General features: G+C 38.6%; 2 protein-coding genes and 1 pseudogene across 3 annotated transcripts in view; 1 reads left to right on the top strand and 2 right to left on the bottom strand.

Moving 5' to 3' along the window:
• Positions 1-30,026, bottom strand: part of ECT2 (epithelial cell transforming 2) — a 68,162-nt gene extending 38,136 nt beyond the window's left edge. The window contains exons 1-13 of the mRNA XM_074190934.1: positions 29,959-30,026; positions 24,771-24,925; positions 23,879-23,958; positions 23,672-23,764; positions 21,505-21,687; positions 18,337-18,426; positions 17,484-17,591; positions 14,988-15,061; positions 13,050-13,180; positions 12,790-12,905; positions 9,847-9,909; positions 9,169-9,391; positions 1,402-1,538 (exon numbers count right to left, since the gene is read on the bottom strand). Coding sequence (XP_074047035.1) covers positions 1,402-1,538; positions 9,169-9,391; positions 9,847-9,909; positions 12,790-12,905; positions 13,050-13,180; positions 14,988-15,061; positions 17,484-17,591; positions 18,337-18,426; positions 21,505-21,687; positions 23,672-23,764; positions 23,879-23,958; positions 24,771-24,900 — 1,428 coding nt within the window. The 5' untranslated portion in view covers positions 24,901-24,925; positions 29,959-30,026. The remainder of the gene's footprint in view (positions 1-1,401; positions 1,539-9,168; positions 9,392-9,846; positions 9,910-12,789; positions 12,906-13,049; positions 13,181-14,987; positions 15,062-17,483; positions 17,592-18,336; positions 18,427-21,504; positions 21,688-23,671; positions 23,765-23,878; positions 23,959-24,770; positions 24,926-29,958) is intronic.
• A 23,091-nt stretch (positions 30,027-53,117) lies between these two features.
• Positions 53,118-109,239, top strand: NCEH1 (neutral cholesterol ester hydrolase 1). Of its 2 annotated transcripts, none has more exons than XM_074190933.1 (5): positions 53,118-53,480; positions 92,211-92,439; positions 97,603-97,672; positions 103,262-103,433; positions 106,137-109,239. In XM_074190933.1, exons 1-5 carry the CDS (start codon positions 53,319-53,321, stop codon positions 106,752-106,754), a joined length of 1,251 nt encoding a protein of 416 aa, XP_074047034.1. In that variant the 5' UTR covers positions 53,118-53,318; the 3' UTR covers positions 106,755-109,239. The 2 variants fall into 2 exon arrangements, with proteins under 2 accessions (XP_074047034.1, XP_074047033.1); XM_074190932.1 differs by lacking the exon at positions 53,118-53,480 and adding an exon at positions 81,491-84,603 and having other exon boundaries at positions 106,137-109,236.
• Positions 109,240-132,248: 23,009 nt separating this feature from the next.
• Positions 132,249-133,029, bottom strand: LOC141491608 (large ribosomal subunit protein uL30-like; annotated as a pseudogene).
• Positions 133,030-144,179: the final 11,150 nt, after the last annotated feature.

The raw sequence follows: 144,179 nt of genomic DNA, 5'->3' as shown, positions 1-144,179 counted from the left end.
TATGCAACTTTAAGAACTAAGAAAAACTGTGATATATGTAAAAAACCAGGAGTAAGAAGGCATAAAATGATAATCCTAACCTCCCCGGAATTAAAATAAAAAATTTTCTTTTATCTTCATGACACTTTTAAATATATCTATATGATGGGGCTGACTTCAATAATATAAGCATTAAACTTGGACTTTGTGTAGTAGACCAGTTACAATCTGTGCCCTTCCACAGTAAACTTAAACCTGGTGCCAAGCCGTGCTGACCTTGTGAAAAATAGTCTACAGAAAAAAGTTTTTTTTCTCTCACCCATAAGAAACTGCATCCCCATTATGGATAACGAACCATCAGTGCCAAAGGAGAAAACCCAGCATAACAAGGTCTTGGACAGAAGCTCGGGGATTTTCCTCCTCCCTTTCCTCTGAACTCCAGCTTTGGGAACTTCACAAGTGGAAAACTCCTGAACGTAGGGGTACCTGGCTGACATTCACAACTTCTCCTTTAATACACTTCTGTCCCCTAGCCTAAGCAGTCAGTTAGTGGATTCACCTCTTGACTGCTTATTTAAGTCTCAATAAAGGCTCCTTCTGCAAGACTCTCTCACCACCTCCAAACCAGGATCTCAGAACTCTGAGACACCTCCAGAGCCTCTTGAGATTTCCTGTGACCTATATATTTTTTATCAGATCCAATAGTACATTAGATTTTAGAAAATTCTAAATGAAGACTGAAAGGACTGCATAATTTCCTGATTCCAAGTTAGCAGCACAATCAGCAGAGTGGAATTTAATTAAGATGCTTTTTAGAACTTGGTTGCTCCCCTCACTCCCACCCCTGCATTTTATCAAGCCTAACAGAATTGGCACAAGCTATCAATCATTTACCAATAACTCTAGTTTCAGTGTGAAAAATAACAAATGAGAATGTCACAGCACCTCTATTCACCTGGGTTTAACTCAACTACCAACTCTTTGCCACCAAATACCCAGGGGTAACCTGGTCCCCACCCGCTGAGAGCAGCCTTCACCTTAACAGCTGCCTAAAGAACAATGAGTGCCGAGGACTGCCAGAGATGTGATGGCATCCAAAGTAAATTGCTAGATGGACAGATATCCAACCCTAAGGTCCTCCCCAGGTCCTCCCCTGGCAGTTTCATAGGGCTTCAGGGGCTTCCTCCCCACAACCAGGGAGGGGCTATATCCAACATGCCACACAGGACAAGCCCACTCCTCCATAACCATTATCTATGAACTATCTGTCATCATACCGGAGTCACTAATTCCAATTCTAGCCACACACATTTCAGCATCTTAATTAGAGATTCCTTCTTCACTTTTTTTTACTGATGGATATATTTTGAATTTTACATCAGAAAGATTCCAAACAAACAAACCCCACCAATTTGGACTTACCTGAATAATTGTTGCCAGTATATTTACATAATTACTTTCAGTCTGATAAAGTTCTTTTGCCACCTGCCACCTTGCTGACTGCTTTGAAGGAACAGGAGTGGAATTTTTGGAAGACTTAGTACAAGATTTTGGTGTTTCTAAAAAAAAAAAAAAAAATTTTTTTAAATGTCTAAATGCAAAATGTTTTAATAAAGCAAATGTACTCATTTAAATTAAGTTTAAAACAAGTGAGTTTTACAACTGTCCCCAAAGCACTACTTTAGATGTGAATAGTGCTTTATATTCTTAAATTGTTACTGCATTGATTCTCATGGCTTCACGAAGTAATAAGAATCTCTATTTTAGTAGGAAAATGAGAGAAAAAGTTTCAGTGGCATTTAAAAAATGCACACAAGTACCAGGGCCAGGTCTCAGATCTCAAATTCCCCCACTAGCACACAAGTACCAGGGCCAGGTCTCAGATCTCAAATTCCCCCACTAGCACACAAGTACCAGGGCCAGGTCTTAGATATCAGATTTCCCCACTATTAATCTAGTTATCCTTTCTCCCTCAGAGTCCCAACAAAAACTGGTTTCCATATCAAAACTGTCTTTATAAAAACTTGGAAATTCCATAATCTGAAAGTTTCTTTAACTATGCAATATTTACTTTCCAAGTATAGGCACATTAGTCATTGTTTCTTGCATTCACTATTAGGCAGTAAGTTTTTCTTTATTTTTTTAAAAAAAAAGCTTTTTATTTAAGGCAATGGAGTTAAGTGGCTTGCCCAAGGCCACAGAGCTAGGTGATTATGAAGAGTCTGAGGTTGTATTTGAACTCAGGTACTCCTGACTCCAGGGCCTGTGCTCTATCCACTGCGCCACCTAGCTACCCCCGCAACAAGTCTTTCAAAGATAAATTTCTTATCTGTGTTTAAAACTATATTTTCTAAGATCAAACTATTAACTCCAATTTTTAAAATGGTATCATCTAATCATTATCCAAAATTCTTTTAGAGGAAAGCAAAGTAAAATTTGCTAATTAAAAACTTTTCTTCTTAAAGATTTTTACAAAAAAGAATTTCCTATAACAGGAAAGGAAATGTATTTACTTCTTATATTTATTACTGATAACCTTTGTTTGAAAGCTAAGAGCAAGCCCTCAATAACTACTAGCTGATGACAGGAAAAAAAATGACTCCTGGAAAAAAGAAAAAAAAAGGATCTTTCCTTCTACAGGGAGTTATCCAGAAGCCTCAGTTTTAAGGTGCTGCACAGGATCCATCAAGGTTGTAGAAGGTATGGTCCCATCTTTGACATAACTTTAAAAATAAGAGCCTAAGAGGTAGGCTGCCCAAGCCTTGGCAATCAAATCCAAACACCACCTTTTATAAATGAAAAAAATAAAGTCTTGAACAACCATCATCCCAGTACTGCCCAAAATAGGAAGAGCAGGTTGTCAGAATCTGAACTTTGGGGGTGGCCACTACTTTCCTCTTTTACATTCAGTTCAAGATAAGTGATTTGCCCAAGTAAAATAGGAGATCTGGGCTCCAAATCCCTAATAACCAAAATTAGAGGCGTTCCTCCTTCACACCCTAGTACTTTTCTAAACACCAGTGGGGAGGCCAGAGGAAAGAGGAGTCACTTTGATTTTAGGCATGACAGAACATGTGGAAAAAATAACTCTTGTGTTCAAAAAACAGCAAGGAGTCTAGGCTGCAGGAGAACAAGACAGATGAGAGGGATCTGATATCAGAAAGGGTCTGAATCCTGATACAGATACAAACTGTGTGATCCTGACTCAGTCAACCTTACCTTCCTCACACTAGAATTTCTTGTCCTCACCAAGGGGAAAGAGCCTGCAAATCTTAAAGCACTAGAGGTGAGTGAAGTGCTCTTTGTGTGGGTGTGAAGGATTTTACTGAAGAGTAATGGCAGTTAAGTTTGGACAGGAGGCTGAGTCACCATTGCAAGTTTGTGTTTTTCAGGAGATGTAGGCTTATCTGTAGTAGTAATGACAATAGACATTTATATGGCAGTTTAAAGTTTATAAAGCACTTTATTTCATTTGATCATCATAAATACTCCAGGTATTCTTAGCATCCTTTTAGAGAGCAAGAAAATGAGGATCCAAAGTGCAATGATTTGCCCAGAATCACCTCAATGACTATAAGTGCAAAAGCCTAATTATTTCATGCTACCTCTCAAGAAAGATGGGAAGGTGCTCATTGAAAGGATAAGATGAAGGTAGAGAAGAGAAGGGATAAACAGAATAAAGTACCAGATGGTGTCTCCCAAATAATTAATATGAAGACCTCTTCTTAATATCTAATTTCACAAATCCCCACATTAGCAATTCGGTTCTTATTAACTTTTAAAAAATGATCTAGTTATTATGAATTCAGTAATAATTTTAAATGATTATTTTATTAAAGTACAAAAGAACTTTTAAAATTATGCTTCTCCCTAGAGGATTTGTTCAAGGTCAGTGGATTCCCAAGCAATAGATCAGAATATTCCAATTTTCTTTTGGGTATTTCTGCCAAAATACATATTACAAATTGGTGGGGAGGGGCGGCTAGGTGGCAGTGGTCCTGTAGTCAGGAGTACCTGGGTTCAAATCCGGTCTCAGACACTTAATAATTACCTAGCTGTGTGGCCTTGGATAAGCCACTTAACCCCAATTGCCTTGCAAAAAAAAAAAAACCCTAAAAAAAAAAAGAAATTGGTGGGGAAATCTATCCTCATTAAGTGCTGAATTCATCTGATTAGAAGTTAAATCTTTGAGTACAAATAATTATAATCACAAAAAATTCATAAGTGACTATTCTCAAAGCTGTAACAATATATCCTATTTCTCAACATTTAAATTATGCTAAATGTTTGAAGTTTATCAATCAAAACCAAAGCAATTCTATCATTAAGAAACAAATTTGATACTTCATGAAAGCTGAAAATAACTCCAGTCTTCAGAAAAAAAAAACAGGAAAAAAAATCAATAATATTCTCTTTATAAAAGACCAGAAAATCTGCTTTCCTTTTAGGCACAAATGAAGCATCAATAACATAAAACTATCACTACCAAATATATTATTCACATTACTATATTTTGTGAAAACTAATAAAAGATTAAAATGGCAATGCTTTCTATAGAGAGAACATGTATGTGCTGGTAATGACTTTACAACTCACTACTTCTTTCCCTACCTCAGGAAAAATTCTTAAGTTAAAAAAAAATCACAAAGCCCAGTAACGAGAGAGTCCCTCCTTCCATAAAAGAGAAGATAAATAAAATGAAAATAGAAGTATTGGGGAGATAGAATGGTTCTATTCAGATGCTTTTTAGCAACTGCATATGAGTCTGGTGATACTCTGGGTGACTGAGGATTGGCTTGCTTAAATCTGGAGAAGTTTATCACTTCTCTACCATAATTCTCAAAGCTATAGAAGATGTTATGGCCCTTATGGCTTGTAAGAATCAACAAAATTATAGCTCTTCAAGGATTTAATGAAGAAAATGAAATTACAGTGGAGGAGAGAAACATGATGAAAGTGGTGGTAATAAGTAGTATCTTCAACAATGTGCATTTATTGTGCTTTGATGTTTATAAAAAGATTTCTGTATTATCTAATAAGAGTAAAGGAAAAAGAAATTAAATTGGTTACAAAACACTTCTCATAAATAAAAGCAGATTTAAATAACTGGGCAAATATCCAGTGCTCATGGATAAGCCAAGCTAATGTAATAAAAATGACAATTCTACCTAAATTAAACTATCTAGTGTCCTACTGATCAAAATTCCAAAAAATTACTTTAATGAGTTAGGAAAAAATTATAAGTAAATTCATATGGAGAAATAAAAAGTCGAGAATTTCAATGGATTTAATGGGGAAAAAGTGAAAAATAAAGTGGCTTTAGCCCTACCAGATCTAAAAGTACATTATAAAGCATCAGTCATCAAAACTGTCTGGTGGTGTCTAAGAAATATATCAGTGGATCAGTGGAATAGACTAGGTGCAATATCAGGAAATGATTACAGTAATCTGATCTTTGATAAACCCCCAAAGAGTCCAGCTACTGGAATAAAAACTCTCTCTGACAAAAACTGTTGGGAAAATTGGAAGTTAATATAACAGAAACTTGGATTAGATCAACACCTCACACCCTATACCAAGATAAGACCAAAATGGGTACAGAATTTAGACATAGAAAACAGTATTATAAGCAAATTAGGTGATCAAGGAATAGTATACCTGTCAATTTTATGGAAAGGAAAGCAGTTTATGACCAAGGAAGAGATGGAGAACATCATTAAAAACAAATTAGATAATTTCGATTACATTAAATTAAAAAGCTTTTGCACAGACAAAACCACTGTAACCAAGATCAAAAGAAATGTACTAAATTGGGAAACATTTTTTACAACTAGTATTTCTGACAAAGGACTAAAATAAACTGAGAACTGAGTCAAATTTAAAAAAAAAAACCAAGCCATTCTCCAATCGACAAATGGTCAAAGGATAGGCAAAGGCAATTTACAGATGAGGAAATCGAAGTGATCCATAGTCATATGAAAAATTGCTCTACTTATTAGAGAAATGCAAATTAAAGGATCTCTGAAGTACCACCTCACACTTCTCAGACTGGCCAATATGACCAGAAAGGACGACGATAAATGTTGGAAGGGATGTGGGACATCTGAGACACTATTTAATACATTGCTGGTGGAGCTGTGAACTCATCCAACCTTTCTGAAGGGTAATTTGGAATTACACCCAAAGGGCAACAAAAATGTGCATACCCTTTGATGCAGTAATACCACTACTGGGTCTATACCCTGAAGAGATTATGAAAAAGGTTAAAAACATCACTTGTACAAAAATATTCATAGCAGCCCTGTTTGCGGTGGCAAAGAATTGGAAATTAAGTGAATGTCCCTCAGTTGGGGAATGGCTTAGCAAGCTGTGGTATATGTATGTCATGTCTATTAGAAACAAGGAGGGATGGGAATTCATGGAAACCTAGAGGGATTTGCATGAACTGATGCTGAGTGAGATGAGCACAACCAGAAAAACACTGTATACCCTAACAGCAACATGGGGTGATGGATCAACCTTAATGGACTTGCTCATTCCATTAGTGCAAGAATCAGGCACAATTTGGGGGCATCTGCAATGGAAAATACCATCTCTATCCAAAGAAAGAATTGTGGAGTTTGAACAAAGACCAAAGACTATTACCTTCAATTTTTAAAAAAGTTATCTTATTATATATAATTTTGCTATCTCATACTTTATTTTTCTTCCTTAAGGATAAGATTTCTCTCTCATCACATTCAACTTAGATTAAAGTATATCATGGAAACAACATCAAGACTAACAGACTGCCTTTTGTTGGGGATGAGGGGAGGGAAGCAAAGCTTAAGGGAAAAATTGTAAAATTCAAAATAAATAAATTAAAAAAAAAAGAAATTAAATTGGTAACATACTGTTAGGGAAATCGATGGGAAGCCAACAAAACACAAATTAAAAATGCACAAGGGGCAGCTAGGTGGCACAGTGGATAAAGCACCAGCCCTGGAGTCACGAGTACCTAGGTTCAAATCCGGTCCCAAACACTTAATAATTACCTAGCTGTGTTGCCTTGGGCAAGCCACTTAACCCCCATTTGCCTTACAAAAACCTAAAAAAAAAAAATGCACAAAAGCAGTGAGGTTCCATCTATTACAATGAACTTAGAACAAACACAAAAAAATTGATTTAAGAAATTTTTCAAAAAAAAAAACCAAAACTCAGATAAAGGAATGGGAGAAAAAAAGAGTTGGGGGATGGGAAAAAAGATTATTAGACATTTGAGGATTAAGAAACATCTTGAATAAAGGCAAAAGCCAGATTAGGGATCATTATCTTGTCTTTTTCTAGTTCCTCTTAGATTCAGGTACTTTATTTCTTACTTTTCTTACTTTTATTATACATCAACCTTTAATAGACCTTGTTAGCTGACACTGTGTAGGTTTCTCAATCACCCAGAGTTTTCTGGAACATATTTAAAAAGCAAGTCACTCTGTTAGATAAGAGAAATAAATTATTCAACCTTTTATTTTTAAAAATGAGACACTATTAATTTCCCTTTGGTTTTTTGAAGGGGAAAATGAGTGGTGCCTGATTTCCAAATAAAAAGTACAGTGGCCTCACTGATTTAGTACATGTTTTTCCAGGAATCTATTTTGAAAAACAAAGATTATCTAAGCTTTGTTGATTGTCTTCCTACATTTTCCTTTTATATATATAACTACTATACTTAATGATCTGATCAGATAGCCCTAGCTACCCTATCTAAATTTTTGACTGACACTTTCTTAAATTAGAAATTTTCACTTTCCCTACTTACTATTTCTTCATCTACATAATAATCCACTTATGTGCTTCATTGGCTATTTTTTCCTCTAAGGCAGGATTGGGGAACCCTTTATCTGCCAAGGGCTTTTTGGATATATTTTATATATACATCATTCATGGGGTATACTTGGTCAAACTTAATTAATTTGCCCCTAAAACGCTCCTAGATTTGTTGAATTTCAAGTCCTGCCTGCGATTGATTTTGGGGTTTTTTTTGTTTGTTTTAGGTTTTTCCCAAGGCAGTGGGGCTAAGTGGATTGCCCAAGGCCACACAACTAGGTAATTATTAAGTGTCTGAGGCCAGATTTGAGCTCAGGTACTTCTGACTCCTGGGCCAGTGAGTGCTCTATCCACTGTGCCACCTAGCTGCCCCCTGTGGTTGCTTTTAGATGCCTTTGGCCCACCCCTGTACTAAAGAATGTTTCTTGAAATTCAATCCTGGGTTATTGGCTCTTTTTACCTTATATCACATTTACTCTTTGGTTTCATCCAAGGTCTTAATGAAGCTGGTCCCCAAATCTCTAATTTTAGCAATGGTTAGGCATCCCAGTCCCATTTTTCACACAATGCAAAATACACTTAAAATTCTGCCATCATATCTAATTGTTTCTAGCTCTCTTCCTATTCAATATTTCTTCTTCCTGGTATCAACCTCTATCTCCCAAACTTTATTCATTCATGCTAATGGTGCCATTATCTTTATAGTTATCTTGGTTCAATGACTTAGTCATCATTGATGCTTTCCTATCCCTCATTCCCACCAATTCTTTTAGTACCTTCTTCTCTTCCTCCTCAGTGAGATGGCATTCCTTCTTTCCTTTCCAGGCTTACTACTTGCTCTCTTAACAATTAGTTTTAGTCTCCTTATTGTCTACTTTCTCTAATTTAGTCTATCTCAAATTAAGTCATTCTCTTTAATCAACTCCTTCCATCTGCTGAAAGCTCTCTCAGTGTTCCTCAGAGAAATTTAATGAGCACCATTGTCTGGTTTTCAAGGTCTTCCAAACTATGACTTTACCCCACCTTTCCAGTCTTTTCTTTCCAACTACTCTAAAATAGCCTTACAATTCTTCCAAAAAAAAAAATCTGACTGTCCTGGCTTATAGTGGTATATGAGACTGTTACACACTGTAGATCCTTATCTTTTTTTTTTTTTACAACTATTTTATAGATGGCATAAAGACAGGAACTATGTCTTATACTTTTTACATTCTCCAAATTCCTTCATACTCTACTTTTTACATTGTGGGTAATCACATAGTAGGCCTGTAATAAATGGTTTTAATTGATGGTAATATAAATGTGTGAGGAGACTGTCACCAATCATCATTATCTAACAAGATTTGTATTTACCATTCGTAACAAATGTATTAACTATATTTTTACCTCCATAGCTAAGACTGGATTCTGGTGTATTGGAGATGTCCAGTAGTGACCCGATAGAAAGGGAATGCTCCGCTGATGGGCGTTTGCGAGGGGGGAATGGTGATATGTCAGTCTCTCTGGCCAGCTGAGCAAGTGTCTCTTTTAAACGACGTCTCTTACGATTGCTATTTGGGGTACTCAAAGAAAGTAGTGACACTGATTTCTTGAGTTCAGGAGTATTAGCCTAAAACATATATACATGTATACATTAACCAAACTGTAATCCAATTTGTACAAAATTCAGATCTTGTACATTTATTTCAGATTAGTCTGAAGTAATTAAGTCATTGTAATTGTCAGATAATAACATTTTGATTAACTTTCTAAGTATGATTTTCAATTTTATGCTAGGAACATGGGAACTTTAAAAAATCATGGAAAGGTTCTCTATTTAAATTTTTTAATTATGAATTTATTAATATCATCACTTTATTTATGCCTAAAAGACAAATAACATTTAGTATTTTATTTAAAATTATTTTCTATGACTACTAAGGAAATTTTGCATAAAGGCTCATATAGCTCAAGACTTTTTGTCCTTGGGATAAGAATTATGAAATATTCCACAGATTAAAAGGTGTCACATTTATACCATTAGTTCATGTTCTCTCTGAATGCAATTAGAAATAATTTTTATACCTTTTCATATAAATACATAGATTCTCCAGCTCTGGCATCCATCTGAATACTGCCCCAAAACCACTGAAAAGGACCAAAAAAACTCCACTTAGAAAGTTTAAAATCTGTATTACAGAACAGAAAAATTTAAGTACATAGAAATAAAAGCATCTTAACAAAAAGTAATGCATCTAGAAATTGTATTAAACATGTGTTAAAAAAAGGAAATGAAAAACATAAATTAACCATCATACAAAAATGTATGCAAATGTCTAACAATTAGAAAAATGAATATTTTAAAATTTAAATTTAAAATTAAAAGAACTTTGAGTCTCCACCTGAAACCTAAATTGACAAAGATAATAAAATACAAACTACTAGAACAGGTGTAGTTTAAAAAAAAAAAATAAGTACAATTTTACTTTATTTATGATACGCTACCTATTTGTGGAGAAACATAAGATTATTAGGGAATATACATGTTTTGGCTAATATCAATTAATACTAGCATTCAGCTCTGAAAAATCCAAGTATTTCTACAAATTATTTCGTTTGTCCCTCACAACAACCATGGGAATACACATCCTTATTTTACAGCTGAGATAGAGAGAGGTTTAAGTGATTTGCTCTGAATCAGATAGCTTCTGAGACAGGTCCTCATAAGCACCAAATTCAACCCCACCACCCTATCTTCTATGTATTTTCTACCTCGTCAGTCACTCTAGTCCCACTGCCCAGTCTTTGTCCTAAAATCATTGACAGGGGAAGTGGCAATCAGTACAAAAAAACTGTGTGAGAAGCAGTGAACTCTGAGGATACAGAAAGTAGCGGGGTCTTCATTCCAGTAAGAACCTCATGCCTGCTCGCAAGGAGTTCCCATTCCTCAGGGAGGTTTCTGCTTCAGGCCAGGCTTGGAAGGTCTGGCAAGGGAGGGGAATGCATCTTTAGTATTGTTTCAACTAATAAAATCATGTCCTTTTATTAAAGGATTCATCTGACAGTGGTGAGGAAGTGAGAAGGTTCTTCTCTGGGTCTTGGCAGGGGCACAGACAGGAGGTTCTCTGGACTATTATCTGGGGGAGGAGAGAGGAGAGAGCTGCCATTCCAAGGGCCATTGGCCCTGTGGTGGCAGTTGGTGGTAGTTGGTAAAGGTTCTCCACAAAGGATGCACCCCTTCCCACCAGCCCCAGCAGGAGGGTAGCAGCCTGGATCATGCCAGGTCAAGTGTTGCTCTTCCCTTGGGTCTCCTTTGCCCATTGGTGGCAGTTGGTCAGCAGAAAGGTTATCCTATTGCTCTGGAGGTTGGCCTGGAATCTGGGCCCATATAATAGTAAACATATTCAAGACAAGAGGAAAAACTAAACAAGTTATAGCAGGAAAATAACAGAATGTTACTGTACCATGTAAAATGCACATGTAAAAATAGACCAAACTCAAGTTCAGGAAAATCTAGGTTCAAGTCTTTCCTAGGACACCCCACCCCACAATGGCTATGTGACCTGGGCCGAGTGAGTCACTTGACCTTGATTGTAGCTGACAAGTTGCTGCTCATAAGTGTGTGGAGGACTTGGGGGCTGTCTTTTGTCAGTGAATTCACTAGGGTACACACCTAGCATTATAATCAGAGCTTAAAGGTAAGGACAATTTAGTCACTAAGCATAATTTCAAATGCCTGTCCAAAATGATTAGGACCCTATACAGCTGTACCAACAGTTCCATTAGTGTGCCTCCAAAGTCCTTTCAATACTGATTATTCCCCCTCTTTAACTACCTTTGTCCATTTGTCTAGGTATGATATAAAACCTCAGTTATTCCAATTTACATTTCATTATTAATGATTTAGAGCATCCTTCAAATAACTTTCACTCTTTTTTGCTGTTCTAAGGAAATGGCTGGGCAGGGGGACAGTGAGGGAAAGGGAAACATAACAGGTGTAAATTATTATTGGTTGGAATTTCATATACCAGTGCAATCAAGTTTGGATGAAAAAAATAAAAATGATGCATATGGAAAAATAAAAATATAGAAAGATGAAACAAAAAAGGAATCAAAACCACTAAAGACAATAAACAATAATTTCATATTATAAATATAGAAAATAAAATAATGATTAAAAACTAGTACAGTGAGGGTACTACTAAGATAGTTCTTATCCATACCTTTTGAGGAGAGGACTTTAAAATGATCATTAACATTTCGATTTATACAATCATTTACAATCCTGTTTTTAATTTCCATTTAATTTTCTCCCACTATTTCCATGTCTAAATAATGATTGATCAATGGAAAATGAAATCATATTTTGATATGCTTCAAGGAATCCTCCATCAGTATAAAGCACAAGCTGGACACAGTTGCTTGCCTCTGCAGTCCTCCTTGCTCCACCCCCCCCATCCCACCTTTGAGTCCTCTAGAGAGTAGCTGGGTAGAGAACTGGGTGCTCTCCTCTAGAGCAGAGGTTCTTAGCCTGCAGACCATGAACTTTTTTTAAAAAAACAACTCCCCTCTAATTTCATGTATCTGAGAACAAAGTTCTGATAAGGGTAGTTAGTAGTCTTCTCCATACAGAAGAACCCCAGTTTCAGGGCTGGTTTGGGTTTATGAATATTTCTTGGAGACCAGAAAAGCCGGGGAGAAGTCTGACTGTTATTCCTCACACTTAGTATAATACAAGTTTTATCTTACTCAGAGCATACTGAGATAATATATATATATATATATATATATATATATATATATATATATATATATATATGTATATATGTATGTATTTAGTTTTTTTTGCAAGGCAAATGGGGTTAAGTGGCTTGCCCAAGGCCACACTAGGTAATTATTAAGTGTCTGAGGCCAGACTTGAACCCAGGTACTCCTGACTCCAGGCCAGTGCTCTATCCACTGCGCCACCTAGCCATCCCTCTGAGATAATATTTTTTAAAAGATTTAACAAGTAGAAGAATTACTTGCCTCTTGTTTTACAACATACAGTTTCTTGGAAGGTTCAAATGGAAGCTCTTTTACTGCATTTTCTTCAACTATAAGGTGGGTACACCGTTCATCTCCAACTGGCAAATAGCAACCTCCTAAAGTCAAATGTAAGAGCCACAAGTCACTAAAATGTTTCTTTCTAAATTCAAACATTTTAAAATTTATGGAACTAAACAAGATAAGGGGAGAAAACTAATTTCTCCTAATTCATCCTCATTTAATTATAACAATAATATCACCTTGCATTTCAGTCATTTCTTCCATATTAGCCTTCTCCTCATCTGAGAATCCCAGAAAACTCAGCATGCAATCTTGAAATGGAGGGACTTTAAATTCATTTCTAAATTCATCAGTTGCAGCATAGAAATCCCTAAACACAAAGAAAATCAATCAACCACTCCTTACACTTTTTGCCCTAGGCCAAGTCCCAAGTTGGGCACTGCTTTCAGGGGGCTTACATTCAGGGTTGGAGGAGAAGAGATCAAGAGTCTTCACATGTAAAATGGAGCTAAGCTGGGCCCTTACAGAAATTAAGAGAGCATGCAGAAGGCCCAGGCAAAAGGAATGGGTATCTATATGGAGAAACACAATGAGAGAAACATGATGAACAAGCAGAGGAACAGAATATGAGGCAGAAGGGAACCTGGGGCCAGGTGGTGAAGGGTTTTAAAAGTCAACTAGAGCTTGAGGACTTCATACTCAATTTTGGAAGTAATGGAAAGAAACTAGAGTTACTGAAGTAGGGAATATCCCTTTGGCAGCAACAATCAGGAGATGACTGTCATGGTCTAAAGCTAAAGTGATAGTCCTCACCTTACAAGTGTAGTTAAAAGAAAATCTAAGATAGAAATGTGAACATCTGTTAACTAAATGGCTATGTGACACAAAGGGGAATGGGAAGTCAAGGATGATTTGACTAGGTGGTGAATCCAGGAAACTGGAGGGATGGTGGTAGCTCTGAGAGGGAACAAAATTTGGAAGAAGAATCGGTTGGGGGGAAAGAAGAGTTATAATACTGTTTGTCCTTCATTTTCAAAGAAGACCATGACATCAGGGAGTTAATACCATGACAAAGCATGTGAACCAGATTTGAGTGAGGGGTTGGGTGGGTAGGGGTGCTGGGCTAAGTCACCAGCCTCACTTTCTCCTCCAAAGCCATCTGGGTCCAGTGGCCAGGACAACTGGAGATAACCCTGAATGCAGGGCAATTGGAGTTAAGTGACTTGCCTGAGGTCACACAGCTAGTAAGTGGCAAGTGCCTGAAGCCAGATTCAATCTCTCATCCTCCTGAATCCAAAGCCAGTGCTTTACCCACTGTGCCAAAATTCAAAAATGATAACTAGACCAAACTGATAAAACTACAAATTGCTCAGAGGCTCTGGAATCTGAATATACAATCACTGAAAAAAAGTTGATCTCATTCAAGTAGAAATTTGATATAGTTATTTATTTTGCATTAATGACATGAATTCCAAAGAAGGCTAAGATCTATAAAATTAAGATGGTGAAACCACAGGATCAAAACCTACAGAACCAAGAACCTCAGCCTTCTATTTTCCACCTATTCCCATCATCCTACTAGTAGCACTAACTGTCTAATACCGCTACTAAATCTCTACTCCTCCCTCCTTCAACTCATCGTCATAATGCTGCCCCAAAAGTATTTTTAGATATATATTTGGCCCTATCTCATCTCAAAGAAAAAAAATCTTTGCCATCTCCCTATTGCTAACAGTAAAATTTCAACTCTTTTTCCCAGAATTCAAGAAGTGCCCTAATTGGCTACCTTCTCATACCACTTACTAAGCCAATCTAGATATCAAGGGAATGAAGTAAGGGGGCAGCAGGTGAAATAAAAGAAAAAGAAGGGGATATGAGAAAGACCACCAAGAAACACGTGATAATACTCGACAAATGATTCAATGTGGAGACAAGAGCCTTTCATCCATTTTATTAAAAATTCCCAAGTTGATTGTAGAGAGAAAGCAATAATATATAATGAATCCTCAATTGTGGGGCTTTTCTATCCATGTCAATCCCATTGAACTGTGTTCCCTTAATTATTCCATGAAACCTTAAATTTCTTTATTTAGGAAGACCTACATCTAACTTAATAGACTAAATTCTAGTGAGATAGATATATGGAAGAGATGTAAATACTTAAACAAAACACCTACTGTTCATTTCTTCTTTCCCAGGCCTTAAAAATCCATTCTGGCTTCATAATAGGAGTGCCTAGACTAACTGCAACCTAAAATAAATGAAATCAGTATTAACGATAATGATGAGTCAACAATTTAAGGATATTCATCTTAAAAAAGTTCCAATTTTAAATGTTATAAAGAAATTATAAATTATAAATATAAAGCTTGTTCAAATTCATATTTTTCATGTAATTTTTGAGACAAGACATATGGAAAATATCATAAAAGAAAAATGTAAAGTGTCATACTATAAAGGTAAAAAAATTGTTGTAAAAAACTCCAAATAACTCAATTATTTTCTTGTAGTGGAATTTATTTTAGTTAACAGAAGTGTCCCCAGCAAAAACCAGAATTCATCATCACTACTTTCTCCCTAAACTATCTATTTCTAGAAAAAGTAATGGCAAAGACAGTCTCTTAGAGCTTGCCATACCCAGTACCCCTTAATGTGAGTGGCTTTTTCCATTATTCAGTCCAGGGCTCAAGACTCTACTGAAAATTCCTGCTAAATATCAAAACTTCCCAACTAGGACTTCAAAGAATTCAAGAAAAAATAAGATTCTCAGATCTCTTACACATTCTATAAAGCCAGGATAATACTTGAAAAGGAAGTAACACTGTTAAGCTCAAATATTTCTTTTTCCTTGTAAACAGAAAATATAAATTATGTCACACAAATGGATATAACCCGGTCATACACTATTTATACAACCCAATTTTTCACTTATTACCTATTACCCAAGTAGCATTTCAATTACACAAGACTAGACTCAGTTGGCTATGCTCATTCTATACCTTGGGAATGTGATTCATTCCCACAGCTTTTCCCAAGGCCTGTATTCCAAGTCTTTTTCTAAGCGTCAAAAGAAGCCAGCCAGCATATAGAGGTGTCTACCTTAGTAGCACAGTGGGCTAACATTTTGCATATATCAAAGTATGATAAATAACTGCTCCCTATAAATCCCATAGTTCTCTTCAATTCATGAAATATTTATTAAGCACCTATTTTTTTTAATCGGGGTTTTGTTGTTTTTTTTTTTGGCAAGGCAATGGGGTTAAGTAGCTTGCCCAAAGTCACACAGCTAGGTAATTCTTAAGTGTCTGAAGGCAAATTTGAACTCAGGTCCTCCTGACTCCAGGGACTCCACTGCACCACCTAGCTGCCCTCAAGCACCTATCTTAAACAATGGTTCAGCAGTGGCGACACAAAGACAAAAAAATGGCACATTCCCTCCCTCTGGAAAACTTTATAACACCTAATAGAGAGGATAGAGATGAAGTACAATACAAGGTAGGCTACAATAAGAGCAGAAGTACAGACAAATATTAAAAGAAAATCTAGGGGAAAAACAAAGCAAAATCAACATGACTTCAGGAAGCAGGGAAAACTGTATTTACTAGATACTTCCACATTTCATAAGTCTGAGATTTAATTGATATGGATTTCTACCACCAGAAACCACAATCGCACTAACACTTTTTACTGAAATTTCCCTGGAAGTGGTGGTGGCTAGCATAGTAATGAGTGTCTTCAAACTTAGCTACGCTCCTCTTAGAATGACAGAATTAGAATCGATCACTGGACCAGTAGTTGAGACTTGTCAAGGGCTCCTAGGGGGTCCCCTGAACTTTCCTTTTTTGAGTTGACACTGGACCCAGAGCAGGTAGGAGGCTCTGAAAGTCTTAAAGACAAAGCCTCACCTGGGCTGCCATAATTTGCTGTTTGTCCTCCCAAGCTGGACTCCTTGTGTGTCCTTGGAATTCAAGACAGGACCAGCCATTCTGTGCCAAGAAATTTGCTTATACAGCTATGGGAACAAGCTTATCTTCATAGTCTAGCGGTTCCCCAGGGATAAAAGAATGGGGCTTTTGCCATCACCTTGTTCCTTCCCCTTTACATTCTCTCTACCTACCATGCCACACTCCTTCCTACTATCTCCTTCTTCTTTGTCCTACAGTCATAAACTCATAAAAAAAGCAAACTTCTGCATAAACTGTAAACACTTTGGGTTCCACATGAATGTTCATTTCTCTTGCAATAAACTTGGTTTTCACATGAATCTCATGCTATTGGGATTGCCTGTTTAACAGGTTCATACATCCTGGTAGGATCTTTGAGAGCTTGGGCTCCACTGACATTGTACACAAACCATAAAAAGTCAGAAGAGGGTTTTGGTGAAGTTTTTTTATATATACATATATATTTAATGACCATAAATTAAGCATGAGATATCAATAATACTACCCTATACCTGGTTAAAAAGTTCAGTTAGGACTGTAATTTTAAAATTCCCAAATAATTCATATTTTATATTACAAGAGGCCCTCAGTGAGGTGGGTTAAAAATCTTGGTTAAGTAGAAGAAAGCTTTGGTCCCAGAAATAGCTGAGAGAATACTGCTATAACACATAATTTACAAAAAAGGTAATCTGTTATGTGAAAATTAAAGATTCACCAAACCATACATACCCTGAATTTTTCTCCTTGTGTACAATTTGCCACCAAGTGGGTAACTTTAGAGTTAAAGTCTTTTCGAATAGTTCCACCCATGTAATGGGCCAAAGTCACCAATTTGACCTCAGGAGAAAAAAAACAAGTTACACATTATCAGTGTAAACTTGTTTAAAATTAAATGATTTTTACAAGATTTTTCATGAGTACACAAATTTTTATCATATATATTAAAGACTTATTTTAAATAGCAACAATAACAGTTTAACCTTGAAGAAAATAGTGTTAGAAAGAGGTTTCAAATATTTGAACCTAAGTAAGTTAAGCAATGGTATAAATGTTCTATTTACATTCAGTACCTTTCCCACAAGGAATACCACATGCTGCATCAAATTTGAGCTTTTCCACCTTCAGCAGTCTATATTTTATCAAACTGATTTCCCCTTATCGCCCTCAAAAAAAGCAAATAAAATCAGATATTAAGTTCTTATGACTTGCAATATTCTGTGAATCAGAGAAGCAAGTCTTTGAAGTCTGTGACAGCACATTTTTTAAAGCTATCTATTCAACACCAGTTAAAAGTATAAACTGAAAACAGTCAAATAATCATTTTTTAATTAACATCAAGACATGTTAAAATTTTCAGATAATTACTGAATTTTAAAATTCTTTTCCAGGTTTGATCTATGACTTTTAATACAATTTCTTCAAAAACTGCTCTGATTAAGATTTTTAAAACCAGTTGGTCCATGCTCTTTCTTCCTTTAATCATCTCTTTAAAATGACAAAAGTACAAATAAGGTTTTCAATGCTGTTTGCAAAATTATAAAAAACCCTTTGAATGGTAGTTAGCATAATTAAAGAGACTTACAAGTTCTTCTTTCTTCCTAAATCCCGTAAAACACAGCACCAGATTCAACATGCTTGCACAGTACAGAGGGCGGCCGGAATATGGCAAAGGCTAAAAGATAATCAGATTTAGAGCTGGAAAAGGGACTGTCAAATCTAAGCCTCTGATTCTATAGATAAGGAAACTGAAACAGAGTGGTTAAGTGATTTGCCAAGCATCACAAAACTATGGTTAGTTGTTCTTTATTCTGGAAAAGAACCATGACCACAAGAAGATGACAAACAAGTAAATTGAATTTAAGTGAGGGAAAGGACTGTGCAAAGTCACCAGACTGTCTCAGGTCTACAGATGGCTCTTTAAACCCATTCAGTGATTAAGAAAGAAATGAAGCAAAAAAAATGACCTCTTTTACCTGGTCAAAAAAAAAAATCTTGTAGAAGACCCTCAGAGTTTCTGGTCAATACAAAAACAATTGTTATTTTAGAGTTTACCTGCTAGATTCTTTCTTATCACTCTGAATCTTTTGCTAATAGGTTTCCAGTCAGTTACACTTAGTCAAGGTTTAAACTCAGTAAAAAACAATTGCTTCTATTTTGGCCAGAAATCCTGAGGGTCTTCTACTCCCAGATCTTTTTTTTTTTTGACCAGGTAAAGAAATTGTTGTGGTTTTTTTTTTTTTGCTTCATTTCTTTCATAATCACTGAATAGGTTTAAAGACCCATCTCCAGATCTGAGACTGAGGCTGGTGACTTTGTACAGTGCTTTCCCTCACTTAAATTCAATTTTTTTTAACTATGAAAAAGAGGTCATTTTGTAGTTTCACTTCTTTCTCACCTAGCTTTAATCACTGAAAAGGCATTGTCTCAAACTGAGACCTGATAAAGGCAGTAGCTTAAAAAGTCCAAGGTCTCCCACCTCCTCCAGGGCCATCTCTAGCTAATTCTGATCCTTATCTGGCCTCTGGACCCAAATGGCTCCAGCAGAGTGAGATTGGTGACACTGCACAGCCCTCCCTCACTTAAATCAAAGTCACTTGCATTTCATTGTATCATGTCCCTGATATCATGGTCCTCTTCAAGAATATGGGACAAATAACTTCCTGAGTAGCAGGAACTGCCCTACTGCTGGCTAACTGGTCACAAACGTAGATAATAGTCTAAGGCTGATTTAAACTCTCAAGTCCTCCCAATTCCCAGCCTAAGGCTTTTATCCATAGCACTATCTCATATTAAATAGGTTCATGATCACTTAAAGGCATCACTAAATATTTTTCCTTAGGTTCTTTCCTACTTGACTCAATCCTAGCTGATTCTTTAATAAAAATAAATATAATTGCTCAGGTAGAAAAGCAAAAGAAAAAACTATTTTTAAAAGATTTCCAAATAAAACTCTTTTATAGCTTCAAATATTAGTCTCCCCAAACAGTTTTCTCTTTAAGAATAAAACCACTCACCAAGAATATAAATTCCTAAATCAACTTAGGATAAGTTTACACATAACATAACAACATTACACTCATAGAAAATTTCAGAGTGATTGGTATGTTTATTTCAAATTGTATACTATATTGATGAAATATTATTTATAAACAAAACTGTGGCAAACATTCCCACTGCTTGAATTCCTATTAGTTATTAAAAATGAGTCAAAGAAATTTAATAAACATTAGATAAAGATGTGTTTTGCAGTTAAAGGAGAAAAAAAGCACTTTATTAAAATATATACATTTTGAAGATGGAAAAAACAAATTGAGCAATTTATCTAATATTCAGTTAGACAGAGATGGAAAAAGAATCCAAAATTCTTGATTTCCATTATGAAGGTTTTCTCCATAAATCTATCAAAAATGAATCAGTATTAAAAAAAAAATCCATCAGTATTAATGATCTCACTACCTAAAAGTATTAAATTATCCACTAAAAAATTTACTTTGAGACCACATCAAGAACTTCTAATTAGGTGACGGACACAGCAAATATAAAACTGGATAAGAAAATTCTTTTTTGTTTGTTTTTGCAAGGCAGTGGGGTTAAGTAATTTGCCCAAGGCCACACAGCTAGGTAATTATTAAGTGTCTGAGGCCACATTTGAACTCAGGTCCTCCTGACTCCAGGGTTCGTGCTCTATCCACTGCACCACCTAGCTGCCCCTGGATAAGAAAATTCTAAAGGAACATGGAAATATAAAAACAAAACAAAAAAAAATATGATGAACTCTATTTTGACTCAAATTTTGTTTAGACCATATTTAAGAGAAACAGTAAAGGGGCCAGCCTCAGAACCAGGAAGACACCTTTGACACATACAGACTGTGTTTACTCCAGGAAAATACTTCAATGATCTACAGGTAATAACAGGAATGTGGAAGAGGCAGCTTGATGATAGGATGCTGGGACTCTGCATTACACTGGCTGGAGTTTCCTATATTAGTGAAATCTTTATTCCTATAAATTTAGTTTCATAAGATACTAGATTAATCACAATGCTTTCATTATGTAATAGGAAAACATTGATAACAATATTACAACTGCTATTACTTCTATACAAATGATTTTTCTATGGGCCTACAATTAAATCATGTTTTATCATAAGGTACAATCACCACTCTTCTAATTCATACTACAATCATACAATACCAGAAAATAAGAACTAGCATCTTAGTGGTTGGGTACTACTGAATCACAGAATGGAAAGTTAGTATGTACCTTAAGTATCCCCAAGTCTAGATCAATACCCTTATTTTACAGGTGGTCCCAAGATGTCAAAAGATTGGACCTAGATCTCATAGTTAATAATACAACAGTAACAACCCAAATTGGAGGAATTCTCAAGCAAGTGTTCTTTCTTTCTTCTCTAATCTTCTTTAGATCTGAACTGTGATTTCATTGGTATAGGATATTCCTGAGAAGAAAACTCCCACTATAGAGTCAAATGAACAACACCTATGGAATGTAGTTTTAGAGAATGAGTGGTACGGCCAGGATCCCACAGTCATCTGTCATAGGCAGAACCCAGGTCATCCTCCCTTGGAAGGCTGGCCCTGTATTGGTTATGCCACCATGACTCCTTTAACAACACTAGTACGGTATAGTAGAATACAGCAGATATATTGCAAAGTCACAAAACTTACTATATATAACACACATGCACAAACAGTTCCAATACTGAACAATTAATTTTATATTCTTACCTCCCCATTTTTTGCACAATTTAGTACAATTGGGGGTCCAAGAATTCTATAATCGGCCTTATATAAGTCACTGAAGACAGCATCCTGAAAGTCCATGACCACAAATATGTTTTCAAATTCTGGCGAATCTGAATCTTCAAATTCCTTCACTGATTCCATCGTTAGATGGGGCACTTTTATCTCCTTGATGTTTTTAATGAAATATCAGAAGTATAAATTATGCATACACAATTAGTTAATAAAGTCTAAATAAAGATTATATATTAAATATAATTTATCCATCCAAAAAATTAAACATTTTAGATGTTTATCTATATCAGTATTACATTTAAATTGAACATTGAAAATGCTTGCCTTAGTCTATATATTGCTACTACCTTATAAACTTTCAATTGATTCTAGACTGAAATTCCTGAATGGATACTGATCAAACATCAACTCAATTAACATGGACATTGATGGAAAATACAGAATGAGGAATGACAAATTTAAAAGAAGTATGTTAATTATTTCCATGAAAATAGATCAAATATTCTTCAGCAATGAGTGTTACATTACTGTACTATCATATTAAATATCATTATATTATTTCATATCATATTTTATATATTGCACCTTTTTGTTCTAATATAAAAAAGTAATATTTAATAAATGTCAATGCTATACAGATCTATAATTTTGGCAGTGAGAATACTTCTTCCACCAACATCCACCACTCTTTAACTTAATAGAGACTTTTGAGTTACTGTAAGAGAAAAATTCAACAGGTTGTATTCAAGTTGATGATAAGCATTTCTGAAATCAACTAGGCTTGTCTTAAATAGGGATTCAATCATAAAAGTAACAAAAACTTTTGTTTCACGCTTTCAAGTTTTAAAAGCATCATACATATATATCATTTGAGTCTCTCAACCACCTTGGTAGGTAACTGTTTTAGTACACTACATAGACAATTAATGTAACTGAGATCAATGATCTGATCAGATTACTAAGCTAATAAACCAGTGGTGGGGATGGAACTTAAGTGTTTCTAATACCAAGTTCACTACTTTATCCAAAAACACTGGACCTCTACTCCAATCCTTTCTAGCTTGGTAGGACTACTAGATTCTGCTTTCCATAAGCAGAGATTTTGGAGACCCAGGGAAACTATTATCCAACAATGAGGCAGCAAGGGACATGTAATATAATAAACACTATGACAAAGAATAAAATTTAAATAAAAATAATAAACATTCTAGTCAGGATTAAATATTGAGAGCAAAGAAAATGTGAAATGGATCAGTAAAGATTGCCCTTTACCTAAAATGACACCACGACGAACTACTATGACTATAGCAGCATCAAAGGAAAAGAGTTTAAAGAAATGATAGACAAAGACAACCCAAAGGAGTACAAAGGGAGTAACTAATGAGCTACTATGAGCACTTAGGATGTTGATTTTTTTCTAAAATGTATATAGTTATAAATGTAGGTTTAATTCACTTTTCATGTTTAAATTTATGCAAGATAAATTATTTTAAATGAACATGTATCAAAAATGAACAAGTAATCTAGCAAAAAATCACTTGCCTCCATATAGAATAGCAAGTTTTTCAGAGGCAAGTGAAAAAAGAAAGAAGACTTCATTTTTACTACATGTGTGTTTTAAAATGAAGCTTTCTCTTTTTTTAAAAAAGCATTTTTGGGCTAGTAAATTTGGGGGGTTAGAAGCATATTGTGTAAATAGATTGGAAAGGTATTTGAATGTCTAGTCCAGAAAATTTGAAATATTTTCATATGCTCATGTATCATACTCCCAGTTTTTGGCAAAGTTCTTTGATTCTATTTTTGTCAAGATTTCAGAACTTCAGAGTGAATTTAAAATTAATGGAAGAAGCTAGTTTAAAGGAAAATAAGAGACCTTTGCTAAAATATACTATATTCAAATTTTGCAATAGCAAAATTATTTTATAAAATAAATTTCATCAAATATACATATGTTATAGTGAGGTTTTACTGCCAGTTTCAAAATTAAGTATGAAATTAGCATCCCATATTTTCTTTTCAACTAGCTTCAGAGAAATCCACCTCCGTACCAAATTTAGGTCTGATTATCAGAGTGCAGAATAATAACCAAGTCAAAGGAAGAACAGCATGCCACATGCAATCAAGACCCCTGACGTACCATGTTAATAATACTTTTTATTAACTTTTCATCCGTTTTTCCATGGCAACTTTCCTTTATCTTTAAAACTGGGACTTCCATTATTTTAATGGTCTGTGGAAGAGAGACTTGGGTATGAGATTATCAAACTACTAAACTTTGGGCAATCATGCAAACTTAAGGAAAGGAGCCATGCGCTACGTAGGAGATTAAAGGGGTAACTCATACCTGTAAGGCCCTTACAAGCTCTTCTTGTCTTCCAGCTTCTTGAACCAGTATAACTCGAGTTTCAATCTGAGGCATTTCTTCTGTGAAGGGGTTAAAAATACATCACTACACATATCAGAGATGACTAGGGATACTGCTGTACTGACAATTCTACTAATCTTTCTTCAGTTCACTCACCTTCTAATATGCCTTGAAGATTCTATTAAATTTTAAGGTGGTGAGGGGGAGGGGAGAAAGGAATTGTCAAATATTACTTCAGGGAATAGGAAAAAAATGTTACAAGATACAATTTTCCATCTAATAATTTCACAATCCCAAAACAGATTGCATGTGTGCAGAAAAATGATGTTATAAATATAATAGAATTACTCTCAAATTAGTGTTTAGTGAATACTGAAGTCACAGAATGTCAGAATTGCTGTTCCTCAAAGATACTTCATCTCTGGACTCCAGGCTTGTTTACTGTCTCTCATGCCTGGAATTCTTTCTTCTCTAACTTTTCTGCTTTTCTTCAAGTCCCAACTCAAATTCTACCTTTTACAGTTAGACTTTCCTAATTCCTTTGTTTCTAGTATTTTCCTTCTATTGATCTTCTCTGTATCCTGTAGAGACTTTGTCTTCATGGTCAGGCTCAGCAAAGATTTACTGATAATATACTCATATTTGATGGTTCTTTATTAAAGAAGAAACACAAACTATCAAGTCCAACCCACATGGGGAAGAGAACCCCCCCAAATACATCCCAGGGTGACAAGTAGTTATCCCACTTCTGCTTGAAAACCTCCAAAGAAAGCAGCTACCACCTCAAAGATAGGTTTCATTCTATTTTTTTCATTTTTTAAATTATTCAGTTGTGAAAAACATTTAAAAACAAGAATTTTTTTATAATTACCTTCAGCAACTGAAGCAGATCCAATAAGTTCATTTTCTTGAGCAATTTCAGGAACTTTAGAATCAAAAATAGATGTATCAGCCAAGAGGCTCTTCCCAGCAACAGACACTAATAAACTATTGTCAGCCATTATTGATTCTTCTCAAGTCTTCTACCTAAAAGTTCATAAGAGATTTAAATTCAGAATAGCAAGATTATTTTAAAGTGATTTGTTTATCCAGTCCAGTTTAAGCAGTTTTAGGATTAAAATTACCTACAATTTCTTAAAAAAAATTTAATTATTTCTTAAGAATCTTCAATGTCTATCAATATACAGTGTAATCCAATGATTGAGTTACAATATTAATATTGCGATTTGTTGGATGCTTTACTAACATTCAGTATAAAATAAGAACTAAAAACACATAACTAAATTCAAAGAAAAGTCAAGAAAGCTGTTTCCTTAGTAACCCTACATGCAATATTGAAGAATATGCATAAATCCTAAGATATTCATACATTGTGTTCTCCCTTTCTCAGTGATTAGTTTTCATTCCAAATAATTTAATGTGTTGACAGAAAAAAAACACCCTGATTACTGCTCTTCCTGGTGCTAGTGTATAAACAGAGTTGGTCATAGCTTCAGGAAGGCCTAAGTTCAAGTATGCATCCTTCCTGAAACATATTAGCTGGGAGACCCTGGACAAGTCATTTAACCTCACAGTGCCACAATGCCCTCTTTGAGACTAAGAATTGCAGAGAAATGTATTGATTATGGGTGCTCCCTCAGCCAGTGCAATCACCAGATCTATGCTCTGCATCCTCAGTGTCAGGCATTATATGGAGGATGTAAAGATAAATTAGATGACTTCCATGATCACAGAAATCACCTCAAGGGTCCTACAGTCTAGGCCCCTCACATTATAGAGAAAGAAGTGAAGGAGTAAATAAGAATAACTACTCCTCAGAATCAGCCTCTCAAAAATAAGGATAAACATCCATTAACTGTAGCTGCATGCTGGTGCTATCTTGAGCCCTCTTCTCTCTATAATCTCCTTCTGGATGACCTCACTTCCCATGGATTTAACTGTCTCTATGCAGATGATACACATCTCATTTCAGATCACTAATAATATAGCAACTATCCTAAGTTCAAGTCCTCATCTCTCCCCTTTCCTCTGGACCACTGTAATTGTCTAATCCAGCAGTTCTCAAACTTTTTGGTCCATTCACCCTCTTAATCATTGAGGATCCTAAAGAGAATTATGGGGGTTAAATCTACACATATTTATCATAAAAATATTAGAAATTAAAACTGATAAATTTTAAAAATAGTTACTAATTTAAAAATGAGTCAACCTACAACATGTTAACCAAGTAATATTTTTTATGAAAGGAACTATGTTCCCAAAAATTAGTGCTAAAACTGGGACTGCTACAATAATGATTTCTGCAAATCTCTTTAATGACTGGCTTAATGGAAGACAGCTGAATTCTGCATTCAACCTATTGTGATTTTTGGTTGAGGTAAATGAAGAAAATCTGGCTTCATACAGATAGATAATTAGAAAAGGGATGTATATCTTAAAAGGAAAATAACAGCTTAGTGTCTATGAAATGTTTTGACCTTGCAGATCCCAGATCCACAATCTAGAAATCACTGGCCTCTTTTCCTACCTCAAATGTCTCTCCAATCCATTCTCCCTGGAGCTGCTAAATCAATTTCCCAAAGCCTAGATCCAACCAACAAACTCTAATAAACTCTGCTCAATAAACTCTAATGTCTCCATGTTCCTCCAGGGTCAAACACAATCTCTTTGTTAAGCACTGGCTCCTTTTCCAAACAAACTCATTGGTCTATCCAAACTGGCTTGTTCTTCAAACACAGCATTACATTAGTCTTATGTGTCCCCATGGGACACCTTTCTCCTCCACCTCTGAAATTTCTGTCCTTCAAGATTTAAATTTAAATGCTATGTTCTACATTTAGAGTTCCTGGGTTCCCCTCCTCCATTCAATTGATAGCATACTCCCTTCCAAAAGGTCTTTCCTTTCATTTTGTATGTTTTATGTGTACACACACACACACACACACACAATGTATGCATATGTTCTCTCCCTTTGGAACATGAGCTCTTTGAGGGCAAATGCCTGGTACACAAATGTTTGCTGATTGATACTACCACCCTCCACAGTCTGTGTCTACCTAGAAAGCAAAGACTTCTTTCCTATTTGCCTTTATGTTGGACAAGCTTAATAAATTCTCTTCTGACTGATATGAATCAAGATCCTTCCTGACTGAGTCACAATTGTATTTGAAAACTTCAAGATAGGATTTTCCCTGTTCAGAGGAAGCAGGGTCATTCAGCTGCTAAGAGAAACATTTAGCCATCTCCCTTGAAAGAGTCTGAAAAAAGGACAAGTCGCCCAGGTTGGGGCTTCACATCTGCAAGCTGTCTACTTCCAGGATGAAGTGAGTTGAAGGAGAACAAGAGGGAAGTCAGCCTCCCAAGTGTGCTTCAGTCAGGTTTTCTTTTCACTTAAGTGACTCATTTTGTTCAAAAATGAATGCCATGTAAAATACTGAAAATTCTCATTTGCTCCAGTTTGTATATTGTTGCCATGCTCATTCCTGCTACCTAATTTAAAGTCCTAATGACTTAGAAATAGTGTCTTAAGTTTTTCCCCAAAAGTACTTGGATAATTGTCAGTATGTCAAATGTAATAAAATACTTGTTTCCTGATGGTCTTTATTTAGTCTGAGACTTATTCAAACATATATTAAGCATCTGTGCACATAGTTTTATGCTTATTATATAAAATCATAAATTCTTATAGTAACTTTCAATCAACTGAGGATCAGGTGTATGATAAACCTCAGCAAAAAACTTAATGATGGAAGAAACTATCAAATCATTACAATCTGTGTAAGAGAGGCTCTTAAAAAAGCCCCTTGCTGAGGCTGGAACTCCTAAGATGATAATAGACAATCAACATCAACAAACTACACTATTTGCTCTCACTATAGAATTTTTAGTGGTACTCCAAGGTAAACAATGTCTCTTCAGAGGAATTTTTCCAGGGAAAAATGTTCTTAATCAACTTTTTAAAGCAACAGGAACCATACAAATCATCTTGGAAACCCTCCACATCTCTTCATCTCTCCCCCCCAGATCTGCCTTCCCTTTAATGCTGTCCTTAAATTCCAATAAAAGGGGGGGGGGAGGATTTGTTCCTGTTTTTTAAAGATTTAGACATACTCTTTTTTTGGTAAAGCAGTGGGGTTAAAGTGACTTGCCCAAGGCCACACAGCTAGGTAATTATTAAGCGTCTGAAGCAGGATTTGAACCCAGGTACTCCTGACTCCAGGGCCGGTGCTCTATCCACTGCGCCACCTAGCCACCCCGAATTAGACTTATTCTTGGTGTCTCTGTAAAACTAATAAAGAAAAATGTAAACTTAAAAGAGTATGAATGATCATATTTGTAAACTACCTCAGATTACTTGCTATCCTAGGATTAGGGGATAGGGAAAGCTGGGAAAGAAAAGATTTTACAAAAATGAATGTTGAAAATTATTTCTACATATAAGTGGAAAAGTATTTTTTTAAAAAAAGAATGATTTTTAAAACTAAGGTTTCTTCTACCCTATCAATTAGCTCTTTCAAGCTGTTCCACAGCCAATTTCTGACTCATGAATTTCCATGGAATTTCAAACAGAGAAGTGACAAAATTATGATCTACACTGAACGATCAATAAGATTCAAGAGTTCTTTGGGAAGTTAGGACTTAAACCAAAACTATCATTTCCATGAATTCATTTAATAAAGAAGTGTCTACTATGGCTGGCACAGATGAAAATGTTACAAAGAATACAGGAATTTACATTAGTGGTACACAGTGTCCTTTTGCTACTCCTCCAAACATATTTTGTAATTTTCTTACATAAAGCTCACACATTAATCCTTAGCTAGGCAAGGGTAATATACATATACATATACACATACATATACATACACACAGATATATACACACAGATACACATATCCATACAATATGTACATATATATTCATACATATATTTTATATGAAATATATGTACACAGATATACATATATGTACAATATATACACATATATTTATGCATATATTTCATATGGATATATACACAGATATACATATAGGTACAATATATACACATATATTTATACACATATTTTATATGGATATATACACAGATATACATATATGTACAATATATACATATATTATACATACATTTTATATGGATATATACACAGATATACATATATGTACAATATATACACATATAGTTATACATATATTTTATATGGATATATACACACAGATATACATATAGGTACAATATATACACATGTATTTATACATATATTTATATGAAAATATATGTACACACAGATATACATAAATGTATTTGTACATATATTTATATGAGCATATACACAGATATGCATGTATGTACAATACACATATATTTGTACACATATTTTATATGAAAATACATGTACACACATATACATATGCTTTGTATGAATATATACAGATATACAGATATGTGCAATATATACATATATTTGTACATATATTTTATATGAATATATACACAGATATACATATATGTACAATATACACACATATATTTTATATGAATATGTATTTATATATAAAAACAATAAAGATGAAAGACTGCAAAAGTCACTTTCAAGACCAAATATAATTCACGAGAAGAAAAATTCATTATGAAGCAAAAGCTCTCTTTTCAAGGGTCCCTGCCTTGAATTCGCCTCCAGGGGCCGGCCCCTCCGGGGCACGGGATGGGCACCGGATGGGCACCGGGCTCCTCCGGGGGCATCCCTTCTCCACCCCGGCGGGCAGCCCCAGGGCCGTGTGCAGCAGGCGCCTCATGCGCGCTCGGGGCGGGGCGGGGCCGGGGTCTCCTCCCTCCGGCCCCCCCCCCCCGCGGGGAGCGCGCACATTTGGCGCCTGCTGTGTGCCGGGCGCTCCCCGAGGCCTTCGGGGGGGGGGGGGTCTCTCCGGCCCCCGTGACCCCCGAGGGAGGGAGGGGGCGGCCCACGCGCGCCTCGGCGGGGCCCACAGGCCCGGGCCGGCGGGGCTTAGCTTCTCCCCGCGGGGCCTCCCCGCCCCGGGCCGGCCCCGCGGCCGCTCACCTGCTGTCCCGGCCCGCCAGGCCTCCGGCCGCATCCGCCATTCCCCGCCGGCCGCCGCCGCCGCCGATTCAAAAGTGAGCGGCGCCCCGTACGGGCCTCGCCCATTGGCCCGGCCGGCGCGCACGTGTGGCTAGTCTCCTTCCCATTGGTCCGCGGCCCCTCGGAGGGTGTGTCCGGCCTGCGATTGGCTACCTCCGCTCCACCTGCTCCCTCCCTCCCGCCTTCCTCCGGTCCGCCGCCGCAGGCGCGGCCTGATTGGCTGTGCGTGCTTTTCAAATCGGCCCAACGGCTGGAGACGTCAGAAGGTGGGGAGGAGAAATGCCCGGATGTGGCCGCCCCCCGGCCCCAAGTAGCAGGTGCGTCTGCCGCCGGGGCCTGCGGCTTCCCACATCCGGGACACCGGGCCTCGGGTGCGAGCTCTGCGCAGGCGCGGGGGCGCGCTCTGGCGCCCCTCCCTGCCCCCGGGTTCCCAGTCCTAGATTCCGAGCCAGGCTTGGGGGGGCCGGAACTGGGGACCAAGAACGGGGAGAAGGCGGGGGTCTGGGCCGTGAGACGGTGGGCATGCGGCCCAGACCCCCAGAGCAGCAGGAGTGGGGGTCTGCAGGGGCTGGAGAGCAAAGACCTGGGGGCAGAGAATGTTCTGGAAGAATTCTGGGGGGCCACCGGAGCTCCCCTTTAGCTCGGACTCTATGGCAAGTGCAGAGATTGCTGCAAAAGTCGAGGGCACAGAAGGGGGCCGATGACCCAGAACCCGGGCCTGATGGCACCGGAGGAGCCGCGACCAAGCTCTCACCTCGAGTAATTTGGGGAGAAAGGGGGCGCCAGCGTGTGGGATGAAAATCCACTTAAAAGCATAGAGACTCCTCCGAGCGAAAAACGGTTTTTCTCCAGAAATGGGCACACGCCAAGTCTCACAAAGGTAGTGAAGCTGGAGGAGCTGCCCAGAATTGACAGTCAAGCAAGATGATGGGGCCTAGGGCGGCTGGGGGCTGCGGTGGGCAGAGCCCCGGCCCTGGCGTCGGGAGGACCTGGGTTCGAATCCGGCCTCAGACACTTCATAATCACCTAGCCGGGTGGCCTTGGGCCCGCCGCTGAACCCCATTGCCTTGCAAAAATATAAACAAACAAAAAAATTTACCTCTCAAGCCAGTTGTAATAAAGTAGCTTTTCCTAACCTCTCTGCTATTATATAATTATCTTAAAAGCAGAATGTTTTATGCACGGCAATAGTCAATAATTAAGCTGTGAATCATCGCTTCATCCATATAAATCCATTTAGACCGCCTGTTAGGTTACACAAAGCTGGTATATAGGATTACTTTTCCTTGAAGTGATAGGGAGGTTCTGCATTTGTTGCATTACTGACAGTAATTCCAGATGACATTATTCCCATTTATTTAATTCACAAAATTTTCAAAGCAAAAAAGGACATTGGGGATCATGCAGGACCAACCCATTCATTTTCCAGATGAGAAAAAAAAAAGCCAATCTTGAGGAAGGGACTTCCCTGTGTCACAGTTAATTAGTGGCAGTCAGAAGGGTTCTACTTCAAATTTAGTGCTCGTTTCATAGCACTATGAACTTTGTTAATTAGATAGTTTATCAGCTAAATATAGCGATTTAATTGACGCTATTTATAAAAGGCACCAAGATTTTTTTACCCTCACTAAATGTGCCTTGGATTTAGTGAATGCTAAGTAGGGTTTTGTGAAATAACCTTAATTATGAGATGACAGTTATAATACATAAGTATATTTTATCTAAATATAGGAACACATTACTAACATTCTTATGTGTAACTGGCTCACCCTAGATTTTAAAGGATTAAAGTTTCCCCATTTCTGAAATGAGAATCAGAGATAGCTGTAAGGTAGAACCCAAAGTCTCCCTTTATCTCTCAGTGTCTTAGGCAACTGTCTGACAGCAATTGCTGATCTGCATTGAGAATGGGAATTTCCTCAACAGGCATAAGGAAATCATAGATTTCTTTTTTAAATGATTTATATCTAGGATGATTATTTGAGCATTCCAATAAGTTCCAACAGAACAAAATGATTTGAGATCTGAGATTAGCAAAGAAGTAAAGTCTAAATGTCATAGGTTCAAATACCATAAAATGTATAGCTTTAGAGCTAGAATGGAGTTTATAAATCAAGTCCAAGTTTTTCATTTTATAGATTAGGAAACTGAGGCACAATGGTTAAGTGATTCAACCAGGTCACATAGCTAATCTGTGGTGGAATTTGAACCCAAGTCTTCCTGATTCCAAGTCCAGCAACCTATCCATTACTAGACTGTGCCAGTCATCTGATCAAACATACCTTTACCAAATATTACCATTTAGATTTTCAGAACTTTAGACCAGAGCTTGAGGGAACTTCTAAAGTCATTTATGTGAAACCTCTCATTTGAAGTTGGAGAAAACTTGAGACCCAGAGATGCTAAGCAACTTGCCAATGTCACAATGAAATAAGTTGCAGAACAGGGCAACTAGGTGGCCCTGGAATCAGGAGGACCTAAATTCAGATTTAACCACAGACATTTATTAATTGTATGACCCTAAGCAAGTCACCTAACCCTGATTGCCTCCATGAAAAATGTTGGCAGAACAAGAATGCTAATCCAGATCCTCAAATTCCATATCCATTCTTGTTTCATTGAACAGTGCTGATATTGCCTGCCCTGATGGTCTTTTTTTCTCCAGAAGACTGTGGTGAGACCTACACGACTACACCCAAATCTGATTGAAACAAGCTGTTTGCTCTCTGCCTCTGGTTATGCCAAAGGAATTTGAGAATATGGTTCCCAGACCCCTGTGTGAATTGGACTATTAATTCCATGACTGTATGTTACCTTGCCAGTGATCCCTAAAGTTCATCATATCCAGTAAACTTCAAAAGAAAACTAATGTTAAAATTTTTTAAATGATTTTTTCCTCTCTAGTGCCACCAAAGCTTATATATCAAACTATTTCTATCTCTCTAAGATGTATATCTTCTCAGTAACATTCTTAGAATTGAATGGATCAAGAGAAAAAAATAGAATGTGTGAATTAAGGATGATGACAAATTTTAAGAGTCAGTATTTTAGGCAGAATGTCATTAATTGCTTCCCAGTGTCTCTGGGAAGATTGAGTCATTTGAATCAAATAAACCTAAAGACAAGACCATCAGTTTTTTTCTCAAAAATCAAGGTCTATCATCTTTCTAATCTATCATATACCTTACTATCTAATCTATGATCTGTTGTTTAATCAATAAATAGATATAATGAATACTTGTTTCAATGGATTGTAAAGTAGCCCACTAAAGTGTAAATGTATAAAAGAATAAATATACATGCATAGTTAAGAAATCTTTCACCAGGAGTCAATTTATTTAACTCAGCTTTAAAAGAAAAGTCACTCAAGTGAAAATATATATTAAATTGGCTATATGGCATCCCAAAACTAACAGGTTTATCTTCTCACTTTTCAGTTGATTAAGTTTACAATCCATCGTTCAGCCATGTCCTGCTCTTCCTGACCCTGTGGACCATATTATCCAAGGGTTTTCTTGGCAAAGAGATACTGGAGTGGTTTGCTATTTCCTTCTCCAGTGGATTAAGGCAAACTAATATTAAGTGACTTGTCCAAGGTCACATAGCTAGTGAGTATCTGTGAACTGATTTGAACTCAGTTTTTCCTGACTCCAAGCCCAGTGCTCTGATTCCCTGTTTGACTTGCCAAAGGTCACATAGCTAGTAAGTGTCCAGGCTCAAGGCTCCATCCACTGAGCATAGCAACACAGAAATAACCTTGTGTAGAATGTGAATTCTATTTTGTAAAACATTTTTTAGAACTAAAAATGATAAAATCTTTTAAATATGTCCAAAGACAATGAGGAAATAGCACCTGAACACCCAGCTAATTATTGGCAGAGCTTGGAAGGCGCCTGAAAGCCCTCCACTCCTAGACACACTTTCTAAGCTTAGCAGCCCATTGATAGGTTGGACAGCTCCCAGGAGGCAAGGCTCACATCCCCACCCTCTCTCCCTAGACCCACCACTACCTGCCTCACCTATACATCCACAAATACTTGATTGGTTGTCAAAATAATTTCTTTTATAAATATGGTATTATCATGCTGGAATTGGAGTCAGAAAAGACTGCATTCAAATCCTGTCTCTGACATTTAATTAGCTATATAACTTAATTTTTTTTCTGAATCTCAATTTCCCCCTTTGAAAATGGGAATAATAACTCATAAATCTCTAACTCAGAGAATTGTTGGAAGTTCTCATGAGATAGTAATTTATATATAAAGACCTCAACATGGACTCCACATAGTTCATCTATTATGAAGACAATTGAATCAGTTTTATTAGCTTAACACACATGGATCTCCTTTTCCCTGTTATATGGGCAAATGTGACCTAGAATCCTAAAATCATTCTGGTATTCTGTCCCTCATATTTTATTGTATTTTCACAGGATTTACAGATAGAAGGGGATCCTAGATTATTTATTCCAAAAACCTCATTTCACAAATTAGGAAACAAGATCAGAGATGGTAAGTCTCCTGCTTGGGGTCACATGGTTAATTGGTAGCAGTCACTATTTGAACCTAGGTTTGTTGACTCCAGTCAATGTTTGTCCACATCCCATTGACTCTTGGGCCTTTCCACAGTTTTTCTAAGTATTTATTTTTAACTGGTTGTCATCTGTACTGCTGCATTACATAAGTGTTCCAATTTTCTTTTATTTTGGTTTTTGGTTTTGGTTTTTGTAAGACAATGGGGTTAAGTGACTTTCCCAAGGTCACACAGCTAAGTATTGTGTCTGAGGTCACATTTGAACTCACATCTTCCTAACTCCAGAGTTGGTCCACTGCACCACCTAGCTGCTCCAGTGTTCTAATTTTCAACCTTCCTCTTCTGTTGAGAAAAATTATTGAACTCCTGACTTTATGTGAATGCAGATCCACTGAGAAATCCCAGGGAAGAGTGATTGAATCCAAAGAAGGGATCCTCAGTAGAAGAGTTCATGGTACAATGAAAACTTTAAATAGCTCTCATTTAAACCTTCATACCAGCCTCTGAAGCCAGTACTTTAAGTCCTATTATCTTCATTCCTATGAATAAAGAATATGACAGAGAGACTGCTGATGTGGTCAACATAGCCAAGCAGGATCAGAAGCAGAATAAGAACTAGGTCTTAACTTAAAGCCCAACTCTCTATCCACTACTCCAAGCTGTTGTGAACCTAGAACCAATTTAACTGCTGCAAAGAACCTAGAATCCAGAATTACAAACAGGAAAAAATAAGCCTCCCACTTTGGAAGCCCTCTTGCCAAAGGTTAGCGAGAAGCACTGAAGGACATCTAAACAATTCCTATATTTCAGCATTAGCTGTTTCGGAAGAATTAGATTTTTTCTGTAGCATGAAATACCAATGGGACAGCTTGGGCCTAATAGAAAGAGCCCGACTGCAGGAAGCCAGGGCTCATATCCTGACTTTTTCTTTCTTGCATCTGGAGTGGATTTCAGTAAGTTATTTTTCTATTGGTCACAAATTCTGTATCTTTAAACTGAAGGAATTTCTTTAGGTATAGTATAGTCGAAAGAACACGGCCTTGGGAGTCTGATGCCTACTGTGTGACCTTGTTTGGACCTTTACCTCCCTGGACCTCAGTTTCCTCAACTGCAAAATGAGGAATTTGGACATGATGATCTCTGAAGTCCCTTCTGTGATCCTAGGATCTCTATAGTTCTTAATTCTTAGATATTCCTAATATAGTTATTGCATGCTTTTATTTATAAAGTATGCTTTGTATTTCCAAAAAAAAATTAAGGAGAATAATTTTATGTTAAATTGTTTCAAAAAAGACCATGTCTCTGCTTAATATGCTATGTAAAGAGTACAAACTTGAATTTGGCAATAAAAATGAAAAGGTTTTTTAAAACCTCATTTTCTCTTTATTTTTCTTTAATATTACCACATATTGCTCTTTTATAAGCAAAAATGAAACAGTAATGCTTGACTTTTAAAAAGTGTCTGGCTTCCTGTCCCTAAGATTTTTATTGGCATTTTTATAGGATGTACAGATAGAAGAGGACCTTAGCTTACTTTATCCAGTCTTCTCATTTTATAAATTTGGAACTGGATCAGAGAGAGTAAGTAATTTGCCTAGAATTACATAGTTACTTAGAAACAGTCAGCATTTGAACCCAGGTTCACTAACTCCAGGTTTTATACTCTCAGTTTCTGGAAAATTGTTTTATAAACTTTAAAATGTAAGATTTTTGTTTCATACATTTAAAAAGCCTTCTTCCCCCCATTCTCCACTTGCCCAGTTCTCCACAATCTTCACTTTCCAAAAATGGGAAGAAAATATATGTACTCTAAGTCATATCCCTTGAGAAATTAAATGCTGATACTAAATTATACCAAGAAAGTAAGAAATTTAGTAATTCTGTAGCATAAACATTGCCTAAGTTTTTAAAAACTGGCACTTTCCTCTTTGAGGGTCATCATGATCTAATGCAGAGCTATCAAATATGTGGCCTTTAAGTCATAACCTGAATCAGATAAAAATGAAGTTCCTATCTGATTTTAATGAGCTGATGTAGTAACAAAAAAGAAATATATATAAACATTTTCTCTATTTTTTCTTTTTTTAAAAATATTTTATTTATTTAAGGCAATGGGGTTAAGTGACTTGCCCAAGGTCACACAGCCAGGCAATTATTAAGTGACTGAGGCTAGATTTTAAATCAGATTCTCCTGACTCCAGGATTGGTGCTCTATCTACTGTACTGCCTAGCTTTCCCATTTTTCTGTCTTTCTAAGTTTTCTAAGTCAAAATGTAGTCCACAGAGATCCTTACCAATGTTTAATGACCCACCCCAATATATTTGAGTTGGACATCTTTATTCTAAATGGATGGTTAAGTCAGAAAAAACCTTGAATCAAATACCATCTTTTGACCATGGGCAAGTCAATTAACCTTTTCATTGAACCTGACCATTTGATTAGACTATAAATTATAGATTAAGTTTCTGATCTGCAATGGTAGAAAAAATTTATACACTAGGAATTCCCTACACCAATAAAATCATAGGTCTGAACCCAAACTAACTAAATACTCCTTTGTAGAAAAATATCTAGGAGTCTTTTTAAAACTAAAGCACCAGTGTTGTTCTATGTTAAAGGATAAGCATGATAGTAGGCTCACTATCCCCGGTGTATCCCCAGTGCCCATGGTAAGACTTAATAAATGCTTATTGGTTCTTTAATTAGCAGGGGAATTATAGTAAACAAATACTAATAATTCTTCAACTTTCCTGAACACTAAGAAAAATGTCCCCCCAAAATTGCATATTCTTTGAGTCCCTACATTTGACAAAGGACATGTAGAAGTGTCTGAGAGGATGACTAAAACATGCAAATAAAGGTCATCAGAAGTCTGTAAACCTGTGCAAGAAAACCCTGGCTATTAGTTCAGGGAAGGACAACTTTGTTAGGCTTGATGATACTCTGATCCATTTGGAATAGAGTCAAACCTTCTTGGGTGTCAGCAGCTGCAATCTTCAGTAACTAGATAGTTCCATTGCCTACAGCAGTGGGGCAGCTATGGACATGTATGGTGGTAACCACATGATGCCATAGGAGAGACTCACAGCTGGTACAAGAAGAACTCAAAGCTGTCCTTCAGTATAAGGAGCATTATATCTGTCTTTCATTTTTGAAGATCACAACATCAGGGAGGCGACATCATAACGAGCACTTGAATTGGATTTGAGTTGATGGGGACTGTGCTGGGTCACCAGTTTCACTTTCTCTTCTAGAGCCAACTGGGTCCAGTGGCTAGATATGAATCAGGATGACAGGAGATGGCCCTGAGGCAGTAAAGGTCAAGTGACCAAGATCACCCAGCTTATAAGAATCAAGTGTCTGAGGCTAAAGTCAAACTCCTGTCCTCCTGACTCCAAGACCAGTGCTGTATCCACTATGCTACCATAAACTACTTGAGAAAGAGGACTTAAACCAGTTTCCATCTCCACTTGTGTACAACAGAGGTAAATGTAATGCAATTGTACTAGTAAAGCTTAAACTAAGATATTTGAGAAATTCTTGCCTTTGTTGCACTGAAATGGGCTTCTAAGAAAAGTTGGATAACTGCCCCAAAGATCTTAAAAATGAAATGAAAATTTCATTCTCCAAAAATGAAAGGAAATGAAAATTTCATTCTCCAAAAAAGAGATGAAAAGATATACCTCTTTCCCACCTTTGCAAAATTGGATGACTATAGGTGCCAAACTCTGTCAGGGGATGTGCTGAAGCATGTTACTGATCTGATTTTTTTCTTCCCTCTCTCTTTTATTCTTTTATTTACTCTTTTAATCATAGTTACATGGGGCTACTTCCCTGAGTTGGTCTGGAGAAAACAGAAATGTGGTAGGGGAAAGTTCATGTAAAAACAAAATATATCAATAGATTAGAAAAAAAGAATATTCATAGTGATGTATCAAGTTCTTGAGATACTCAATGATCTAGGTAACAGCTTAGCTACAGCAGTTAAAGGAGGACAAATAAAAAATGGCAAACTATCAATGTGGAAGGCACCAAGAATCCAAGTACCCTAAATAGGGGTAACTATGTCAAATATCTCCTGAGCCTTACCTTGCTGAATGTGTATGAGCATGTGTTGTGAAACCATTGCCACAATTTTATCATCACATCTTCTACCAGCCAGAATCTGAACTAGTAGTAGCAGTCATTCCAAAAGTTGGACTATGTCATGTGATCACAGATTCAAAGAAGGAAAGAACATGTGAAGTCATCCGGTCCAACCTCTTACATTGTACATTTGAAGAAGCTTGCCCAAGCTCATGTTAGACATAGGTGATATAGCCAGGGTGTGAACTGAGGACCTCCCACTCTAAAGCTAGGACTTTCCCCATCATATCATGCATTGACAAAAACAGACTTCAACCTATCTGTGCTTTGGCAGGTAATTTTTAAAATTATATTTAATTTTTCAGCCCATAAAAAATTCTATTTTCTGACACTCCCACTGTGTGTGTGCGTGCATGTGTGTGTGTGTGTGTGTGTGTGTGTGTGTGTGTGTGTGGAGAGAGAGATAGAGGGGAAGAGGGAGGAAGAATGAGAGGTCCACTCCAGGTCTTGAAGTCATTCTGACCATAAAGTTGTAAGGGGCAGGACAATGCAAATCTCTGAGAGCAGAGGGGAGATTTGTGAAATGGTTCATTTACATTAAGCAAGAAAGTTTTCTCTCTCTCTCTCTCTCTCTCTCTCTCTCTCTCTCTCTCTCTCTCTCTCCACACACACACACAGACACACAGACACACAGACACACAGACACAGACACACACACACACACACACACACACACACACACACACACACACACACACACACACACGCAGCTAGGTGGTACTATAATGCATAATGATGGGTCTGGTGTCAGAAAGACTGGGCTTGGGGCAGCTAGGTGGCGCAATGGATAGAGCACCGACCCTGGAGTCAGGAGTACCTGAGCTTAAATCTGGCCTCAGACGCATTAATTTCCTAGCTGAGTGGCCTTGGGCAAGCCACTTTGCCTTGCAAAAAAAAAAAAAAAGACTGGAGTGGACTGGAGAAAACAGAGATTTGGGTTCAATCTCTGAGTTCAAATATAACCTCAGACACTAACAGTATAACCCTCAGTCACTTAACCTTCTTAGTCTCAGTATTCTCAACTCTAAAATGAGTTGGAGAAGGAAATGGCAAACCACTCCAGTATCTTTGCTAAGAAAACATCAAATAAGATCACAGAGTCAGACACAACTGAAAAACAACAAAACTATAGATAGATGTACACATTTAAATATACACTAACATATATATAAAATGGAACTGTGTCTATGTGTAATATGGGACTGTTGAAGGTAGATTTTTATATATTTGCATATATATCTATATATTAAATACTGATATAATGAATATATATATATCTATATATGAATTTTTATATGTATGCATGTATACCCTCACTTGGCACTAAGTAGGCAATGTGATATTTCTTAAATGAAGGGAAAAGAGTTCATCTTCTGGTCAGTCTTCTCTAGGGAACCTCTTCAAACCCAGCAAGACCGGTCCTCAGATGACCAACACAGTTGCTCATACTTCCTGAACTTGAAGTCTTTTCAAACAGAGTTTGTTTTTCACCAATACAATACAATCTTCATTAGTTTTTAATGTCACTTGTAAACCATAATGAAGCATCCTATAGGACTTTGTGGAAGAGATAAACTTGTATATATGGTTAAAGACAGTAATTTAAATCAGAACTATTATGATTGTGAACTATATTTCCTTGATTTTCTATAATCAGACATTTTTAATCTTCTGAGATATAAAGCAAAGATGGACTTTATTTGCATCTCAGACTGTAATCCCAACATGTTTTAAATGTTGCCTAACCTGTGTAGTTTATCATCTTATATATCTAATATGTTTAGACTATGCTCACACTTTTGGCAACAGCTATATAAAGTAGAATGATATGTTGCAAGAGTAATCAGCAAGCTGGTAAAATGTACCCAGCAGCCCTTTGTCTCTAAACCATTAAGATAACTGGGCAATCTACTTCTTTGGCTGGTTGTTTTGTTAAGATGTTATCTGAAGGGTGGCTAGGTGGCGTAGTGGATAAAGCTCCGGCCCTGGAGTCAGGAGTACCTGGATTCAAATCCAGTCTCAGACACTTCATAATGACCTAGCCATGTGGCCTTGGGCAAGCCACTTAACCCTGTTTGCCTTGCAAAAAAAAAAACACCTAAAAAAATGTTATTTCAGTGATTGCAAAGCTAATGAAGATCTTCAATGGATCCATGAATTATCATCTGAAAAATCTGATGGAAGCACTTAGAGGTTTAACGACTAAGCCTTGGTCACACAGCCATCATGAGGCAATACTAGAAGGTGGATCTTCCTGCCTCAAAAGCCAGCCCTCTCCACAACATGGTGCTACTTCTCTTATATTCTCCTAATTTAATATTTGTTTCTAGGATTTCATCTAACCCTGGAGTATTTTTTGTGCTGCTTCATTTTCAAAGGAAAATGTGACTCCTGCTTGGTAGAGAGAATGCTGACATGATTCTACAAAACTACATTAGGGTCAATTTTGGTACCATAACTCCTTTGGGACAGACACATGTGGTTGGGTCCAGACACTTTTCAGAAGAGAAAGAAAATGACTTTGGAAAGGACAGCAAGGTGACATGGTGGGTAGGCTGCCAAGCCAATCACTGGGAAGTCTCCAAATCCAGGCACAGACACTTAATACCTAGCTGTATAACCTTGGGTAAGTCAATTTGGAAAAAAAAACTCATACATAACTGTCTTTATGAACATGTAGAGAATGCTTAGCTGTTGCAGTTCCCACATGGACTTTGGAGGATGCAAGCCCTCTCTCTGTATGTGGTTCCAGTGTGCTAAGAATATGGTGTAGTTAAAATGAAGAAATTAAAGCTATATATAATCATATGAAAAAAATGCTCCAAATCACTATTGATTAGAGAAATGCAAATTAAAACAACAATGAGGTATCATCTCACACTTATTAGATTAGCCCAGATGAGAAAAAGGGAAAATGACCAATGTTAAAGAGGTTGTGGGAGGACTGGGACATTGATACGTTGCTAGTGGAGTTATGAACATATCCAGTCTTTCTGGAGAACAATATGGAACTATGCCCAAAGAGCAAAAAAGTGTTCATACCCTTTGACTCAGCAATTTAAATTCTTCCATATATCCAGAAGAAATGGGAAAAAAATGGGAAAAGTCCTACATGTTCCAAAATATTCATAGTAGCTCTTTTGGGAGTGGCAAAGAATTGGATTGGGGAATGGCTAAACAAGTTATGGTACATAAATACTATGGAATGTTATTGTTCTATAAGAAACCATAAATGATGGGACTCTAGAGAAGCATCAAATGACCTATGGGATCTGATGCTGAGTGAAGGGAGCAGAGCCAAGAGGACAATGTACACATCATCATTATGAGATGAACAACCTTGAGGGAGCAACTCTTCTCGATAGTCCAGAGAGCTAGGACTTAGAATGGTAATAGTCTATATTATCCCCAACCAGAGGAAGAAAAACAAAACAGAACACATAGGAAAAAACCCACCCCTGCCAAATCTGATGAACGCTTTATAAAAATTATCTCTTATGTATCTCTTTCCCTTAATCCTAATTCTTCATGCCAAAAATGACTAATTTGCAAATATATTTAACAAACTATGTATGTAAAATGCTAACCTGACTGTTCCCTACTGAGGGGAGGGGGGTAGGAAGGAAGGGTGGAGGGAAATTTCATAACTTGGAAATATGCATATACAAATGGATGAAAATTGAAAAAATAAATTATAAAAAAAGAGAATATGGTGCAGAGGAGCCTCTTTAGTTGACTGCATCACCAGAAGTGAGGGGTAATCAAAAATACAAGAGGGAGTTAAATAGCGCAATGGATAAAACTGGATTCAACAGGAAAACATGAATCCAAATACAGTCTCAGACACTTAATAGCTTTGATACACAAGTTACTTAACTTCTAGCTGCTTCAGTTTCCTCAACTGTAAAATGGAGGGGATTGCCCCTATTTCTCAGGATTGTCGTGAAGCTCAAGAAGATAATACCGATAGCATGCTTAGTGCACAAGTCCCTCTTCCCTTGTCAACAAGAAGCTATCTCTTCTCTTTGACAGACTTGTGTCAGTATTCCAGTAAGAGGGAGAAAAGAGGCAGTGATAGACGTGTTATTCTGGACAACTCATTATTTCTATAACCCTCAGTTTCCTGATCTGTAAAGTCGGGGGAAAAATGATATCCATCTCTTGGAATCATTGTATCAAAAGAGATAGTACTTGTAAAGTTAAATTAAATTAAATCTTGTCTTAGATATGCCAGTAACTGTAATTGTCTTTTTCCAAGTGAAATTTCAGTAAAGCTAGATACAAAATAACTTACCATTTGCAAAAAAATAAATCTATATTTTAAAACAGTAACAGCTTAAAAAGTAATCAAGGGGCAGCTAGGTGGTGCAGTGGATAGAGCACTGGCCCTGGAGTCAGTAGTACCTGGGTTCAAATCCGGGCTCAGACACTTAATTACCTAGCTGTGTGGCCTTGGGCAAGCCACTTAACCCCATTGCCTTGAAAAATCTAAAAAAAAAAAAACTAATCAAACTCATGCATCAGAGTCAACACTTCTATGCTAGGTCCCCAAAGGACAGATTACTCCCCCACTTACAGCCAGGGACTATACTTATAGTTCATACGAAGTAACAAAGCATTCATTCACAAAATCATCTAGGAGCTGACAAAAGAGTTATGTCCAAAACTGTCCAAAACTCTGCAAGTCATAACTTGATCAGTAACACATCCATAATAGCAGTTGTATGTATATATAATATATATATATATATATATGAAAACCAAGACCCTTTCATTCACATACATACTAAGTAACACCTTCTTGCCTTGTTTTCCCCCCCCCAATATCTTTTTTTTTTTTGTTTTTGCAAGGCAGTGGGGTTGTGACTTACTCAAGGTCACATAAATGGGTAATTATTAAATGTCTGAGGTCAAATTTGAACTCAGATCCTTCTGACTCCAGGGTCAGTGCTCTATTCACTGGTGCACCTAGCTGCCCATTCCCTAATATTCTTAACAATTTTTCTTCTTTGTCTAGTTTGGGCAATACCTTTTTATCTTTGGCTTGTAAATATGCACAAATTGAGTTCATCTGTGAAGTTCTCCAAGACAGTTACTGAGTCTTCCTCTCCACCCCTATTTATAAGGCCCTCCATATAGAAAGATGTCTGATATTTTTTCATTACCATTTGCCCTCACTCAGTAGGAAGATTGCTTCAGTACTCATTTTCCCCTTCCTTATAATACTAGAGAGAACAGATGTTCATGGATTCATAGTATTTAATTTAATTCAACAAGTGTTTATTAAATGACTATTAAAGTAACAGTGAATGGAATTCTGGACCTAACTCAGCTTCCTGAGGTTAAATCTGGCTTCAGATACTCACTAGCTAAGTAAGTCTGGGCATACGTAGGACTCTGAGCAAATCACTTCACCCTCTTTGCCTCAGTTTCCTCATCTGTAAAATGAGCTAAAGAAGGAAATGGCAAAATATGCTAGCATCTTTACTAAGAACATTCCAAGTAAGATCCCAGAGTCTGACACAACTGAAAAATGACTAAACAACAAAATTCCAACTGTCTTAAAGTCTAAATATGGAGCTAAATAAAAAAAAAAATTTAAAACCATCCCTGCCCTTTAGGTAATTATGTGTGGGGAAGGGAGGAGAGTTTGAAAACTTTACAAGTGGTGGGGGGGAGAATAAAGTACCTTTAAACTAAGGCTTTAAACTAAGGCTTCTTGATTCTGTCTTTGTTATCTTCCAACATCTCTTACAGTTCTTTCCTTCTACCTATTCCCAATGGTCACTACACTATTTCAGTTTTTTACTTCTTGCTAAAAATGATTCTGATTTCACTCATCAATTCCTATAGGTCCTTTAGTATTTTATGTCGATTTGTGTGATACTGTAGCATTATATTACATTAGCTGACCATCATTTTTCCAGCCATTTTCCAGCTCAAGTTGTTAGACCATTTAAGCTATTTTCAGTTTTATTATTACAAATAGAGAAGCAATGAATATTTTCCATTCAGATCTTCCCTCCCTCCCCTTTTTATTAGTCTTGACAATGATTAGGTTATGATTTGTTTTGTGACTCATTGTTTTGTTTTGTTTTGTTTTGTTTTGTTTTAGGTTTTTGCAAGGCAAATGGGGTTAAGTGACTTGCCCAAGGCCACCCAGCCAGGTAATTATTGTCTGAGGTCGCATTTGAACTCAGGTCCTCCTGACTCCAGGGCTGGCATCCTATCCACTGTGCCACCTAGCCGTCCGGTGACTTGTTGTTTATTGCCACATTTCTTTTCCTAATGGAAGCTGGCTCACTCCAGTTGGAAGCACCACCAGTTATGTACTAGAATTTCCCAGGAGCCCTGCTAACATTTCACCTGACAGGCTATTGTAATGGCCTTCTAGTTTCTGCCTTATTGGCTGCCAAGATAATCATCCCAATACACAGTTCTGGGTCACTTCAAGCCCAAATTTCAGGGCCTGCATCTAGACTGAAATGCATACTCCCAAGTTTGATACTTAAAACCTTCCACAGTCTGGCTTTAGTTTACCTTTCATATTTCATATTATCCCCCCCCCACACTGTGTTTCTACCAAGGTGGTCTACTCATTAACATTTAGCATTGTAGGTATGAAGATCATTCAATCTTATATAAAGGAAGGAATTAAATCTCCAAACAGAGGTAAAATGGCTTACCTGGGGTCTATGAGACAGGATTTGAATTCAGGCATCCTTGACATCAGTCCATCCACTATGCTACGTTCTTCCAATTAGGCATTCCACCTCCACCCTTGACCTTTGCATAAGCATTACTCTATGCCTAGAAGGCATTCTCTTTTTAGCTCCCTTCAAGAATCAGATTAGGTACCAACTCATGGAAAACCTTTTCCAAACTTCAGGTGTCAGTCCTCTCTTCCCTTATATGTTTATTTATCTAGTCTTATCTGTGTGTGTAATGATATATCCCAGTGGAAATTTTGTATGCCTAAGGCCTAGCAATGCTTTGCAAAAAAAACTCTCCTAAAATATTTGTTGCATTCGATTGAATTACTCAATGCTGTTCTGAGGCCTATCTGGAATAATGGTTTCTTTATGGCTGGCAGCCCTCTCTCTCTCTCTCTCCCCCTCTCTTTTTCTGTTGAAATGAATAGGGTCAGCATCTCACCCGCTCAGGGTCAGGCCTTTTGTGTTTTTCTTAGTGCAAATTAACCATTAATTTAATCTCAGGTATTTGTAGAGAAGGATAGACAGGAAACTAACCTTCTCTGGCCATCCAGGTTCATTTTTAAACTGACATTTTAAAAAAACTATATAAATATTTGTTTTCTAATTATACACAATAGTAGTTTCTACTAATCATTTTTTGCAAGGTTTTGAATTTTACAATTTTTCTGCCTCCTCCTCCCCCAACAGAAGGCAATCTGATATAGTCTTTACATTTGTTAAACTGGCATTTGGAAGAGAAACACTGTATTTTTATTGATCAACTCAAGGGACTTTGAAATTTCAAGCTTAGTTGGAAGATTGATCAGAGCTAGGTCAGGGAGAGAGGTTTCATTCCAATAGTTGGACCATTTCTCAAATAATGCCAGAAAGATTACAGGCTTCTTCTCTAAGGCCAATTCTAAGGATGGGGGGGGGGGGGGGGGGAATTCAGAACAAATCTGCAAAAAAGAACTTTTATATATATATATATATATATATATATATATATATATATATATATATATATATATATATATATATATATATAAATATATTCTAAATAGCAATCAGGGGTCTGATCACTGGGTAAAGTCCTTGGCCTTATCACCACCTTCTGGCACATTTTTTTTCTTTAGTTTTTGAAAAGAATCATGATATCAGGAAGATGATGCCATGATACGCAAGTGAATTGAATTTAAGTGAAGAAATACAGTACAAAGTCACCAACCTCAGTTTCTCCTCGGGTCATCTGGGCCCAGTGGCAATGACCCATAACAGGACTGCATTTCTTTTGGCTGTTCACTAATTATACATCCAAAAGTCATTTAACAGAAAAACTCTGCCACTCACAGAAGCACTTTTTCAGAGATCTCTTTGAATCCTGGATCTACTAACTGTTCAAACTGAATCACAGAAACTTCAGAACTGAAGCTAGATCTAGTCCACTCAAGTTACCTTTCATATTTCACTCCAACTCATGGAAAACCTTTTCCAAACTTCAGGTGTCAGTCCTCTCTTCCCTTATATGTTTATTTATCTAGTCTTATCTGTGTGTGTAATGATATATCCCAGTGGAAATTTTGTATGCCTAAGGCCTAGCAATGCTTTGCAAAAAAAAACTCTCCTAAAATATTTGTTGCATTCGATTGAATTACTCACTCAAGGAACTATTTTATTAAGTACTTACTTTTATGTGTCAGAAACTGTGCTAGGCCCTGGGGATACACAAACAAAGCATGAACATAATCCCTATTTGCAAAAAGTTTACACTCTAATGAAGGAGACAAGTACATATAGATTGAATACAGATAAGTGAATATACAGAAATATAGAGTTGATTGTTGTTCTTTTTTTTTATTTGCTTTGGAGGCAAGCAAGGTGAAGTGACTTGCCCAGTGTCACACAGTTAGTATCTGAAGTCACATTTGAACTCAATCCTGCTGCCCTGAGAGCTGATGTTCTATCCACCTCACCACTTCACTGTTGCATCCTTCATTGCTGGAGAGGACCAAAATGATATGACTTTGTTGGAGTCAAGGTACAGTAGAGCCGACTGTAGCTGATCAGACTAATCAGAACTCAGAAGGCTCTACCACAGATTGGGCACAAATGGTGGACATGAATATTTGGGGTGGGGATGTCTCTACATTTGTGAATCTTGCCTTTCTTTGAAGCTACTGCATTTTTGCTTTGCTTATAGAACACAGGGTCTGCTTTGATGGGGGCATGCCGTGCTGAGTAGTCCTTTTCTAGTGTTTCCCACATCATGTAATCAATTCCAAAATTCTTCAGAGAGATCCCCAGAGTCTCCTTGCATCACTTCTTCTGACCTTCATATGAGTTTTCCATAAAATAGTCTTTTAGGCAAGCACACATTTGGCAAACAACATGGCCAGCCCATCCGAGTTGTTCTCTCTACAGTCAAATTTGAATACTTGATAGTTTTTAGTGGAACAAAGGACCTCATTGTCTGGTACCTTATCTTGCTAGGTGAGATTCAGAATGTTCCTTAAGAATTCAAATGAATTACCTAGCTGTGTGGCCTTGGGCAAGCCACTTAACCCCGTTTGCCTTGCAAAAATTAAAAAAAAAAAGAATTCAAATGGAAGACATTCAGTTTCCTGGCATGGCATTGACATACTATCCAGGTTTCACAGGAATACAACATTGAGGTCAGCATAATGGATTTGCTTATACTTCTCTCCCATACTCTCCTTCAAGTTCCTCCAAACACTGAACTAACTGGCAATGCCTGCATCAACCATCTCTGGAAAAAATACTGCCCAGGTTAAATGAACTTATCTATAGCATTCAATATTTTTCCATTTACGGTAATCGGTGGATTCACATATAGATAATGTGAAGTCAGTTATAAGCAGCAACAAAGAAAAATCATGCATCAATTTTCCCTCCACTTTAGTCTTGGCTTGTAGCCTTTTCAAGTTAAGTAAGTTATCTTCAGTGTTGTAGCTGATCTTGATGCAGTTTTCATCCTTATTAAAACACCATGCTAAAAACCATGGGAGCAAGCAACTCTGCTTCACTCCATTGCTGACTGGAAAAGTAGGAGATCATCCATTATCCAGAACCTGTGCAAAAATGCCATCATGAAGCTGACATACAATACTGCAGGCAAATTTTTATAAATGTGTATATATATATATTTACATATATATATATATATATATATATATATTTACATATATAATGCACACACATACACACACAATGGCTAAATACAAAAGTATGGGAAGGAAAAATTCAGGGATCAAGAACCTGATGGAACCTCATGGGGGACTGCATCTGAAAAGAAGAGAGGAACTCTGTGTGTCAGAGGGGGGAAAGTGGAGTCTATTCCAAGAATGTGGCCCTGTGAGTACAAAGGCAAAGGGAGAGAAGAGAGTGGTCTTGATGCAAAAATGAGAGGTTGGTTTTATTGTTTTTATTTTCTTTTTTTAAGGTGTAGGTGGAAGAATAATGCTCAGTGAGGTTGGAAAGATAGGTATTCTAGAGACAGTAGGAAGCCACTGGAGTAGAGAAGTCATGAGTGGTTAGATCTGAGTTTAAGGAAAATTATTTGGCAGCAGGAAGAGTATAGTGTACACTAAACTAGTAAGAAAAGTTAAGAAGACCAATTAGGAGACTGTTTTGATTCATCTAGGTCCCAATTAGTGTGAATAAGGAATCTGAGAGATGGTCCCATGTATTTGTATTAGCACTATTCTAAATTATAATCATGCAAAATATGGTCATTAGTTCCCATCTAATGAAAATATGCTGAGTGAATTCAAATAAAGGGACCATTTAGAGATTCACACTAATTGAGACCTAAATATAATTGAGAAGAGAGGCAAAGAAGACCTGAATTTAAAGTGGTAGCTATTGGAAGTGGAAAGAATGGGGCTGTTTGCAAAAGAGATATTAAAGGGAGAATTGTTAAGACGTGGTGGGATTTTTTTTAAGTAATTGTGTTATATTACATTCTCATATATCCAATTACATTAATTCTCCTATTTAGCTAAAGAGATCATTTTTCTGGTTCACTTTTTTCCATATTTAACCAACATCAACTAAAATGAATGCTTCTCTATACATCGTGGAACAAAGACAATTATATATAAAATTGCCAAACAATACAGCTTGCTTTTCCTTTGAAATAAATACAACATTGAAGATGTTGCTGTAATGATAGGAGTTCTCTGAAATCTATCACCTTACCTCACCCCTTTTAGCATCTATTACTTTTTAAGATAAAAATAGCTATATCAATCAAGGACTTTTAAGTGGAAAAATCTAATTTAGATTATCTCTGATGAATTGAAATGATATTGCACAGGAATAACATATGAGGAGATTTACCATATCCTATGGGTTTTGGATAAAATAAGCCAATTCAGAACCTAGCCGTTTTGGACTTCTGTTATCTAAGGGTCAGGATTTATACTTATGGCATTTTGCAGGATGTTATTGTATAAACCATTTTCTTATTTCTTCTCACTTCATTCTGCATCAGTTTATATATCTTACAGTAACTAGGTGGCAAAGTGGATAGAGTGCTGAGCCTGAAGTCAGGAAGATTCATCTTCCCAAGTCCAAATCTGGCAGTAGATACTGTGTGACCCTGGGCAAGTCACTTCATCCTCTTTGTCTCAGTTTCCCTATCTAAAAAATGAACTGGAGAAGAAAATGGCAAACCATTCCAGTATCTTTAAGCTCCAAATGGGCTGGAAGATCTCTTATAGCTCTAATACTGTGAGATTTCAGAAGACAACAGAAAAAAAAACTTTCCTTCATGAGAATGTCATAGTAGCATTCATTTTTTTAGTTTTTGTTTTTTACAAGGAGTAGGTTTAAGTGACTTGCCCAAGGTCACACAGCCAGACAATTATTATGTCTGAGACCCAATTTGACCTCAGGTCCTCCAGACTCCAGAGCTAGTGCTCTATCCACTGTGCCACCTAGATGCCCCATTCTTGAACTCATCTTTGCCTATTTTGTACTCTTATTTTTAACTATTCAGTTCATCTTTCATTTCTTAAATTAAAAACAGCTTCAAATCATTTTGACAGTGGGACTAGCATAAATTATAACAAGTACCCACAGCTGAAGCATCAGTTTGAGACAGCACACAAATTCAACAGACACCACCCACCCACCTTGAGGACAATCCATGGAAAGTAGAGGAAATATATTAAAGAGGTCAGAGAAACTCAATGAACCAGTAACTGCTAGCAGAGGCATTGTGACTTTCAGCAGAGGAAATGAGAAGGGCAACCATAATATAACTGAAGCTGGATTGGAAATGGAAAATGACAGGGTGTCAAGCCAGGCCTGGCTCTCTCCACAAACACTCTCCTGTTGTAAACTCAGTTGTAAGAAACCTCAGAGAATATCACAATTGTCCACTCTTCTCATTCAATTCACTGTTCAAGAGCCTTGTGATGTAACCATTGGAAGGGAAATCCTTCAGCATACCTGATCTTGGGTTCAATAAATATTTATTAAATTCCTCCTAGGTAATGGTTGCTTAATAAAAAAAAAATTAAAGTTAATCAACAAACATTTATTTTCTACCTTCTCTGACAGGCATTGCTGTAACAGAGACTGACAAGCCTGGAATCCAGAGGATCTAAGTTCAAATCCAGCCTCAGTTACTTACAAAATGAGTAATCCTAGGCAAGTCATTTCATCCTATTCCAGTTTCCTCTTCCATCAAATGAGCAGGAGAAGGAATTGGTAAATCATTCCAGTATCTTTGCCAAGAATATTTCAATTGGAGTCATGAAGAGTCAAACACAACAGACCCACAAAAAAAAGTTTTTAATTTTTAATGACATTTAAAATTATAAATTTAAACCATACTTCAAGTCAGATAATCAGTCATTTTAGAATTTAAAATCCATAATGAAGTTATATGACTTGGGAGGAAATCATTTTACTTGTCAGTGCCCAAAGCACCATTTTTAGACTATAAGTTAGATGAATTTCCCATTTGCATTAGTGAAGAGTCTATACCTCTGAAATTACTTGAAAATGGGGCGGCTAGGTGGCCTAGTGGATAAAGCACTGGCCTTGGAGTCAGGAGTGCCTGGGTTCAAATCCGGTCTCAGACACTTAATTACCTAGCTGTGTGGCCTTGGGCAAGCCATTTAACCCCGTTTGCCTTGCAAAAAAAAAAAACCTAAAAAAAAATTACTTGAAAACTCTGGCCCCTCCCCTCATTATTCCCAACTATCATTTTCTCTCTGATTTTTGTTTCTTGGTTCCTCAAGAAATTCTCCCCACCCCCCCACCCCATGCCCTGGAAACCTCATGTGGCAATACGATATTTAATATACACACAGATTTTTCCCTTGTGAAGCCAAATTTTTCCTAGTAGTCTAATCTTCCCTGTCTCTAATTTTCAACCTCATTCTCACCCTCCAATGGTAGACCTGTCCTCAAGGAATCAGTCAACTCATATTTGTTACACAAATGACAAATGCTTTAATTACAAAGAAAGAAATGAAATAGCCCTGGCCCTGGAGGAGCTTACATTCTATGGTGGAGCTAAGCTAAACTTAAAAGGATAGATGAAGAAGGCAGTGGAAAGATTACTTGGTTATGGACCTGGTTTTTTGGCTGGAGTATCTGACCACTGGATCCAGACAGCTCTGAAGGAGAAAATGAGGCTAGTGACTTAGCACAGTAGCCCCTCACCCAAATCCCATTCATGTGCTTGTGATGGCATCCCCTCCTCTGATACCATGGCCTTCTTTGAGAATGGACAAACATCAACATTATCATCATCATCGTCATCCCTGGTTATAGGGTGTGCCTCTGATGCTCTTTGCTCATCAGCAAATGGGAACTGAACTAAAGGTCTCCGAGATCCCTGTCCTCTAGAGCTTTACTACTAATAATGCAACCTCAAAAACTCACTGGTGTGGGTCTTGGAGAATTCCGTGTCCCCCTTACTGTAATTCATTGAGTCAGACAGACACCCCAGGAACAAACTCCTTACTGGATCCAGGGAAGAACTCTGGTTTATTTGATCACTAGCTGAGTCAGTTTTGGAGGCTGCCCCTGAAGTGGCTTCTTCCCCCATCTACCATAGGGGAGCATCCGAAACCCCCTCTTCCCCAGCCCTCCCCAGCAGCCCACCCCAGCCCCCCTCCCCAGCCCTCCCCATCCTTCCCCAGCCGTCCCCAGCCCTCCCCATCCTTCCCCAGCCCTCCCCAGCCCCCCTCCCCATCCTTCCCCCTCCTCCCCAGCCGTCCCCAGCCCCCCTCCCCAGCCCTCCTCCCCCCAGCCCCCTCCCCACCAGCCCTCCCCAGCCCCCCCTCCCCAGCCCTCCTCCCCATCCTTCCCCAGCCCCAAGGCCGCCCAGGTCCACCACCATCTCTTCAAAACTCTCTAACAGAACGGCCCGGGTTCGGATTCCGCGGTGCCACCGTTGGGGAACGGTAGGGAGCCGCTCTGGGGCTGCGGGCCTTTCCAGGCCGGCCCGGACAGGCCGGAGAAGCTCCGGGAACCGAAGCCGGGCCGGGGTCCCCTGGCCGCAGCGCCCCCCGGCCCCGGCGGGCTGCAGTAGCCCGCGCCGTCCTCTAGAGCCCGCTGCGCCCGCCCCAGCCCGGGCACCAGCCTCGCCAGCCCGGCGCGCCCTGACAGTTGGCAAGGACACCCCGAAGGAGGCGCGGCGGCTCGCGGACTTCCTCCGGGCGCCGCCGCTGATTGGCTCCCGGAGGGTTTAAGAAACCCGGGGAAGAACGCCGTCACCTTGCAGAAACTTGCCGCGGTCCGGCTGGAGCCCCCTCCGTGCCCTCCGGCCCGGGCCGCCCCCTCCACATCGCGGTGACCCCGCGCCGGGCCGCCCCCCCACATCGCGGTGCCCCCCGCGCCGAGCCGCCCCCTCCACGCCGCGGTGCCCCCCGCGCCGGGCTTGTCCTGTCCCCGCGGCCACCACCATGGGCCAACCGAGCTCGTCGAGGCTGTGGTGCCTCTACGGGGTGTCCGCCGCCCTGCTCGCCCTGCTCGCCTACTACGTGTACATCCCGCTGCCCGCCAACATCTCCGACCCCTGGAAGCTGATGCTGCTGGATGCCACCTTCAGGAGCGCGCAGCAGCTGGTGAGCCCCCCCCGCCGAGCCGGGGGCGCCCCGCACCGGCAGCTTTGGGGAGCCAGGGTGGGGGCCCCGGCCACATCTGCTCCCGCCGAGCCGGGGGCGCCCCGCACCGGCAGCTGGGGGGGGCGCCAGGGTGGGGGGTCCCGGCCACATCTGCTCCCGCCGAGCCGGGGGCGCCCCGCACCGGCAGCTCTGGGGAGCCAGGGTGGGGGGCCCCGGCCACATCTGCTCCCGCCGAGCCGGGGGCGCCCCGCACCGGCAGCTGGGGGGAGCCAGGGTGGGGGTCCCGGCCACATCTGCCCCCGCCGAGCCGGGGGCGCCCCGCACCGGCAGCTCGGGGGAGCCAGGGTTGGGACTCCCCCCACCCCCACCAGCACCGCAACCCAATGCGCCGCCTCCTTCGCCCTTTTCAAGTTTGCCTTGTCCTGATCACTTTCCCTTGCCAGATGCGAAATTCCCCAAATGGAGGTTCATCAGCGGCTTGGGGGGGAGGTTAGTCCCGGGGTGTCGCAGCCCCAGCAGCCTGAAACCCCAATTCCTTCCCCTTTCCTGAGCCCCCGGCCGCGGCTAGGGAGGAGGGCGCACGGAATCGCTTGTCACCCTCTGCTGGGGCTGCGGGGCCTTGTGGCCACCTTAAAACGGAACTGAAGCTTCAATGCAACTTCCTACCAGTCCCAGGGCTTTGGGGGTGGGGGGGTGACTTGGGGTGGCCAAGGTCACCCGGGCCGGCGCCGTCAGGGATGGGAGGGAAGGCCTCCCGGGGCGGAATCTGCGCATCTCCGGCTTTCTGGACTGGGCCCCTGCCTGGCCTGAGCGAGCTGGGGAGGGCAGGTAGCCCCTGTCCACCCACATCCTCGGTATGGTTTGTCCAGCCGCTTGTTGGAGCGGGAGGTAAAAGCTGCCTCCCTTGCTACACAGCGTGGATTAGCCTGGAAGGGCTTATCTCGCTACTGCATTCTGGGCGTGTTTCCTGTACCCACGGGCAGGAGATTGGAGCCTTCCGCGGTTTACCCTGAGATAAGAGAAGGTATTGGAGAAGAAATGGCGGGGAGATGAGGAGCTCGTCGACCCCTCTCCCTGCCTTCTCCTTCCCCCAATACAGGGGGGGAGAGACCCCTTTTTTCCATAGGAACCACCATCCCCCACTCCTTTTGCTTCTACCTCTCTAGACTTGCCTGTCCTCGGGTTTTGCAGGCATTAAAATAGAAGGGAAGGGGAAAAAACCACATCCCTCTTCCTTCCTTAAAATCCCAGCTTCCAAAGTCTGATTAAGAGCCCTTCTCACTCAGACTCAGATGAACCAAAGATCTGCTGAAGTACCTCCTTCTCACTTTGCCTGCATGCACCTAATTGGCCTGGATTCATCTTTGCTTCATCTCAAACTCTTGCAGTCCTTTCCATCCATGCTGATCTCTCTGGCATTAGCTTGGTAGCAAATTGCCCCATTCTAAAAGTGAGTCCTTCCTATGTCAGTAGATACAGAAGAAATTGGCAACGTTTAGCCTGGAGAAGAAAAGAGGGGAAGCAGATCATTTTCAATTTATCTGAAGGGCTGACATATTAAGGAAAAACAAATCAGATTCTTCCTGTTTTACCTCTTAGAGCACAACCAGTAACAATGGGTAGATATCACCAAAAGACAAACCTAATCTTGATAGAAGAAACTTTCCAACATGGAGACATACCCCAAAAAGAAATCAGGAGGTGGAGGGGGTGGGGTGACCCTCACTAGAAGTCTTTAAGCACAGGTCAGATGACCACTTGTCAGCTGTCTTTCGGTGGAGAACTCTCTGGATTAGGGATATGGAATGAGATAAACAGAGGCTTACATCTCCCTCTGGAAATCTTGAGAAAGCCGAGTGATTTTCAGGCTGAAAGTTTCAATTTAGGCAAAAGGATTTGAAGATGTTTCTTGTTCCCATCCTGAAGTCGAGTAAGCCTGGAATAATGAGTTCGAATCCTTCAGTAAAAAGTATTCAGTGAATGCTCAGGTCCATGTTCAATTCAGCAAATCTTAAAGTTCCTCCCTGGGGACTGCAGATGAAAATAAAAATATCTGTCCTCAAGGAGTTACAATCTATTGGGAGGTATGACTTGTGTCAACAGATAAATAAATGCAAAGTGATTTAAGGAGGGAAGACCTTCCATAGTGTCTCATTTAATGGTTAAGGAAACCGAGACCCAGAGACTCAAGTAAGTGTCAGTCTTGTGAGAAAGGTCAGAGGCAGGATTTCCTAATGTCTGGGCTTTAGGATTTCAGTAGCATTGAATATTGAATCCCCAACTCCACAAAAAAAAAAAAAAGACAATGCAGGGGTGAGGGGTGAAAGGGGAATGCAATTCAGGAAATATTATCAATAATGTTTGTTGGCAACTTCTAACTTCCTCAAAGAAACATTTTCCAATAGGAGAGTGCAAGTATTGAGAGAAGCCAAACTCTGTTCAAGTAATCCCTTATTTCCCATTTAGATTATAAACCCTCATCTTTTTATCCCATGATGAAGCCTGGTGACCTACAAGAAAACATTTGTTGATGTTGAGTGGTGAACCGATGGGTAGAACCCCAGACCTGGAGTCAGAAAAACTTATCTATCTGAATTCTAATTTGGTCTCAGTTAACTAGCTGTGTGACCCTGGGCAAGTCACTTAAACCCTATTTGCCTCAGTTTTCTCATCTGTAAAATAAGTTAGAGAAGGAAATTATCAACCACTCCAGTAGCTTGGCCAAGAAAATTCCAAATGGAGTTTTGAAGAGTCAAAACATGCCTAGAAAATGACTGAACAACAAAAGCCTAAGATCTACAAAATCTAAAGTAACTCAGGGTCATTTCCTCATCCCATGACTCAGGAAGGATTGGGGGTTCCTTCCCCCCCCCCTCCCCGCTTAAACCCCCAAGGAGAATATGTTTCTTCCACTTGTGATCAGCTGGCAGGAAGCAGAATTCTACTCTGACTAGTAATTTTCAAGAGAGGATACAAACTGAATCAGAAAGGATCTGACAGCTATTCCTCGAGGTGCACACCAATGTCAGGTAAATGACATCTGGTGAAGTTAGGAAACAGAAAAATGCAATAAGTTTGCAAGGTTTTATGTAGCAAGGCCTATGGGGCTGCTAATGGAGTGTGGGATGGAAGGTTTGTGACTCATGGAAGGTTGGCAGAAAGACGGTAATTATTATTTTTTAAATAGAGGGCAGATGGAACAACTTCAGGCAACTGCTTGGCCTACATCTTGGGAAGATGGTCAGCCTCTCATTAAATCTGCATGGATTTGCTTCCCTTCTTTTCTCTCTCCTTTTCCTCCTTTATACTTTCTCCTTCTGAGAGGGCTGTTCAAATAGATGAAAGAGGTTTCTTTTGTTCTATTTTAAATTTTGTTTTTTCTAATTTCATGCAAATATAGTTCTCAACATTCATGTTTTTGCAAGTTTTTGAGTTACATATTTTTCTATCGCCCTCTCTTCCCTTCCCCCTCCCCATGGCAGTGAAGAATGTGATATAGATTGTACATTACAATTGTGTTTAAAATTTCCATATTGCTCATGTTGTGAAAGAAGAATTAGAACTAAGGGAAGGGGGCAGCTAGGTGGCACAGTGGATAGATCCCTGGCCCTAGGGTCAGGAGGACCGAGTTCAAATGTGACCCCAGACATTTAATAATTGCTTAGCTGTATGACACTTAATCCCTTTACCTTAAATAAACTTTAAAAAAAAAGAACTAAGGGGGAGAAACCACAAGAAAAAAAGAGAAATATAAAACAAGTTTTTTAAAAAGGAACATGCTATGCTTTACTCTGCATTCAGACTTCATAGTTTTTTCCTCTTAATGTAGATGGCATTTTCCATAACAGGTCTCTCAGGATTGTCCTTGATCACTGACCTGGTGAGAGGAGCTGCATCTATCACAGTTGCTCATCTCACAATGTTGCTATTAATGTATACAATGTACTCTTGGTTTGTGCTCACTTCACTCATCATCAGTCCATGCGAGTCTTTCCAGGCTTTTCTAAAGTTTCTTTCAGAACAATAGGATTCCATCATATTTTGTTGAGTCATTTCCCAAGTGATGGGAAATTTCCCCTCAATTTCCAATTCTTTGTCACTACAAAAAAGATGCTACGAATATTTTTGTATCTCTTTGGGATAAAAAGTTAGTAATAGTATTCTGGGATCGAGGGGTACGCTCAGCTTTGTGTCCTTTTGGGTTTAATTCCAAACTGCTCTCCAGAATGTTCACAACTCCATCAACAATACATTGGTGTCAAGGGGCAGCTAGGTGTCGTAGTGGATAGAGCCCCTGCCCTGGAGTCAGCAGTACCTGGGTTCAAAAACGGGCTCAGACACTTAATAATGACCTAGCTGTGTGGCCTTGGGCAAGCCACTTAACCCCGTTTGCCTTGCAAAAACCTAAACAAAAAAAACCCCAACAATACATTGGTGTCCCAGTTTGTTCACATCTTCAACATTAATCATTTTCCCTTTTAGTCAGTCTGATAGGTTCCTCAGAGATTTTAGTTTACATTCTCTAATTACTGATTTGGAACATTTTTTTTCATAGGACTATAGAAAGTATTAATTTCTTCATCTGCAAATGGTTTCTATCCTTTGCCAATTTATCAGTTGGAAAATAACTTGTATTCTTATAAATTTGATTCTATTCTCTACGCATTTTAGAAATTTTAGTCCTTTATAAGAAATTCTGGCTGTGAAAATTGTCAGTTGTTTGCATTCCTTCTAATCTTGGTGGCATTGGTTTTATTTGTGCAATACCTTTTAAATTTAATGTAATCAAAATTATGCATTTTGCAATTTATAATGTTCTCTATCTCTTGTTTGGTCATAAACTCCTCCAGTCTCCATAGAGCTGACAGATGTCTATTCCTTATTCTCCTAATTGGCTTATGATATCACCCTTTATGTTTAAATCCTATATCCATTTTGACCTTATCTTGAAATAGAACATGAGATGTTGATCTAAGCCTAGTTTTTGCCATACTATTTTCCTGCTTTCCCACAAATTATGAGTTTTTATCCCAGAAGAGTTTGGGGCTTTGTCAAACAGTGGATTACTATAGCCATTTACTGATGTTTCCTTTGTGTCTATTCTGATCCATTGGTTCATTATTCTTTTTTTTTAATCAGTAACAGGCAGTTTTGATGACTGCTGCATTACAGTTTAGTTTTAGATCTGGTACAGCTTGGGCCACCTTCCTTTGCAGTTTTTTTCCCATTAATTCCCTTATATTCTTGACTTTTGTTGATGAATTTTGTTGCTATTTTTTCTTAGCTCTGTAAAATAATAATTTTTGATAGTTTTAGTACTTTGATACTGAATGAGTATTTAACTTGGGTAGAATTTTTATTCTGTTCATTTTTATGATATTGGCTCATTTTGCACATGAACAATTGACATTTTTTCCAATTAAAATCTAACTTAATTTGTGACAGTGATTTTCTTGAGAAGAATCTGAGATATCTCACAAATTGGGGAATAAGCTACTCCACCCTTTCACAGAGGACCTGCAGAACTGCCAGCTACTGAAATGTCTCTAAAGTTACTCAGGTTTTAATGTTGCTCCTTTGTGATTCTAGGGCTACTGATGGAAAAATTTCCTCAATCAAAATGTCAACTTGATAAATTTGATAAATTAATACATACTGATCTGGGACCAATGTTAAACTTTGGGAGTAAGGCCTCTAAATCTTTACTCCAACTCCCATTGGTAGGAGAGATGCCACAACCAATGCAAGTTGGTACTTCCCCAACTTTTAGAGATATCTAGAGCAGAGGTTATCAGACAAGATACCCACAGACCACTTGGGGGAACCACAACAATGGGCCCCAAGGGGAGTTTATCAGATTACATAGTATTTCCAAGAGGTTAGGCTAAACAAATAGCCCCTATCCAAACTGACATCTTTGAATGGCAGAAGGGAAAGATGAGACAAAGGGAGGTTCTGGGAGTAGTGGGGTGGAATTGTCCTTTGGGATGGGCAGCAGGATAATCTAGTCTCCAAAGAGAGGCAGCCCAAGACTTCAAAGGGTTGCCCCAAGGCTGAGAGACCTGCCCCAGTTCCACTTCCTTTGGGATAGCTCCTTTGGAATTGTAATTAGGTGGTTAAACAATGAAGGTGAAGAAAAATCAGATTACTTTAAAAGAACCTCATGTCACAGCTAGGAGCTGTCATGATTTATGCCTCTGTTGTGAGATGATCACGTGACTCAAAGCAAAGAACATAGGAGTCAGGAAGACCTGAATTCAAATCCTGTCTGAGACACTAATGAGCTGTGTGACCTTGGGCAAGTTACTTAACCATTGTCTGCCTCAGTTTCCTCATCTATAAAATGCAATTAATAATAATACCTACCTGTCAAGATTGTTGTGAAGATAAAATGAGGTCATATAGACACATTTACACACAGGTTTAATTCCTTGCAATGTGAGTTTAAGAGACATCAGCAATATATAATGAGCAATTTTATGAACATGTCTCCCTTTTCCAAATAGAAATTGTATGGTAGCTAGGTGACTGTTCTCTCTCATCCTATAAAAGATAAATGAGAGAATTCCAATACCTAACACATTTTTGTTGGTACTGTTCAGTCATTTTTCAGTCAGATGTGACTCTTTGTGACTTCCACCATTAGAGGTTTTCTAGGCAGAGATGCTGGAGTGGTTTACCATTTCTGTCTCCAGCTCATTTTACAGATGAGATAACTGAGGCAAACAGGGTGAAATGACTTTCCCAGAGGTCACACAGCTAGTAAGTGTCTGAGGTTGGATTTGAACTCAGATCTTCCAGATTTCAGGTCTAGGAAGGTCTATATCACCTAACTACCAAATACATATTTAATAAATGTATTTTTCATTCATTCATTTGAATTTTCAAGAAACAAAGTGTCTTGGTTCTTGTCTAAGGAAGGTTCTGCTAAACTGAACAATCATCAGTATAATAAGAGGTTCCATAGTTCTTATTTATTTTATTATGCCTTAACCTCAGAGAATCACCAATTTAGAACTGGAAAGGACCTTAGAGGTCACTCCCTCTACCAGCTGCCCTTTATATATTTTCTTTCTCTTTTTTTAAATTGAATAATTTAAGAACAATAAAAGAAAAATTTCTCTTACAAAAAACAGGAAAAGGGGATTTTATAAGACAATGCTAATTTCTATTATGAGTTTGGGGTTTTTTTTTTAAGTTAAGGTGGAAGGGTGAGTAGATATGTCTTGTGATACTATTGGTAGGAGAGATGCCACAACCAATGCAAGTTGGTAGAGAGGTATTTAAAGCAGAGGTTATCAAAAAGGATGCTCATAGACCACATGGGGGAACCACAACAATGGCCCCAAGGGGAGGCCCAACCAGATTAAAACAGAATTGAGAAATATTTAACAAAATAAAAATGACATAAAAGAATTATAAATGTGTGATTTTTTTCCAATTATGTGATATGAGAGTTTTTCAATTCATCCATTTGCATATTTATCAGTTGCACACTTTTCTTCCAACCTCCCTTCCTTCCTCTCCCCTCAGAAGTGAACATGTTTACATATTAGTCATTTTGTGTATGAGGAATTAGGATTAAAGGATAAGAAACAAAAACATGGGATATGAAGGAAAAATATAAGAGAATTTTTTAAAGAAATGAATATAGTGTTCATTCAGATTCTATGGTTTTTTTGGTCCCCACGTGCCCTTGCTTGGTAGTTCATGTTCCTTTAGACCTTCCTGCGGATCTCTTCTGAGTGTTTTATAAAGCTTTCATTAATGCTCTTCTATTTATAAAAAATTCACTTTATTAGTTGAACAACTTGTTGTTCAGGCATGTCTAACTCTATGTGGTCCTATGAATGCTGTCCATGAGGTTTTTTTGGCAAAGGTATTGGAGGGACTTCCCACTTCCTTTTTGAATGTGTTCCCATTTTACAGATGAAAAATTGAAGTAAATAGGAATTAAATGTCTTGCCCACGACCACAAGTCAGTAATCTGAGCCCGAATTTGAACTCAGATCTTCTTGATTCTAGCCTGGTGCTTTATCCACTACATCAATCCCCTCCTTATAATAAAAACTCCCCATCTGTAATAAATATATTTGGGCAAAAAATATGTACGTCTCCTTCTGAACCTATAAGATCTCTAGACTCTGCTATAAGAGGTGCCCCCCTCTTTATTTTAGTTTTTTCAGCTTTTATTTGTCCTTCATTTTTGAAAAAGATGGCAACATCAGGGAGGTGATGTCATGACAAGTGCATGATTTGAATTTGGGGGGGCGCTGAGTCAGCAGCTTCACTTTCTCCTCCACAGCCATCTGGGTCCAATGGCCAGCTATGAATCAGGATGACTGGAGATGACCCTGGATGTGAGGCAATCAGGGTGAAGTGACTTGCCCAAGATCACACCATGGCAAATGTCTGAGGCTGGATTTGAACTCCATCCTCCTGACTCCAAGGCCAGTGCCCTGTGCACATCTAGCTGCTCAGCTTAGATGACTTTCCCAAAGTTACACATTAAGTATGGGAGGCAACATTAAAAATCTGATTCAGGGGCGGCTAGGTGGTGTAGTGGATAAAGCACTGGTCTTGAGTCAGGAGTACCTGGGTTCAAATCTGGTCTCAGATACTTAATGATCACCTAGCTGTGTGGCCTTGGGCAAGCCACTTAACCCCATTTGCCTTGCAAAACAAAAAAAAAAGTAAAAAAAAATCTGATTCAGCCTTTTCTATACTTGTCCAGCTCCCTTTCATGTGTATCTCCCTCAGTTAGAAAATAAGCCCTTTGAGGGAAGACATTGTCTTTTTTTCTGTTTGCATTGGCAAATACCAAGACTTATTAAATTCTACTTGCCCTGACTTGGCCAAGAATATGCTGCTTCTGTTCTCTCTCTCTCTCTCTCTCTCTCTCAAACTATCTTGTTTACTTATCTTTGAAATATTTTTATCCTCTGATGGAATATAAGTTCCTTAAAGTCCAGAACTGTTTTTCCTTTGTCTTTTTCCTCATTAGTGTGTAGCAAATAGACAGGCTTAAGCAATTTTTACAATAGATTTGCATAAACTTTGATCAAAATTCAAAGGCCTGAAAGATATTAGGTTGGGAAAATAAAGTACATATTTTAATAACTAGGCTTTATCCCTCCCCTTCCTTGCGCTGGTCATTTCATCGGTTAGCTTGTAAGCTTTTTGAGGGTGCTTCATTTTTTGTCTTTGTATCTTTTTAACATCTATCACAGTACCTGACCCATAGTAGGCATTTTAAAAATGCATACCCTAAAAGGAAATTGTGGCATTATTAATTTTATTTTATTGTTTTTGTTGTTGTTTTGCTATTTTCAGAGCTTGGCTCTGGGAAGTCTGTAAACTTCTGGTGCTTCCAAAGTGAGGGTGATGTGGAGAAGAGGTGTAGTTGTTTGGAAGGGCATATTGGGAGAGTTTGGCTGAGTTTCTGCTTCTACCAGCATCTTCTGTCTTTCATATCATGAAATATGATAGCCAGATCTGGAGATTGTGTTCTAGCTCATTTAGGGAGTGGTACATTTATCATCTGTCTTTGTTTGGAAATTATGTATAGGTATAATGGAAAGACTATTGGACTGAGAACCAGAAGACTTGGCTTTCAGTCCTCTGTTTACCACTTAACTGATACCCTGAAAATCTTGGGTGATTCATCTAACTTTTTCTAGCCTTGGCTGGTTCATCTAAAAAAATAGAAAGAAAGACAAAAGATAATGAAACTTGTGATGTGAAAAACATGTGGTTCAGTGGATGGCATTGGAATCCTAAAGGCTGAGGTTCAAATACCTCCTGGCTATATCATCCTGGGTAAGGCAGGGTTCCTAGACAACTGTCTAAATTAGGTGCCAAAATGGTGCATTGGTAAATTTTCTAACTGGAATTCTCCATGTCATTGAAATCACAGTTCTAGTCCCAAACCCCAAAATGACAATGACAAAATCCAACACAAACATTCTAGTATTATATTGTACTTCAGAGGGATTATTAGGAGATTTAAATGAGATTATGAATTCAAGAGTATTTAAATGCTTAATAGTTGCAAAGCACTAGGTAAATGCTGAGGATTACAAACAGAAAAGATAGCTTCTACTTTCTAGAATGTCTCTCAAAGAAACTACTTGGAAGTTTTCATCTGGAAGTCAGATGGAAAGAACCCTAGTCCTTAGGATGCAGGAGGAAAGTACTAATGCCTCCTTATTATTCTGATTTTCACTGACAAGATTATAGCAGTTTCTAATGTTGAACCATCTTGACTTTGGTGGCAAGGACTTTGGTTTTTTTTTGGGGGGGGGGAGACTTGATTAGCTGTGGCTCTATCCCCTGCAAGAGTGATTGCCAGGTGGTGACTTTATGAAAAGTTTGCTTCCCAGCATGACTGGCTCCAGATACTGATCTGAGAGCACTGCTATTTCCAAGGATCTTGGGTTTGAAGGGAGATTGTGCTACAAGTGGTTGGGATGGGTTGACCTGCTCAGCACATACTGCTCTCCCTTCCCCCCCACCCTCCCTCCTCCCCTCCTTCTACTATTCTCTCTCCATCTCTCTTAGTATGTGTCTCTCAGTCTTAATGTTTCAGCTAGGTTGGCTTACTAGGGTAATTGAGGTCAAACCTTTTTAACCCTAAAATGCTATTCCATATAAACATTAGATATCGGTATTACCAGGGTGCATTCATCTTTGATGACCACATTTGCTCTTGTTCAATTATGCTAATCCATTTGTCAAGAAAAATCCCCAAAGTCCTTTTCGGCCAAAACAAGTCTTCCTGCATCTCAGGAACCTATATCCATGGGAACCTTTCTTTATTAATGCATTGAAACCTCCGTCTAAGTCAATTGGGTTTCATTTTATTTGTGTAGTATATTGAGAGCTGGAATCCAACTTCCTCTTCTGGTACTTTTTGGACGAGCAAATTGATAATTTATGAAATGAAATGGGGACAGGCACACCCTAGCCTTGGAGTATTCAATGGGTGGGGTAGCAATCACACTTTAAAAAATCACAGAGGATGTGGAGACAAGTGGTGAAAAGTGAGGAGGGATACTGGAGCAGACGTCACAGTTCAGGGACAGAGGAGTAGAATGATGAAGGGAGGCAGCAAGAGGAAGAGTTGGATTAAGGTCAGAGGCAGAGAATATTACTCAAGTAACCATGGATTAGAATTGGGAGTACTGGACAACATAGACTCAATGGAGATGAAAGAATGTTGAGGAGCTGGAGCTTGAAGCCTCATTTTTATAGTTTTTGGGGAGCGATAGACCAGTTCCTGTCTTGGACAGGATGATCTTGGACAAACCACTTCACTTCTCTAAGCCTCAGTTTCCTCATTTATAAAATAGGGAGAAATGGATATATTGGCTTTTCAAGTCCATTATAGCTGTAGATCTATGATTATATGGTTCATTTCTTAGGGTTAATTCATTAACATATTCAAAGAGATAACATATTCAAACCATCTCATAATGAACAGTAAAAAAAGTCATCATTTCAAAGATATCAGCACATTTTTGATGTTCTTCTGGTCTGGAATTGTGGGGGGCTAAATCCTGTCTGTAAATTATATACCAGGAAACTTGGCAAACTGTTCCTAGGTGGTTTTTCCTGATTTGGCATATATTTCCTGGATATGAATTTTACTTAATATATGATACAACTTGTAAATTATGTTCTTTTGGCCTTTGGGATAATTGAACATGACTTTTAGGTTCCCCTTTGCCATCTTATTTCCTGCTATTTTTCCTTGAGCAGAATGAAATACAGTTTTAGCACAATAAACATACTCATGTCATCTTCTGAGTGGTTGATCCTAAATTAAGGAACTCTTTTCCAAGAAACTTTCCTTGGTGATAGTTGTAGTCATAATGATGTTAACTGACATTTATATAGACTTACATTAATTGAGATGCTCAAAGCAAACACTGGGTTGGTAGATAATATGGAATGGAAGTATGATCTCCTTGCAAATTAGGAAACTGAGATTTGGAGAAGTTAAATGACTTATAGGATCAGAGCTGTAAATCTTGATCTTGGAGATCACTGAATCCCAACATCTTCATTTTATAGATGAGGAACATGAAGCCACGGAGTTGAAGTCATTCAATCAGGGTTAATAACTTGTTCATACATTTGGGGGGGTATTTGAACCCAGATATGCCAGGGTTGCTAGGTGGAGCCATAATGTCCAGAGTCCTGGATATAAAGTCAGGCAGACTCATCTTTCTGAGTAAAAATCTGGCCTTAGACACTTACTAGTTGTGTGATCCTGGGCAAGTCAACTTCATCTTGTTTGCCTCAGTTTCCTCATCTCTAAAATGAACTGGAGAAGGAAATGGCAAGCCTCAACTGTCTTTGCCAAGAGAAGCCCCCAATGGCCACCAAAAAAGTCTGAAGACTGAAATGATTGAACAAAAACATGCTAGTGTGCAAAGGTAGCACTTTCTCCTCTCCACCAGACCACCTTTAGCTGTTATAATTGTGGCTTCTCATAACTAAAAGCTGTGGAGCTTGGACTCTGAGCCCATTTTGTCTGAATTTTAGGTGCTTCTGTATCAATTCTGATTAATGAAGACTCTTTGGACATGCTTATCTCTGGCCTATCCTCAAACTCTCATTTCTCTACCTTATCTCCAAGGAAGTCTTGAAGACACTTTGTCCATTCCTTTGGTGAGATCAGGTTACACTTACCATGTCTGCAGCATTCTCCTAAATGGGTAACCCAGTACAAAATTTACATTCCATTTAGTAAGCATTTTAGATGCCTATTTTTATTATCCTTAAGTCACATAGGAATGTCAGGGAGGAGTGCTGAATACAGTAGAGCAGAGTGTTTGATTTGGATTCAGAAGACATAGATTTCAATCCCAATTTTATATACTGTATAATTTTGAGTGAGAAAAGCATGTCTCTGGAAGCTTCCATTCCCCCTTCCGAACAAAGAAATGAACCATATAATCATAGATCTACAAGCTATAATGGACTTGATAGGTCAATATATCCATCTCTCCCCATTTTATAAATGAGGGAACTGAGGCTTAGAGAAGTGAAGTGGTTTGTCCAAGATCACACAAGCTGTAAGCATCAGAGATGAACCTTAGTCTTCTGCTTCTGAAGTCAGCGTTTTAGATGTTGGACTAGATAATGGGTGAGATTTTTTCCACGTCCCAAATTCTACTACTTAAGAACAAACTCTTGCAACACACAGCTCCTTTGTATGGGGATTGCCTGTGGGCTTGAACACAGCAAGACCAGACCAACCCCAAGCTGTGACCGATATTATCAGAGGATGGGTACCAAGACAAGTTGTGAAATGTGAGCTCTACACTTGAGTGTAGAACAATCATGGAAGAGCAGAACATAATTTAAAAAAGATATGTGATGAAATCTGCTTTTAGCAATTGCTACTACTTGTATACGTGGTCCATTTTTGATGTATTATTCCAGTTATTCTTGTGTGAGATGTCGCATGAAAGAGAATCTGGGTTCCAATTCTGTCTCTGCTACTCTCTGCACTTGGACAAAGTGATTTAAACTAAGCCAGTGCCTGGTCCTTAGAATCTTGTGAATTGCTTGCTTTTTTTAAAATTAGTATTTCACTTTTTCCAATTGAATAGATTTCAACATTCATTTTTTAAATAAGATTTTTTAGTTCCATATTTTTCTCCCTCCTTTCCCTCTCCCCTCCCCCAAATGGTAAGCAGTTTGCTATAGGTTATTCATGTCACTACATGATTTTTGATTGAAGAAAGGAATCTGGAATCCAGCCTCAGACTCTTTCTAGCAGGATGACTGGGCAATTTACTTAACTTCCTTGGGACTCTGTCACCTCAGATGTAAAAAAAAAAAAAGAGGAGGTTGGATTTGACAGTTGAGCCTCTTCTGGTTTGAACTCTATTATTCTGTTATTTAAACATCACAGGGCCAATTTGTATAATTAAGTGGTTAGCCTCCTTGATCTCTGGAGTCTCCTCCCTACCCTAAAATTAGGATTCTACAGTTCTTATAGATTCCTCTGGGCTTCAGCTTACTCATCTTAACAAAAAAACAAAAAACAAGATGGTTCTATTTTATGACTTCTGAAGTCTCTTCCAGCTCAAAATCTATGTTAGACCCTGGGAACTTGTCTGGACCTCAGCTGACTCATTTAATGGAGTGTTACTTTGAGAGGGTGGGACTTGATCTCCAAGGTCCTTTCCAGTTCCAAATCTACAAGTCTGCAATCCTTCCACAATGCTGTGAGGCCAGTGCAATAGGCTTTATTATTCCCATTATGTAGATAAGGAACTTCCCAGGGTCACACAGCCATATTCAGGGTGACTCGTGATTTCATTGTCTCGCCCAAATGTCAAATTGCACCTTGGTAAAATAGCAAGTGAAGAGTTCCTGAATCATAGGGTCTAAAACCAGAGGATGTATTTCACAGTTTATATGAGTAGACTGGGTAGAGCCTCCATCTCAAATTATTTGGCAGAATTTATCAAATTCTTGTGGGATTCATGTCAAGCTTTAGAAAAGTTATTATTGGGTCCATCCTTTAAAAATTCCTTTTTGTTAGGTCATCCCTGTGGATGGTCAGAAATTCCAAAATCCCAGATTAAAAGCTGCAGTTTTATTCCCTAATTCATTTTGTCTAGTGGAATTTTTATCTTTACCCTGTCAGTTTTCCTCGGCTGTAGAATGATATCCATGTGATTTCCTAGTGTAAATTCGCTGCTATACTTAGTAACTTGGCATAAAGGGGTGTGTGTGTGTGTGTGTGTGCATTTTTATTTTTTAGTTTTTTTGCAAGGCAATGGGGTTAAGTGGCTTGCCCAACGCCACACAGCTAGGTAATTATTAAGTGTCTGAGGCCAGTTTTCTGTGCATTCTTTGACAAGAACGTTCTGTTCCCCAGAGTTCACATGGGCCTATAAACTTAGTGTAGGAAGTCTGGATGGCCTCTCTAGGTTAAGGGAATAGGTGGCCTCATCTTTCCTTTAGTACCTGTTGTATGATTCTGGGTCTCTACCATTGTTTACTTTAAAGAAGGAGGAAAGGCTATTTCACTTTGACTTTTGCTATCCAGAGGCACCACCACAACTTGGAAAGTGATTCTCTGACATCATCTCCTTTCCAACAAGGTCTTTGAACTTTCACCCACTTCTGGCTGGGCACCGCCAAGGTCAAATAGTTCTGCTTTCATTTCTTCCCTGTCTATTCTCCACTCCCCTCCTCTCCAAGTGTACAAAGCAAATTTTAAAGGTAATGGAATGACTTTGAGGAAGTCCCTGAAATGAGAATTTAGTTAAATCTCACATCTGGAGTTTCCTAGACGAACCAAATCCTTTCAAGTAAAAAGGTTCTCAAAGTGCATTATGAATATCAGGTATAAGGGAGAAGTCTATTTACTGTTTGTAAGCAGGAACTTGTAAAGGTTGCAAAGGAACTCAAAGACATGCATCCAAAAAAAGCAAAAAACAATAACTTATCACTCTCATATTCCTAAGCACTGGTACTTAATAAATGTTGAATGATTGATAATTGTCCAGATAACCTTTTAATAGTAATTTTTGCAATTATATATAATAATAGTTTTGAATATTCATTTTTGTAAAATGTTGAGTTACAAATTTTTCTCCTTCTCCTTTCCCTGATCTCTCTCTCCACAGTAGGCAATCATGTGAAACATATTTCCACATTAGTCATGTCATAAAAGAATCAGAACAAAAGGGGAAAACCATGAGAAAGAAAAAAAATTTTTAAATGAAAATAATACTTTGATATGCATTCAATCTCCCTTGCTTTTTTTTTTCCTGGTTGTGGATAACATTTTCCATCACAAGTCTTTTGGAATTATCTTTGGTCACTGTTTTGCTGAGAAGAGCTAAATCTATCATAGTTAAACATTTCACAGGGTTGCTGTTATTATGTACAATGTTCTTTTGGTTCTGCTCACTTCACTTAACATCACTTCATGTAAGTCTCAGGTATTTCTGAAATCTCATCATTTCTTATAGCAAAGTAGTATTCCATGACTTTCATAGACCACAACTTGTTCAACCATTCCTCAACTGATGGATATCCCCTCAATTTCCAGTTATCAAGACAACTTTTAATAATGATTGAACAGAGGGGTGGCTAGGTGGCTAGGTGGTGCAGTGGATAAAGCACCGGCCCTGGAGTGAGGAGTACCTGGGTTCAAATCCGGTCTCAGACACTTAATAATTACCTAGCTGTTGTGGCCTTGGGCAAGCCACTTAACCCCATTGCCTTGCAAAAACCTAAAAAATAAAAAAAATAATGATTGAACAGATATTTAGGCTATTTTTGTATTGACCTAGGATCCCATGTATAGCTTGGGCTTTCTTTTTGGTTATTCAAGGCAAAATCCTTCTGTTGGTAAATCTCTTGTCTGAGAATTTAGCATTTTATGGAAATCACTTCCCACTGGGCAGCTAAAATCAGACCTCAGGAACTCTAGACCTGACAATTCAGTTACTTCCAGAACTAGAAAAACTGATTTCCTAGAATTAGGAAAATCACAAAGCTGAAGGTACCAGCCAATGACCCACACTCAGCTAGTCAAACCCTTCTTTTACAGCCATGTCTATGTGGCCAACATTGACACTTGGGGAACTGGGGAGAAATCTCCCCTTCTTTACTAGAAGCATAAGGAAGTACTGGGTGAGCCCCCCAAAATGGGACACTGAGAAGAGCCCTAACCCCAGTTTTCTTTTTGTAGGACACAAAGCAGGCAGCTCTTTTTGACAACTGGGAACTTTTCCAACACCCCCCCACCATGACTAGTAAGGAACTGAGTCATCTCAACAAAATGTATAAGCTTCACTTAAGGGACCAGGCCCCAGGTCCATGAGAGGTAGCCTAGTCTAGCTGATGCTATCTATAACATAAACAATTAAAGGATGCTTGTTATGCTCCTTGGCCTTATTTGCTAGGTCTGGCACTGTGAGTAGGTAGAAGAGGCAATCATTTGCTTCATTTCTTGCATTGCTTCAGACAAACTGAGACCTTGGAAAGAACCTTAGGTTAAAAAAGCAAAGGACTTTCACTGCACCTGGGTTCATCTCTAGGTCTCCTGATCTGTCTTGTCATTGGACTCTGGAGGATGGAACCTGGTGACTGCACAGTCCTGCCTCCTGGTGAAATCCAATTCACTTGCAAGTCAAGTTGTCATCTTCCTGATGTCTTCGGTCCTCTTCGAGAATGAAGGACAATGACTCTGGGCAAGTCATGTAATCCTGTTTATCTCAGTTCTTTTTCTGTAAAATGATCTGGAGAAAGAAATGGCAAACAATTTCTCTATTTCTGCTAAGAAAACCCCAAATGGGGTCAGAGAGTCAAATACAAATGAAAAATAACAGCAATCTAGATTTCATAGATGAAGAAACTGAGGTCCAGAGAGGTGAAGGGACTTGCTGTTTGGTGTATTTTGATCAGGTACTCATTTGGGTTAGGTGAGGTGAGATCTCTTCCAAGTCTAGGATTCTGGGATTCTCTTATGGGTGTTTGGAGGTAGGAGAGAGAGAGAAGGGGGGGCGGAGATTGATTATTATTCTTGTTGGATACCTGGTTTCACTTGAGTCCCTTTACTGAAATGATCAAACTAAAATGGATTCATTAGTAATTCCAATTCTCAGCCTACTTTGTCCAGTTTCCTCCAAAAGACATGGTATTCTTGTCAAAAAGAATAGATCTGTGAAGCAAATAGTTTTTGGTAAAATCGGGGTTTTTTACTGGTACCTTCTGAAATTTGGGAGACGGGGTCTGGTCAAACATCCATAATGGATAACTTTAATAGTGGTGATAGTGCTGGCATGAGCAACTTGGATGTGAGAGCACCCATGAGCAGGATGCCCATTCAAGCCTCTCCAAGAGGGAAGTATCAGAAGACTATCAAGTGACTGTCCATCTTGTACAGGGTTTCCAGATGATTGGTTTTCTGATTTGATTTTTCTGTTGCCCTCTCTGGACTTTAGAAAATGATGTGGATCATTTTTTTTTTCAAGAATTGATGATCTTCCGGGTGGCTAGGTCATCAGTCTGTTCAAAATAAATTGTGTCACATTGCTCCTCGTTATCAAAAAGAAATAATTTAGGGGTGGCTAGGTGTCATAGTGGATAAAGCACTGACCTTGGAGTCAGGAGTACCTGGGTTCAAATCCAGTCTCAGACACTTACTAATTACCTAGCTGTGTGGCCTTGGGCAAGCCACTTAACCCCGTTTGCCTTGCAAAAACCTAAAAAAAAAAAAGAATTGATGATCTTGAACCTTGAAATATTAGAAATAGGAAGAGTAACCAAATATTCTAGTGACCTAGAAACTGGGAAATGATTGGAAATAGGAAATAAATTTAAAGTTATTGTTTGCTTAAAAAAGGAGTGAATAAAAAGGGAAAAAAAGGACTAGGTTATGTTATTTGGTATCTGTGCCTTCCAGATTTATTTTGGAAATAAGTTTTAGCTCCTCCATAAGACTGAAAGAAGATACCGTCCTTGAAAGAACTAAAAGCTTTAAACTCTGACTTATTTCTGACATGTTTTACTGGGCACTGTCTGAATGAAAGATTTCTACCCTCAATTTCTGATCTTTAATCCCAACTTTTTGGCTTTTTAGAAGAGTTGCCAAAGGAAACAAACACAGTTTGGGAGAACACTTAATATTTGTAAACTCCTCACCTTTGAAGAAAAATCATTTACTAGAGCTAGGTAACCACTTTAGCATCATCTGAGTGCTTACCAAGACCAGTTCCACCATCAGGTTCTTTAGCCACTTGTTAAAACATTTGAATTTTACCTTGATTCAAATTTTTAGTTAAACTATTCCTTCTGGTAACCAAAAATGACTAAATTATTATTTTTTTTCATTCACATTCTCCTGACCTTGTAAAATCCAGAGGGTTGAATCATTGTTTATATAATTGAACTGTGAGAAAAGTGAATTTATTCAATCATTGTGAAAATATATTTCTTCATTTTAATTTTGATCATTTAAATTAATTTTTTTGCCTCAGTTTCCTCACTGAGTAAAATGAAAGGACTGTAATAGGTAATGTTTAAGGACTCTTCTACCACTAAATCTATGATATGTGAAGGGGAAATAAGTATATTCTATATGGGTTTTGGACATTTTATTCGGGGATCAAAACCTGGTTGTGAGTATATATATGTTACATTCTAGGAAGGAATGAATCCAGGAATGTTAATATGTGCCGGTTGTCTGTGTGTGTGTGTGTGTGTGTGTGTGTGTGTGCTCAGAAGGTGGGTGGAGAGTATGCTTCTTTAAGGTCAAATTCTTTATCTATGACTCACTACAGCTCTGCAACCCCTTTCAAAGCCCTTTTTCTATCCTTTGAATAAATCTGTTCCTTTGATTTAAATCTGAAGTTTTGTTTTAAGTTTTAAAGTTAAGTTTAAAGTTTTAAAAACATTAGTCAGGTTTCATGTATGTTGTCTAGTTTGGAAATTATTATTATTTTTTTAGGTTTTTCGCAAGGCAAACGGGGTTAAGTGGCTTGCCCAAGACCACACAGCTAGGTAATTATTAAGTGTCTGAAACTGGATTTGAACCCAGGTACTCCTGACTCCAGGGCCAGTGCTTTATCCACTATGACACCTAGCCACCCCTAAATTAGTTCTTTTTGATAAGGAGGAGCAATGTGACACAATTTATTTTGAACAGACTGATGACTTCACTGTTGTAGATTGTTTCTGGTGAAAAATTTCCAGAGTTGTTGTTCAGTCATATCTGACTCTTCATGCTCCATTTGGGGTTTTCCTGGCAAAGATGCTGGAGTGGTTTGCCATTTCTTTCTCCAGTTCATTTTAAAGATGAGGAAACTGAGGCAAATAGGGTTAAGTGACTTGCCTAGGGTCACATAGCTAATCTGAAGCCAGATTTGAACTCAGGAAGAAGAGTCTTCCCGACTCCAGGCTGGACACTTTTATCAGCTGCATTAATGCAGATAGACACCTACTCCAATTTCTAATCTTGGAGAGTTGCCTGAGGCCTCGAGGGGAAGTGACTTACTTAGCATCACACAGTCAGTAGATGTGAGAGGCAGAATTTAAACCCAGGACTGGTGACCCAATATCTAGAATTTTCCAAATGGTTCTATGTCTGCTTCCCACTTACTGTCAGTCTTTAACTTGTATAATTCTGCAAGCTAAACTATCAATTCTGGCTATTTTAAGATTACTGTCTTTTTCAACATGGAAAAAAATTATGAATTCAGTTTGTTCTGAAAGGTAGAACAAACTGCAGTGTAATAAGTGATATTATGGTCTGTATGTCCCTTGATTAGGGAACAACTGATTAGGAGCAAGAGGTAAAGACACTTGGTTCTTTTCCTTATCCAATAGGTCATTTACTTGTCTTTGCTGGGAGAGGTCCTGGTAGGACCTCTTTCCTTGAACCTTTGGGCTGCTTTATAGCTCTGCCACGGTTCCCAGTTTCTACTTCTACATAAAAGCTTCACTTCCTGATCCTAGAGTTTGACTATCATGAATCTTTTCCCATAATTGGCTCTGAGTCAAAACTCAGCCTACCTAACACTACCATGTTTATTTTGTTGTAGCGGTAGTTATTACTACCATCTGTGTATGCCTCTCAACTTAAGAATCAGAGTTAGAAATGTTTAAGTGGTTTTTAGCAATTAAAGGCAAAGTAAGTTTTAAAAAAATGTTTACTGATAGCTTTTGTTTTTATGTCATCTCTATTCCCTAGGGGAAGCTAGGTGTGTATTGGATAGAGATCCAGACCTGAAATCAGGAAGATTTCTCTTCCTGAGTTCAAATCTGACCTCTGGCACTCACTACTGTTTAAGTCACATTACTGGGCAAGTCACTTAATCCTGTCTACCTCAGTTTCCTCATTTTATTTTATTTTTGCAAGGTAAATAGGGTTAAGTGGCTTGCCCAAGGCCACACAGCTAGATAATTATTAAGTGTCTGAGACCGGATTTGAACCCAGGTACTCCTGACTCCAGGGCTGGTGCTTTATCTACTGCACCACCTAGCCGCCCCAATTTCCTCATTTTAAAAGATGAACTGGAGAAAGAAATGGTTAACTACTCCAGTATCTTTGTTAAGAAAATCCCAAATGAGGTCACAGAGAGTTGGACATGACTAAAAAACATCTGAACCACAGAATATTTATTATTGTAAATCAAGAGAACCATCTTTTACCACAATGAATGAAAAAGGGGGAAAGAAAAGGTTTAGCAAAAAGAAAAAAAAACATCTTGAGTGTTCCACCACCTTAGTTCCCACCTTTACATAAAGGGGAAGAAACAGATTGTCATTTTAGTGCATTTCCTTTTGAGATCTTCTAAGAAGATGAGCTAAGCCTTATTCTAAGGGGCAAAAGCTCTGAAATCTCTAGCATAGCAAACTGGACATGAAAATGACTTTGGCTCCTCTCTTGTTGGCTTCTTCCCAGTCTTTTTCCCTTCAGTGCACTGAGAGAGATGGTCATTGAAGACAGACTAGAAGAACCCAGAGACTGCTGAGTGCAGATTTTTCTATTTTCCTATTCCCAATAACTTTATCCATATAGGACATTTGTAACCACTAATAAAGAGAATCCCATAACAATGGACTTTAATTTAGGTTTATACTCTGTTTAATCACTGTTTCTCTAGCCCAGTAATATCTCTTTACATAGCTATGGTTATAGTTTGAAGCCATTCTCCAATCAATGGGCATCTATTTTGTTTCCACTTCTTTGCTACCACAGAAAGTGGGCAGAATGAATCTTGAAGCCTTTCAGGGACAGACAAGCTCCATCCTTTAACCCCCCCTCTTATTCTTATGCAAGGATAAAAAAAAATTCTAGTTAAAGTCTTTCATTTTCAGCAAAGAAGTGTTTGGGGAGTTGATATCCAATCTGCTTTCTTCACTTTGTCCAATATAGCATTTAAAAAAATGATTTCATTTCATTTATGTTTTGCATAATTACACATGTATAATCCATATCAAATTGTTCTCTTTCTCAGTGAGAAGGTGGGGAGGGAAGATGAGAATTTGCAACTCAGGATTTTAAAAACAAATGTAAAATGGTTTTAAAATGTAATTGGAAAAAAATAAAATACTAAATGAATAATTTTTAAAAATGATTTCATTGATGTTCTTTTCTTTGGACTACTATTGTTCCCAGTGAATTTCTACCTTTGCCCCCTATTCCTTAGAATCCTCTCTAACAATAAATAGAGTCAAGCAAAACAAAAGAGTACATTACTGGCTTATACACACACACACACACAAACACAAACACAGACATCCTCTAGGAGCTAAAAAAAGTTGAAAAAAAAATCCTTCAATCCAGTTTTCATTGAAAGCAATACATTAGGGTTGGGTGAAAGGATCAAATTGTTTTCTGTAATCTAATATGTGTTCTTTTTTAACCTACCATAGATATATTCTTTGCATTATTAATTCTTTATAAATCTTAGTAACACCAGTGAATCTATGATCCCTTTTTTGACCTTTTCAAATAAATAGGTTATAGTACATCCATATCTGTTCATTCTATACAGTTTTTCTTAAATATTCTCACTATGGAAGGCTTCCCAATATGCTGGGAGCCTTTCTTTAGGTCTCAACATTGAAGTTCAGTTGTGTCCAACCCTTTGTGACCCTATTTGAGGTTTTCTTGGCAAAGCTATTGGAGAGACTTATCATTTCCTTTTCTAGCTCATTTTACAGATGAGGCAAATCTGAGGCTGCATTTGAACTCACAAAGTTGGACCTTTCCAACTCCAGATCCTGGCACTTTATCTACCCCACTCCTCAACTACCTTTACAAAGATATTAAAGTTCTCTGGCCATAGGACTTGGCTATCTTTTTTTTTCTTTTCATATGATTTCCCTACTATGTAATACCTCATTGGGGTATCTCTTGACCAAAAATAGAAGTGTGCCCACAGTTACTATGGTAACCTTGCTATGAATATATCAAGAAGGCAAAAAAACTTAAGGTTGCAAATCATGAATTGCTGTAGAAATGCCAGTTTGTTATTTGTTATTAGTTGTGCCTTTATTCATTTTCACAAGTATTTGTTAAGAATCTAGATACCAGGGATGGCTAGGTGGTACAGTGGATAGAGCACCAGCCCTGGAGTCAGGAGTAACTGAGTTCAAATCTGGCCTCAGACACTTAATCACCTAGCTCTGTGGCCTTGGGCAAGCCACTTAACCTCATTGCCTTGCAAAAACCTAAAAAAAACAAAACTAGATACCAGGCTGTGTATACAAAGACAAAGGAAAAGCAAGGCCTTGATTTGTGGGTAATTTTTGTTGTCTTTTGTTTTTGTATATCACCAACACTTCCACATGTAGCTACTCCCAGCCCCTGGCCCCTAGAGAGCCACTTAATAGGAGAAAGAAGGGAAAAAAAAGAGGCAGGGAAAGCAGTTCAGCACATTGAAAAAGTGGTGGTTCCCATTTACACAAAAAGGAGGGGATGCTTTCTCATATCTATTAATGTATGTTTATAGAATGTTCAGTTTTGATTTTTCTTTTCGGGAGTTCACTTCATTTATATCCTCACAGTTATTCTATTTATTGTTTTCCTGATTCTGTTTAATTTGTATCAGTTCCTATATAAATTATTATTTATAAATTATACAAAGTTAAGGGATAACTAAGTGGTACAGTGGATAGTGCAATGGCCCTAGAGTCAGGAAGTCTAGTTAAAATCTGACCTCAGACACTAACTGTAATACAGTTAATCCTGATCATTTCCAAAAAACAAACACATATATACATACTATTTGTATAAATATATATTTATATATTTGTATAAATATATAAATGCCTTTATGAAATATATATATACATATATTTTTGTATATAACACAAACGTAAACCAGAGAATTTAAATTGGAATGAGAAGAAAAAGGATCAACAGAAAGGATAATCAGGAAACACATGTAAGAGGTATATGAAGTGTTAAGAGAAAGGTCTAGGCATGGGAGATGACCTGTGTGAAGGAATGGAGATGCAAGATGTGAGATAGAGTGTCTAAGGAGTTGGAAAAAAACAAATAAATAATCCTGGAAAGGAAAGCTAAAAAAAGATTATATGGGGCTTTAAATGTCAGATGTGGCATGGGTGTTCAATTTTATTATAGAGGGAATATGGAGCTATGGAGACTTGCTGAGCAAGGAAATGGCATTACCAGATACCCTTCTGGGAATATCCATTGGTTAACTATTTGGAGGATGGGTTGGGGAAAGAAGTGATTGTCCTATAAAAGACCTGAGTGGGATTCAGGATGCTTTAACTCTCTGTAAATGATTCCCAGGTATTTCTATGCCCTAGTCTCTGGTCCTGACCCCAGTCCTATATCAACAATTGCCTTTGGGACATCTCAAATTGTATATCTCATAGGCATATCCAACTCAATATGTCCACGTCAGAAATGTCTGGGATCATTGTAGTGATCAGAATACTTAAGTCATTCCCATTTGATTGGAATACAGCATTTGGTGTTAATTGTGTACAGTGGCCTCCTAGTTCTGCTCACTTCACTTCTCAATTCACATAAATCTCCTCAGGTTCTTCTGAAATTCCTTTTTATGTCCCATAGCACAGTAGCATTCCATCACAATCACATACCACAACTTGTTCAGTCGTTCCCCAATTGACTGATGCCCTTGATTTCCAATTCTTTGGCAGCACAAAAAGAACTGCTAAAAATATTTTCCTTTGATCTCTTTATGTCAATGATGACATTGCTGAGCCAAAGGATATGTCCTCTTTTATAAGCCTACGGGCATTGGTCCAAATCGCTCTCCAGAATGGTTGTATCATTTTCCTACTCCACCATCAGTAGATTAGTGTTCCAGTTGTCCCACATCTCTCTTTGTCATTTTTCCTTTTCTGTCATATTAGCCAATCTGATAGGTCGGAAGTGGTGCCTCAGTGGTTTTAATTTGCAGTTCTTTCATTAATAGGGATTTAGAGCATTGTTTCACAACTCTTGATTACTTTGATTTCTTCTTCTGAGAATTGCATTTATAACCTTTGACCATTTATCAATTAGGGAAATGACTCACATTTTTATGAATTTGACCAAGTACCCTATATATTTGAAAAGCAAGCCCTTTATCAAAGAAACTTGCTTTAAAAAAATTCTCCCCAATTTTAACGCTTTCCTTCTAATCTTGACCACATTGGTTTTATTTGTGCAACCCTTTTTAATTTAATCTAATCAAAATTTTTCTCTTTTTCTTGTTTGGTCATAAATTCTTTCCTTGTCTATAGATCTGACATGCAAAATTTTCTATGTTTCCCTAAATTGTTTATGATAACACTTTTTATGTCTATCTCAGCTATTCATTTTGACTCTATCTTGATATACTATGTGATATGTTGATTTATTTTGTACTTACTTTCTGTCAAACTGCTCTTCAGTTTTTCCAACAATTTTCATCAAATAGTGAGTTCTTATTCCCAAAGTCTGGATCTTTAGGTTTATCAAGAATTAGGTTACTATGGTCATTTACTGTTGTGTCCTGTGTGTCTAATCTATTCTATTGATCCCCCACTCTGTTTCTTGTACAATACCAGATTGTTTTGATGATGACATTTGGGTTTTTTTGTTGTTGTTTTTGTGGGTGGTTTTTTTTTTTTTAGGTTTTTGCAAGGCAATGGGGTTAAGTGGCTCACCCAAGGTCACACAGCTAGGTAATCATTAAATGTCTGAGGCTAGATTTGAACTCAGGTTCTCCTGATTCCAGGGGCCCACTCTATCCAATGTCCCACCTAGCCACTCCAGATGATGATATTTGTAATGATATATGTAATACAGTTAGAAATCTGGTCAGGCTAATTAGAATCAGAATTAGAAAATGCAGATTTATTTTTCTTCTAAAAACAGAACAAAACAAATTCCCTTGCTATTTTTGACCTTTTGTTCTTACAGATGAATTTTGTTTTCTTTTTTCTTGCTCTAAAAAATAATTTTTGGTAGTTTGATTGATGTGGTACTGAAAAAGTAAATGAATTTAGGAAGAATCATCACTATTATTATATTGGTTCAGCCTGTTCATGAGCAGTAAATATTTCTCCAATTGTATAGAACCATCTGTAATGGTCTTCTAATTGCCCTGTTGATTTTTCTCTAAATTCAGGTCTGATCATACCATATTATCTCCCCTTCCTTGAATTCTAATAGCCTCCTGTTACCTCCAAGATCCAATATAAAAATCCCATTTGACTTTTAAAGTCCTTTATACTTTCCCCTCTTTCTGTCTTTCCAGGCTTTTTATATTTAATTCTTCTCCATGCACTTAATATTTCAACTACTTGGGCCTTCTACTGAAATGTCTGACCCCCACTCCCAACTGCTAATGCTCTCCCTTTCAGATTATTTTCTATCTCTACTCTGATAAAATCTGCAATTTTATCTTGGTCTTCAGTTTTAGAATACGCTCTCCTTGGGGAACAGGGTTATTTATTTATTTATTTATTTTGCCTTTCTTGATATCCTCCCTAGAGTCAAGAGGTACTGAGTTCAAATCTAGCCTCAGACATTTAATGATTACCTAGCTGTGTGACCTTGGGTGAGCCACTTAACCCCATTGCTTTGCAAAAAAAAAAAATGAGGGTGCCTTGTTACAAACTGGGAGCTAAAGAGGACACTAAGTGAGCAGCAATTAATGGATGAAGATTTTGCCTGCTTCCTTAAAATGTAGTTTAAACTTAACTCCAATGGTCCCTAGGCTCTTGAATTGACTTTGTTTTTTAAAAACTTCTTTAATTGGCTTTGTTTTTTAAAAGCTCCTTTGGGAAGCGTGAACTAACTACTTTCTAAATAGCCTTGGGGTAAAGAGAGGCTTGGGAAAGAAAGGGCTGGAATCTCTAGAATCAGATCTTTCTTCTTTTCTTTGTTATTTTACCCCCTCCTTCTGTCGGCCACATCCAAGGCTTAGGAGGCCCAAAGAAGTGGAATGTGTTGGGTTGGGGTTGGGGGGTGGAAGGCGATGAGTATGGGAGGAGCAGAAGGAGGGCAATCACTTTCCTTTGCATGGGTGGTGGGAATTGGGGCTGCTCCCTGATAGATCCCAGCTGGTGAAAGATTGCCTCTCTGAATGGCTACCCACTGGGGCACGGTTGAAGAAACCAAGGAATGAATGAGTAAACTGGGGCTAAATCTAAAAGTCTCTCTTTGCCATGAAAAATGCTGAAATCAATAAAAGAGAAAAGGAGGTACTTGAGAAGGGAACTATGCTTTTAATTTGAATGTGGTGAATTGGAAGACTCCCCAAACCAGGACTGCCTTGACAGTCAGTTGCCCTGCCTTATTAAAAGGTTATACGGGAACTATGGGAGTGGGGTAGTTTTAGAACCATCCCTTTTAGGGCTGATTTATGAGTTATAGAAGAGGATGGATCTTAAGACTATATATGATCATATTAAGGGAGGCTGTATTGTACAACAGATGGGGACTGGCTCTAGAATTCCGAGACTGGGATTTAAATCCATGTTTAATTTTGGGCCCGTCTCTTCATTTTGATTGGCTTCCGTTTCCTCATCTCTAAAATAAATGTTAGATTAAGTGGACTCTGAGACCCCCTTCTAACACTAGCTCGATGATGCTGCTGCCTTGTTCTGACATCTATCCTCTATTACCTTAACACTACAACCTCCTTTCTTCCCCCCTACATAACAGATGTCCCATCTCTTCTTTCTCCTTCTCCCCTTCCTCCTTCCTTTTAGACTTTTGGATTTGAGTTGTAGTTTCCTCTCAAGGAGGAAGCTCCCTCTACCAAAAAGAATAGCATCTTCTTTGCATCTTAGAGAGAGTTGTCTAGATCCTTGAGAAGTTACATCCAGATGTTTCCTTTCAGTGAAGGTTGGCAAAGTTGGGAAGGGGTAGTCTGAGATTGTGGATTTTTTTTTTCTAAGGAGGTTTAAGAATGGATGCTCTATGGTTATAAATGTAAAAGCTATATAAGATTGTTTTCCGTTGGGGGAAGGGGAAGAAAGGGAGGGAGAAAAATGTAAAACTCAAAATCTCAATTGGTTAAAAAACTACCCTTGCATATAGTAGGAAAAAACAAATAAATAAAATATTTAAATTAAAATAAAAAAATGGATGATGCTCTAGGTTAAAGTTCAGAATTGGGGAAGAATTAGAAAATGCAGATTTACTTTTCTTGAACTGTGACTGCAGGATAGGGTGAGACAGGAATGAGACTAGAACTCTATAGGGATGAGGGGGACAAGGAATGAATGATTAATTATAGGGAGGCTACGTGGTTCTTGGTTTAAATGACATCACTGTATGTGTATGTTTCACTGGGTTGGGGGAAAAGCAGCAGAGAAATAGTAGAATTCACTGACCTTATTTCTGTCAGAGACTTCAGACATCAAGTCCAATTCTCAAATTGTATAAGTGCTCCAGATGAGGACTGAACTCACAGCCTCTGCATCACCACAGCTGCATTGCTGTTTAAAGTACCTTATACTAACCAACTGTACCCCTGGAGTTAGATGGCCCAGTAGATAGAGTGCTGGCCCTGAAATTAGTAAGACTTGAGTTCCCAGTTGTGTGACTTTGGGCAAGTCACTTCACCCTGAATACCTCACATCCAGGGTCATCTCCAGTTGTCCTGATTCATATCTGGTCACTAGGATCAGATGGTTTCAGAGGAGAAAGTGTGGCTGGTGACCTAGCACAGCACCCCCCTCACTGAGATCCAATTCATGAGTATGTCATGGTATCACTCCCTGATGTCTAGCTCTTTTTCAAAAACAAAAGACACATGTCATCACCATCATCATCATCAACTGAGAATTACTGAAAGTCAGCTGACCTGCTTGGAGATACATAGGAAGTAAATGTAGAATATTGGAATTAAAGGATCACTTTGTTTCTGGGGAGGTCTAGCATCATGAAAGATCCTTTGCAATTACCTGAAGACAAATTCCTGGGTAAAATTCCTCATATAACAATGAGGAACTTTGAAAAAAGTATATTTGTAATAGATGTCATCAGATTGGAAGAGAAGATGAGCTAGTCATATGCCAAGAGCTGGAGAGGACAGGTGGATCCCACCAGGTACTGACTGGCATTCTTATAAAGTCAGGAGAAACTGAAGAAAGCTCTGGAGGTTTCTGAATTTCTATTAAAGTAAATCACAGATCCATTCAGAATACAAAATAAATAATAGTGTTCTGTGTTCATCATATCTTTTCTCTTTGAGGAGGTAGCTAGATGACTCAGTGGATAGAGTCCTGGGTGCTTAATTCAAATCTGACCTCATACATTTATTAGCTGTGTGACCCTAGGCAAACCACTTAACCTCTATTTGCCTAAATCCACCAGAGAAAGAAATGGGAAATCACTCCAGTATTTTTGCCAAGAAGACACCCATGGGTTTTGGAAGTTGGAAATGACCCACCAACAATAGAATTTTCTCTTTGGGTGGTGTGAAAAGGGATTAACTTGAAAGAATGTGGGGTTCTAGGCAGCCTACGAGGATGAGTGAGACCTCATCGAAACCGATGCAATGTTTTCTGGCGGAATCTGGAGGTAGAAGACCTGTTTTATCAACCTGGTTCTACCACTGACTTGCTGTATGATACTGAGTAAATCTTATCAACTCTCTGAGCTTCAGACTATAAGAATGGAAGGATTTGCACTCACAATCTGGTTTAAGATTAGATAAGGAACAACAGGTGTGATAATGAAAGAAGCAAGGAAGGGAAGAAGGGAGATAGCAAGCATTTATTGCCAGGTACTTTACAAATATCTCATTTTAAGACTCACAGCTAATGAGCTCACATGCCAAGCAGTTCCTTGAAGTTTTGAATGAATGGATTAGATTAGACTGTTTGGGTGTACAGATGCACACTAATTGAAGGCAAATACATCCTGGTAGAAAGTGATTTTTTTTCTGGCTATGTGTGCCAACCACTCCTACTATTGTGTCTTAGGTCTGTAGACCTAGGGATCTTTGTTTATGCTATTAGGAGTAAGCAGCTAATCCCCCCTTTCCTTCTCTTTGAGCATATTTCCCACACCCCTATTATTTTTCTTGCAATTAAAGGGGGTGTGGTAGCCTCAGTACCAATATGACAGGTCTTTGGAATTGCTGTAAATTTAGCAGCATAATGTAGTGGATAGAGAGCTGGCTTCAGAATTAGTGAGACTTCACTTCAAATACACCCCAGGCCCTGGTCAGCAGCTCTCATCCTTAGTTTTGTTTTCGTTGTTGTTTATTTTCTCTTCAGTTGTGTCTGATTCTTTGTGACCCCATTTGGGTTTGACGTTTCCTTTTCCAGCTCCTTTTACAGATGAGGGAACTGAGGTAAACAGGCTGAAGTGATCTGTCCTGGAACACACAGCTAGCAAATGTCTGAGGCCAGTTTTCAATTCAGGAAGAAGCATCTTCCTGACTCCAGGTCCAGAACCCCATCCATTAAGATGCCCAGTGGTCAAGTTTCTTTACCTGTAAAATAAGGCTGGTAGACACATTGACTTCTAAGGCCCCTTTCCCCTAGGATGTGGGAGTCTGGCTACCCAGTTTTAGAGGGTGATTTGGAAAGAGAATCTTTTGGGAGACATTGATGTTGTACTTTGTATTGAGAGATTAAAAGTTACTTGAGGAGGGGCGGCTAGGTGGATAAAGCACCGGCCTTGGAGTCAGGAGTACCTGGGTTCAAATCTGGTCTCAGACACTTAATAATTACCTAGCTGTGTGGCCTTGGGCAAGCCACTTAACCCCATTTGCCTTGCAAAAATCTAAAAAAAAAAAAAAAGTTACTTGAGGGCCGAGACTGTTTCACTTTTGTCTATGAACTAAGAAGGAGCCAAATAAATGTATGTTGATTGGGTAACATATATACATGTTCTCTCTTTAGACTATAAACTCCTTTGAGGGCATGATGTCTTCATTTTCGACTTTGTATTCCTAGGGTATAGAACCATGGATCAATTTGATGAAGATAAATCTGTCTTTTTGATCATGGAGGATTCAATCCAAGCCCATCAAATGATTTCCCTAAATGGTGACCTACAAGTCAAGTTGGTATCTTCATGCTTTATTTTCTCATGACTCAAAGGCATTTCTAGGAGAAATGGGGGTCTCACTGGATGGGAAGGCAGGTATGGAAGGATTGCATTCTGCATCATTGAAAGGATTATTTATATTGGGGAGGTCATGGATCTGATGGAATATTAGAATAGATATATTCCACATATATACACATATGCTCATATATATGTATGTGTGTATATATTGCTCTACCAAATAATCAGAATAAGAATAACCAACATGAATATTGATCTGATACTTTTAGGATTTTCAGACTTTACAAATTTTATCCCATTTTGTTCTCACAACAACCCTGGGAGGGGGTGTGGTTACTATTCCTATGTACTAGATGGGTCCATGTCTAGGGTCCTCTCCTACTCTGAGGTTCTGTGAGCTGATCACACCTAATAACTACCTAGACTAATATATTCTGTCCAACCTTTTGCTAACAAATCATCAAAAAGAGGTTTCCCTATGTAGGGATATACTGAATAGATCTGAGACAATTTCAGAGGGAGGGTGCAAGTAGGTTCGGACATCAGAAAAGCTGAGCCTTGAAGGAAGCTAAGGATTCTGAGAGAGGGAGAGAGAAAGGAAGACAAGTACAGGTCAGACACTGGGAACAGTCAGCGTCCATCAACAGGCAAATCTGTTTTACCATGTGGATGAAATGTTACTGTTTTAAGATGAAATAATTAGTATGAGGAATATAGAGAATTGTGAAATGAGTTACATAAACTGATGAAGAATAAGTAAATAGAGCAAGAAAATAATATGCAATATGACTACACAACAGTGTAAAAAGAAAGCTCTGCCACCTCCAAATCAAAATGTTGGGTTGCTGGGATGTTGAGAATGTTGGGAAGTTACAAAGAGCAAGCATAGCTTCAAGTATCACATCAGAAGCTTCCCTTTTCATTTTTTGTCTTTAATAATATATATAGGAAGACTTTCGGAAGGGGAGGAGCAGGGGGAAATTCTGATGAGAACCCAGCCTCCAAAAAAAGAGATATTTTTAAAAAGTTTTTTTTTTTAATATGAATGATTGGGGGTGGTTAGGTGGCGAAGTGGATAGAACACCAGCCTTGGAGTCAGGAGTACCTGAGTTTAAGTCTGGCCTCAGACATTTAATAATTACCTAGCCTTGTGGCCTTGGGCAAGCCCCTGAACCCCATTGCCTTGCAAAGTCTAAAAAAAAAATATGAATGATGGAGTGCTTTGTATGAAAGACAGCCAAAAAAAAAAAAAAAAGCCAATTTAGTTGAACCAGAGTGTTTGAAGAGGGAAGCACTACAGGGTTGGAAAGGTAGGTCAGAGTTCAAGTATTTGTTTTATGGAATGCTCCCAGGGTGGTTTTGGGCAAATTGCTTCTCCCTCCCTGGTGGAACTGTTTTTCCTCTAGGAAATGAAGGTTTTAACTTCTTGGGTGTTATCCAGCCCTAAATCAACAGTTCTGTGATTCCTACCTTGTAAAACTTTCCCAAGTTTACTGCTTCCATAGTCCTTTCTCTGAGTCTGCTGCACTCTCTAGGAGGGAGGGGAAGAAACAAAAACCGATCGAATTTCTTCACCAAAAAGAGAGGGGCCCCTGGTGTGTAGTGTTCGAGGATTTGCACTGGGAGGTCCCCAGACAACCAAGGCTTTTGTTTTTGCTCTAAGTCTTCTGTGTGACCTATTGATATTAATAGGTCTGTAAAGCAAAGGAGAGGAAACTGATATTAGGACCAGTTAGCATTAGAGGGACAATGGTAACAATGGACAATCCTCTCTGAACGAGGTTCCAGTTCCAGGGTCCTGGAACTGGACTTTTTAGAAACTGAACCTCACTAAATTGAGCTAAAAGCAACTCTGTGAAGGCCCATTGTCAAACTAAGGTGGCATATTGTCATTAAAAAAAACATCATTAGTTTGATTTTAATTTTCCTTCCATTTAAAAAATTCTAACTTCAACACCAGCTAAAATGAGTATTTTCAAATAAATGGTTCAGCAGAACAAGATGAAAGAAAATTATATATGAAACTAGGAATTCTTTTTTATATACACCATTATTTAAAAAGTACTTTTCATGAACTTTTCATGAACTTATTTTTTAGTAAGGAAAATGTCACTTTTACTTGTGAACATGTACCTAGTGTATTCTTATATCATATATTATGTGTGTGTATATGAACATATATGAACCTACATGTATAAAATACATATGAATATCCAAAAGCATATACAAATGTGGATCTAGGTATGTGTGTATGTCTATTTATATATGTATACATCAGATGACCAGATTTTACTTGAAGCTTGAAATGGGGAAGGGGTGTCAGCTGAGTATCTGACTTCCACTTGAGACACTTCCTGCTCATTTGGGATCCTCCTATGGTGCATATGACTTTCCCAGCTTTGGGTGATTTACCTCTTTCTCCTTTTGATAATATAGAGACCTATGACCAAGATCTTTTTTGCTTTAGTAGGCAAAAATCTAATGGGTTAAAGTTAAGATTGGGGCCATTCCTGGGGAAATAAAGAAGGATCAGCAGGACAGATCCTAGATTCAGGCCAAAAAGATTCTTCCTCCTCTGGGGAGTTTGGTGAGAAGCACAAACAAGGAATGACCTTGGTTTCAGGAACTGAATGGGAACATAACAGATTCCTCTTTCTCTTTCAACTCTTCTGAGGAAAAAATAAAAACTAAAAAGTAATGCTTACAACAAGGGCTCTAGGAATTCTCCTTTTGTCTCAAAAAGAACCATGTTATTCTACCTGAAATGTTACATTAGGACTAATACAGATTTTAATGAATTGGTGTTTTAGTAATAGAAATAAGCTTTTGCAGTTCGAGATCATGATGTGATATTTTGGAAAAGAATATGACATTTGAAGTCTAGGGTAGTTTACTGTCTCTTATGACCCTAGACATCTACCCTGCCTGGTCCTCATGTAGGGGGTTGGATTAGATGGTCTCTAAGGTCCCTTCCCATTCTGAAATTCTCTGATTTGGAGATTTGGATCTTCTCTAATGCATCTATAAGGCTACAGTCGGAACCTGTGATTCCATTGCAGCCAGAACTTCAAGGTGAGAAAATACCCTTTACTAATGTAGGCCTACATCTTCCCTGAATCTTTAGTCTTGAAATACAAACTGGCATATGCAAATCTATAAGCATCAGTATGTTGGGTCACTTGTCCAGGACACTGTATAATAATTCATATTATTTGTAATTATCCTTGTGTCTAATCTCCCTACTATACTATACCTTGTGAGGACTTGGACTTTCGTCTATAATTGTTGGATGTTGCGTTAAAAAACATAATAATAATCACCAAGCCAGTTGCTTCATAAGGAGAACTAAGATTTTTCTCTTGAGAATTTTGGAAATCTCTGGAGATCGATCCCCTGGGGGTATTGATTCTAAAACCAGATCTGCTCTAGCTTTCAGAACTCTTAGTGTAGGCTTCTTTTTTGCTTCCTCTTTCAGAATACCCTTACAAACTCATCCATCAATCACACTCCCTTCCCCCATCAGGTCTAATTCTTGTAGGGATGGAGCCTGGGGAGAAGAGGATTACATGAATACATAGAACAGACCCTATCTTTGATCTCTTTACTTTCCCTGTCCCTGGGAAGCCTGGAATGCATGCCCTAGCCCCCTGGTTTATTTGATCATAGTCACTTTTCTGTTTGACATTCCTCTTTTGGATGTGGAAGGAACTACTGGATCTCAACATGGGACCAAGAGAGAAGAGAGGGAAAAACAGTTCCTCATTGTAGATCTTCTCTTGATTCTTTAAACCTTCTCTTTCTTCTTTCTTTTCTTCACCCCCACCCCCTTTTGCTAGAGCTTTTCTCATGAACTTTTTTTTTTTAACTGGGAAGAGATAATAGGCATAGTTCTTGCAGCAACATTTTAGATCAGTGGTTTAAAAGCCTTTGTGAAGTTTCAATTCAATTTGATTTTTAAACAAAAACATTCTCCCTCCCCTAAAAGTACCAAACATTGCATTTTCAAAGAAATCATTATGCTAGTCACTTAATAAAGGGAATTAAAAGACTTTTCTTTGATGAGTTTTGGGTCATCATTGGCACACTGGAAATACCCTGGGCTACTGCAAAGCCAGATTTGGAAATCACCAATCTTCCATCAGTAGTTTTAGTCAATAACTAAGTAAGACTCCTCTGAGTGTTAAATTTGATCTCAAGGGATTGCACACATGATGATATATAGTAAGGCCTAATAAATGCTTTATCTGCATATCTATGCTAGACATGTTATTAAAGCCTGGACATGCCGACACAAGCTAGCCCCATAGTACTTTCCCTTTCAATGGATGATATAGGGGGAAAGCCATAGGTTTTAAAGCAAAGAAGGAGTCTGAGGAATCAACAAATTTATTAACCCTCTCATTTAAAAAATGGGAAAACTGAAGAGCCACCCAGAGTGAACAGCTAGTGTTGGAAGCAAGATTCAGTTCAGGACCTCCTTGTCTCCCAATCCAGGGCATCTCCCCCACATTCACATGTACTGCATAGACACTCTGTTGTTCCAGTGCTCGTCCTGCTGCGTAATATCCAAAGGAATTCTGACTTTTCTTTTTTAGTTCCAGTTTCCACCTTATGATTTTTTCCCTCATTTAGACCTGATGGAGAACTCCTACTATAAAAGATTAGCTCCTTCTCTGAAGTTTAACATCCTAGAGAGCCATCTGCAACCCTTGCCCAGGATCTCACAGTCAACATATATCAGAGATAGGCTTGGGGATGTAGGTCTTCCTGACTTCAGAGTGAGCTCTGTATCCACTCACTGCCTCCCAGAATATAGACAATTCATTGACAGACTTTCTAAACTACATTTCATAAAAGTTTCCCTACTAAATTACAGGAAAACAATTATAGAAATATTGAAAAGTAAAGAATTCCTTATTTACTGCTGATTAGCATCAGCTCAATTTACAGAACGCTATGTACAGTCTCTATGAAGGGAAACAGATAAAAAGCTACAATGGTTCAACAACTTCAATTCACATCTGTGACATTATTGCCCGTTTTGCAAAATTGTTGCTATGAGAAGCTCGAATGAGAAGAATTTCCTAAATAAACGTAAGTGTAAAACTAAGCTCTTGCTTGTTAGCAGAGTTATTTGCAGTTGAGCAATAACCGTTCTGACCAGAGATTCTTGTTCCTTCTGTGCTTAATTTTTATAGTTCCTTTAATGCATTGGGATGATTATCTCCAAGTACCCAGTAACTTTCCTAATGACTTCTTACCCACTCTCCTTTCAAAGAAGTACGGCTCTTTTGTGATGAGTTTTTTTTTAGAAGCTTCCGCTATCATAGCCACATCTTTCATCACTATATTCATAAGCACAATGAGGCGAACTGTCTGAGCTCCTTTCAATTGTCCATAAATTTGGTTGCCCGCTTTCATTTCCGAATCACTAGTTTTCAGTATCACCATAATTCTTCCTTCACTGTAAACATCATATCCTCCAAAAGCAACATCACACAAACTGCCTTGGTTTCCACATCCTCATCTACCTCCATCATAAGCCCCTTTACTACTGAAGTCAACATCTCCATGGTTTCCACCTTCTCCGTTCATTCCATTAAGCTTACTATTCCATCTTTACTTACAACAACAGTAACCACCTTTAACACCAGAGTTTTCCATTTATTCCATTAAGCCTACTATTCCATCTCCATAACTGCTTCTGCTTACAACAGTAGTAGCCACCTTTTCCACCAGAGTTTTCACTACAGTCAACGTTTTCTTTGTCTCCTCCAAAGATGCTTCTATAACCCATCTGTGCAATCTCTGGAGTCTTCTCTACAAGCCCTTTGTCAGCAGACTGCATATCTTGGTGTTTTTTTTTTTATTTTATTTTAAGGCAATGGAATTAAGTGACTTGTCCAAGGTCACACAGCTAGGCAATTATTATGTGTCTGAGGCCAGATTTGAACTCAGGCACTCCTGACTCCAGGGCCAGTACTCCATCAGTAGTATGCCTTTTCTGAATAATAATTTTGTCAATGAATCATGGTCAACAAAAGTTACAAAAGCAAATCCTCATTCCATTCTTCCAGTTTTCCAAACTTCTGTGGATTCAACCTTATTTTGGCCAAGCCAACTTTGCACCCAAACCACAGATTCCTCCTTCATCTCTCTCTGAATCCTTCAAAATTCACTTGAGAAATCCTTTCTGACCTCCCCAAGTGAAGGTGATTTTCCAGTCCCTAATTCATGTAACACTTGTCAACTGGACATTCACACTATTATTCTACCTTGAATACTTCTTTCTACAGGAAGCTTTTCCAGATCCCTCTTAATTCCAATGTTTTTCCTCTGTTAGTTAATTCCTGTTTATCCATTCTTTAGCTTTTTGTACACATTTGCTGCTTGTCTCCCCCATTAGATCGAAAATTCCTTGAAGGGGTGACTAGGTGGCATAGTGGATAAAGCACCGGCCTTGGAGTCAGGAGTACCTGGGTTCAAATCCAGTCTCAGACACTTAATAATTACCTAGCTGTGTGGCCTTGGGCAAGCCACTTAACCCCATCATCTGCCTTGCAAAAAAAAAAAAAAAAAAAGAAAGAAAGAAAATTCCTTGAGAACAAGGACTATCTTTTGCCTTTCTTTGTATCTCCAGCATTTAACATAATGGGTGCTTCATAAATGATTGTTGATTGTTTGACTGATTGCATTATTCTGATTTGTGCATGCCTCCCCTTCCCTCTCTCCCCACCTCTCCCTCTCCTCATTCAACTATAAGCTCTGTAAGGTCAAAGATTTGTTATTTTAAAAAATCCTTGTTGTTCAAGTACTCGGCAGAGCAGCAAGAGGCTTAATTTTAAAAGTTTAATAAGGTTTTTGTTTACAAGCATTGCATTCTTGTGAAAGGCAAAAGTTTGACTTTATAAAATTGACAATTCAATGTAATGTTAATAAACAATGTAAAAAAAATTTTTTTTGCCTCTCTTTTGTGCTTTGGTTGGTGAATCTATGGCACCTCATACAGTATAGGATACAGGATTTTGGAGTCAGAAAGACCTAAATTTGAATTCTGCCTCTGGCACTTAACTACCTGGGTGGCCCTGTATGAGTCAGTTAACTTCCCTGAACCTCATAAAAGGAAGAGAATAATGTAGCTCCTATCCCCCCAGGGTTGTTGTGAACCTCAAATGATTTACTATATGGAAACATGCCATATAAACAGAAACTATTGTTAACTACACCTTTTGCTAGTGAAGTGTGAACATCAGATGTGTGTGTGTGTGTGTGTGTGTGTGTGTGTGTGTGTGTGTGTGTGTATGTGTGTGTGTGTGTGTATCTGTGAACTGCATATACCTTGTAGACACTGTCTGGATATAATGTATTATATTTAAAGTCAGGAAGAACTGAATCCAAATCCTGCCTTATATACTTAAATTTAGTTCTGTGATCATGGGCAATGGGAATTAATAATAGTACCTATTTCACAGGGCCATTGTGATGACCAAATGAAATGACCCATGTTAGGCAGCTCTTCTAGCTTGTTACTCTTGATGTGATTCCTTTTCATATCTCTGATCCAGCCCCATTTTCCCATAGGCACTAGCTCACTGAGTAAATACTGAATCAGTCAATCATTCAAGTAAGTTTTGATGAAGCCATATCTGAAATACTTCTTAATTCTCTGCCTCGCTTTTCAGAGTCAACTGATCCAGGATATGGGCCTCAGCCACCATCTCATCGCCCTGAATTTCATCATCGTTTCTTTCGGCAGGAAAAGTGCATGGTCATCTAAGAATGTTCAGATCACAGATACCAATTTTGATGGTGTTGAAGTCAGAGTTTTTGAAGGTTTTCCAAAGACCAAAGAACCATTGAAGAGTGGTGTTATTTACATCCATGGAGGAGGATGGGCCCTGGCAAGTGCAAGTATGTTTTTAGAAAACGCTAATGGTTCTGGATGGAGTTAGGGTAGTATTTGCTAGTTCATTGACAGACTTTCTAAAGTACATTTCATAAAAGTTTCCCTACTAAAATACAGAAAAACAATTAGTTTTGTTTTTTTTAAAGTAGAGCCTATAAGCTGTGTTCAAGTATTTTTCTATGCATTGAATACAATAATTGTGAACTTCATGAGAGTATCTAAAAACCAATTTTCCCAAATAAAAGTAACAGCCATACCGCTTTGCAAGTTCTTCCACCCCCCAAAAAGTAATATAGTGAGAGTGGTATGGTGCTTGAGAAATACTCCTTGATTTAAACTTAGTGGGATTTGAATCCTGGCTCTGCCACTAATTAATCTATTTGACCTATCTTCTGTGGGCCTTAGCTTGTAAATGAGGGGTTGGAATTCTGAAGGCCCTTCTAGTTCTTAATTTAAGATTCATGCCTTTTCACCCTTCCTTTTGTAAAGGAATGGGCCGGACTAGATGGCTTCTCAAGTCCATTTTTTGTTTTTTGTGTTTTTTTTAGTTTTTTTTGCAGGCAATGAGGCTAAGTGGCTTGCCCAAGGCCACACAGCTGGGTAATTATTAAGTGTCTGAGACCAGAATTGAACCCAGGTACTCCTGACTCCAGGGCCGGTGCTCTATCCATTGCACTACCTAGCTGCCCCCTCAGGTCCGTTCTTAATTCTAAATCTATGCATCATAGCCCCAGACTCAATCCAGTCTCCATGGGAATGGTGAAGAGCTGCTAGGGTAGCCTTTCCTGGTGTACCTCATTCCACTTGCTCCTTGGGTCTTATGAAAGCTGCCTTGTCTCTGAACTTCCATTTTCTCTAAAGTTCCAAGCTAAGCTATAAGACAGCACCCTGAGATCCAAAGCATCACATATAAATTATCATAAGCACATTAAAATGGTGATTGGGGATTAGCAGACTAATTTTAAGCAACTTGGTCATCATCATCATCATCTCCCTTATATTCAGATCTGACCAGTTCCTGCCCTTTCTTAAAATCCTGCAGAGGCTCCCTGTTGATCCTAGAAGGGGATAGGGTTTTGTTTGGACCTGTGATTTCATTGATATAGGAAATTCTTAAGTGAGGAAAATCCCCTTACCAATGCAGGTTGTCATTCTTGTTGCAACATGGAGTTGAGGTTGGTTAAGGGACTTACCCACAGTCACCTAGATAGGATGTCAGACCAGACCCCAGTTCTTCTTAGCTTGGAGGCTGGCAATCTCCTAGCTCTGATGTTCAGCTCCTGCCTAGCTCAGATCATAGAGCAGGGGTGGAAGAACCTCAATAAATCTAGAAGTTTTTAGGGGTGAATTAATTAAATGTTTGACCAAATGTTAGGACACATACCTTGATTTTACAGAAGAAGTTGAAATTCATGGAGATGAAATCATAGAACCTAGGTTCACATCCCACCCCTGATGTTAAAAATATCCAAATGGCCCTTGGCAGAAAAAAGGTTCCCCAGCCCTGACTTAGAAAATAGAAAAATGGAAAAGTCACTGAGGCAAGTCCAGATAGTAAATAGAACGTTGGTCAAATCTTCTTCAGAGGTTCTGTGACCTTAGAAAATTCCCTTTATTTCTCTGTACCTTAGTTTTCTCATCTGTAAAATGGAGATGGATAAATATTTTACCCACCTCAATAGGGTTCTTTTGAGTCTCAGTCTTGAAGCACAAATGATCTTTTAAAAATTCCCAGTTGTTTTGCACCTATGGGGTTAATTTAATCCAACATTCATGAATGCTACTCATACAGCATTGTATTAGACTTTGGAGTCATAAAGTCTCAAAGGTTCAAGTCTCACCTCTGACAAGTGTTGGCTTTGTGACACTGGGCATAGTTCCTGAAAGGCTGAACTGCACAGCTGGGCTGATCTAGGAGTTCCTATACCAGTGATATCCATTCTCCCCACTGCCATCAGGGGAAGAAAAAGGATAATACCTGTGCTGGGTACACAGACAAAAGCTGCCTGCTTTCATTCTTCTATCCATCCCTTCTTTCCTTTAGTTGTGAAGGAAAAGAATAATTTTCAGAAATAATGGGCCTGGTGAAACTTCTTTTCTTCTCATTCCCTTTTTGTCATAGTTTAAAATAACCTGCCAAGCCTTTTCTTATCCTTTATAGAGGTGAGGGATTATGGGTATGGAATACTATATGTACTATCAGACTTTTTAGAAAAATTTGTTTTGCAGAACTGTTTCCCCCCTCTTAAAAGAAAACATTCATAAAGGATGACGCTCTTTGGTGGAAGGTGTGGGGGAGGGAGGATGAGAGAGATATGTTGGAAAATATAAGTGATAAAAATACTTTATTTATTTGGTTTAGTTTGGTAGGGGGAGAGAAGCAGCGTTAGATGGCTTGTAGGCTAGGAAGTTTCTGCCCTGCCCTAGCTCAGTCTCCTCACACTTTAGCCTCACACTAACCGACTAGTTTATTTTGGTTCTTTGGTACTCAGTCCACCTTTGTGTTCCACCTCCCACATAGCCAGGCCTTCTGGCTAGCTGCCTTTGTGATGGTATCCACCAGGTTTGGTGGCATCTTCTCGTCATCACTCATTTATTTGATCTGTTAACATGTCCTAGGTACTATGATCATGATGACTGCCATATAAATGTTGAGGGATGATGAAGATATCCCAGGCAGAGTGGAGGGCCATCACAAAGGCCGAGAGCCAGATGGACTGTCTATGTGGGAGGTGGAACACAATGACAGACTGTGTACCAAAAAAAGAAAACAAACCAAAACAAATCAATTGACTGTGACTAAGATCAAAAGAGTGAGAGGCAGGCCTGCGGGCTCATCTAGAGTGGACCAAGCCAACATCCTTCCAGCCTCCTACAGGAAGTATCTGACTTCCTCCTACTGAATTCTATTTCTTTTAAAAGAAGAGCTGGACCCCTGGATTTTACATCCTGGAATAATTTTGTTCATTTCAGATATTTAGTCAATAAACTCACTGTGTTCAGGCACTGGGCTACAAAGAAAGGCTAAAATAGTCCCTGAGCTCCAGAAGCTCACATTCCAGTGGAGGAGTCAATGTAAATATCTAGGTACAAAGAGGGTCTGGGTCTGGAAGACACCCCCCCGCCCAACACACACACACTCCAAGTATGGCCTCATATTCTCATTAGCTGTATGATCCTGGACAAGTCACTTAACCGCTGCCTGCCTCAGTTTCCTCATCTGTAAAATGAGGTTAAAAATAGCACCTACCTCCCAGGATTGGGTGAGAAACCTTAAAGCTCTATATAAGTTCTCATGGTTGTTATGAGTAATATATAAATAAATATATGGAAAGAGAGAGAGAGAGAGAGGAGAAGAGAAAATAAATAGATGGAAAGTAATCCCAAAGGACTCCCAGGTGTTGCAGTGGATAGACCCTGAGCCTGGAGTCCAGAAGATTCATTTTTCTGAGTACAACTCAGACACTTACTGTGTGTGACTCTGGACAAGTCACTTAACCCTGTTTGCCTCAGTTTCCTTATTTTTTGGGGGGCAAGGCAATGGGATTAAGTGGCTTGCCCAAGGTCACACAGCTAGGTAATTATCAAGTATCTGAGGGTAGATTTGAACTCAGTCAGTCCTCCTGACTCCAGGACCAGTGCTCTATCCACTGTGCCACCTAGCTGCCCTCTAGGTTTTCTTATCTATAAAATGAGTTGGAGAAGAAAATGGCAGTCTACTCCTGTATCTTTGCCAAGAAAAACCACAAATGGGGTCACGAAGAGTTAGACGTGGCTGAAATAACTTAACAACAGCCTCCAAGGGAAGGAGATAAAGAAAAGGGCTCCTCCTTTCAGGGGAATGGTTACAAGTTCTGTGTTGTAACAAGATCCAGGATGATCTTGTCCTGAAAATCTAAGAGATCCAAATCCCCAAAGCTCAGGCTACCAGTGCTAGAAATATTAAAAAAAAAAAAACCCAAACTTCCTATTCTCATAGAGTTTACATTCTGAAGAGCAATGTCCATTCACAGCCACATGCCAAATGGTTTGAAGAAGGAAGAAGTAGGAACTGGGGAGATTAGAAAACACTTACTGGTGGAGGTGATGTCAGTTAAGCCTAGATGGAAGCCAGACATTCTGAAGGATTAAGGTGAAAGGGTGTAAATCAGGTATGAGGGAATGACCTGAGCAGAACTATAAAGATGGCAGCTAGAATGCAGATGTCAGAGCAAACTGGAACTTTGACTTGGTTGATTCATAGAGCTTGGAACAAACTTCACCTTGCTAAAATTCTGACTTAAAAAAAATTGACCCAAATATCAGTCTACCTTCTTCACAAACTATTCCTTTACCCCTCCATAGTAAGTTGGCATGCTGACCACAGCAAAAAGGTTTTGGAAGGGGGCAGTAGATAGGGCAGCAGAGTCAGAATGATAAGTGCAGATTCAACCTCAGACAACACTTGATGCTTACTAGTTGTAACCTGATAAGGTTCCATTTTGTGGTAACAAGATCCAGGATGATCTCCTCACACCCCCTCCCCCCAAAGAAGACTTTTCCCCCTTCTCTTTGGCCTATTCTTTTGGCATATAGGGTTTCCCCTACCAATTTTTTTTTGACTCTGTAAAGAGAACATTCTTTGTTTCATTTCTTTCTTACCAAGTCTAGATCACTGAATGGACATTGCCTCAGTTAAGCTGAGACCTGCTAAAGTCCATAAAAAAAGGCCAAGGTCTCCCATCTTTGGCAGGGCCATCTCTAGTCATCCTTATCCATATCAGGCCACTGGAGCCAGACAGCTCTGAAGGAGAAAGTGAGGCTGGTGACTTTGCACACAGTCCCCCACCTCCACCCCCCAAATTCAACTCACTAGCATGTTATGGTCTTCTTTGAGAAATACAGATTCATATATTTAAAAGAATGCATACAAAGATGAATGAATGAATGGAAAGATGATTACTTTAATAAAAGTAATAAATACAATTTTTAATAAAAATAATTTAATAAAATAATAAAAGTAATTTTAATTTAATAAAAATAATTTTAGGTAATTGAATGAATGCAAAGATTTAATCTTGGAATTTGATTTTTAAACCATGAGTAACCTGCCTTCAATGAAATTGTGTTGAGGTGATAAAAATTTAAGAGCAATTGATGATTCACACCAATCATTCTTTCTCTTCCAGGAATTAGCTATTACGATGAACTCTGTTCAAAAATGGCGGAGGAACTGAACTCTGTCATCGTCTCAGTTGAGTAAGTATTTCTCTTGGGAGAAATGGAGCATTTTAGAGCTGGGAGGATTCTTAGAGATGGTTTGGTCCAACCCTGATGCCTTCCAATGGCAAGTCCTGAAGTGACTTAAAAAACCATGAGTTGAGATAACAGGGCAGCAAACTTGCTAGTCTGGGACAAGTTGGGGGGAGGCAGGAGTACAAAGCACAATGGATCTTCCAACACCAAAACCCCATGGGAAAGCTGCTTATACCTTTAGGAGAAGAGAGGAGGAAGAGGAGGCAGCAAGGCCTGTTCAAGAGACCCCCTTGATCCTTGGCAATCTGGACAAGGAAAGCCACTTCATTTTGTCTGTTTTGGTCTTCATGCTGTGACTCTTAATGGAACAGGGTTAAAGACAATCAAAGTTGAGATTCAGCTAGGTTCCTTTGCAAGGTAAAATCTCTAGTAGGGGATTTAATACTCTGAGTAGTAAGTACTTTCTAGTAGGGACTCTCTAGGGTATGGGGCAACCCACCTAATCAAGTGTTGTAAATTAACCTAATCAAGAATAAATATTTTAAGAGGAGTAATATAAGGACCTTACTGAAATAATGACATTACGGACATCATTAAAGGGAGTGGCAGACCATTTAACATTTGTCATGATCTATTTTCTGTCGTTATATAAACAATTTTCGTCATGAGGAAGGAGCCAAGAGCTGCAAGAGAAGTCAAGGGTTGTACCCCTCCCTCTTCCCCCTCCCCCACACCAACACACTCTTATAGAGCTGGGAGGGATTTTAGATGGTCTTAGCTTATTTTACATGTGAGGGAATTTAAAATAAAGCTAAAAAATAAACAAACAAAAGAAAAATCTGGAGCCACAACATTCATCAGAAAGACTTTAAATAGCAAATAAAAGACTTTGTATTTTAATCTACTCCAGGGATTCCTAACCTATTTTGTGTCCTGGGTTCCTTTAATCAATAAATCAACCTTTATTAAGGGTCTACCATGTGCTAAGTCCTGGACATCTCCTAGACTCCCTCTTAGATTTTAAGTGTATAAAATAAAATAGGACTCTTAAGGAAACCAATTATATTTAATGAATTTTATTTATTTATTTTTAGGTTTTTGCAAGGCAAACAGGGTTAAGTAGCTTGGCCAAGGCCACATAGCTGGGTAATTATTAAGTGTCTGAGACCAGATTTGAACCCAGGTACTCCTGACTCCAGGGCAGGTGCTTTATCCATTACACCACCTAGCCGCCCCTAATCAATTTTATTAGATCACAGACTCCAGTTTAAGAATGACTGGCCTAGGCAAAGCTAGGTGGCACAGTGAATAGAGCATTGGTCCTGGAGTCAGGAGGACCTGATTCAAAATCGACCTCAGACACTTAATAATTACCCAGCTGTGTGGCCTTGGGCAAGCCACTTAACCCCATTTGTCTTGAAAAAACCTTAAAAAAAGAGAAAGAGAGAGAAAGGACTGGCCCCTCCTTCAAAAATAGGAACAGTCCAATATAAAACGAGTGATCTTGGAATTTTGGGGGAAGCATCTTGAAATTGCAATTACTTTGCATTTCTTACTGCAAAATTAATTTTCATGCTATGCTGATAATGTTCACCAATTTACAAATGTTCACAAAATATGTGAATGATTAGGGAGAATCCAACCCTGCAGGGCAAGGAGACCTACACCTAGTTCTATTTCATGATTCAGACTTTGGTTATTTTTGCACAGGATTAGAGAGAAAAATAACTCAAAGAAAATTTACTAGTTTATTCCTTTTTCGTTTCCCTTTGGCTCCTTGTAACATTTTTTTTTTTAAAGAAAAATAGGCAGCAGCCAGGTTCTGAAGATCTCAGGGTGGCCTGTTTTGAAAACAAGTCTCAGACTTTAGAAAATCCTGGTTTTTTATTCTGTAGCTATGAGGTGGCAAGCTGTCTCATTCTACTGTGATATTTTTATTTTCCTTATCTCGGGCATCATTATCTCTTAAGCTTTTTGCTCTCCTGTTTGCAGCCTAATTTGATGGTTATATCTTTAATTGCCCACTCTCTCCCTGTCATGCCACATTTCCCATCTGTTATTCACCAATGGGTTGGGCTGGGTTTTTTTTTAAAGGACATAATTTGTGCACATTTCTTTCTTCTTGCAGTATTTCTTCTTACTGTTACCTAAAACTGTTGCATTGCATATATTGGAAAAAATAAAATGAATTAATAGTTTAAAAAATTTTACATTTTTATTTTCCCCAATTACATGTAAAAACAATGTTTAACATTTATTTTAAAAAATTTTTTTGAGTTCCAAATTCTCTCCCTCCCCTCCTTCCCTCATAGAGAAGCAAGTAGTTTAAATTGGATTAGAAGCAGCCATGCAAAACATATTTCCATGTTAGTTGTGCTATGAAAGAAAACACAAGGAAACTCCAAGAAAAATAAAGGATAAGTATGCATCAACCTGCAATGAATGAATAGTTCTGAGAATCATTGGACCCAGCTCTGAATTCACCTGAATCAGGAATTACTGCTCATGAGCATACAAATCTGTTTCAGAGTGAGGTTTGGTTTAATACAGTTCATCTGAACAAATATTCATTAAGCACCTACTTTACCCAAGAGGAGAAGTTTGTTGGAGCCCTAACCTGCAAGCCAGGGAGATCCCAGCCATGATGTAAATTGGCTCTGTAACCCTGGACAAGTTATCTGATATCTTGGTGCTCTGGACCAGTGGTTCTCAAACGCTGTGGTTTTAAGACCCCTTTTATTCTCTCAAAAATTGCTAAAGACTCTCCGCCAAAGAGCTTTTGTTTATGTGAGTTATATGATAGCTATTGCTAAGAAATTAAAATCTTGGTATTTTTATTATTGAAACAATTTTGACCTTGAGGACTTCCTGTAAGGATCTGGGAGCCCTTTAGGGACCTCCAGATTAGATTTTTTTTAGGTTTTTTTTTTTGAAAGGCTTGGCTTGGCCAAGGCCACACAGCTAGGTCATTATCGAGTGTCTGAGACCAGATTTGAACCCAGATAACTTCTGACTCCAGGGCCGGTGCTTTATCCACTGAGCCACCTAGCCGCCCCCCAGATTAGATTTTGAAAGCTGCTATTTTCTGTAACTATAAGAATATGAGTTGTGGAGAAAGTCTCCCTAACAGTGAAAATCATACATCCAATCCTATTATGTATATATATGGGGGAGGCGGTACCTGAGGCGTGCTTGAAGGAATCCACCAGAGTTTCTGTCAATGAGAACGCCATATAAACGCTAATTACAGTAATTAAGCTCCTAGGCAAAGGCCCAGGCAGAAATTACGATGGCATGTCTAGCAAATGACTGGCATGAAGGATAGCAAGAGGCAGACTCTGGTAGGCTGGAGATGCCCAACTGAGGATTTTCTACGAATTCTAGACATTATTTTTCTCGTTTGGAAAGAAGTATGCCCAATAATTGAAGAAAGGCGGCTGACTAGAACAGCAGAATTGTTTCTCCTTTCCAGCAGGATCTTCATTTTCAATTTTTTCACAGTAACATATTTTTTCATCACCGTCATTTCCAAGTCCTTTCCTTATTTCCTGTTCTGAGAGTCATCTAATCTTTGAATTCTTGGTACCTGAGGGACTTTCTCTTGACCTCACTGGGTCTTCTGTAAAATGTGGGAAGTGGATTAGACGTCTTTTGGGGTCCTTCCAGTTCCAAAAATGTGATCTCTTGTACCAGATAGTAGCATTATTTTGAAACAATGTCCTTGTAGAATTCTCCTGACTTCCTATAGGAAGCTCAGCTCTCAGGACAGATTGCAAAACAAGTATTCTGACAGTTCTGTTATGTTTTGGTATTGTGTCCTTGGTGGCGTTTTTTTTTGTTGTTTTTGGCTATCTCGGTCTTTGGAGCCTCCCCTATAACTATCAACTTGAGATTGCCTTATCTCTCCGGTCTTTTCTGATGCTTTTTTGGATACTTGGTTCACTTCAGTCCATGGAAACTGAAAAGTGTCTAGGCTCATTAGTCACCTAAGCAGAAAAATCAGGAACAGGTCCTGTTCCTTAGTAAATTCTCTGAGTTTAGAGCTTGAGAAAAGCTATGAGAGGGGAAGGATGTGGATCCCTCATGGTGGCAGGAGCTTCTTATGTTCCATAATTGCTTTGCATTGAGCTGACCTTTCTCAGGAAACCTGGCCTGTAATTAAGAGTTCAAAGGAATCTGAAAAAAATATATGGGTGCTTTCATTTCTTCTCATTCCTCTGTCCCCCGTAATTCAAAACCACTGGATCTATTTCTAGAACATTTAGCCTTAGGATTGGATTTGACTTTCCTGGAGATGAGAAATGACAGAATTTTAAGTAAGAGGATAAAAAGCCCTTGATAAATATTTCTGATAATCCAACATCATTTATTTCCTAAAGGTAACTGAGATGGTTATATAGGTGGTTCTGTATCAGATGGAAGATCAAGAATTCATCACTGAAGGCCCCATACTCTCAAGGACTTTGGGCAAATTGGATACAGCATGTACAAAGGCACCACCTAGTGGTTTTGACTCGCACTCGCCACTTTCATGCCAATGAGTATGTTTTGATGAGGGTTAATTGGTCATCAATGAAAGGGAGAAACCTGCAAATCATGTAATAATAATAATAATTAATAATAATAATTTGTGTATCCCTAGCATTTAATGCAATGTCAGTCCCATAGTAGATGGTTAGTAAATATTTGGTGACTGACTGACTCAAAGGTTTGCAAAGTGCTTTACATAGAGGATTTCATTTGATCATCCCCAAAATTCTTTGAAGATGTTATTACCATCCTCATTTTACAGATGAGGAAACTGAGGTCCAGAGACAGAGGACCACTGAGTGGTATGGTTGAGATTTGAACCTAGGTCCACTGACTCCAGATCCAGTATTCTTTCTAGTGCTCTGTGCCTTAGTTTAAGATACCCTGGGAGGCAGAATGATGCTTTTAAATGCATAAAATCAAATGTCCAGGATTATAAGGGAGACCAATTCGATTAAAATAGCTATCAAAATATTAAAAAAAAACAAGTTCATAGATTCCAGTTTTAAGAACCCCTAACTTGAAAACTTATACTTTTCTTATGGTAATTTGAACTTACACAAAAGAAGACTTAAGAAGCAGATTTATACATATGTGGGGGCAGCAACCAGTATCTTCAAATGAGGTCTGGAAAAGGTAATGCCAGGGCAATCCAAGCAGAGTAGCTTAATGTATAGATTGGGCAAAAGCCTCCCAATAATATGGTTTTATACAGAAAGGTAAGTGTCTTGGGTCAGGTTGTCTGGTTTCTCATCAGTAAAGGTTCAAGCAGAAAAATGGTCAGTTAGATGGGCATGAACCATCAAGGTGGGAAAGATTATGGTCATTTCTAGAAAAGGTTGGGAAAGTTGTGAGTGTATCTAGAAGAGAAACAGACTACTACTACCACAGACCAGGTACTCATCCTTCATCAAAGTAAAGCATTTTTTTTGGACTCTATACTTTCCCATATCTAGTTGGCCATCAATTAGTTTTAAAATGAACCATCCCTGGCATCTCCCTGCCTATCAGTCACTTTCAAAAGTCATGATCTTTAAATACATAGATCTTTTATCTCCACAGATACAGGCTGGTCCCAAATGTTCATTTCCCTGAACAACTCCATGATCTAGAACGGGCTACCAAGTACTTCCTGCAGCCCCACGTCCTGGAGAAGTATTCTGTTGATCCAGAGAGAATAGCCATTTCTGGAGACAGTGCTGGTGGAAATTTGGCTGCAGCTCTCAGTCAGCAGGTAATATGGGCAGGAGGGAACTTTGTTGTTGTTTTTTTGTTTGTTTTACTCTCTGTTGTTCTGTTTTGTGGCTTCTATGGCAACACCTCCTTTGGGCGGTATTGGAAATGAAAGGATCTGTCCAAGGTGCTGCTCCCATGACCTAAAGAGTAGTCGGAGAAGACTATTTCAGGACCCTATGGTTGAAGCCCAGAAGAACTAGCTCTGTAGTCAGATCCCACCACGGATTCTAGTTATCTGTGTTACTTCAGGCAGGTTGTCCTCTGGACCTTAATTTCCTCAATTGTAAAATGGGGAGGTCAAACTAGATAACCTCCGAGTCCTTTCCAGCTCCAAATCCAAGATGCCATGATTTAAAAAATGAATGAGTAAAGTGTGTCCTAGAGAGAAAGGTATGTGGTACAGCTGATAGAGAGCGGAGCCTAGAACTAGGAAGAACTGAGTTCAAATCCCACCTCCAACTCTTATTAGCTGTATGATCCCCGCCAAGGAACTGAACTGTCTAAGCTGGTTTCCTCAACTGCGGCCAGCTAGATGGCACAGTGGGTGTAGCTCTAGGCCTGGAGTCAGGAAAACTCATCTTCCAGAGTCCATATCTGGCCTCAGACACTTAGTAGCTGTGTGACCCCGGGCAAGTTATTTAACCCTATTTGCCTCAGTTTCCTTATCTGTAAAATGAACCGAAGAAGGAAATGGCCAACCATTCCATACCTCTGCCAAGAAAATCCCATATGGGATCATGAAATGTTAGATATAAAAGGAATGATTGGACAACAGCAAAAACAGCACTTACCTTACAGAGTTGTTGTAAGAATAAAATGAGATAATATTTGTAAAGTATTTAGCATAGTGCCTGATATATAAGTGCTTATTCCCTTTTCTTCCCCACCTCATTTATTGAGTCAAATTGCTTTTAGCAAAGTAAAATATGTACATTAATGTACATTATTAGAACCTAATGGATTTTAGTTAAGCCTAAAGCATTTATCTTCTCTGTCTTTTAAAAAATATATTCTTATTGCTTGGTTTCACACCACCTTCATTTCCATTTTCTTCACTACCTTATAAGGAAGGTGTGCTATTATTGTTTAACAACTGGCTCTCTGGGAGAAAAATCTATGTTCCCCGTACTTTGCAGTTTAACTGTGTTATCATATTTTCTCCATCACTTTCTTAAATCTAGACAATCAGCAAAGCAAGCAATGCCTGATATGTAGCATTTGCCAGTCTCAGAGGTGGGAACATTCATACAGAAAATTTAACCAGCAGCCCTCACAAGCCCAACATGAGTCAGCTCTAGCACTTCACCACCTGTAAGTCTTTTAATAGAAGAAAAAGAAAGATCATCCTTCGGAGTTGGAAGGGTCTTCAGTTACCATCTGTTTCTCTTCATTTTATAGAGGAGAAAAATGTGGCTTGCCCAAGGATGCTTGGATAGTATCAGATGAAGCTTACTTTGAACTAGGGCCCTCTGATTCTAAGGCATTGCATTGCACTGAACAGTTTTCTATTTTGTTGTCTTTCCTTCCTGAGGTCACTATGGAAAAAGAAGGGGAAAGATAGTTCATCAACATCAGCCAAAGCATCAACCAAGTCTGTACAGTATTCTGTACCTCACTCTCACCTACTTTTGCAAGGAAGGGTGAGAGGAAGTCGCTTTGGGGTACATCTCCTTCCTGTACTCTTTTATGTTTTTCCCCCATCTCCCCCAGAAATGATTCTGTTTTGTGTTGCAGGAGGATGATGGGCTGCTGATACTTGCTTTTTTTCTGACTTCTTTCCCACCGTTCCTCCCCACCATGCTGCTTCCCATTTCCAATTAGGAAGGAGTTACCATCTTATTTTTATACCATTTTTTTTTGTTTTCATCTATTCCTTTCACTACTCTTAGGTTTATGGAATCCTGCTGTGTAGAAAGTTAGGAGCAAGTATTATGGAGTATAAAAATTATGGGTTTAAAATAAAAATCCCTTTAGTACCTAATGCAATAGTTCTATAAGCATTCAATCAATACTGTTGAGATGGTACTTTGATACAGTGGATGGAGAGCTGAAATACTAGGGTTCAAGTGCTATCTCCAATACATGATCTTCATCATGGCTAGTATTTCTATAGCAGTTTAAAGTTTGCCAAGTATTGTCTATGTCTTTTGTTCCTCATGTACAGTAGGTGTTCTACAAATGAAGAGACTGAGACTTAGGAGAGGTAAAGTAGTTTTCTCAAAGTCATAGGAATAGTGAGAACCTGAGGCAGGATTTGAACTCAGTTCTTTCTGACTCTATCCATTACACTGCCTAGCTGTCTCATGCTAGTTATGTGATCCTGGTACATAACATAATGACCAGCATCCTAGTCAGCTCTCTTAAGATTATGTTACAGGGGCAGCTGATCGGTGCAGTGGATAAAGGCAGGAGGCAGGAGGATCTGAGTTCAAATCCAGCCTCAGCCACTTAAGAATTACCTAGCTGTGTGACCTTGGGCAAGTCACTTTATCCCACTGTCTGGTTAAAAAAAAGATTATAAGTTACAGCGAAGGTACTGACTTGCTTAGATCAAGGGAATTTCATCATCTTCCTATACCAGTGAAATACAAGTCTCTAATTGCTGTTAATTAACTTCACTCAGTTTTAGTTATTTTAAATTCTCATCTGGGTCTGATGTAGATGAATGATGTCAGACAAAATACCCTTCCTTTCTCCACAGTTTGTCCAAGATGACACCTTCAGGGATAAAATCAAGCTCCAGGCTTTGATCTACCCCGTCCTCCAAGCTCTCGACTTCAATACCCCGTCCTACCAGCAGAATATGAACTCCCCAATCCTGCCCCGCCATGTCATGATCAGGTATTGGATCGACTATTTAAAAGGGAACCAAGAGTTCGTCCAGGCCATGGTGGTGAACAACCACACTTCCCTGGATGTGGAGCGGGCTGCCACTCTCAGGTCTCGGCTCGACTGGCTTTCCCTCTTGCCTGAATCCATCACCAAGGATTACAGACCTGTCATGCAGACTGTGGGCAATGCCCAAATCGTCCAAGAGCTCCCCCAGCTCTTGGATATGCGTTCAGCCCCACTGGTTGCTGACAAGGAAGTCCTTCAGAACCTGCCAAAGACCTATATCTTGACCTGTGAACATGATGTCCTTAGGGATGATGGCATCATGTATGTCAAGCGCCTGGAGGGTGTGGGCGTGGATGTGACCCACGACCACTTTGAAGATGCCTTCCATGGCTGCATGATTTTTACATCTTGGCCCACCAACTTCTCAGTGGGAGTTCGGACTAGGGACAGCTACATCAAGTGGCTGAAGGAAAATCTATGAAGATGGATGGCATCCTAGAGAGGAACATGGGCCCTTCTTGACCGATGGCATTCATGAGGGGTCACTTTTGCACCTTCTGACTTCCCCCAGGTGGCTACCAGGTCATGGTGCTTTTTGCCTGGGAGAAGCCAAGTGATGAATTTGAGTAGAGAAGATTTGAATCTGTTTTCCAAACTGGACTAACCAGCCTTCTGGTCCTCCCAGAGAGTTGCCAGGGTCCCAAACTACCAAAGGATTCTGGGAAAGCATAATCTTTATACAGAAGACCATTTATGGAGGAAAACTTGCCAATCCCCTCTAAAGAATTTTATGTAAATCTGGTTCCATTTTGCAAATAACTTATTGCTGATTTCTTAAAAGTCTAAAATCACCCCCCCCCATCCCTACTCATTAAATGTCTTTGTTCCTCTTTTGCACAGACAGTTTTCTTGTAGGGACATGGGCTTCATTCCTCCTCAGTGTCTTTTGTAAAAGATGATAATCCACTGATCCTTTAGGATTAGCCTCTTTCTTTAAACTTCACTTTTAACCACATGTATTAGAGAAAAAAAATTACACTGGATTTTGTACATAGTTAAGCATTTTTGTTCTCATGTGATATTAGAGTACATGCAATCTATGGGGTGGGGGGTGGCAGGGTGGAGAGGGATTTGGGGATAAATGTATTTCATTTGAGAGTGTAGATAATAAATGGAAAAGGCCTATTCACTGAAAGATTATTTTTAGTATGTAAGTATAAGTAACCTGCAAGAAGATACACATGTGTGATGTATGAGCAGGTAGGAGGGCATATTTCATTATCATTAATGTTATAACAAAATCCCTGAGAGTATATATAATCTAGTTTCAAAACCTCTTAACTCATCCATTTATGAGTTTGTTTGTTTTTTGATTGGGAACATTCTGAAATGTTAGGCATTTGGTTCATTTTTTTTTGTGAGATTGCCATTCTCCAAAGTGATGTTACACGGTCCTTTTAATCTGTCCTCTATTAATGTACATATTATGTCTGGAAGTTGGCCAGAGCAGATTCAAGTCCTTTGAGGAAATCATCAAATTTCAAAAGGACTCAGACCAAAGTTTCTGTATCCACTCATTGCACAAGCATCAGATCTTTGTCATTTAGTGATTTGGCCTTATCTTGACTTTGATGCATGGGAAAATAGGAGAATTTCTTCTCTTCTGAGCACAGAGTATATAATCTATCTTATTTCTTCCCTCTCCCTGCACTATTTATTGCATTTGATGAGCCAGAGGCCACAAACATTTCACCTTGGAAGCAAAAGCAAGACAATTATAAATAAAAGATACATACAGATGTGTATACATGTCTATAAAAGAACCCAATCATTAATCAGACAGATGTTGTTCTTTGTTCATCCCTTAATGGGTCTTCCCCAAACCCCTCCTCCCAGAACATTACTGGACATAAACAGAGGCTACTGTCACTGTTCCACCAAATATTTGCTTTGTAGAAAACTTGGAATTTTAACTTTTGCCCCATATAATAAGTGACCCTTATAAAAACTGATTTGGTTTTTTTTTAAACTGTGATTCAAAGATCAAATTTTGAGTCATGCAATGGGTTGTACCCATTTTTAACGATTTTTTTCTTGCTGCTAAGATAAGAAATGTCTCAAGAGCATCTGAAAATCACATCTTGTAGAATTGTGAAAAAAGTTTCTGGGGATTTGAGTGATCAGAATCCTATAGTAGACTGCCCACAGAAATTCTCTCATTGCACTAAAAATAGATGATTAAAAATGTATGTGTTCCCAGATTTCTGACTACTACAGTCCCATGGACTTGAACTAGACTGGGAAAGCTAGATTTATCCTAATTTTCTGCCCAACTCTTGCTAGGATGAAATTATAAATTTGTAGCATTAGAACTGAAGAAACCATAAAGGTCATCTGGTCTATTTTTTTAAGCGACTTGCTTAAAGTCATGTAATTTTATGAAATGATGACAGTTAGTGATCATGGTCACACTAATCTTGAAGGAATTTTTATAGGGTGGTCGTTTTAGTCACTGTTGTTTTCTTTTTTAAAGAAGTTTTATTTAGATTTTTAAAGTTTTACACATTGCTTCAATGCCAGGAGCTCCTTTTTTGGGTTTTTTTTTCTGTTTTATAAAAATGTGTTTGATTTTTTTAAAAAAAATTATTTGTTCTTTCCTGATATCAATGTTGTATATATGAAGTGTGAAGAAAAAGCCTCCAGGAAGTTAAATACTAAAAAGTTAATGATAAATTCACTTTAATGTTTTAACTTTTATTTGTGGAGAATTAAAGAACAACTTGATGTATTTTGCTTGAGGGCTCTGCATGACCTTTGGCCTTTTAAAAAATTCTTTTAGTTCCTACCCTACAAAAAGAAATAAAGAAAAAAAATACAAAGCAAAAAATGAGTAGTGTGTGGTTTATAAGATGAAAATTCAGTTAACCCTAAGCATCTGTTTCATTTGTACCATATCTGAAAATAAAATGACTGAATTTTTTGGTGACATCCTATTCTAGGTTACTCAAGATAACTCATGACTTTTTCTGGGCTCTCCTCCTTTGTATCATTTCCCTAAAAAGCAGATCTATGTATGTAGTAGGAAGCTGCAGAAACCGAAGCCACATCCAAATGTCTTGGGCCACTAGGGAAGTTCAATTTCCTTTAAACTATGGATGGGTGTATTCCCTTTTGCTACAGCAGTTTCATTTCTGAAAAGATGTAAGGACAGTTCTTTGAAAACTTTTAAAGTGCTATATAAATGTCAGTTATTGCTATTGCTTTTTATTATAGGAGCCATGCCTTCATTATATAATATTTATGTATTATGTGATAGCTTAGCTTTGTTGGTGTTGTTCTGGAAAGTTATGGAAAACTCCCCTGGTGCAAAAGCACCTGTGTCATTTAGCACTGAAGAATGGATTCAGACCTTGGCCTCTTTCTTGTTTGACTAAAGCATTCTTTATTATTTAGTCATAAGGGAAGAACTACTAATGGAGGCCAGGGCCAAGAATTTCAAGAGCTGACTCAACATCTTCACTCAGTTTCACAAGAATGAATATTTTTATAGTCTGTTGAGAAGACAAAAGAATGGTGGTAGATGAATAATGAAGGGATACTAAGTTGAAGGAGTAGAATAAAATAGAGGCAGAGTGACCGAGAAGTTTTGAGTGGAGGGAACGTTTGGAGAAAAGGCTAACATTTTCAGCAAATTGATTACAGAAAGGAAGATGTTCATTCTCATTGTTCTACTGAAGACAGCAAGGTTTTTTCATAATCCATTAGGGTCAAAATGTCTAGTGTACCCATAATGCTTTACAAAAATATCAAGTACATTGAATATATAGAAATCTTACACCATTCTTAAACTTGGCACCATATCCTACAGGTTGCTACTCTACTCTGCCATCTTTCAATTAACTGAAGCACTGGCGTGTGAATCCATCTGGAAGAGAATAATAGCATTTACCCATATAACACTATGCATAGGTTACCTCATTTGATCCAAGGACCTTGTGAAGGAGGATTGATGCCATTTTAGAGGTGGCCCTCCTCCCTCTCCTTCTCTTCTCCCTCTGTCCATGTGGGAGTCAGACTTTACATGTGTGTCCTTTGTTCAAAGGTATAGAAATTTTGATTGCTTATCCTTTCCAAGGGATCTTGGGTCTTGAGGGGGACTAGATTTTTTTTCTTCCTGATTCAAAACTGGAACAATGAACTTTTTTTGTCTCATGTAGTTTTTATTTGTGATTTCTTGAATGTAGCTCTGAAAAACCAAGCCCGCAATGATTTGAATGGAATTTTTCCTTGACTGTGCCTTTATGCCCAAATCACTCTGACTTTCACTAACCTCTCAAAAGTAAATCCCAGCCCAAGTCTCAGTTGCTCATAGTTTGGGTTTTGAGGGAGTGTAAATAGCAATTGTTTCAGTTCTAGCCAGAAACCTAGGGTCTTCCCTTCCCAAATCAATTCTTTTGTGAAGGCAAAGTAGGCCATCTTTTGCCTCATTTCTTATCTAGTTTTTTGGTTTTAGGTTTTTGCAAGGTAATGGAGTTAAGTGACTTGCCCAAGGCCACACAGCTAGGTCATTATTAAATGTCTGAGGTCAGATTTGAACTCAGGTACTCCTAACTCCAGGGCTGGCGTTCTATCCACTGCACCACCTAGCTGCCCCTCTTATCTAGTTTTTAACCACTGAAAGAACATTGTCTCAGACAAACTGAGATCTGGAAAAGACCTTAAAAAGAGGTCTTCCACTGCACCTGGGACCATCTCGAGTCATCCGGATTCATATCTGGTCACTGGACTCTGATGTCTCTGGAGGAGAGAGTGAGGTTGGCGACTTCACACAACCCTCCTTTCCTCGAATCCAAGTCACTTGTAAGTCATGCATCTCCTCCCTGATGATGCCATCGGTCCTCTTAGCATGAAGGACAAACAACAAAAGTGGACAAATTGAGGCGTGTTGTTCAACTCAGCCAAGGTCCCATGTCCTCGATGGACTTGGACTTCAGACCTTCCTGAGCCTCAAGCTGCTCTTCTTTTGTCACTATTTGCTGAGTGTTTCAGTTGTGTCTGACTCTCCCTGACTCAATTCAGGGTTTGGCAGATATACTGGACTGGGTGACCATTCCTTCTCCAGTTTGTTTTACAGATAAGGAAACTGAGGCAAACAAGGTTAAGTAATTTGCCCAGGATCACATAGCTAGGAAGGATCTGAGATCAAGTTTGAACTCAGGAAGACAGACCGATGGCATCATCAGGGAGGAGATGCATGACTTACAAGTGACTTGGATTCGAGGAAAGGAGGGTTGTGTGAAGTCGCCAACCTCACTCTCTCCTCCAGAGACATCAGAGTCCAGTGACCAGATATGAATCCGAATGACTGGAGATGGTCCCAGGTGCAGGGGAAGACCTCTTTTTAAGGTCTTTCCTCCCACAATCTATCCATTGTTCCACCTATAGGCTCCCTTCTCTTCTCTATTTTAACGCAAAAATGACCAGTTGACGGGGTTTAAGAACACTTAAAAAATTCATTTAAATGCCAGCAGAGGGTGCCCTTGAAGAATTGTACTTTGTGAAAAAAAATGATTCCAATTTGGAGGGAGGGAGGGAGGGAGAGAGAGAGAGAGAGAGAGAGAGAGAGAGAGAGAGAGGCAGAGACAAGGCAAAGGATGGCAAGTCAAAATAAATGAAAAGACTTTTTTTTTTAATTGAGAAGTATTTTTAGGCTCTTTCAAATATATCATAGAAAAGGGCCGAGTTCTTACAAAAGGAGTTTTTGTTAAAAAGCCAAAACTATGATTTGCCTGTGTGTCTAACAGGCTCTCTTGTTTGTTTGTTTTTAAAGCTTTTATTCAGGATGACTGTTTATTCTCCTTTTGGAAAATGACTCAGAATACCATGCTTTGCATTTAAGTAGATCCTGTTTAGTGAGGTGGCACACGGAGGGCTTGCATCTCTCTGTTGTGGCTGCAGGCTAATGAGCCTCCCAGCAAACAGCTGCAGCATCAGGACCTTGCAAAAATGGAGAGAATCTCTTTGAAACCAGTGAGAAAGATTGGCTGCTTTCTTAGAAGTAAAAGCTCATATCTAGGTCTCCTCTGGAAGCAGTGTCTCTTGGTTTTAGAGAGGCTGGTGACTTTGCACAATCTTCCCACACTTAACTCCAATTGACTTGCATATCTGGACATCACGTCCCTGATGTTATGGTCCTCTTTGAGAAGGAAGGACAAGGGGCAGCTAGGTGGCACAGTGGATAGAGCCCCCCAAAGGAAGGACAAACAACCACCAATATAATCATATTTATCATCCTTCAAGGTTTGTAAAACACTTTACACACATTATCTCACCTAAGTCTGCTGAAAATCCTGGAAGATAAGTTCTCTAAAGATTGTCTTAATTTTACAAGTGAGAAAATTGAGATAGATTAAGTTACTTGTTCATATACTAGAAAGTGTCTGAAGTAAGATTAGAACCAATGTTTTCCAGTCTCCATATTGAACCCTAGCCACTAAGCTACAGTTTCTTTCAAAACAGTAGTGGAATGAGTGTGTGCTTGTGTGTGTATGTGTTTGTGTTAGGGTGCATGTATGTGAAAAGTTACCTGTGCATCCATCCATTTAAATAAATATTTGTACTTCTCTTTACCGCTCAGAAAAGATGCTTCCCATTCATGTGTCAAAATCATAAAATAACTTCATAGGCATAACAAGATATGTAGTTTGATGATATTTCTATTCATTAACAGCAAGTGAGACATAAACAGACATGTTCACCAAATTTATTCATCACCACAATCATGGAAGAGATTCAGCCCAAAATCCAAGTTGAGAGAGATTCCCTATAATTAGAGGACATTGTGTGAACAGAATCAATCCCTGTAATATTGTAGTCTCCTAAAAAGAGATCTCATTCTAAAGGGTTTGGCCTGACTATCCATAAAGGGCAAAACCAAGCGGATAAAGAATACCTATCGTTCGGGTCTGATGTACTGTTGGCTTGAGCAATCTGAGAACTCATCTAACAGTATCTTTGAGATTGGACAATGAAATGTTTCTAGAACCTTAATCTAGAATTTACATAATGCTGACTGAATAAAGACCTAGATCTGGAGTCAGGAAGACCCAAGTTCAAATCTAGCCTCAGACACTATATGGTCCTGGACAAGTTATTTTGTCCTCATCTGTAAATCAAATTATCTCAATACTCATTGGCTTCATGACTTGTCGTTCTCCTTACTCATCAAGATAGTAGTTCTGGGATCATTTCATTTTCTCTAACAAGGAAGAAATGTTTCATTTGCACTTGCTAGAGGAAATGCTTCCTCATGTCTCTTGCCACTCTTCACTTGGTGCTCCTCTCTCGATTAAACAGAGGCCAATTGCCTTAATCACTGAGAAGTCCCGAGGGTCTTGCTCTCCAAGTTTAATTTTTGGTTTTTGGACTAAGCAAAAGATTTCATTCTTGACTTCTATGTCTCATCTCCCTCATCTACCCTTAATAATTAAATGGGCATGGCCATGACCTGGAAAAGGCCTTAGCTTTAAAAGGTCAAGATCTCCCATTGCATCTAAGGTCATCTCCATTTGTTCTGATTCATATCTGACCTGGACTCAGATGACTCCAAAGGAGCCAGTGAAGTTGGTGACTTTGCCCAGTACCCCCTTAAATTGCTTGTTATGGCCTCCCCATATGATGATGTGGTCTTCTTTGAGAATGAAAGACAATAACCTACTATGCCAGTACAGGTAAAGTTAAATTTTACTTTTATGTCATTAGTTACTTTTTCAGCCTATTTCTAATGAGTTTTAAGATCCTTACAAAACAGCCTTATCACTTAATATTAACCCAGTAAAATGTGAAAGTTCCCCAGAACTTTCACAAATTATTTCTAATTACATTGTTTCATATGGAAAAAATATGGTCCCTACTCATTACTTTCACCACTCTTCAAGAATTCTGGAACAAATTAATGATGAGTACCTAGGTACCACCGTAATGATAACACCTATGTTACAGAATTGTTGTGAGAATCAGATGAGACAATATTTTTAGACTGCCTTGCTAACCTCAAAGCACTAAATAAATGCTACCTACATAAGCCCAGAGTTGAACAGAATGAGGAAGATAGAGAAATTGCAATTTTTTCTTTGAATGATCCCACTTTTCCCCAAATTAAAGGTTCATCCTTTTTATACCAATATTCTTATAGACAAAGAACTTTAAAAGATTTAGGAACTTTGATCAATGCAACAACCAACCAGAATTCCAGAGGTTTGATGAGGAAGACTATAATTTATATCCCGCTGGACTAGTGATCAAGTTGGGATGCAGAATAAAATGCACGTTTTTGGACAAGGCTGATGTAGAAATTTGTTTTGTTGGACTATGAATATTTGCTATATGCTTTCTTTTTCTTTTTTCTTTTTCCTTGAGGATATCTCATTACATTCCATTTGGATTAATGTATACCATGGAAACAATGTAAAGACTGGTAAATTGCCTTGGGGGGAGGAAATAAGATTAGGGGAAAAATTGTAAAACTCAAAATAAATAAAATCTTTAAAAAAAAGAAAGGGAGAGAAAATTTTGTTAATTAAAAACAGACTCTTCTAGTGATGATAGGTGGCTGAAAATCACGGAATATTATAGACACCAAAGAATTTAAATTAAAAATCACCTGAAAGGGTGGTTAGGTGGTGCAGTGGATAGAGCACCAGCCCTGGAGTCAGGAGGACCTGAGTTCAAATCCGACCTCAAACACAATAGTTACCTAGCTGTGTGGCCTTGGGCAAGTCACTTAACCCATTGCCTTACAAAAAAAATCACCTGAAGGTTAAAGGGGGGTGGGTGGGAGTGATTAGGCTGCAACACATGATGGAGAAATCAAGGATGTCCTCAAGGAAATTCGTGAGCAGATAGGTTGGTTAGTCTCCTGGCAAAAGTGAGAGGCAACTGGTGGCTGGCCGAAGATGGTTCTGTCACCCCAGGATTCACAAGAGGGAAGGGAGCATCACTTTGGAAAAGTGGTAAAGGTGGCTCTGTCTGTCTAAACTATAAATGCCGTCCTGGGGAGGGGAGGGGGGGAGGAGGCAGAGAAGTAGGGGTCTCAGAAACTTGCAAAAGGAGGAATCTCGAAAACTAACTTTGCAGGTGAATGGAAAAAAATAAAATAGCATTAAAAAAAGAAACCTTCCAGAAAGTCACTAATGATAAACTCGTGGGAGATCATGAGCAAGAGCCCCCCAGGATGGGAGGGTGGCCTCCAAAGTGATTGTCAGCGCCAACACAGAGAAGCTGCACACCAGTGGGGGGGTAAGACATGCTCGGTGGTTTCTATGGGAGCCACAGGTAGGGGCCAGGGCTGTGCTAAGTCACCCACTTCCATTTCTCCTCCAGAGCCATCTGGGGTCCAGTGGCCAGACATGAGTCAGGATGAGCCGAGATGAGCCGAGACGACCCTGGATGCCAGGCCATCAAGGGTGAGGTGACTTGCCCAAGATCACCCAGCCAGTAAGCATCAGTCCTGCTGACTTCAGGACCAGTGCTCTACCCACTGCACCACCTAGTTGCCCCCTTCCCCAGACTTTTGCTGTGGCCAACATACTAACTTACTATGGGGAGTAAAGGAATATTTTGGACCATTATCTTTAAAAGCCAGAATTCTAGCAAGGTGAAATTTGTACCAAATTCACCATGAAGCAACCAAACATTCCCTTTCTCATCTTGAGACTTCTCCCTGCCCCCATTCCCCTACACCTGGTTTGCACTTTCTCACCTTAATCCCTCAGAAAACCCAACTTCCATGAAGGTTTAATGCATTCACAACCTCCAACATTTTCTAACCTCCGTAGTTCTTCTTTCTGCCTTCCTCACACCTGAGGCACCTAGGTGGTGCAGTGCTTAGAGCGCTGGTTTTGTAGTCAGGAGGACAGGAGTTTGAATCTGGCTTCAGACACTTGAGGCTGGTCACTTCACCCTGACCGCCTCCCATGCAGGGTCACCTCCAGCCAGCCTGATTCCTATCTGGTCACTGGACCCAGATGGATCAGGAGGAGAAAGTGAGACTGGGGACTTAGTACAGCCCCCCCCATCCAATTCACATGCTTGTCATGGCATCACCTCCCTGATGTCACAATCTTTTTTGAAAATGGACAAACATCATCATCCCCAAATCTGTAGTGGGAAGGATGGAGACAGTGTCTAAGGAGAGGCTAACAGCGGATGTTGGAGTGGCTTCCATTGCACATGCCACAGGCACAGTCCTTAAGGAGTGGCTAACACCTGATCTAAGGGTAGACATGCGGCCACCCAGCCAAATTTAGGTATACCCAAAGGGGCATCTGCTGCTGGATTCACTGCCAAACGGGGTCTCTAAAAGCTAATTCAGAATCAGCCACAACACAAAAATTACAAGCTTTGTTTCCAATACAAAAAGGAAATTATAATAGTTCTCCTTCTTGAGTGATCCCAGATCTATATAGTCTAAATCAATTTTCCCTAAATAGTCTCCACAGGAATTTTTCCCTGGTTTCTTAAAAAGTGATTCATCCCAGGTGTCACACAGCTAGTAAGTATCTGAGGTCAAATTTGAACTCAGATCCTTCTGACTCCAGGATCTGTGATCTATCCACTGTGCCATCTCAGTACCCCCAAAGATTTATTTTTTAAAACTGATAAATTTATGTAGTTCTCCTCTAGAGCCAAAAAAAAAAAAATCAAAGTTCTAGAAAATAGAGCACCCTCCAATATTCACTGGTTCTAGGAAAGGTGGCAGAGAACCTCCTGGAAAGGAAGAAGGGACTTGTTTGGAGACAAAGGGGAATGGAGGCCACGGCGCTAGTTAGGGATCAGGATGGGACCCTAGTCTGGGTCCTTGTGTTGTCAATTTGAGGCCAAACACCAAGACAACAGCTGCTGACCCTCTGCCTGGAAATAAACTGTGTAGAAAAGTGAGAACACAGAGACTGCATCATAGTGGGAGTTGGAGAGGTGACTGGCTTGGGCTCCTCTGGCATCTCCAGACATGGAGATGCACTCCTCTCTTGTTTATCCTGACTTACTTCCCCTCTTTATCTGTCCCCACCAATAACTGGGTGGGATACGGGATGGGAAAAACTCTACTTCCCTTCAATGAAAGTCTGAGTGATTGATGTCTGGAACACCCATCTCTATAAACTCCACTTTGGGTCACTAGTCATGCATATGATGGGTTTGTAAATACACTTTGCTGGTGGAACCTGACTAGGGGTTTGAAATCAGGGGGGTGGGGTGGAGAGAGAGAGACAGACACAGAGAGAGACAGAGAGACAGACACAGACACAGAGATGAGAGACAGAGACACACACAGAGACAGACAGAGACAGACATAGAGAAGAGACACAGAGACAGAAACACACATACACACAGAGACAGAGAAAGAAACCCTGAAACAGAGAAAAACAGATAGACAAAGTCAGAAACACAGAGAAAAGAGAAACAGAGCCAGAGATAGAGACAAAGGTAGTAAAGGAAGCAATATAGCTCAGTTCTGTCCTACAGACAAATCATCAGGACAACCTGATTATTAAACAAGCAATAAATGGGATCTAATTCATATTGAGGATAATAGCAGAATGTTTCTTTCATACCCGAGAAATTGATTGTAGGAAGAAACTGAAAGTAAAGGACTTTGTGCTAAAAAACCTCAGTCTTAAATTTGAAGAACTACCTTGGAGGACTTAAAAAAAAAACCCAAAATACAAAAAAACCCAAACCCTTACTGCCTGTGTGAGAACCAGGGCAAATCATTTCACTCTGCCTCAGTTTCCTCATCTGTAAAATGAGTTGGAGAAGGAAATAGCAAACCACTCCAGTAACTCTGTGAAGAAAACCTCCCCTGGCGTTGCAAAGAGTTGGACACAACTGAAAAATGACTGAAACAGCCTACCAATAATATCCTAAGTAGAGTTCCTATCCCTATTTATTGTCTCCCTTGTTCAGAAGGTAAACTTTTATCTTGGATCCCCAGTGCTTAGAAACACATAACTGTAATAGTTGCTTAATTGATGCTTATTAATTCATTGATTCTAATTACAAATCCAACTTGGACTCCAAGCCAGCATTTTTCTTCCTGCCATCCATCAGTTCCTTAACAAGAATTTATTAAGTGTTTAGTGAATTCCCTGCAATGTAAACTATGACTCACTAATGTGCAACTTTGACTAATGGGCAGAATAATTAGAGAAAGATAGGAAAGAAGAACTTTTTAGGGCTTTGTGAAGATTGGGGGTGCAGGGTTTGTTCAGGAGCTCCAGAGTGGTTCTGTTTGGTCAAAATACTGATTGTGTGAAAGGGAACAGTTAAGAGTTTATTGTTGCTGTTGTTGCCTTGAAATACAAGAAAAAACTGGAGAAATACGGTTTGACAAATAGTTGCTTAATTTGATATTAGATTTGATATTATCAGAGGACTCTAGAATGGTGGATAAGAGGGCTGAAGATCAGGAAGACAGTTTAAATATAACTTCCAAAACTTACTGACTGTGAGACCTTGGGCAAGTCACTTCTGTTTCCTCATCTGTAAGATGGAGATAATTGGAGCATCAACCTCTCAATGTTGTTTTGAGGATCAAAGAGTTTAAGAATGTCAAGTTCTTTGGGTAACTGTAAGGGACTGTCCTGTATGGGAGTACTATAAACTTTTGTCACCTGGTGTCCTCAAGTACAGGAGCTTTGTTTTACTGGTTGATTGGAAAGTGCCATGGGAGTGGGAGTGGACCAGGGACTAGACCAGGGACTGGGGAAGATATTTAAGCACTTGTATTTGGTTTAATAAATGGAGATCTGGGAGAACTGTCTCCCACATCTCCCTCATCTTGTCTATCCTTGTCTCCTTTGTCTCTGTTTGCCTAAGTAAGGATAAACTAGCCGGAAGGAACTTAACAGGTAACCCTAAAGCACTATATATCTGCTAGTTTTTTTAATCATTATACTATTTAGAGACACTCAAGATCTTTGGATGTCCAGACCAGATCTGTATAGAAGGAAGATAATATGAATAATCAATAAATAATCAATATGAATAATGAATTGAAAGGGAAGGAAGAGGAGGTGAAGCAGAAAGGTCTTATTCTAAGTATTCCAGATGCTGAAATGTCCCTTCTTTTGGGATCTCACTCTATTACCTTATATTCTCTTCCCTTTCACAGAATAAAAGTAGATTTAGATGAATAGGATATGGCCAAAGCCATGTTGTTCAGAACCCTGGAACCGCGCCCCCCCCCCCCCCCCCCGCTTTGTTTCCAGGAATCCAGGAAATTTCTTCTCTAAACCAAGAGTTAAGTTTCATTGAGGCACAGATTAATCTGGTGTAGAATAACAGAGTCATCAAACTCCTTAGACTTCGCCTTCTTCTCCCCTCCCACCAGAGAGGAGTGATTTCTTAAGTTAGTGGCAGAACTGGACTCTCAACAGCCTCACACCCAAAACAAACTATAAAATGTCTTGAAAAACTCAGAAATAATGGAGAAAATAGGTTTGGGAAAAGAGTTTTTATGTTCTTCTTCCAGGCAATATGGGTCATGAATCCCAGTAATAGAGCTGAAAGTCTACTCCCTTCATCTGACAAATCTTTTGCCCCCTTGGACAATGATGTTGTGTCCCTAACACTTAGCACAGTCCCAATATGTTGCTGTTGTTCAGATGATTGGTGATTCCATAGACTATGTCCATAGAGTTTTCTTGGCAAAGATACTTGAATGGTTTGCTATTTCCTTCTCCAAGGCATTCTCATTTTATAGATGAGGAAATTGAGACAACAGAGCTTAAATAACTCGCCCAGGGTCACATAGGTAGTCAGAGTCTGAGGCCAGATTTGAATTCAAGTCTTCCTGACTCCAGATCTTCTATCCAGTGTATCACTGTACCACCTATTTATGTACTCCAAAGTAGTTGGCACATAGTAGATGATTAATAAATATTTATTGACTAATAGACCTTGGCTCTCAGGGTGGACCAGGAGTTAAAACAGCTCACCCCAAAACAGGCTCCAAAACACTAGACTCAGTAATCTGATTAATAGAGAGCAAAAGAATTAGGGAACTTTGAGATCACCTAGTCTGACCTCTATCATTTTATAAGTAAGGAAACTGTTGCCAGGGAGATACTGGGACAATTTAATAGATGAACTTGCATTTGAATTCAGAGCTCCTCTCAATTTTTGCCTCCATTCTCTGAGAATTGACTTACTTAAATTCATTTGGTTTCTGAAGGGAAAAATTTATAGTGAATCCTCCCTGGGTTGGGTGGCATTGTAGATAAAGTGCTGGATCTGGAATCAGGAAGACCTGAGTTCAAATGTGGTCTCATACACTTACTAGATATGGGACCCTGAGCAGGTCATTTAACCTTTTTGCCTCTGTTTTCTCATTAGTAAAATGTAAGGGTTCCACGAAAACAGCTGTATTCTTCTAAATATCTATATATTTCTCCCCTTTCCCGTCCCCTTGAATTGTTGGGAGGATCAAATAAGATACTGTTTCTAAAGTGACTAAAATATAGTAGATGCCTAATAATTTCCTTCCTAATTATTTCTTAATCGTAATGTTTGACTTTCTTAGAGCATATTCCCAGTAACGGTATTTTTGGATAAAAGAATATGTTCATTTAGAGAATTTTAAAAAATTTAGGCACTCTTCTTGTTTGTTTCCATTTTCTCTTTCCCTCTACCCAAGTCAGTGTGGTTTGAAAATATTTATCCCATCAAAAGAAAAATTAATGAATAGATTCATAGCCATTAGATTTTGTGACTGTTGAGGTGAATTGAATGGTTTTTTTTTCCTTACCTTGACTTTTCCCCTTCAATTTGATCTTCAAGTGAAAGCATTATAAGAGAATGATTCATTCAGGAATTCTTGAAGTAAATTTCACTTAGGACTTTGTTTCCATTTCATATCAAATATCACTGAGTAGGAGCAACCAGATGGTGTAGTGGATAGAGCACCAGTCCTGGAGTCAGGAGTACCTGAGTTCAAATCTGACCTTAGACACTTAATAATTACCTAACTGTGTGACCCTGGGCAAACCACTTAACTCCATTTCCTTGCAAAAGCTAAAATAAATAAATAAATAAATACCTAGCTGATTGACCTTGGACAAGTCACTTACCCCATCATCTTGCAAACACCCCTCCAAAATATCCCTGATTAATTGGGTAGAGGGTCAAGAGAAGTGACCGAATAATCATATTTGCTCTGAAAGTTGAGTAGTTTGTCCATGTGTGAAATTCTACTGGGTCAGTTAACTATTTCTTTATTTATCACAGGTTGCCTTGCTCAAAGAATTTCCCCCAAGTGGTCAGATAGAGAGTATTATGAGATGTAACATGGATGGTTTTGATTATACTTTTAAATTTAAAAGTTTTACAAAACGAAACCAATGCAGCCAAGATTAGAATGAAAGCAGAAAGCTGAGAATTTTTTTTTCTTTTATAGCAGGATGCCTCTGATAAAGGTCTAATTTCTCAAATATATAGGGAACCAGGTCAAATTTATACAATTCCTTCCTTAATTGATAGTTAAGGAATATGAATAGGCAGTTTTCAGATGAAGAAATCAAAGCCCTCTATAGTCATACTGAAAATATCCTCTACTCTAACCTATTAATTAGAAAAATATGTATTAAAACAACTATGAGGTACTACCTGCTACCCCACAGATTACTAATATGACAGAAAGGGAAAATGATAAATGTTAAAGGGAGAAATATGGGGAAATTGAGACACTAATGCATTGTTGGTGGAGTGGTGAACTGATCCAACTATCTGGAGAACAATTTAGAACTATGTCCAAAGAACTATGAAATTGTTGCATACCTTTTGACCAGCAATACATTACTAGTTCTCTATAAAAAGATTTTTTTAAAAGAAAGGAAAGGATATCTCTATACAAAATTATTTATAGCAGTTCTTTTTATGATAGCAAAGAACTAGAAATTGAGGGGATGCCCATCACTTGGGGAATGTCTGGATGAGCTGTGATATAATGAATATGATGGAATATTTTTGTGCTATAAGAAATGGCAAGCAGGATAGTTTCAGAAAATCCTGGGAAGACTTGGTAGTAGCAGTCATCCTTTCTTTGATGGCCTGATTTTCACATTATGTTAATTATAATGAAGGGAATGTTGGGTAAAGACATCCTTCTCACTGCCTTTTCTAGAATCATCTTGCCTTGTGACTTGATTGATAGGAAACAGGACTTCTGGTGATGACTAGATGCTGCGGGAGTCCTTGGCCATATGGATACGGTTCCCTCCCTTATCAGCAAAGCACCATGATGCTCCAGCAACACCAATGTACCAGTATTTGATTTTTCTGGTGACAAACTAGCAACAGCACAATATCCAGGCCTGACTCTTGGTAGTCTAATCAAGTTTGGCCTTACCTCTTGGGCTTGCAGCCATATTCCCCTCCAGAACCTAAAGACTTTGGTTTCCTGGAAGCTCCTCAGAGGGTCATGGGTTTAATGCTGTTTATTGTCAGAGCTATGATGGTATCTGATTGTCTTCAAACCTCTGACTTTCATTCTTGATTAATGAAAATATTCTTAACAAATTTTTCTCTCTAGTCCATCTTGTGCCATTCCATGAATTTCATCTCTAGCGGAAAAAAAGAATGACCTTTGGCCATCCCTCTTACTCATGGCCCCAGTTCCAAAATCCAACACATAGACCTAGATTCCTATTCTATCATCCCTAGCTGGGGTACCCAGGCAACCTGGGTCTGCTTTGAATACTCTTTTTTTTTCAAAGTAAAGGCTTTGGCCCTGAAGAACACTCCACTAAGAGCATGGGGGGCAACAAGAGACTGGGTCTGGGTCTGCCTGTTTTGGCAGACCTTCAACTTGACTCCAAGACCCAACTCCAAATTTTTTAACTTCAGTAGCTTTAATATACTCGATTGAAACTGCTGGCACCAGACTGCTCTCCAATGGATCTTCGTTAAAGGAAATAAAGGCTACTCATTCCAATTACAGAGCCTCAAAAGAGTCCTGTATTGTGATTTTTTGTTTTTGGTCACCACCTTCCCGGGTCAGGAGAGGATAATTTCAGAATGAAGTGAGTGAAGTGAGAAGAACCAGGAGAAAATACATACAGTAAGACTATATTGGAAGGTGATCAAATGGGCACAACATACTATTCTCAGTCGTATAGTGATCTGAGACAATTTCAAGACTCAATATTGAAAAGTCCATCCACGTCCAGAGAAAGAACGGACAGATCTGAATGCAGGTCAAAGCATACTATTTTCACTTTATTCTTATGTGTGTCTGTGTTTTTGTTTGTTTTCTTAATATGAGCGATGTGAAAATATATTTTGTATGATTACATTTGTATAGCCTATATCAAATTCCTTACCCTTTCAGGGAGGGGAGAAGGAAGGATGGGAGAGAAAGAATTTGGAACTAAACTTTTTTAAATGATAAAAATTGTTTTTTATTTAAATGGAAAAAATAAAATGAAAAAAGAATAATACCAAGTAAAAGTCATCTCCAGATTAATGACCACCAAAAGAAAAAAAAAGCAGAAAAGATAAACATAATGTATCTGAGCCATCCAGATATCCATTTTATGAACCCTACTGGTTCCTTTGAAAAAAATTAATTATTTATACAATTTGCTGTGTCTATCTGTATGTAGCAGGATTTCTTTTACTATTTTCCAAAACTAAGTAGGCAGCAGAATTGCAAAATTTTCTCAGTAGGGGTTGGATAGGGAGGAGCCTAGAGATATTTGGAATAACTGTGGCTAAGGCATCTGGAAAGTGCTTTTCAGGACCAGCACTAATCTGGGAAATCTAAGGCTACATCTCCCACTTTTACCACCCAACCCTGCCACTCAGTTGCAGTTACTTGCAACTTAATAAGTTCCAAGTCTCCCAGGAACACACTATTCCATCACTCTCATTTTACAGACGAGATAAGACACAGATACAGACTTGTATAGTAATTAAACAGCTATGAAGTGATATAGTCAAGATTCTAACTCCACTAAACCTGGATCCAGGGCATTTCTCAATATCCCTCCTCCTTTAAGCCTCAGTTTCCACATCTTTAAAAGGAGGGGGTGAGCCATATGCCCAAGACAAATATGTCCCCAGGATCTGATTGGTTTCCTGCTTTCCTTACCCAGATCCTAGATCATCCAGGATCATAAAAAATACCAGCTGTGGGTCTCTCTGACTTCATGGGTGCCCAGGACCATGAATCACCAAACTCTGATGGTTTACTGATGAGACACATTTCCCCTCTATCCTTGTGATATATTTTTGGTGTAACTTCCTTTATTAAATGTTTTGTTATGGGCATGCTACCCCATTTTGTCCCAACATGGAACCTCAAGTAAGAGAGTACTGGTCTTAGATCCATGCCTTACGACAGAGAAAGTCCTGGTCTGGCAATCCGAAGACTGGATTCAAATCCAGCGTCCATCCCTTGCTGCTGGTGTGACCCTGGACAAAGCCCCAAGTTCTTCTTCTGTAAAACTGGAGTCTGTAATAGCAATAAATAAGCAGTAAATCTCCAATTCTCTGGTCTAACGTCAAAACTACCAGGTGGTGGGATGCAGTCCTAGACCTTTCAGACATCAGGATGGACACCTGGGCTGCCTCAGCAACTTCCAGTGAAGGGAAATCTGAAACCTTTTGGCCTCTGATCTAGCAGCAGTCTTCCTTATCCAGAATTTCCCCAAATGTACTTCCTGGTCAGCTTTTCTGTAACTTTAATCTCATTTTTTGCTTCTACTTATGTTCTTCCTCCTCTTTTTTTTTTAAACTTTGTTGTTTCGTTTTAGGATTTCAGTTAGGATGACTCAGCTAAGATGTTTAGTCATTGATGAGAGTTTTGGGGCATCCATTCTACCCTGCTCATTTTGCAGATGAAGAGATTGAGGTCCCATAGGAGGGCACTAGTCTACAGCAGGACCTGCCTTTTGCATGGCTCTTCCCTTCATTCTTGAAAGTGGGCAAATGGGGGGCAGCTAGGTGGTGCAGTGGATAAAGCACCGGCCCTGGAGTCAGGAGTACCTGGGTTCAAATCCGGTCTCACCTAGCTGTGTAACCCCATTTGCCTTGCAAAAACCTAAAAGCAAAAACAAACAAACAAAAAAAAGAAAGTGGGCAATTGCCCTGGTTTGACCAGTTAATAATTCTGTATCTCATGAGCCTCCTCCATCACCACCGGCTTTCTGCATTTGTCTCCAAATTGGCCTCTGGTCATGGATGACCCTGGTCACTTTCCCAGTCTGAACTTGTCCCTGGAGCAACTGTTATAGGCATAAGCTCTTGCCTTTTGCTTGCTCTGAAACTTGGAAGATGATTTCACTGGGTACTGCCATTGTCTATGGGGGTGGTATCTTTGGGTTAGTAAATGGCAATTTGGGATGGGAGAAATAGTGCCAGATTTGTGAGACCTCTACAAGGACCTGGGCTGGTTCAAAGTATACTTTTATCCTCACTAATGTGTCATCCTGGCCAAGTCATTTAGTTTATCTTGGAATCTCATTTCCTTATTTATACCAGCAGCATACCTAACAATTGCTTATCAAGACTAATAACACCACCATCTTTGACCATCTTCCTTCATATCTAATACCACCACTACACTGACTGTCAACTTTTTTTCACATCCTGATGGAACTAGTCTAAGCAATAGCTCCTTGGGAATAGCCATGTCCCCCAGTGACCAAACTTGTCCCTGTAGTCATCACTGAGGGGAAGGGTTCATCCTCACCTTTCTCATCCTCACCAGTGGCATAGTCGTGAAAATGAAGTGAAAGAATATATGCAAAGCACTTGGAAAATCTCAAAGTGTTTCCAAGATTCTAGATAATTTGGACTTTAAAAATCTTATCTTTATTGTTCTTTTGATTTTAGATTATTCTGATAATCATTTTGAAATCTAGCTCCCCTCCTCATCACAGAGAGCCTTGTGAAAAGGAAAGAAGAAAAAAATAGTTCCTAAAAACCCAACCAATTTCTTTAGGAAGAAAGGACACTTTCCTCAACCTTCCCAAAGCCTATATGTGGTCATTATTACATGGAATTAGTTTCCATTTACACTGTTGCATCTTATTTTCTTTGTTCTTATGCCTTTTATTATTTAAGAGAAATCTTACCATGATTATCTAAATTCTTCAGATTCATTTTTCTTTGAGAATCATAATATTGAATTACCTTTTTCATGTACCCACAATTTGTTATCCTGTACAGATTGTGTTTGTGTAGACTTGTTTGTGATTTATTTCTTCCATTAGACTGTGAGTTCTTCAAAGATAAGGGTTTTGGGGGGCTTTCTTTATATCCCTAGGACTGTCTGGCACATAGTAGGACCTTAATAAATGCTTGTTGGTTGATAATGTTGGTCATTATGATTAATCTAGATTTCATTGTTCCTCTGCTCCAGAAATTCCAGTGGCTACCAATCTGGGATCAAATATAAATTCTGTTTGGCATCAAAAAATTCTTTTAGATCTGATCCCATATTAATATTTCCAGACCTTTTGTGCATTGCTTCTCTTCAAGATCAATATAATTCATTCAACCTAGCCTTCAAGCTTTTCCTCACATGTAACATTTTACCTATTGGTTCCCTATCTTTTCATCAGCTATAACCTTATACCTGGAATTATCTCCAGCTCTCAGACTCACTAGGTCCCTTCAAATATGACTTCAAATGATACTTCCAGCATGAGATGTTTACTGGTTGCTAGTATCTCTCCTGGAAAAAAATTACTTTATACTCTATATATTTTCTATAAGTTCAAATGAATAAAGATTTGGATTCAGTAGAATCCAAGTTTCTTGAGAGCAGAAATATTTTTACTTTTGTGCTTGTTTCCCGAGTGCTAATATATATTCATTGGTTGTTTCTGTTGAGGCAAATTTCCTCAGGTACTTTCATATTAATAATAGTGAAAATGATGATGATGAGAGTTCAATGACCTCCTCTCTCTCTAATCTGGGCAGTCCTGCAAAGGAATAAAGAAAAGAATTCAAATGAGAACAAAATGAAATTGGGCCAATAAATGGACCTGGGTTGCCTTGTTTTTTAAATACTATATCCAAAATCCCTGAAAGTGCTTTTTTTAAGTAGAAGGAAAAAAAATACTCAAATTAAGATTAAAAAAGAAGAAGAGACGATGATTACTAATGGAATTTAACATTTCCTTGGGAAATAGTATGCCACACATTTTCAGTAATCAGCCACAGAGCAAAAAGGATCATGGATGCTTGGATATGGATGAGTGGGCTGTGGTGAGAGTCAACCAGCTGTGCTTTCTTGGCTGGGTATTCCTGTCAACTGAAAAAGGAAGCTTATAACCCAACTGCTGACTTGAATAATAACGAAAGTAAGGTTTTGAGAGAGGTATTATTTATTTTATTTTATGTTTTTGCAAGGTAATGGGGTTAAGTGGCTTGCCCAAGGCCACACAGCTAGGTCATCATTAAGTGTCTGAGGTCAGATTTGAACTCAGCCCTCCTGACTCCAGGGCCGGTGCTCTATCCACTGCGCCACCTAGCCGCCCCAAGAGAGGTATTATTAATTTATTATTATTATTTTTTATTTTAAGGCAATGTGGTTAAGTGACTTGCACAAGGTCACACAGCTAGTGCCTGGGGTCACATTGGAACTCAAGTCCTCCTGACTCCAAGGCCGGTGGTCTATCCACCACGCCACCTAGCCACCCTCTTCCTTGCTTTTGGACACGTGAATAGTGAACAGTTGTACATGAAACTGGGAAGATTCATACACGTCCAGTGTTACTTTTAGTTTTTCTCCCGAAATAGTTATAACTCAGTTGGATTTGTGATCACATGGGTGTGAATATTTCCCAACCAGCTCAGTTCGCAGCCCTTCTATGGTCCTTTCCTCTCTATTTACCTCTTAGGTCTTACCTTAGGATCAGGAAACCTTCCTGCTATTCTTTCTGTGCCCAGGAAGAGGCTGGCACTTGTGAAGTTCCTATCAGCTGGCAGGGTGAATGCAGCTGCCACAAGTGCTGGCACAGGTGTTTTCCCATAGGTGTTTCCACAAGGGTGGGAGAATTGTGAAGGTGTGTTTGGAAAGACTGGGAATCCCTAAACATCCCAGAAGGAACTGGTTCCAGTGTGCTAATCAAAAGGGAACTGGGAACCCTGCCTATTCTCAAGGTGCTCACATTCTAATTGGGGTGGACGTAGATAACAAATAGATATAAACATAAAATAAAGTTAATAATAATGGCTAAAATCAATCAACAAACATTTACCCACGATATTCTAGACATTACAATAAGTAAGCTCCTGGGGATGCAAAGAAAGACGGGACAATTCCTGCTCTCAAGGAATTCAGACTAACTGAGAAAATATGCAAATATGCAAATCACTATATGCAAATAAGATAAGATAAAGACAGGGGAGTGTAATAACATAGAGATCAGAGGGAATAGTTTCCAGGGAAGATGCTGAGATTTAGGAAACTTGGGAAGAATTTCTTGCAGAAACTTGAGAATTCACTCTTGACTAGAAGCAAGTCTAGGAAGTTAGGTGGAGAAAGAGGAGATGGAGAGTTCCAGGAATAGGGGATGAGTGAAAATGATTAGAATCAGTTGAGTCTAATCCAGGAACAAAGAAGATGAGTGTCACTGGATTTCAGTCCATGGACAGCAGTAATTGGACATGATGATTATTCTCATTTTATATATAAAGAGACTGAGGCAGTCAGAGATTAAGGCGCTCACCCATGCCCCATATAAAAGAAAATGCGTAGGATTACAAAGAAAATGAATTTTTACTGAAATCATCATAAAACATATTAAAAAGCCTACTAAGTAAACAAACAAAAACAAAAAACCATAGATCTGAGATTTAAAAAAAATCCTAGCTTACTTAGCCATAAAAGTTTAGGATAATGTCCATATTATTTGGAAAACATGTTGTTTATCTGTGCAGGGATAGGAAGATGGGTGCTGGGAGTGACATCTGATGCATCAAAAGCAAGGAAATAAATAAGGTAACAAAAAGAAATTTATTTTAAAAATTCATCCAATATAAATATTGCTTTGCTGGGATGAATTTTCCATTAAAGTATTGAGGAACAAATCACGACTAGAATTGGTTTTTATTCAAACTAAAAGAGGAGTTGCCATGGAGAGAGAAAAAAGTAATAAAAAATACATTACTTAAAATGTGGGCAACTTGTTGGTTTCTAAAGACCCTTCTGGTTTTCTGTGGGTATTTCCCAACCTCTAAAAAGGTGAACTCCAAAGGAAATTTTCAGAGGCTGTCAGAATCATGGAATCTCGGATTTGAAAAAAGATATCCATTGTTTACCCGGATGTCCTCTGGTCTGGAAAGCATCCCTTCTGTAGTGGTCACTTTTATCTAAATGAAAACTTCAGAAAATGGGGAATTCACTAGTTCCTAAGGCAGCCTATTCCATCAAATCAACCAACTCAACTCCGATTTCCAGGTCTGGAGCAGACTCTGCAAGTCTGCTTGAGGGATAGAGTTGGTATGAGAGCTTTGCTGGGGAGGGACATTCTTCATTACTTTAAGAAAAGTTTAAGTAGTTTCAGACTCTCTTCAGAACTAACTAAAGACATATAGAGAGAAAGATGGAATTTAGAAGTAGCAGATGTGTAGGAGAACCCAGCTCTTCAATACACCCCTCATTTCTAGCTTTCCTTCCTAGAGACTTCATGAAATTCATCTTCTATGAGATAGGGTCTTTTGATTTGAGTAGTAATCCCATCATTCTCCAAGCAAGAGTATTTTCTGGTATAGTCTAGACTATATATTTTCTTTTTTTTCCCTTTAGTTTTTGCAAGGCAATGGGGTTGTGACTTGCCCTAGGTCACACAACTAAGTAAGTATTAGATATCTGAAGTCACATTTGAACTCAGGTCTTCCTGACTCCAGGGCCGATGCTCTATCCACTGTGCAACCTAGCTGAACCAAATATATATCTTTTCTTATTTCTGTTTTCTACAGTTATGGATGAATGACTTTATTCACTATTTTTGATGGTCCTTTGTACAATCTGCATTGGTGGAAATATATTTATTCTCTCTCTATATATAGTGGTAAAAGTAGATTATATATCTATCTTTCTCTCTATCTATATGCATTTATAGATATGTATCTATATCTATATCTATATCTATATCTATATCATCTATCTATCTATCTATTATATATATATATATATATATATAGAGAGAGAGAGAGAGAGAGAGAGAGAGAGAGATCTATATAATGGTAAAAGAAGATTATACTAGAGGCAGAGACAAAGGGAAACCCCTTGACTATGCTTCACAAGGGTAATAATTTTAAGAAAATGGGCAGGTAGGTGGTGCAGTGGATAGAGCACCAGCCCTGGAATCAAGAGAATGTGAGTTCCAATATGACACTTGAAACTCACTAGCTGTGTAAGACCTTGGACAAGTCTCTTAACCCTGATTGCCTTGAATCCAGGGCCATCTCCAGTTGTCCTGATTCTTATTTGGCCACTGATCCCAGATGGCTCTGGAGGATGAAAGTGAAGTTGGTGACTTAATATAGCACCCTCTCACTCAAATTCAATTCATGTGCTTGTCATGGCATGACCTCCCCAATCTTCTACAAAAATGAAGGACAAACAGCAGCAACATTAGATGGGAAGAGACTAAGTTCTCAAGTGTAAGCTTTAAATATCTTCACCCTTATAAGACAGTGACCAGGAAAGCAACCTTTTCTTCTGAACCAACTGTGCCCTTAGACTAGTACTATTTAGGGGTGGAGAGAAAAGAGATGTAATTCTAGTCTAGCTCTGTCTCTCACAGGTGAACAAAGAAACCAGTTTCAAGACTCTTCTCAAGGCAAGAATCACAATCTCCCTTGGACAGTGGTAGGCAAGATTCTGAAACTCTAGATCCATGCCTTCTCTCAAGTCTGTCTGTATCTTTAGATTTCCCATGGTCATCTTTATTCTCTCAATTTCTGAAGAAATTGATGCTAGAAAAGATTCAATTCTAAAATTAATATTTTAAACAGAATTTTTAAAAAGATTTTATTTATTTTGAGTTTTACAATTTTCCCCCTAATCTTGCTTCCCTCCCCCCACCCCCCCACAGACAACAATTTATCAGTCTTTACATTGTTTCCATGGTATATATTGATCTAAATTGAATGTGATGAGAGAGAAATCATATCCTTAAGGTAAAAGTGATAGCAAGATCAGACAATAAGATAGCAGTTTTTTCCTAAATTAAAGGTAATAGGCCTTGGTCTTTGTTCAAACTCCACAGTTCTTTCTCTGGATACAGATGGTATTCTCCATTGCAGACAGTCACAAATTGTCACTGATGGAATGAGCAAGTCCATCAAGGTTGAACATCAATTAAACAGAAATATTTTAAAAACTTTAAACAAAATTCAGTTCTAAAAAACAATATTGGATTAAACAAAAATATGATTTATTTAATAAAAATCTATATGCACATATATATATTAAATACACTTTCTTTGAAGGAGTTAAGCAGTTGCTTTTTTTTTGCTGATGGTGGTAGTTTGCCATCCATGAAATCCTATACATGATTCAAAATCATCTGTTGTGGTTTAGACTTTTAAAAAACTGTTTATCAAGAGAAAATATGTTATGACTCATAGACTCACAGACAATTGAAGTAGAAGGGACATTAAAGATCATTTAGTCCAGGCCTCTCATTTTAGGGAAATAAATAAAAATGCATTGATTAAGTTCTTATTATATGTTAAATATATGCTAAGGACTGAGGAAAACCAGAGGAAAAAGCAAAACTGTCTTTGTTCTCAGGGAGCTTACACTCCATTTGGAGGGAGAAGACATAAAGTAAATGCAAATCCCAGTGGCAAGTGGTAAAGACGGAGGGGGTGCTGTAGAACTGACACTAGCCTTATGAACCTAGGTAAGTTGGAAGAGAGTCTGAGTCCCATTTTCTTTTTTCTTTTTGTCACAGCCATTTTTATTAACAGACCATTAGAAAAATAATCATGGTGGAGACCTTTAGTTCATTCTTCTAATAAGCCTGTTGATCTGGTCTTCCCTGTTACCAGCATCTCCACCTTCCACAAAATGTGTTGTCTTTTTTCTTCATTCCACCCCGAGGAGAAGAAAGTTTGAAGGGCCACAGGAAGTTGTTGGAAGCTTTGAAGTGCTTGCCAACAGTGTAGATCTCATGGATCAAGTCCTCCATGCAGATAATTCCACATTTACCAAGAGATTTTGCAATAAGAGAATTATCAGTCAAGGCAATTCTGTTTCTTGATCTTGCCATAACCACGTTTATAAATAAAATCATTCACAGACTTCAGGTTTGGATAACCCCATGCAATGTATGGTTCCACAATCCTCAGCATGTTAATTGAAGCCTTGTTAAGCTTAACAAAAGTGCCATTGAAGATTTGGCGAAGTTGAAGAAGTTGCAATACTTTTCGGACCTTTGGGCTAACACCATTGATACCTCTGATTCTGATCACAAAAGCCAACTTGGGTTCAGCAGGTACATAGTAGTTGCCAGCTTTTTGTGCCATTCTAGCCAACTGGATTTCGCTTCTGTACATCTTATGGTGAGCTTTAGCTTTTTCATAGATAACTTTTCTCCATATTTTATGGAGCTTTTTTTTATTGCCACCTTCTTCTTCAGGCGCTTGGCCTTAAGTATTGCAAAAGCCTTTTGTTTTTTCAGAGGAGACTCTGGAACAGATGGTAGCTTCTTCTTTTCTTCTACACCCGCCATGATTCCAGTCAGAAAAAGAGCGTCCCATTTTCTTTATCTGTAAAATGGGAATAATGAAAGCATCGACCTCCCAACAATGATATAAGGATTATGAGGTTTTGTAATCCTTTTTGCTAACCATAAAATATTATAGCAAATCTGTTCTTATTTTTCTTTTATCATTATCCAACCTATCTTTTCATTTCCTTTTTTCTAATAAAGTCTGTTTTATTAATATAATTTTTAATACTTATTCTGTGCATAAGGGAAAGAAAAGAAAGAATGTAGTGTCTAATTCTATTCATTTATCACCATTCTCTGTTAAGCACATGTTCCTTATCTGGGATCTCAAATAGAATGCAGACAGGATGGATTGATGGGGAAATTACCCCTTTATTTCAAAATGACTGGTTTCTTTTGCAATCTTCTTAAGTTATATATATTTAATTTTTTTTGATAAAGTGATTCATAGGCTTCATTAGAATGGCAAAGGAGTCCATTACATATAAAAAGGGGAAGATTCCTTTTGTTAAAGCTCCCTCTCTTCCCCATTCAAATCAGACATGACAGATCAAAAACTGGGAAACATGTTCATGTCTAATAGGATTGTGATGATATATTGTGGTTTAATCACAAGCAGGCACTACTTCAGGAGCACCCAGGTAGCATCATGGCTTTCTTCAGGTGGATATAAGTTTCTAAACTTTCATTTTATCATAAATGAATAGAGTTATACTATTAGAAATGATGGGGAGAATTTTTTTTTAGGTTTTTTTTTTGCAAGGCAAATGGGGTTAAGTGGCTTGCCCAAGGCCACACAGCTAGGTAATTATTAAGTGTCTGAGACTGGATTTGAACCCAGGTACTCCTGACTCCAGGGCCAGTGCTTTATGCACTACTCCACCTAGCCACCCTGGGAGAATGTTTAAAAAAAAAAGAACTAGAAAAACCTATCTGAACTGATGCAAAGTGAAATGTGCAAAATCAAGAGTCCTTTATTCACAATAACAACAATATTTTACCAAGGATCAAACTGTGAAAAGACTTAGTTACTCTTTTCTAGTCAATGATACAAGACAATTCTAAAGGACTCATGATGAAAAAATATTATCCACCTCCTGAGAGAGAGAACTGAGAGTAGAATTGCTCCATTTTGTTTTTCTTGAATTTTTTTTGGAACTGGATAAAACAGAATTTTTTTTTGCATTATTTTACATGTATAATTGACATGTTGCTTGCCTTCTCAATGTGGGGGAAGGGTTGGAATGAGGAAGGAAATTTGGAATACAACATATTTTTAAAAAAAGAATTTTTAAAAATAAACACTTTAAAAAAAATTCAACACCCATGTTCATACCTAGACAAAGCCTTTGGTTTAAATCTCATTTTATGCTCAATATTGTAGTTTTTAGACTAGGTCTGGATGCATAGATGAAAAATTCAGGTCTAACCATGCTTCTACTCAGAAAAATTAGAATCATCTTTGAAAATGAAAAAGAACTTAAAAACTGCTTTAGCCCCTACATGCATCTCTGTTCATTGATATATTGGTTGATGTTTCTGAGTTCATTACCAGAAGTTGACCTATGAAGTCAGTTTGTGAAGAAATCTGATCAGGTTGTTTTCTAGCCTTGTTGAAACTGTGATTTGGAAAAAAGGAAAAAATAGGTGAGGCAGTTACAAGAATTTGACTGCCATTAAACCTTTGAATTTTTGGCCATAGACTTCAATCAACAATATACTAAAGCAATGTGTTTTTTGTTTTTCCTCATAGAATTCCATTTACGTTTATTAAGTATCTGCTTCATATAAAGTACCATGCTAGACTTGAATACACCACCCCCACACACACACCACCACCAACCACCACTACCACCACCAACAACAAATCTAACTCTGACGGAGCTGCCATTCTGCATATGAAGAGGGAAGTCAGTATCAAGTTATAAAATATATAAGTTCAAAAACTATATAATGTGCTGATAATGAGAGGAACTACAAAGGGCTCATATGGAAAGAGCTCTTGAGCTATACCTTCTTGGAAGTAAAGGGATTCTGAGAGTTAATGAAAGAGTCTTTTTCAGACATGGAAAGGCTTGGAGGTGGGAAATGGAATCCTATGTTTTGTTAATAGCTTAATTTGATTATAATGAAAGGCAGGAAGGAGAGTAGAATGAAATAAAGATTGGAAAAGTAGATGGAAGTCTGACTTTTGAGGATGTCCATGCTGAGACATGGGGTTCAGGGGTTCAGCTTTGGTGTTATCTTCAACTCCTCACCCTTAATCACCTCAAATATCCAAACAGTTGCCAAATCTTACTATTTTTATCTCCACAACATCTCTTTTATATGTTCTCTTTTCTCTACTCTGGTTCTTCCAGCTGCTGATGCCTTGTTCTCTAACTTTACCTTATATGTACTCTGTGGGGATTTGTCTAAATATCTGCATGCTATTTTCTCCATTAAAATATAAGCTCCTGGAGGCCAGGAATGGACTTGATTTTTTTCCTTCACACCCCCAGTCCTTACCATGATGAGAGAAATATAGTAAAGTGCTTTAATGAAGGTTTGTTGATTTTTTTTTTTTTGGGGTTTTTGAAAGGCAATGAGGTTGAATGATGTGCCCAAAGTCAAACAGCTGGATAATTATTAAGTGCCTGAGGATTTGAACTCAGGTCTTCCTGACTCCAAGGTCAGTGCTTTATCCACTATGTCACCTAACTGCCCCAATGTTTATTGATTAATTTATTGATTAGTACCTGTTTGTTTCCCCATGATTGTGTCTGGCAATACCCATATCACAGGAGGGTCTCAGTCAGGTTTGTTGATGGTGATGGTAACCAAAGGATTATAGATTTAGAATTAGAAGGGACCTTAATGGTTCTTTTACAGATGAGGCAATTGAGGTACAGAGGTGAAGTGACTAGTTCATAGAAGAGCCAAGATTCCAGTAAGTTCCACTTCAACTCTAAATCCAGTGTTTCTTTTCCATTCTACCATATTTTTGTATCCTAACATGATACTTTTTAACTTCTGGAAGTAAATAATGGCAGAGTTGCAGAGAAGTTTCACATGTTGAGCCATCAAAGAATCAAGATTCCCTGAATAAGTATGAGGTCATGGAATTTCAGTTGGAGAGAACTTGAGAAATACTGGAGTCCATCTTATATCTGGACCATATTCTCTTCTACCATGTACCTAGCAAAGGATCAGTCAGAGGGTCATAGATCCAGAGCTGGAGTTTCTCATTTTACAGATAAAGAAACTGAGACCCAGGGAGATGAAATGATTTTCCCCAAGTCATACAAGTAGTAGGTAGAATTGAACACAAATTCTTGACTCCAGAATCACTATTCTTTCTACTTGTATATCTTAAAGAATGAGAAATCCATGACTTACTACGGCAGCCAATTCTGCTTTTGAATAGTTCTAATAATAGGATGTTCAATCCTTTTTTTCAGTCATGTATGACTCTTTGTGACCACATTTTGGATTTTCTTAGCAAAGATACTGCAGTGGCTTGCCATTTCCTTCTCCAGATCATTTTGCAGATGACAAAACTGAGGCAAACAGGATTAAATGATTTGTTCAGAGTCAAAGAGCCAGTAAGGGTCTGAGATTTGAACTCAGGAAGATGCATGTTCCTCACTTCAGATCTAGCATCTCTATCCACTCTACCACCTAGCACCCAATAGTAGGATGGCATTTCCTTATATGAAATGAAAATCTGCCTTTCTTCAATTTTTTTTAGGTTTTTTTTTGCAAGACAATGGGGTTAAGTGGCTTGCCCAAGGCCACACAGCTAGGTAATTATTAAGTGTCTGAGGTTGGATTTGAACTCAGGTCCTCCTGACTCCAGGGCCACTGGTCTTATCTACTGTGCTGCCACCTAGCCACCCCCTTTCTTCAATTTCTTGCCATTACTCTTTATTCTGTCTTTGGGAGGGTCAAAGAAATGAATGGGATTGCCCCAGGACCAATACTTCAAAGACTTGAAGACAACTATCATGTCAACTCTAAACCTTCTCTTCTCCAGGCTAAAAATTCCTTGTTCTTCAAATAATTCTCATACAGCATAGTTGCAAGATGTGTCACCATTTTGAATGATCTTCCTTGAGTGTATTCCAAAAAATTAATTTCCTTAAAAGATGAACCTTATAACAAAGAATTATTCTAAAAAGGGAAAATCCTTCAAAATCAATACATCAAAATATAACTAACATGATATGCAATTATCTACTCCTCCCCCCAAAAAGGAATCAAGGGAGAGGTCTTCTCATACATGAAATGGAGTTTGAAAACTGAAGAAGAGGACTTTATATCTTTATGAAATTTCACTTATTAGAGTCATCTTGATGTTCTAGTCTCTTGAATTCTTTGTGAATTCTGACTCTTGTCCTTGGTCCTTTGTGTTATCTACAGATTGGAACATCATTACATTCAATAAATACTTGTTTAATATGGTCCTATATGACATAATGATGTGTATGTACAAAGACAAATAATCCCTCTCCTACGCTATCTTATTTTCTTCTAATGAAAAGTGCATGTTTTTAGGTAAAGGAAAAGCATGCAAGGTTATCTGATGGGACTAGCTTAAATCCTTGGGGAAAATGAAGAAAGATACAGAGAGGGGCAGAACACTAGAGATTTAACAAGAGGAATGTGAGGAGTGAGAGCATTCTTGGGAGAGAGCCAGGGTCAAAGGCACAAAGATGAGAGATGAAATATCATGTGTTTCATTTGTGCCTTCATCTGTTTCGGATATTATTCCTGAACTAAAATGAATGAATCACAGATGTCACTTTTGGATATTTACATTTTTCTTTATATGAACATTTCTCTTTTTTTTTTAGTTTTTTTTTTTTTGCAAGGCAATGGGGTTAAGTGGCTTGCCCAAGGCCACACAGCTAGACAATTATTAAGTGTCTGAGTTCAGATTTGAACTCAGGTATTCTTGACTCCAGGGCTGGTGCTCTATCCACTGCGCCGCCTAGCCATCCCTACATGAACATTTCTTAGAGAATAGTGTCATGAAAAGAGTGAAGGGTTTAGAGTTAGATGAGGTCACTCCTGTTTGAATCTGATCTTGATGCTAGGTTGGAGACCATGGTCGTGTCATTTAACTTCTGCCTATCGGTGTTGTTGCTGTTCAATAATTTCCAGTTGTCTGGCTCTTCGTGACCCTATTTGGAGTTTTCTTGGCGCAGATACTGGGGAGGTTTGCCATTTCCTTCTGTAGCTCATTTTACAGTTGAGGAAACTGAGGCAAAAGGATTAAGAACTTGCCCAGGATCACACAGCTAGTGTCTGAAGGCAGATTTGAACTCTGGACTTTCTGACTTTAAACCTAGCACTCTATCCACTGAGCCATCTAGCTGACTTTAGTTAAGATTTATTATGTTCCAGGCACTATGCTAAGTACTCAGGATGCAAAGAAAGGCAAAAACCCTTCCTCAAGGAGCTGCCATTCAATTTGGGAGAAGGGAGAGGGGAAGAGAAAACACATGAACAAATATGTATCCACACACAGAGACACATGAGCATATGCACATGTACATATAATGCACATGTATTTGTGCACATGTAGGTGTATACATGTATAGTGGGACATGATGGGTTAAATCTAATTTCTGCCAATCTTCATTCAGAATTCCCCAACACCTTTTATGACATACAAGATTTCCCCCCAATAACTGAGCTCATCAGATTCCATGCTAATGGTCTTGCTTATTCTTATATGCATTTTGTATAGCTCATCTGTTTCAATGCTCAGTTTCTCTCTTTTTTAAACCAGGATCAAATTGATTTAGTGGTTTGGAATGCGGTTTGAGATCTTGTACTGGTAGGCTTCCCTTTTCCTTCCTATTTTTTTTCATTATTATCCTTATGAGTCTTAACCTTTAGACCCCTCATATGAGTTTAGCTATGATTGTATCTATTTCAGCAAAAAACATTCTTTAGGAAGTTTGGTTCAATGCTGAAGAAAGAAAAGTAAATTAGGTAGTATTGTCACTTTTCTTATATTATCTTAGCCTACTTGTGAGCATAAATGTTTCTTAAATAAATAAATGAATTCTTAATGTTTCTCTACTTAGGTTAATATTTATTTCTCTGAATAATGTTTGATTCAGATTTGGTGAATCTTGGAAGATAGATTCCCCAATATTCCATAGCTTCTATATTTATTTCAAATGGAATTCATTCCAATAGATCTTTTTAATGAGTTTTATTTTTATATGTAGGAATGCTGGTAATTTCTGTGTATTTATCTTATATCCTGCAACTTTACTGAAATTATTATTTCAAATAACTTTTAGTTAGCTCTCTGGGTTCTTTAAGTATATCATCATGGTATATGCTTTAATTTTATAACCAGGGTCCTGTGCTAAATAAATCAAGGAAGACTTGTAGGAAAGTTGGCTTATAAGCCATCTCTAGTCATTTTTTAAAAAATGAGTCAAATGATTATCTCCTTTGCATCCCACAACTCAAGAGTTTTTCAGAAAAAGAGGACTTTTTTGGTATTGGTTTCCACAAAATGAAATAGATGGTTTTTCTTTTTGGACTCATCCTATACTCATTAATTCAAAGATCTTTTAGCACTAGTATTTTGTTTCACATTGTAGAACAGTAGGAAGGCCATAAAAATCTTTCATTAATGATTAACTCTTTGTTTTGAAACTGTTTTACAAGTGGTTAAAAATGAATAATATAAGGAATGTGATGGATCAATTGTTCCTTAAACATGATTTGAATTAGTATAGACAATTAGATAGACTAGGGAGCTGAAGAAAGCATGAAATGACAATCTTCCCTCCTGCAAAAACTCAGTGGGTCTAATTACTGACTGAAATAAATCTATTTGGCTTTCAATTTTCTTTACTCCTAGTCCAGAGGATCTTTGGCAAGATTGAATGAATTTCAACTCGTTCATGTAGAAAGTTGCATTCTAAAAGATCTGTGCCATAGACATAGAAATAATTATTCAACAAATGGATATACAGTGTTGTTGTCATTCAGTCATTTCACTTGATTTCTCATCTCCATGACCCCATTTTGGGGTTTTCTTGGCAAAGATAGTGAAGTAGTTTGCTATTTCCTTCTCCAAACAGATTGACATATTCCTTAGCAATCAATCAATTAAAAATTATTCTCAATGCTGTGCTAAGTGATAGATATACAAGAATAACAATAGACCTTGTCCTCAAGGAGTTTTACAGGGGAGACCACATGCAAAAAATGGACATATGAAGTGAACGGAAGATAACTGTAAAGGGGAATTTCATAGATCTGCTCCTGAAAAAGACTTTAGAGATCATTTAGTTGGAACCATTCCTTTCATTTTACTGTTTGTCCAGGAAGAAGAAGACCATGACATCAGGGAGGTGATGCTATGACAAGCACATGTATTGGATTTGAGTAGGGGGAGACTGTGTTAAGTCACTAGCCTCACTTTTTCCTCCAGAGCCATTGGGGTTCAGTGGTCAGCTGGATCAAGACAATTGGAGATGGCCCTGGATGAGAGGCAATCAGGGTTAAGTGACTTGCCCAAGGTCACCCAGCTAGTAACTAGTAACAGAGGGTGGATTCAAACTCCCATCCTCCTGATTCCAAGACCAGTGCTCTATCCACTGCACCATCTAGTTGCCCTCCCTTCATTTTACAGGAACTGATGAATAGCAAGGTTTAATGGACTATCCAATGTCACACAAATAATAAGTCACAAAACTGGGTTTTGAACTCAGGTGCCACTTCAAGTTCAACTCATTTCCTCAATTAAATATAATCTTTTGCCTTTTAGGAATTAAGTAACTCAAATTGGTGGGGGGGGGAGACAAAAATAGAGAGAAATATTCTTTTTCAAATGGTATGGAAAAAATTGCCCATCAATATAGTATGGGACCTTGGGTCAGGACACCTCATCTTCTTGGGTTCATATCTAGTCTTGGATACTCACTGACTGTGACCCTGAGTGAGTCACTTAAACCTGTTTACCTCAGTTTCCTTATTTGTAACATAAACTGATGGAGGAAATGGCAGACCACTGCAGTATCTTTGCCAAGAATCCTCAAATGGGGCCCACAAAGAGTCAGACATGATTGAAAAATGATTGAATAACAACAAAATGGAAAAATTTTGATGTGACTCAACTCTAATGAGTTCCAAAATGATCTTCATAAACTACGGATCCAGGCATGCCTCCCCTCTGCTTTCACCAGAAAGTCCCTCTATCTGTATTCATACCTAATCAATTGCCAAGTCTTATTGACTGTACTGACCCAACATTTCTTGCATGTGTCCTCTTCATTTACACCACAGATACCCTCATTAAGGCTCTCAGCATCTCTCATTTGGACTGTCCTAATAGCTTCCTAATTGTGTTCCCTGCCTTTGATCTCTCTCCTCTCCAGTTTATTTTCTACACAGTTACCATGGGTGGCATCCCTGGAATGCTCTCTTTTCACTCTGCTTCATGCAACCCAGTTGAAGTCCTTTATCCCAACTCATTCCATCTTCTTCAGGGAGCTGATTCTAATATTTTCAATTGTTCCCAGAAGAAAAATCCAATCTTAATTCAGATACTTACTGGGTAACTCTGGGCAATATGCTAACCTCTACCTGTCTCAGTTTCCTCATTTGAAAAATGTAGATAATAATAGCACTAAAGATCAAATAAAATAATAATTTTAAGTTACTTAGCAGAATCTGTTACATAATAAGCTTATATAAATATTAGCTATTATTAATATTTTTTCTTTATTTGCTATTATTAATCTTTAGTGGATGCAGTTATGTGATTCAGTAGATAGAGAGTGCTGGACCTGGAGTCAGGAAGAACTGAATTCAAATCTGGCTTCAGACTCTCATTAGCTATGTCACACAACCTCTATCTGCCTCAGTTTTCTCATCTGTCAAATGAACTGAGAAGAGAGAGTAGACTACTCTAGTATCTTTGCCAAGAAAATACTAAACGGGGTCATAAAGAATCATATGCGAATGAAAAACAACAATTTTCTTTTCTTTTTTTTTGTTTTTTTTGCAAGGCAGTGCGGTTAAATGACTTGCCTAAGGTCACACAGCTAGGTTAATTAGTAAGTGCCTGAGGCTGGATTTGAACTCAGGTCCTTCTGACTCTAGGGCAGGTGCTATATCAACTGCAGAACCTAGCTGCCCCTGAACAACAATTTTCAATATTTACTTTCTCATTCCTCTCTGGAAAGTAACAGCTTTTACTAGAATTATTAAGTTTTTAAGGAGTAGAGATGAGCTAAGTTTAGGAAGATAATTCTCTGTTTTTGTAAAAAAAAGAAGGGAAACAATCAATCTGCTCTTTTTTTCCCTCTCCCCAGAGACATTTCCTTTTCCAGATGGTTTAATATATAGGTCAGAACTTGGGGGGAGAGGGGGGGAGGAAGCGATTAGATCTTATTTCTTGCATGGGCTTTCTAAGTTTAATAATCAAAACAATGATTTTGTAGAAAGTGTAGAGTGCCAAAGCTTTTTAGATTTACCTATTTATTTTTATCTTTATTTAAAGGTCTGCAGAGCACTTTAAAATGCCATCTTACTTTATTGTCATAATACTCTGCAGATAGGTAAGTGCTATTATGAATCATCCTCAGCTTTTGTTGTGTTTTATTTTTCCAGATAAAGAGTAGAGGCAGCCAGGACTTGCCCAGATGGGAAAGCTCAGGGAGGAGAGGACAAGGCTCCCAGAGCACAGCTACATATCTGAGACTGGAGCTGACCACGGATTCAGAAGAGATCTCTATCCACCCAGCTCTGTAGCAGCCAGACACGTCAGCAGCTGATTCCGGGGATTGGAAACTAAGTTCTACCAATATAAAACTGGGAGGAGAAAAGTGGCTGAAACTGGAGTCAGAGGACCAGAATTTGGAGTCCCAGTTCTTCCCTTTAGTTTCTATTCCCTGGAAGTCCCTTTTCTTTTCTTTTTTAAATTGATAACTAATATAATTCAATTTCTTCTATAACCTTCTGTATTTCATTTTATGTGTTTGAAAACATTATTTGGAAAAAAAAGAGTCCAGGAAACGAAAAATTAGAGAAGTCCTTAGAACTGTCAGCTCAAAATCTATGATTCTGAATCCAAGAAGTTCCAACAGGTTAATGCGGTAAGAGCTAGCCTAAGTTGGCCTAAGGGGCCAAAGAAATTTCTTTCTCCTGTCCCTTTTAAATGTCAGTTTGATTCCTGACATCCCTGAGGTTTTACATCCTGGAAGGAAATATCAGAAAATAAAGGTTCCTTTGAGGTCCTGTTCAGCTATCTGGGTGGTAGATGATTGTTTTCAATTCTTGAACATGGAAATTCCCTTCAGACCAGACTGGGCCCCAGCCAGCTGCCAGTGAATGATGTCTAATTCTGAGCCAGCTGGAGAGGAGCTAATGTTTCCCTAGGGTGCCTTTGGTTCATATAAGGAGTCATCTGTTTGGGTTGGCTTCAGCCTCCATCCCTACTCTTGGACTCTGGTCTTGCTACTTGCTGACACTGGACATGTTTTGTAGCTCTCTGCCTGGATAGGACTCTGCCCTGGGATTCTGAGAGTCCACTCTTGGTGGGTTGATTGTACAGGAAGATACTCAGCTTCTCTGGCCTTTGTTCATCTGTAAAATAAACAGGATAAGAACTCAGGGCTTTAAAATGTTTACTTTATATCCCAGCCTAGTTTGGGCTTCCCTCTCATTTCATACCGTTCTACTTTTTTCCCTGCTTTTTCCTTAAACTCATTGAAACTTACCTTGGATCTAACTTCTCTTCTTAGGGTTTATAACCTTCATGCTTTCCAAGGAGCCAACAAATTAATCTGGTAATGCCCAGTTCCATCTGTCTTTTCATGACCCAGACCATGGTATGGCAAGTCTTTCTATCCTGCTGTCTCCTGAAGTCTGCCCAAGTCCATAATCATCATTTTCAGGTTATCATCTATCCACTGTATTTTTTCTTACTTTTTGGGGGGGAGGTTGTAACCTGACTAATATGGAAACATATTTGTACTTCCCCCTTTCTATCCTTTCTCTCCTCCTCCTCCTCCTCCATACCCACTCTTTTCCTTTTAAGACCAGAGATCACCTTCCCTTTATTGTTAGCCCTTAGATCTGACCTTCTATTGTCTCATCCTCCCTTCTCTTCTCTTCTTCCCTCCCTGCCT

Source organism: Macrotis lagotis, chromosome 6, assembly GCF_037893015.1.
Source record: "Macrotis lagotis isolate mMagLag1 chromosome 6, bilby.v1.9.chrom.fasta, whole genome shotgun sequence".
NCBI classification, from domain to species: Eukaryota; Metazoa; Chordata; class Mammalia; order Peramelemorphia; family Peramelidae; genus Macrotis; species Macrotis lagotis.
This window is presented reverse-complemented; position numbering and strand designations above follow the sequence as displayed.

What these genes read in the sequence shown, in the direction of transcription:
- NCEH1 (XM_074190933.1), top strand. Translation starts at nt 53,319, where the DNA reads ATGGGCCAACCGAGCTCGTCGAGGCTGTGGTGCCTCTACGGGGTGTCC. An exon ending in TCAGGAGCGCGCAGCAGCTG is followed by an intron (nt 53,481 to 92,210) that starts GTGAGCCCCCCC and finishes CTCGCTTTTCAG; the next exon opens with AGTCAACTGATCCAGGATAT. An exon ending in ATGGGCCCTGGCAAGTGCAA is followed by an intron (nt 92,440 to 97,602) that starts GTATGTTTTTAG and finishes TTTCTCTTCCAG; the next exon opens with GAATTAGCTATTACGATGAA.